General features: G+C 37.5%; 8 protein-coding genes and 1 long non-coding RNA gene across 9 annotated transcripts; 5 read left to right on the top strand and 4 right to left on the bottom strand.

The window, feature by feature from the left end:
• The first annotated feature begins 2,519 nt into the window (after positions 1-2,519).
• LOC126378512 (ras-related and estrogen-regulated growth inhibitor-like protein) lies at positions 2,520-40,184 on the top strand. Its single transcript, XM_050026964.1, has 7 exons — positions 2,520-2,714; positions 25,425-25,521; positions 26,257-26,313; positions 26,693-26,793; positions 34,343-34,540; positions 36,590-36,767; positions 37,287-40,184. The coding sequence occupies exons 2-7, from the start codon at positions 25,449-25,451 to the stop codon at positions 37,388-37,390; spliced, it is 711 nt and encodes a 236-aa protein (XP_049882921.1). The 5' UTR covers positions 2,520-2,714; positions 25,425-25,448; the 3' UTR covers positions 37,391-40,184.
• Positions 40,185-41,818: 1,634 nt separating this feature from the next.
• On the top strand, positions 41,819-45,910 carry LOC126378724 (class E basic helix-loop-helix protein 22-like). Its single transcript, XM_050027135.1, has 4 exons — positions 41,819-42,021; positions 44,367-44,463; positions 45,208-45,347; positions 45,766-45,910. Exons 1-4 carry the CDS (start codon positions 41,819-41,821, stop codon positions 45,908-45,910), a joined length of 585 nt encoding a protein of 194 aa, XP_049883092.1.
• An 18,464-nt stretch (positions 45,911-64,374) lies between these two features.
• Positions 64,375-67,503, top strand: LOC126376542 (uncharacterized). Its single transcript, XM_050024048.1, has 2 exons — positions 64,375-64,962; positions 65,156-67,503. The coding sequence occupies exon 2, from the start codon at positions 65,162-65,164 to the stop codon at positions 67,421-67,423; it is 2,262 nt and encodes a 753-aa protein (XP_049880005.1). The 5' UTR covers positions 64,375-64,962; positions 65,156-65,161; the 3' UTR covers positions 67,424-67,503.
• A 5,979-nt stretch (positions 67,504-73,482) lies between these two features.
• LOC126376339 (protein FAN-like) lies at positions 73,483-87,748 on the bottom strand. Its single transcript, XM_050023695.1, has 13 exons — positions 87,544-87,748; positions 86,797-87,403; positions 86,486-86,557; positions 85,977-86,179; positions 85,134-85,377; positions 84,659-84,781; positions 83,885-84,146; positions 82,157-82,574; positions 81,614-81,702; positions 81,411-81,543; positions 79,950-80,151; positions 78,874-79,015; positions 73,483-74,696 (listed from the first exon to the last, which is right to left on the bottom strand). Exons 1-13 carry the CDS (start codon positions 87,555-87,557, stop codon positions 74,596-74,598), a joined length of 2,610 nt encoding a protein of 869 aa, XP_049879652.1. The 5' UTR covers positions 87,558-87,748; the 3' UTR covers positions 73,483-74,595.
• Positions 87,749-87,967: 219 nt separating this feature from the next.
• LOC126367017 (uncharacterized) lies at positions 87,968-89,692 on the top strand. The gene is made up of 6 exons (XM_050010381.1): positions 87,968-88,464; positions 88,533-88,683; positions 88,775-88,963; positions 89,001-89,019; positions 89,120-89,387; positions 89,473-89,692. The coding sequence occupies exons 1-6, from the start codon at positions 88,093-88,095 to the stop codon at positions 89,626-89,628; spliced, it is 1,155 nt and encodes a 384-aa protein (XP_049866338.1). The 5' UTR covers positions 87,968-88,092; the 3' UTR covers positions 89,629-89,692.
• LOC126378436 (proteasome subunit alpha type-7-1) lies at positions 89,666-90,774 on the bottom strand. Its single transcript, XM_050026840.1, has 3 exons — positions 90,575-90,774; positions 90,025-90,495; positions 89,666-89,887 (listed from the first exon to the last, which is right to left on the bottom strand). Exons 1-3 carry the CDS (start codon positions 90,674-90,676, stop codon positions 89,711-89,713), a joined length of 750 nt encoding a protein of 249 aa, XP_049882797.1. The 5' UTR covers positions 90,677-90,774; the 3' UTR covers positions 89,666-89,710.
• Positions 90,775-91,143: 369 nt separating this feature from the next.
• LOC126378608 (coiled-coil domain-containing protein 43) lies at positions 91,144-94,310 on the top strand. Its single transcript, XM_050027032.1, has 4 exons — positions 91,144-91,316; positions 91,393-91,617; positions 91,716-91,864; positions 92,409-94,310. The coding sequence occupies exons 1-4, from the start codon at positions 91,152-91,154 to the stop codon at positions 92,479-92,481; spliced, it is 612 nt and encodes a 203-aa protein (XP_049882989.1). The 5' UTR covers positions 91,144-91,151; the 3' UTR covers positions 92,482-94,310.
• Positions 91,880-95,416, bottom strand: LOC126377711 (uncharacterized). Its single transcript, XM_050025524.1, has 3 exons — positions 95,314-95,416; positions 94,360-95,212; positions 91,880-94,181 (listed from the first exon to the last, which is right to left on the bottom strand). The coding sequence occupies exons 1-3, from the start codon at positions 95,329-95,331 to the stop codon at positions 93,898-93,900; spliced, it is 1,155 nt and encodes a 384-aa protein (XP_049881481.1). The 5' UTR covers positions 95,332-95,416; the 3' UTR covers positions 91,880-93,897.
• Positions 95,417-96,488: 1,072 nt separating this feature from the next.
• On the bottom strand, positions 96,489-97,642 carry LOC126378846 (uncharacterized). The gene is made up of 3 exons (XR_007568149.1): positions 97,280-97,642; positions 96,652-96,782; positions 96,489-96,524 (listed from the first exon to the last, which is right to left on the bottom strand). It is a non-coding gene; the product is annotated as an uncharacterized LOC126378846 (long non-coding RNA).
• Between the last annotated feature and the right edge of the window lie 46,537 nt (positions 97,643-144,179).

Here is a 144,179-nt window from a genome sequence, read left to right on the forward strand (position 1 = left end):
TTGACCTAAGTACGTAGGTACTTATTCGTAACTTTATTATCTGCTATTTTTGTTTAAATTTTAAATTTCATTGTTTTTTCTAACATGATGGGCAATTGTGAAAAAAATAAATAACAGTGGATTGGTTATGTCCTTAGAAGACCTATGGATCACCCGTCCCGACGAACTCTGACATGGTGTGCGCGATGGAAACGCAAAAGGGGGCGGCTCAAAGAGACCTGGCGACGTTCGATTGGCCGAGAGTTGAAAACTCTCGCTATGTCATGAGAGCAAGCTACAGAAGATGCAAAAGCTCGCGCGGAGTGGAAATCTGCTATTCGACCTCAACATCCCAACAGGGGATAAAAGGATTAGAAGTAGAAGGAGAAGAAGATGGGCAATTGTTATGGTCGATAGGCTGATCCCTTGTCACATCATCATTATCATATTATGCCTTTATATCTTGATCAGATGATTTAAAGGGCGTTTCTGTGGCAACGTCTTGTATGGCTGAAAAGTACAGTACGAGAGCGGCAATAACGCACAACTGGCATCTCAACTGAGGGTCGATAGATGGTGTGGACAGTGAAGCGACCCTCTCATTATGATGTTTTATAAGGTTCATCATACCATGTCCGTCTTAAGAGTTCGTATCAACAGTGGCTACAAATTGTCTTGAATACTTGTGGCTCTGTCCACCCCATTAGGCACTGCAGGTGTGAGTTCATGTATGTATGTTTATATCCGTCTGGGCGCAGAATGTCCTATTCTCAAAATGTCCTTTCTCAGAATGTCCTATTCTCAAAATGTCCTTAATCTTCAATAAGTAATGTAAATATTTAGTAAACTATTTTTAGCGGGTCGATACGTATTTACGACACGTTCACTGCGTATAAACCATATACGAGGCAATAAAGAAACTCATACCTGCATGTCCCATATGTGGGGAACTAGGGAAAATCGGCCTAGGCCTCCGTGGTCTAGTGGTTGAGCGTTGGGCTCACGATCCGGAGGCCCCGGGTCACGATCCGGAGGCGCCAGCCTATCTGACCTTCCAACTGTTCCAACCAGAAGAGAAAACCATCCGAAATACAGTGTAGGTCACGTACCGCCGAAAACATATTTCTAGGGTATTGTCTGCTTCCTCACAACGTTTTCCTTCACCTCTGAGCACATGATAAACATTTAAGATTCAAACATAAATTCGAATTATGATTTACTGTAATGTTCTTATCAAACATGAGGCGTATGAGACAGTCTCACAAAGACACTTTTGACATTGTCGCTTCGGGAATTGAACCCAGAGCTCCAGATCAAAAATAAATAAATGTCTAGACTGCCTTTTTGGTCTACCGGTCTCGTGTAGATACCAGGCTTGTACTACAGCAATACGTTGAGACGTACACCCTGGATACACCCCGGACACTTCAATCTCGTTTTACACAGACACTACACATTGACAATATCATACGCGCATCTGTGTGTGTGACGTCTGACATCATACGATTCAAGTCTAAACTATGTTCGAAGGGGAGGTGAGGTTAGCTCAGAAAGCTGGTGGACAACGGAGACTTGCGTAGTATTTATTATTCCTTATTCTATGCCCCGGAGTAAAAACGATATAATGCTAGGGAGGTGGAACCATCTGCTTCGTGACTATACTTTCGCTTTAACATAAATACCTATATTAGTTTCATATTAAATCTCTTCGCATATCAAGTTAAGAAGAATCAAACATATTCGTGGTACACGCTACGCATTTTCATATTTCGAATTGAAATTATATCTTGGCAGATGCATCGTCCAATGTCTTGGTTCAATTCACATGATTTATTTGACGGAATAGTACCGCCATATTCTTTGAGAAGTTCGTGCATCTATCGTAGCAATAACATCAATTTATAGATGGAAAATTTATTGTCTGAACAATAAAATTGTAGTCATCAACACCTAAAGGAGATAGCACTGACATAAAGCAATGATATAAAACTAGATATTCGGGAATCTCAATGTTCATTGGTCAGCAATGAGTTATTGTAGTACCCTTGATCTAGATTCATTCTTACGCGAATTATTATTGCTCATTATCTCCGTCTAGGTAGGTACATGATTTATCTCCTACGATTGTTTTAATAACCTCATAATTTTACCGACACCTACATATCCCATTTTTACGAAAGTATACTTGAAAAGTTTATTAATCGTAAATATAACACTCGAATCGGATTTGAGTTGAGTGTTAATTAGGTCATAGAACGTTTGAAAGAACTCAAAAGCACGAACTCTTCCCTAAATGGCAAGGCATAAGTGCGTGAGTAAGTCGACCGACAAACGTTCAGATTTGAGGAATTTGGTCAGCTGTCTTCGGATGCAGGATGAGAGATCAACGCACTCATTGTGTCCGAGTTGCCAGTGACAGCGGGAATTGGGCTTCAGATTCCACCGATATTTTTGTGAGTACAAACTGGGGGCGCGGAGGGCGGGCGGCCACGTATATATTCGACGGCTCGGCTGCGCGGCGCCCAGTTACTCATTGACGCTCCGCTCAGAGCCACGTCAAGTCGGTGACTACTTCTACCAATCGCATCTTACTGAATTTCTAATAAACTAAAGACTATAAACAGTGTTTGTAACAGAAAGAGACATAAGACTCAACGTGTGCAGTGCTAAGACTGTTGTTCCGCTGTGGCTGGTGTACACTGGTTGCTCCAGTAGCCGTTCTACTCTACAATCAGGTGAGCTTTCATTCATTATGTGTCTAAGAGCACCGTTCATCAGTTAATGGTATTCCTATAATGAAAGTTTATGGAACTCCATTCATTATGAATGTAATTTTGAATTCAAAGGATCTTGCATTAGTAAAGCAGTATTTTCATATCATTAGCTGGGAAAGCTTAATCCTGTAAAAGGTTGACTCCCACGTAAACCAAGACATTTTGAAGCGAATGAATTTTTTAGAGGATCTCTACTTGATTATTGAAAAATATATGTGTATTAAATTATATCTTATGAATCCAGTACTAAGAAAATTGCGGATATATAGATTGAATGATGTACGTTTTTTCACATGTTTACTGCTATTACTTGTAAACATACCTAATTTGGTTTCAGTGCGTTAATTCTGAATGTTATTATTATAGTAGTTATGTACCTACATACTCGGTGAATCTGATCTCTCTGATCTGATCTGATCTGCTCTGATGTGTTATGTCTACTTACGTGGATACACATACATACATACATAAACTCACGCCTATTTCCCACCGGCAGAGACTATAGAATTCCATTTGCACTTACGTGGATAATTTATAATTTATTTCTTCAAGTAACAAGACTAATATTTTACGTAGTACCTAGATCATCTTACCTGAATTTAGACACAACACTTTTAGTACCGGTATGAAATTTTAGAAAATGTTTAGCTTCATAAAGAAAATATCGAATACAGAGACTGCAGATACCAAAGAAAGAAAAGAGATGGTATACTTGTAAATTGTGTCTATGGTTTTTTAGGAAAAACTTGATATAACATTTCATACTTTTGTTCTGGAGAGCACAAAAAGAATATTATTTATTTAACCAGTCTTACAAATATTCGCCGTTAATTACTTTTGACTCAGTAACATTACTAAAAATCCTGAACTAGACAATTAACACGTTAGCACTTACCTCTTTTTAGCCATTATAAAAAAAAATCCCTTTGTAATATTAATGGAAACTTTGCCAATTACATTCATAAATCGGTTTGGAGTAGCAATGATTTAACCGGCGAAGTATCTATTAACAGAGCCTAATGCGGGGCTTATTTACAACGGAACCTACCTGGCTACCCCGGTACATTCATTTTCATTATCTGTGGAAAGCGCCGACGGGATAAGCCCTCGGTGTACCACATTGGGTAAATTAAGAGTACCTACCTTTTCTTTTCTTGTACCATTAACTTTCCACGGCTTTTAGTGAATGGAAACTTAGTAAGCAATTTTTTTGTTTTTTCTCCACGCTTCAATAATTATCACACTATATACGTCAGGAGGGGGTATAGAGCATACTCCACCACGCCGCTTCACTGCGGTTTGGTTATCATTATTAATTTAAGATCAAATGCCAATTATTGACTTCCTTATAAGATTTGACGTTCGACTGCTCTTTAATTTGTTCCGTGTAAGCTCTTCTTGGTTTTCCCCTTCCTCAAGGAATACTCATGTAAGTAAGTGATATATCCAAGTTATTTCGGGAATATATTATGTTGACATTGAATGATATGCTCCATATTATCTACGTCACACGAAGGCTATTTTTATATTGAACTTAAGCTCTTTAAATAAAGTTTAATAATCTCCTTCTTTTTTTGAAGTCGGTTAAAAAGGTTATGGCACTGCATTCTTCCGCATCACAGATCAGAAAAGGGGGTTAAAATGGCCACATAGAAGCAATTTATCTAAGAAAGCAATATTGCAATTTGATATTTGCGCATTTAAAAGGTCGATTTGATAAAGTAATCTGTTCTGCGATAGTGGTTATATTTCTACCTCTGAATAATTCTGAGCGAGCGACCCACAATTCGGATGAATCCTAAAATGCTATCGGCATTAAAAGATTCCTTAGGTACCAAATTTTGTTGAAATTTAAAAGTTGTATTTGAATTTGATATATTTTTAATAAATACTATTTTTTTTTTATTAATTCTCAGTAATAATCTAATTTCAGTTATAATTCACATTCATTCCGTAAATAATTCAATATTGCTTTATTAAGACGTATTCTGGCAACAACTTCAAAACGGATATTAACTTCAGTTCGACGAATCTCTTAATTAATTTATTAAATATTATCTGAAGTTCTTTTCTTCGGTGATGAATTCGTTGGGGCTAACATCATTATTTTTAAGAGCCCTGTCTCACCAGGGCATCATGGTTGTGAAACCAGGTGAGGTCTCCTTTTTACAACTGCATACATTTTGTTGATGGTACACAATGGTGGTGTCTGCAACAAAATTATCTCGCCAATTGAACAAAAGTGCATACATACACATACACACACACACACACACACATACACAAATACACACATACATGTGGGATATAGAAATAACACGGGATATTTTAAATATCTTTACTTCTTATATTTTAACAAAATTCTCTATCTACATACATACATGTGGGATAAGTAAGAGGCTGAATGTTGATTTCTGAACGAAGACGAATAAAGAAAAGATGGATGAGTGACTTGAAATGAACGGAGTGAAATGAACGGTGTGAACGGATTGAGATGACTGATTTTTGAAAAGAGACGTTGGGTGAGAGTCGAGGTGGAAGGGTGTTATTTTTTGATCTGCGTTAATTGTTAATATTTTCAATTAAAAAGTGTAATGTCTGCGTGCTAGTTAAGAAGAAAAAATAAAAAAAAGTGTTAAAGGTGCTAACGTGTTTAATTCTCGCCCGACGATCCCACATACATATTTACATACGTATAACCTACGTACATGATATCATGTGTATATATACACAGAGAGTAATTCGATAATCTGCCACAGCAAAAAATAATAAAGAAAATATATGGCAACTTACCCCTATGGTTAGTAACAGTATGAACTTACGTGTTACGTTAGTAAACAGACAAAATTTCAAATAAATAAATCATTCATTTTATAAATATTATTAAGGTTCATCACAAAACTTTAGGACTTTATTACTAAGGTCTTCTAATAACTTGTGACTGTCCACTTTAATAGTCATTATGCTAACTGTGTAGCTCTGTCACATAATCTATTAATTAAAGAAGATTAATGAACAATTCCCACAATTTCAATTTCGAGTGCTAATTTAATAATTCCAAGAATCATTTAATGTCCGCATGGGCGTTAATAAAGCGTAATAATTTCTCAATGAAAAACTCTGAAGTGCGTGCTAACTCTAGCTATCTGGTGGGCGGCATCAACCAGACATTTATATGATTTATGGATAACAATTGGTAAACAATTTTGGAATATTGGATAATTTTAAATTTATGATTCATCGGTACAAAACTTCGATTTACGTCGGTCCATGAAATTTTACTATAAGTTCAATGGAAAGTATATACAGATGAAAAAGTCTAGTAAGAATGTAATTGATTTGCTACAAGTTTGCGTCATACAACCCCATTCATATAATGTTGTTAGTGTTTAGTACTAGTTACTTCTAGCCATAGAGGCGGCCAATCAGCTCGCGACACCAACACTTCAGGACCCCGATACCAACCCCGTCGGCATGGTAGACGATTTCCCTCAATCAGCGCTTATATCGCAATCGACCTACTAGGGTCGATTCATTCTTTCAAAATATTTTTCCTCTCAGACGACGCCCAGAGCCGAGGTTCGCGCCCAACTGGGCACCCTCAAGCCTGTTGTCTTAAACGTTGTACCGGTTGAGAGCCTTCAGTGCTCCCATTTGTCCGGCCAAGTAGTTAATGCCATCTGCGGCAAATCTACAATAAGTCACCTCAAAAAAAGTTAGTAGTTACCGCATTTAAGACCTTTATGTTCTACAAATCTAACATAACAACCTCACGACTTTATCCCAATTGGGGTAGTCAGAGTCCCCATCTCAGAGTCAAGTAAACACGTCTCACAATTCAGTGAGTTTTCTGTTAGACCAACGAGATAGGTGGTAAGCAGTATCGCCGTCTATAAAGGTCGTGCCAACTGTGTTACTGAAAACTAAATCGAATAAGTCAAATTTTAATAAAAATATAAATTCTATAACGTGCTTACATGTTTGTATAGCGAGATAACAGTGTATTTTTCTGTTGCCGATCGGATTGGCACGAGTTCTCCCGGATCAGCGACGGAAATATGCCTGCTAGTACGAAAATGCTGGAAAGTTTTGTTTCGTATGTTTATACTACGATCTGCCTATATACCGCACCTGCTACGGAGATTACACCCTATCTAAATCAAATCTGTACAAATATTTATTCATGCATTTTATTTCCTATGAAGCTTTACACGAGAACGACTATTTTAGTAGCTAGCAACACGACAATATCGAAAGACTAATATCATAGAGCACTTCGCTATCTACATTGGACTTATCGCTAAAAGCACAGTATGAAAACCACCCGGATTATAATTAATATTCGAGACGATAGGGCTTTATTTGCTACCTTTTTTAATCAGAAAAAACCTGTTTATTTTATAAACAAGAGATAGCTGACAGAGATTCTGCACCACATTATTCATAAAGGAAATTATTCTAGTAATTCCTTTTGTATGTTCGCTGCAAACCTGCACATTTTATATCAAACGCTCTAAAGGAAGACAACAAATTGAATGTGCGAATTCTTTATGAAGCCGAGTTGTTTTAACTGAATTAACAAAAGAGCAATATGGGGGTGTACGTACGTGGTACAAACTAAATACTTTCTACTACAAAAGGGACCGGACCGGATGCTATAACAGGTCGTAGGTTTGTCGCACAAACGAATTATTCTCTTGGGGAATTAAACGCAGAAAACTTCTGTTAAATTAAAGAGACGTGAGATTACTTACATAAATATACATACGTAAACTAACGCCCGTAATCCCCAACGGGGTGGGCAGAGACACATATAATCAGAAGAAAACATGTAGTCACTTTTGATACGAAGTCCTAAGATAGATATGACGAACCGTACGCTTAATTTAATTACCTACTCAATTATTAGGTGGACACAATTCGATTTATATATCATATTAAAATTTGGGGAAATAAACAGCAGAATGTGTTCTGTTTTTAGTTCTCCCAGAACGGCAAAGGGAATTACTATGAACTGATTACTTTTAGCGCTCGGAATGTTATAATGAGCCGTGCGATGCAGCGAATGCAATTTGTTCTTTGCATGTAGGCAAAGGACGCGACAAACTGCATGATAATGTACAAAGGTATGCCTTGAAAATCCTCGTTAGCCTAATTTTATATTCGGCTACGATCGCGTATGAGTCAGCCAAATGTTGTGCAACTTCATGACTGGGTTAAAAGTGGTATTGTTGATAACTAGGTCAAGTTTACAAGAATATATCGACTGCCGGTTGAAAAACTGGGATAGGTAGTTGAAACACACATTTTCTGTTCTTCTTATCGTGCGGGTTGTGAGGTAACCAACCTCATCAACCCTGGTGTCAGGGTTATTATTGAGCCGCCAAAGGCCCCTGATAAGGGTCATGTTACGATTACTCACTTACTATATTACATTTTCTGTTGAAAATTAAGATTACCCCACCGGTAGCGGTTTTAAAGGTTGTTTAGTTTAGGGTAATAATTAATAACTAAGGTCAGTTTTCGTGTTCCTTCGCCTCATCACACTTGAAAGTTTCGTAAGCGCGCACTAATAGTGTACAATGTATACAAACGAAAATATTGGGTCAAGTACAGGTTTGTTTTGTGTATTCTATGTTGCAACCGCAAGAATATTAAACGTGGATTTTAGTAATTTGGGTTGTTCTTCTTTTTTATCGACAATGATCTGTCCTTCGTTCTGCTTCTGATAAGTTATGTTTTAGAATTTTATTTCATGTTTTGATTGTCCAAAAAATAATATAGTTATCTTATTATACTCAAAAAACAAGCAAAATACTAATCGGTTCCTCTATTAGTTATTAACGTAGCTTGATCGTTTTTCACAAAATTATGTGACAGAGTGGTAAATTGAAATGCTGTCTCCGATGAAAAGGGCCACTCTGTCACAATATTTTTTGGAATGCGCCTGCAAAGAAAAGTATGTTACCAAGATAAAGAGAACCACTAAATAGTCCTCTACAGACACATCTTTATATGATGTTTTAAAATATTTATTGCCGTTATAATTTTAAAGATGTTAAATCCGATAAATCGAGAAAATGTCTTTTTATTGTCAATAAAAAAGAAGAACGACCCATTTATCGTTTTCACGCCGGATTAATTCTAACAAGTAATTACCTATCCATAATCTGTTTTTTAATCTTACTGGTTCGGAATCTTTGAATGACCTTTGTCATCTCCCTAGCGTTATAGCGTTTTTCACAGGGTCCGCTTACCTAACCTGGGGGGTTAAAAAGGCCACATCGAAGCAATTCATCTCAAAAAGCAATACTTATTGCATTTTGTCATTTGCGCATATAAAAGTAAGTGCGCAATGCAAACAAACTCATGCGGAAAGCCACGGGAGCTCCGTGGTTCCTTCGCAATGAAAATCTGCACATTGACCTAGGTCTGCCAACCATTGCCCAATGGCTCAAATTAGCTTCCAAACGTTTTTTCGATTCTGCTCCGCACCACCCAAATCCCCTGGTAGTTGCGGCTTCCGAGTACATTCCGCTTAGGGACGGTACTGAAAAGTATCGGCGTCCGAAGGACGTAATATACGATCCCGACGACCCGATTACTCTAGCCATAGAGACAGCCAATCAGCTCGCGACACCAAACACTTCAGGTCCCCGATGCCGACCCCGCCGGCGTGGTCGACGATTTCCCTCATTCAGCGCTTATCGCTATCGACCCACTAGGGTCGATTAATTCTTTCAAATATTTTTCCTCTCAGACGACGCCCTGAGCCGAGGTTCGCGCCCAACTGGGCACCCTCAGGCCTGTTGTCTTAAACGTTGTACCGGGTGAGAGCCTTCAGCGCTCCCCATTTGTCCGGCCAAGTAGTTAATGCCATCTGCGGCAAATCTACAATAAGTCACGTCAAAAAAAAAAAAATGCAAACAAATGTCAAATAGCAATATTACTTTTTTAGATGAATTGCTTCAATGTGGCCGTTTCAACCCCCCTGAAGATTTGACAGTTCTGGTTTTTTAAAGAAGCGACTGTCTGTTTGACCTTTCAACGCGCCAAGGAAAAACCAGAAACAAATGAAGTATTTTACCTCCAAAACGCAATCTCGGGAATGTGGGTTTCCTCATCTTATTTCACCGCTTAGCAGGCGCAATCTTTGTATGACCTTATGAATAATATCGTCACTGGAAAGGCAAAATTACGTAAGCGCCAAAAGGCCATTTCGAGAAAAAGCCGTTTAAAGTTTCATTTTTTCGTTTTTTTATCATAACTTTTTACCCAATTATCCAATTTAGATGATGTCAAGGTAAGGTTACATTGTTTTTTAATTTTCTATGTCCAGCAATACATATTATAACTGTTGGATTGCTATTTTAGGATATAGTGGCGCTTACGTAAAAATGACTTCAGTTTACAGTAAAGCAAATTTACTTAACCGCCATCTGGTTAAAATATTATTTGGAAGCAAAATTACTTACAGCTCTTAAGACAATGCATACGAGAACGACAATATTTCTTTAAATATAATAATACTGTAATGTTAGCGGAGTAAAAGTTACTGTAACGACTTTTACACATCTGCTCTCATTATGTAAAAATTGCCTAAAAAGTGATCGATTGATTATGTCAGTTCACCAAAAATTCTTTAAAGTAAGTTTTTGTAATATCTTACATGGGTAAAAAGACGTAAGAGACAAATAATTATTCTTAATACCTCCTTAAACTACTTATTACTTCAATTGATTTATAAAAATGGCTATTAAAATACTGAAGTGCCAGAAATAAAGTTTCATAAAATATAAATAATAGCGTACAACCCGTTATCTCTTTGTAAAAGTTTCTTTTTAACACTTTCAAAGACAGAACGTATACGGACGTTTCGATTATGAACCACCAATGACCCATGGTCTCTGTCCGTGAAAGGGTTAAACGGTTTTATTTAGCTAAACCCGTACGGTATATTTGTATCAAAATTAGATATTGCAATTTAAGTACCTTCCTGTTGTCAGATTGATCTGAAATTTGGTACGCACCTTTAATTCCGATGTCAATACAATATAATAAAATCAATAACATTATAAATCTAAGATGGCAGCCGGTACATAATGGGGGATTACATATTTTTCCAAACCCCCTCAATATGGGTATCAAATGAAATAGCTACACAAGTAGAATACTGTGATTATGTCAAAATTTAAAATCCAAGATGGCCGCCGTTCCAAAATAGCGGACTAGGTACATATTTTTCCACAACCCCCTCAATATGGGTATCAAAGATAGGACTACACTAGCAGAATACTGTCATTATGTCAAAATTTCAAATCTAAGATGGACGATATTACAAAATGACTGAAAGAAGGATGTTGCCCTTAATTTTGTCATTGTCATCCACCGTCCATAATATGCAGGGCAGCACAGTGGATCGCTGGGTGGGGTCGCTCCGCGAAGCCTGTGAAATCCCCAGGAGGCTTCTGAGCTTCTGGAAGGAGATAGGTTGGCTTACGTAGTCAACAATTACACGCATAATGGGCCACCTTAGAGTCTAAATGCGGAAAACAGAGCCCACTAACATAACATAACATATTCAGGACAAGCATACGTGGCTCTAAGTCGAGTCAAGTCTCTGGAAGGGTCAAGTCTTTTTAATTCCTCAATAATTCCCCTTATTGTTTTTAAGAGTATTTACCACGAAGTTTAATACACTTTTCCATTCGCTCGAACCAGGTGTTATTTAACATTTATTCCACTCCAAAGTAGAAGTGTTCAAAATGGCTGACTTGAAAGCGTTGGCCGCTTCTTCACCGCACTGGAACCTTTGACCGCGAAGAGTTTCTTTTTTAATTTTAGGAAATGTAAAGAAATCATTGGAGCTTAGGTCAGGACTGTATGGAGGATGGTCAAGAATTTCTACGTTTTCCTGCTTCAAATAATCGTTTGACGAGCGGTGTGTGAGCTTGCGTTGTCATGGTGCAGCATCCTGCACTCCTGCGCATCATCATGCGTCGCTTTGGGTTAGATTTTCGAAGTTCGGCGATGACTTGTGGTATACCAATCTGCATTAACCGTCCTACGATCTTCAAGTGCAATTGTCGCAACATGACCGATTTTCTCCACGAAGGTAGCCACCATCTTCTTTGAAGTGCTTCGAGAGCGAACAACTTTGACTCGTTTTGGAAGACCCAAACTGTGGATTGGTGTTTGGAATCAGGATAATAGCATAAATCCAAGATTCATCACCACTGATGATGTCGTACACGTGATTTGACTCTCCTCGGTTGAACCTCTGAAGAGTTTTCTTACACCATCTGACGCGGGCTACCTTATGATCGTCAGAAAATGCGGGATGCAACGGCAAACTAGTTTTCTCACACCAAGTGCCTCATTCAATATCGTTTAAATGGTTGTCCCTGAAATGCCTAATAACGCCTCTATTCTCGGTATGCCACATGACGATTTTTGAGGATTAGTTGTCTCACAGCAACGATATTCTAATTCTAATCTTCAGTGAAGGCGGATGTCCACGCTCGAATTCTAAATACCAGCGTTCGATGGCTCGCAGACATGGCACTTCATCGTGGAATAGAGATTTTAACTGTCTGACACACTGAAGTCGCAGTAGGCCTCTTCGAAAATTATAGAAAATTTTTCTTTGTAAGATTCATTTTCGGACGTGACCTGACAGATTCAAACCAACGCTGTGACTAAACAATTGCATTAATCCTAACGCTTTCAATTGTTTTGATATTCGAAATTCCAACAAATTTGAATTTTGAGTTCTCAATTCAAAATTGGCGCTAAATATGCAAACGACAGAACTTAAAAAGTATAACAAAGTCGCTTTTTCTGTCCCTATATCCCTATGTACGCTTAAATCTTTAAAATTGCGCAACGGATTTTGATGCAATTTTCTTTAGTAGATAGAGTGATTCAAGAGGAAAGTTTATAGGTATGTATAATAACATCCAATAAATAGTGTAGAAATACTGTTATTTTTGAGGATTTTAATGTGATGTCGTAAATAATTTCATTTTTCCTCAGCATTGCATCCGAGCGAAGCCGGGTCGCTAATAAATTATAAAATCAATTCTAAAATAGTTTTACTTTTAGATCTATTGTTAAAAAATAACTTCCTGGGAAACTTACTGCTAGCCCACAAACTTGCTTAATAACAGCATAAAAATGCGAAGGCAAATTTACGTACACGCCTTACTTATTCTAAATACTGTAAGTCAAAATTACTTATACGCCATTCACTGCATAAACATGCTAAGACATTTTTTTCTTATACGCCTTACTTATTTTAAAAGCTGTAAATAAAAATGACTTATACATAGTCTATTTTTTATTTTCAGTAGTCCAAAATTACTAATAAAATTATACTTTTCAAACTATAGAATGCCAAATTTACTTAAAGTTAATATGTAGTTATTATATAGGACCACAATATTACTTATACACCAGTCACGAAAAAAACACCAAAATCTTGTCGTTTAAGAAACTGGAATTGAAAAAATTCAACTATTTTCAAATTTACGTAAGCGCCAAAAAAGTGCTCGTATCGCAATGCTACCCAGACAGATCGACGCAGAATGAAACGCTGATTCCGAATATATAAAAAACCCAAAATACCTATTTTGGCGCTTACGTAATTTTGCCTTTCCAGTGACGATATATTAATGAGGTTGGTTTTATTTAAAAGAATATAATAATAGGTCAATAAAATGATTATGTATCTATAGATATGTTCCTACATAAGTCGAAGAAAACATGGATAGTGTAAGACAGTCTTGTCACTGTAAAAAGCAATGAATTGGCATCTGTATAGGTATAATAATATACAGGTATTTCTATAATTAGAGCTAGAGTTATAAAGACAAATGCTGTTTGAAATCGTCAGGGCATTCACCTTCAACTTTAAACTCGAAACCAATTATGTCGATAGTTGAATTCCAAAAGGCTAATAGTTTTGCTGGGATCACGCAAGAGCTGATTTCAATTTCAAATTACGATAGACAGGTAAATGACACCGAGAAGCAGGGCAAAGAACTCTTAAAGAAAATGCGACTAGTTGTTCGCCGTCAGTTTATTTCACAATCTTATGTGATAAAAAGTTCTTTAACTGCCTCTTTTGGGACCGGAAGCGGGTGCGATAGCTCTTAACTTGAATTATCTATATATACCATATAAATCGTACTCACGTACGGAACCGTATTGTGTGCTATAAATTTAAACTAAACGCACAATAAGTACTACTAACTTTCTTTGGCTTCTGTCTGACATAAATGACTGTTAATTTATTTAATTTTAAACATAGGTAAATTACTGAAAAGCTAAAGGTGATGATGGAAGAAAATTTTAACGAAGAAATAATAAATAATATTGTACGAGTATTGTGACTGTCAAATGAAACGAAATATTTACAAAAATATATAACAAATACTTAAGTACAAAGCCACCACTGTAATATTCTAGAAAGTTAAAACGAATTGAATATATGAATCCTTCGTAATAAGCAGAATAGTTCAACAAGTTTGCTTTCAAAGCGCAATAGGATAAGAAATCTACGTCGACATCAACTGTACTTGTTGAGAAGCTCTAAGTCTCCCCCGGGTGACCTGGTTTCTACGATGTCCTACATCATGACCTAAAGTTTACAGAGCTCAGGAGAAATCAGACCTCTTTTACGTTACTCTGTATTTCAGTAGAATAAATAACAAATTCTTTTAATTTAATAAAGACGTTTGTATAGCAACAAAGACTCCTACGCCTAAATATTGTTAATAAGGCAATATAAGATAAGGTTAGACAAGCAGTCACTTCCGTGAAAAAACCCGATCTGGCTAATCTTCAGGTTCGTGAAAAGAAAGATAACGCTACTGTGATGATGTCTATAAAAGATAACTTGCAGCCATTTTTAGTTGGTATCCCAAGACAGTCGATGACTACATAATAGTCATATGTTACAATATTCAGTCTCTTATCGTGAGCAGCACCAAACCCCTTAGTTGACTGAACCTTTTAATCATGTTGGAAGTATTGGTAATACTATCTACGTTCAAACAAATGTTATACCTATCAAATTGGGAAGCTTTTGACGATAGGCAGTTGTTCACTAAATACCAAATTAGAATTCTATCTTCAAACCCTTCTAAGTTTATTGTTTGGAAGCCATTGGCACCTATCAGTTACTCGTAATTCTCGATCACACAATCATATTGTTACGATTAATGTTAAATTTGATAAACGGAGTTTAATATGTTCACCTCAATAACAATTTAATACGGTTTGCTGATTACACATAAGTTCAAACACCTCTCAATATTAATTGGTTTTCAATGTTGAAATTCGGCTTGCAAGAAATCGTAATATTCTGATTTGGCAAAATGTAGTTCTATGAATACACCACTGGACTATACTCAATAAAAGAAGATTCGATTTAATGGATTAAATGTAACTAAAATTTTACGTTCGGCAGTTCGATATATTTGAGCAATAGTCGTGAAGTTAATTTTAAATCCAATCTCGTTCGACGTCACCAAACAAATTGGAAGTGCAATGACCCTCGTAAGTTTACGACTGTTTAAAGGTGTAGGTTTTAAAGGGATTTTCACCCGAAATGTTTGTCAACTGGCGATTCCGTTTGCAATTAGGCACATCCTTAAGGACATTTCAACAGTCTCTTTGATTTCTTAAACGCTTCTAAGAGTTCATCGCGCTTTAAAGTAAATACTTACTCTGGTAAATAATCTGAGCGAATATATTCGTCTTTAGAAAATGTATATATATTTTGGAACGATACAAATATAAAGAAGCTTCAAGAGTTAGCTACCCTCGCAACGTTATTACGTAAGTTTAATAACTTGCAAAAAAACTCCTATTACTTGGATGGAACTTATACAATGAACATCGGAATGGCTTCGATAACATTTAAGTGGGCTCGGAGGAGAATCATTTTGCTTTCGTTTTGTATGTTTTCGACTTCCAAAGGAAATGAGCTTACAAAGGTGCTTGGCCTGTGAAACTTTTAACTGTCTTAACATGGAACTGCTAATTAAGTTGTGTCTTGAAGCAATCAAAAGCGTTCATATTACATTAAAACATCAAGTACCTCCGAACACCGACTCGAGGAGTCAACGCTCTCATTACAGAATAACAACTTAACAGGGCTTATTAAATAAGAGTCCGCGACAAACATGGAAATCAACTCACAACAGTTGTATAACAGGTATGAAAGAAAAAAAATGGAAACGTAGAAAATACAATTTCATGTACAATCCTTGCGGTAAACTGAGCAAGTAAGACCGTATTGAAGCAACGTGATGGAATGTTGGTATTTCATAATCTCTTCTGGTTCAACGTGTCCTTTATAGTGGAATGTCGATCATAGGTTTATGTAACTTTATGTACTTATATACGTACATAATGTCACTTCGTTTCGTCAGTCGATCGAGTAACTGAATCATAAAGTGTTTTGTGCTTGTGATGTGAACACAAAAATGCTCACAATATCCTATTATTGAAAATCTATTAACCCGCCAGCGACGCAGTAATTTAGTTACCGTAAAGCTAGAAGCTATTTACACTTCTGAAATTGCATCCTCAGCGAATATGACCGTGAAATATTAGACTAAGTGGTAATATAATCCTCACAAAGTAATTCATTACTGATGTAATGAAAAGTCAATAATAATTATCTGATTCTAGCTTAATCTTCAATTAAAATTAGCCTACCTAATTCAGTTTTAAAAGGGGACCAGCTCTACGAAACGCCTACTTGTTTACTTGTAATCCTCGCTTGAATGAAAAGGTCTATTTGCACAGTAGATTGATTTAGAGTTAGTACTCGTGGCCTGTGATGCGTGATTCTGTTATGCGTACGCCTGTTACGTGGGTATGTTTACACTTTGACAGATTAGTAGCGACTCTCACACGAGATTTTTAATTCAGAAATACAAGTCTATGACGTCAGCGTACTTTTGGCACACCGCTACAACATTTGTTACCACATGTAACACCACAATAGAGAAGGGAAAATAAATAATTCGTACCGCATCACTGCGTATTTGAGTTTTAGAGCCGCGCAGTGGGTTTATAGTAATACTGTTTGTTGTTTTTACCTGATTCACGAGTACAAGTGTACCAATTCCATCAGAATCCATTGTTCTGGGAATCCGCAGAATTTGAGTTGAGGATAATTATGAAAAGTTCATTCAATAAAATACGCCAAATAGAAGGATTTGCTAACTATTCGTGCAGACACATAACTTAAGAACTTCTATTCTTTTTTCATCTGCAAGCATAACAACCACTCGTAACTGATAAAAATAAGCAACAAGAAATGTCGCTAGTTGTTACATAACCCAACCTTTTCAAGCTCAAGTTCGTTGAAAGCGCCAATTATAATGATTCGTTCAATACTCATAACTAGGCAGGGTAGTAGTCGGTTTACTCGGAATTGATAGTCATTTGTCATAGCGGCCTCAACCACTGTCACTGCCGGGAATCGTGACGTCACTCAAGGTCGTATCGTATCCTTCAGCGGCCTTCAGACTGGAGCATTAAGGATTAATGCGCGTGACTCGGCAATTTGTCACCAAGGTCGACCTTCCTTAGTCTCAGAGGCTAAGATGAAGGCCCCCTGGTTGTCCCTGAATCAACTAGACAACAAGCATCACTTTATGCCCCATGGAAATTCCATCAAGGATATTTCGTTAAACATAAACAAAAACAAGGAGAAATAGAGAAAAAGGTTTTCCATTTCTGTTTATTCATAACGCCATCGAAATAAGATCACGTTGCAAACATGTGACTAGATTCTGATTTTGGATTGTTTATTGGGAATTGTCAACCGACTTCAAAAAAAGAGGAGGTTCTTGACGGTTTTGTTTAATTTTGGTTTAAGAACTATTTAAGACACTCCTGCGTAGTTGCAAAAAGCGATCAAATTGCTAAGCAGAAGTCTATTCCAACATCATTATACACATGTCGTTAGGTACCTTCCTCGACGGACTAATTTCGCAAAACAAACGTGTTCAAACAAATCCCCCATGTTTGATAATAATATTTACTCGGATTGTACGTAAATATACGATTTGTTTGAAGAACAAATAGCTACCTACTATAGCTATCTGGGCTTAGGTCCATTGCGGTTTGCGGAAAATGACAGGTAGAACTTAAAATTAGGATGTGTCTGCAGGAATCGGGGCCGATATAAGATGAAGGGGCTTCAGTACAGAGTATTTTCCGGGTTGTCTACCGGTATTAGTCTTACCGGTATATGTGTTACATTATTCTAATACCCGACCTTTATAACTATTACTTAATAGCTTATTTGTATTATTTATATTAGAAAAAGGTTTGTAAAACTATTGTATTGACAGCCATTACGGACAGCTAAACGTAGGCGTATCGATGAAGTGGGCTAGACAACAGACATTGTATAACTACAGTTATGTCTATAGTTTTTCATTAAAAATTTTACTCGTAATATACGTAGATAACCCCGTTTATTTAATACAATACATTATTTTTTTAAACTAATTTACTGAGTAAAATATATTAGGTACTTACGCAGCGTTTTATGAATTTTTCATTACGTAATATATTGCTCACGTTCAGCTGCTTCTCTTCCCGGGCATGTCGTAAAAACCGACAGAGGGATTGTGTCCTCTAACATGATGGACTAATGTTATGGGCGATAGGCTGATCCCTTATCACCATAAGGTTCATCATATCCATCTTTGGACTTCGTATCAACAGTGGCTGCAAGTTGTCTTTGATTACTTGTGGCTCTGCCCACCCCATTAGGGATTACGGGCGTGAGTTTATGTATGTAATATATTGCTAAGATATTAGATGGAGAAGAATAAAAACCGGTAGTCAAAAAAAAAAATCCGCTATCTAACAATATTATTAGTAATACATAATATTAACATTTACCTTACAAATATTATAGTTAGATGCTACGCAAAATCGTCTGGGGTGAACATTGTCTGTTGAAGACAGTCATAAACAACCAGTAGGTACTTCCACGAACCACGTGAGTTAGTCACGTGACTATCGCCGCACTAGTCATTGTCAGGTGGATGGATTTCGGATGCCCTAATCAAGGTCCGGGTACATACAGCGTACCTACTGCTTAACCTCATAAGGCCGAGATTTCAAGACACAAACAATGGGCTTTAGAAAAGGATACTTAATCTTACGAGTTTAAGCTGTTTAAAAATAAGATTTAAAACAAGATACGCTATTCGGCGATATCACAATGCTTGCTTGCCGAAATAAGCACTTTATAAGTTCACAATTCAGTTTTGTTTTTTTTTTCGTTAGTGCTTAGCGTTTGAGTGAGCCATATACGTGGCTTACTTACTCCAGTTGCCTTAGCCTAGGTCATAGATTAAATAATAGGGATTTGTCTTCTTTCTTCTTTTGTCGTGTGGGTTGTGAGGTGGATTACCAACTACCTTTTTGCGTCTTTATTTGGGCTTTTGGCGGCTCAATAATAATCCTGACACCTGGGTTGAGGTTGGTAGGGATTTGTTACTTTATTACAATTTGCGTAGATACCGCGATCAGATCCAAGATGTTTTGAAGAAAGGACAGGTCAAGAGTACTCATTCTTTTTTGACGTTACTTATTGTAGATTTGCCGCAGATGGCATTAACTACTTGGCCGGACAAATGGGGAGCGCTGAAGGCTCTCACCCGGTACAACGTTTAAGACAACAGGCCTGAGGGTGCCCAGTTGGGCGCGAACCTCGGCTCAGGGCGTCGTCTGAGAGGAAAAATATTTGAAAGAATTAATCGACCCTAGTGGGTCGATAGCGATAAGCGCTGAATGAGGGAAATCATCGACCACGCCGGCGGGGTCGGTATCGGGGTCCTGAAGTGTAGAGTACTCAACCTTGAGCATTGAGTCTTTGATGAGAGTGGAGGAAGTAGAGGTTGCGTGTCAGAATCATAATAAGTGGAATTCCGTGGTTTCTGTACACTCCAAATACGCGTACCGTGACCTTATGTGTATAATTATCAAATCAAATATACTACTATATTGCACAGAACTAAATTTCAACAATCAGACACAACACATGAATACAGTACAATTTGGGCGGCCTTATTGCTCTAGAGCAGTTTCTTCCAGGCAACCACTACCAGGAATCAAACATTTATCAAACTTGGATGCTTGAATGATGTATGTGTACAATTTGCGTTTGTGAAAACCATGCGCTATATACTGTGTTGCCCTATTATTGTGAGATTTGGGTTTGCTTAATTAAACAGTCTAGTACGGTTCAAACACTTATTTTTATTTTATTCTCCCAGTATTACATTACACTACCATCGTTTTTCGTCCGCCATCAGCTATATCTTCCCTCTCCTTCCCTTCTCCCTCCTTCTATCACTCTCTCACTCATTCACACTTATTCACTCAATCTATCATTTGTCTATGCATTCCTTATATACTCTATACCTTCTGTACTACTCATGTTACTCATCTACTTCTCACACAATCATCTCAACACAGCTACACGCCTACATTATCTTACAATAGGTACTTGTAATTAGTGCAGTAATGATTATAAAGTGCAACCGGGGCTTAACCGTTATCCGTTTGGTTGTGACGTCATTAGTGCCACTGTTCCGTTGTCAGTCACGCGTTCGGGCGCGTCGGATTTGTCGAAGTTGATTGCTATTGGTAAGAGCTTAGTAAATACGTGAATGGTATATGTATATAACAGCAATACAATACAATACAATACAAATACACTTTATTGCACCAAAATAAAAAGAAGTAATTACAAAAAGTCTCTTAACAGCCTGAGTGGTCTATTGGTTAGAGAGTTAAGCTCACGATCTGGAGGTCCGGGTTCGACTCCCGATGGAGACATTGTCGAAATCACTTTGTGGGACTGTCCTTTGTTTTGTAAGGATTTGACTGTCTGAAAAAATAAAATGATTCCGTGCTTCGGAAAGCACGTTAAGCCGTTGGTGCCGGCTTTTGGCCGTAAAAACACCTCCATCAACCTGCAGTAGAGCAGCGTGGTGGAGTATGCTCCTTACCCCCTCCGGTTGATTGAGGGGAGGCCTGTGCCCAGTAGTGGAACGTATAGGCTGTTTATTTTATGTATATCTATTTAAAGGTCTAATTATCTGGAGTGGATGACAAATAAAGAATAATATCTGCACCACTGGCTCCTGAAATACAGTTATACTAGTTTAGGAGCCAGGGCCTTATTTATAATTGTTACTAAACTTGTTTGTTGTACTGAATAAACTTTCTTTCTTTCTTTCTTTCATTTTTGTGGATTAGTGAAGCATAAAAGGGGATTAAAGGCATATACAAACAATGCGAGGCTTGTGCTCCGCACGCCGCACGCCATGCTATGTGTTATACGTGCGTAGCATATGCGTCGTCACGCATATGAAGGTACCACCTTCTAAGGCGTACAGCGCATGGTGTTTGTATCAGACTTAAATTCGTACGACCAAATGTCCTTTTTAATTGTCCACTTGTTCACCTTAATGGAATATCTTACGAGGTTTTGATGCTCGCTCTTTTTGATGTTTAAATAATATTGATTTTAGTTTTACTTTTTTATAATTTCTACATCGAATAAGGTAGAAAGAGGAGGACAGTGCCTACATAGTGCCAGCGGCACGCATATTCATATCTACATCCATTACACTTTGAATTCGTCGATCGATTCAAGACACGTTCAAGTGACGTCAGAGGACGTTTAAAATAAGAATTATATATTTTAGAATAAATAAACGCGGATATTTATTACTTATACTTTTTTTTACGCTACCGTTCGTCGCGCCTGGAGTGATTACGCGGCGCCACCAATAAATATTGTGGCGACGATGTCTCGCCAAGCGACAGTCGGTGATACACTGCATTGGCATAGGCCATGAAACGATGGAAAATTGCCTTCCCCTTGAAATATATTATATCATGGCGAACCATTTATTAATATTTAAATGGAAAACTTATTACTGCAGCGCAAAAGCCTCTCTCTCTCTTTTCCACTCCTCTCTCTTTCATGATTGATTGATTTTTCGTCACGCCATCTTTTTCTCGGAAAAAATTAAAAAGTATTTTTACTTCAGATTCCAACAGCTTATACACGTTTCTCTACTAAGCGTAAACCTCATTTTGTATCAATAAAATCATTAAGGTCACTCTGCTCTATTATTTATAATGCGAACTTGTAAATTCACTTTCTTTAGATGTGAAAAAAAAAGGATTTTATATTGTCGTACGTATAAACAAGAAATAAGATAAACAGATTACGTCCCAATGCTGAGCACAGGTCTTCCCTCAATCAACCGGAGGAAGTACGAAGCACCGCGCAACTCCAGTGCGTTATTAGATCCAATAAACTTTTATTAAAACCATTTAATAAAAATAAAAATTCCCAAAAAAAGCAATATTTTCGAGGCTGCACATTGAATGACAAGTTGTTTTCAGTTCCTTCGATTCTCATTTTGACTTTTCATCACAAGTTTATGATGTTCGAAGAAAATAAAATGAGACATTTCCGTTATTGGAGAAAATATGACGCTGCCAAATTACACAGCTAAATAAAGATACTTAAGAAAAAAAGAAATCAATTAGTAGCCTCTCTCTCTTATTTTTAATAATAATAAACAAATAATTATAACTAAGTATATTACCAAGTATGGTCGCTAAGTTGGTAAGTGGTTACCAACCCAGCGACCATATTATTTTAGAAACTCAAGTAACACCACAACCGGGTGAGAGCCCTCAGCGCTCTCCATTTGTCCGGCCAAATAGTTAATGCCATCTGTGGAAAATCAAATAAGTAAGTTACCATCGATCCATCCATCGATTTTTACGATCATAAAATCAGTGGCGTACATTATTATAAAAATGTTTTTCGTATCTCAGACCAAATTAAAACGGTAAGAGGTATAACAAATTGTTACACATAATTACTACAACACGGAAAAACACGTGCACCGAAACCTGTGTATCAACCCACAAGTAAATAAATTACGCCTTGCAGACAAATTATTTGATCAATTTGAGGCCACACAAAACCTTTTGCAATGGATAGGGATATATAAATGAACAACACGTGGAAATGATATACAAAAGAAAATAGGTATTACATTAATCAGTAATCATACAAACATTTCTATTAATAAATAATCTACGACCTTTCATGAGCTATTATTTTTATAAAAATAGAATAAATTATTCACGAGTCACTAAATCGATTCAGCTAATAATTGTCTAGAGAAAGGTTCATACATAATATCGCATTGCGTTACAACTCCCCTATTATTTATAATGTCGTTACATTATTCAAGGGCTGCAGTAATATGTCGGAAACATAAAATAAATTGTTTGCAAAATCGTGTCGCCAATAACATGTTGAATTTAAACGTTTAATATTAATTTAATATTTTATTTAATATTTAAGCTTATTTCTGGAATTGGAAATAGACGATTTGGCAAAACATTTCGCAATTGTTTTTGTTTTAAATGACGCCAGTAAGTGATTTAGCGATATCCGGATCGTGCTAATATTTAAAAATAAAGTTTCAATGAGGGACTTTCCAGGCTACGTTCTCCAAAAACAATACAGATGGCGCTGTACAGATTTAAAGTGATAATTACCTATAATTATTTCTTTCTCTTTGCTTAACTACATAATGGTGCTAATTCCTGTACTTAAATACCATCTAATTTTATTTTAAGTTATATCTGTCATTTTCTTATCCGCCGAAAAGGAAAGGGACGGATAATCGACAAGCATAAAATTTATGGAACACACATCAATTTTAAGCACAAATCTAAACCAACCGTCTAAAAATTTACATCCGTCAATAACCCGACACAGTTAAGTAGACAGCACGTCAAATGGATTACATACCAGCGACGTACCTTTTGATTCGCCCGGGTTATTCATTCATTTACTCATTCTTCCTAAAATTAAGAGCTGTGAATCATTCGTCCCTTTCCTTTTCGACGGATTTGAAAATGACGGATATAACTTAAAATAAAATTAGGCGGTGTCTGCAGGAATCGGGGCCAATACCTGTATTGCTTCTCTTTATTTTGATCAGAATATTAATTTGTGGAAGATGTGTTGTGTCTGGGTGTAATAACGTGGGTTATGATTTATACCCAAAAACCAAGATCTAACCTAACCTTCTGATTTGAACGGAGTCTGGAAAGTCCCTCATTGAGCACTCGATAAATAAAAAACTTACAAAATTACCACGTTACAAAAATGTCAAACGATCTTACTAAATTAATATTATGAAGTCACGAAATTCAAATCCGGCATTCCACAAATAGAATAGCGATGTCAAGACCGCGCAATTGTCTTGAGTAATTGCGCCACAGAATTGGGATGATTCGTCAGAATGACGAATAAGGGACGTCGATTCGTTATCGTCGTTTTGCGAAATTCGGAATGCTATTCTTAGCAACTTCTATTCATAGTAACTTGGTACATTTCCCTCCAAATCTAAATGTCAATTCAGTGAAATATTAATTGCAAAACTAAAACTTATCTACTTCTAGAAGATATGTTACAATCGTATTAGACTAGATATAATATTTTTTTGTTTTTATGCTTGCTCAACAGCAACCTTTATTATTATTAACAACAAGCAACCAACAAACAACCTAGCAACCTTTGAAAACCTATTTGTTATTAGAGAGAAATATGAAATTACGATGTATTAAAACATGGAAGTGAGCTGGGTTATTCAACCATCTAGTGGGTAGAAGTTGACGCAGCCACAGGCTAAAAATATCCCTCTCTACGGCTCAGTGCTTGTAAACGAACTCTAATGATGTTTTGGTTTGGAAAAGTCTCCGGCAAAGAGAAAACGTCGATCATTATTGTACGAACCAGCCGGCGCGGCATGGCGTTTGACGTCTGTTCAACTTCGACGTATGCTAATGGCGTTGATCCTGTGATATGTTCGGTGTTTTTTTTAAAGGAATAACCTTACGTTGTTCTAGCAATTTTCAAATTTTGGAGTTCCAAAAAGGCAACTCGTTGCCTTACTCGTTGAAATAATTGCTGTTCCAAAAAAATTCCAAGCAAGCAAGAAAATTCATTTGTAGCTTCGCTTACATTTTGTTGTCTAGAATAACTAGGTAAAGAACGGAAGGAAAGATGTTCATGGTCATAATGTATGGTCTAGATTTCACAAAGACGATGAAGCTTAAACAAAAAACGATCAGCCTTGTCTAATTTTGAATGGAAGTCATTGACAAGCGTTTTTAGCGATAGAGCCGTAACCTTGCTCGCAAGCGATGTTTTGATGTCTGCTGTTTAACCCTCAGATAAACTTTCGTACGGCATCAAGGAAATCTCTTCAATGAATTGTTTAGCTAAACTGAATGAGCGGAATGACGTTCACGCCATTTACATGGACGTCATTTGCAAAGTGTTCCTGATGAAGGAAGCGAGGCCAAATGCGAACGGCTTTCTTACGCCAATTTAGCACTGAAACCACTCCAATTACTACCGTAATTATGTAGTGTGGAAATAGCGGGACAGGGAAATTGTAAGAGACGTACGCAAGGAAACGGAAGAGAAAAATTTGATAATATATTACTCATAACATTATTATCAGTTCACGGATTTGTAACATGTTGAATTAACAGTGATTTTCCTTGTTTCAGACTTTAAAAAATAAATAGAAAAAAATGAGGGACGAACGCACAAGCACACCGCGCGTGCGCATCGCCGTCATCGGCAGTTCCCGAGTTGGCAAGTCCGGTAAGAACAAAATAATTATCTTCCACATATTTGTACGAACACCCACACACATATTTCCAAGACATTAAACACGAGAAGAAATATAACGTAAATATGTAGAATATCAACTTGATTACATCTCGTGACCTAAATGCGTGAGCGCTTGTCATAATGTAATGGATTCATGACTACTATTTCAAATACTTTCTCCGTATGTTTTTCTTTTCTAAACGCTTCACATATATTTTTTTATTATTTCTTTTTTATGAAAAATAAATATTTTACTTACTTTACTTACTTATATCGTTATTCGCAAACTTCATTCTCAACCATTCATTCTTCATTTTCTGAACCTCGCCTGAAAAGGGAGGCTAATGAAATTTGCTAGATAACTGATATAACATTGAACCGAATTCAACATAAGAGCTGGAAAATTCATTAACTCCGAGCGACCTACATGCGGTTACATTAACCGAGAGCCTACTTCAGTGACCCATTCCACTTAGTGATGTAATCAGAATACAATGTTTTCTTAAACAACATTCCAGAGCTCAGTGAATCAATCAAACAGCTTTAAAGTGTATGTCGGTCAAGAATCTAAGACATGACTCACTAAAGTTGAATTAGAAATATGACATTAACGAACTTTTGACTTTAAGGGATACTTAAAGTTACGTTTGAAAGTCAAAATATTATTGTTGATCTAAGTGAACTGTTCTAAGAAACAATAATCAGTATTCGTTTGTCTTGTTTCAGCACTCATTGTCCGATACCTGACGAGGAGGTACATCGGAGAATACCATTCAAATACAGGTAAAACTTATTATATAAAGGTCATAACCACTGCTCTAAACCAATGAATTCGACTTTATGAGTTTGAATTCATGTTTTGATCATAGATACTGGATATCACGTGGTTTTCAAGATTTGTGCCCAGTTAATGGCTCTCTCCCTTTTACATGGGATTTAAACATAGCTGGCGAGAAGAGGGTGTATACACCTCTGCCCACCCCTTTGGGGATGCAGGCGTGATGCTATGTTATGAACAATGTAATAAGAGAGAATAACTTCACCTTAGAAACCTTCTATTTCAAAATTATTTTTGCTTTTGTCATAAATCTACTTAGTACGTACTTATATTTTAGTTTTTGTATCAAATTAATGCCAAATCTAAATGTCTTGTCTTCCACAGATCTTCTATACAGACAGACAGTCCCCATCAACGGGACACCAGTCGAATTAGAAGTAATAGACGTCTCCGGTTCCAATTCCGACAAATTCCCAGCTGAACAGGTAATTATTACGAATTATTTATATCAAACCGGAATACCTTGGTACTGGACTTGCACCAATGAATTATATAATCTTAAGTGCAGTTTTGTTTGGTAGGGACTTTACAGGCTTGAATCGCCTGACTGTCTGAAAAATAGATTCCGTGCTTCGGAGGGCACGTTAAGCCGTTGGTCCCGGCTATTAGCCGTAAAAATACCTCCACCAACCCGCAGTGGAGCAGCGTGGTGATGTATGCTCCATACCCCCTCCGGTTGATTAAGGGGAGGCCTGTGCCCAGCAGTGGGACGTATATAGGCTAATTATGTAAGTGCAGTTTTCACTAATACAGTACACCTACCACGTTAGTCTAACAGAACGCTCGGTGAGATGTGGGTACTTAGTTTATCTTGCGATGGATGTACCTCTGTATTATATGTTACGTTATTTATACGAAACATTAGTCATCGAATAGCTAAGACATTTAATAATGGAACAAGGAAAGAAGACGAGGAAGCTTTATCATTCCGCGTGGGCGTCAGTAAAAATGTATCAATTTACTCAAACGTAGATTAGGTAGATATTGGGTGTTATGGACACCGTAACGATAACTTAAGAGGACGATTCAGACCATTATTCTAAGTTCATATCAAGTTCGTGTTTTTTTTTTTTTAATTATTATCAGTCCCATATTGTGCTTGACCAAGAAGAGCTTACATGGAACAGATTAAAGAAAAGGTTAACGTCGTATCTTATAGGGAAGTCAAGGAATTGGCCTTTGATAGACTGGAATGGAAAATGCTGCACCGACAAGAGCGTGGCTCTTAAATTGATGATGATGATTGTGCTTTAAGCTACATAGAGCCCTTTAAAATAAAAATGACAAATTATTAAAAATCATTTAGTGTATATCAAACTACGCGAATAGTCGCAAGACTTACATTCCGGCGCAATAAAAACTCTAAATCTTAATAAATATTTCCGACAAGAAAAACACCTCCCTTCGTAATATTAAATAAACGGTCTATTATTTTTTCGTTACGGCAACAATACCACCCTGTACATTACAGACAACGATCGATGCCGAACAACCTTGCAAACGGATTCATTTCCCATTCAATTTGCAATACGTATTGGAGATTCCCGTGTTGATTGCAGTAACGAATTCGAAGCTAAAAATATCTCAATCGACGGAAATTGTACATTATCTGTTACTAGTACTCTATAGCGAATGTGGGTTGATATAAAACAGTGCGGTTCGCTCAATGACCACATATCACCTTCATGAATTAAAAGCGAACGACTGAACGACCTCTAGCGTCTACAAACCATAACACTTAATCTCTGGAAGACTATGGATGTCTGCAGTTAACATATAGTGAACGCAAGGCCGTGTTATTGTAGGTGTGATCATTCTTTCAACTTTTTAATAGCACATTTTGATTGCTATACTGAAAAGCAGTCTCCTTAAAGCTCATTGTGATCTTTTTGTCGTTCTGCCTAAAATATTTTTATTTTAGTTGTACAGGCAGTTTTCAAGCAGCCACAGTTGTCTAGTGGTTAGAGCGTTGGGCTCATGATCTGGAGGTCCAGGACAATGTCGAAATGACTTTGCGAGATTGTCCTTTGTTTGGGAAGGATATTGCAGATGATTATCCGATAAAGTAAGATGATTCCCTGCTTCCGAGTTAGTAGTAAAATACCTCCACCAACCCGCAGTGGAGCAGCATGGTGGTAGAGTGGCATGTGACCTACAGTGGGATGTATATAGGCTGATTATGTATTATGTATATGTAGTTTTAGTAACTTTGTATCCGTTGTCTAGATACAAACTAGGAGATGTTGAAACATCTAGATTCCGAGAGCATCAATCAAAATCCAAGTGAACGATTTAGACTGATCCTTCCGCAAACAAAACTGGTTATTAAGCGGCTCCGGCGCCGGTTTACGAGTGCACGCGCCGATCTGGGTTAATCGTCGCGAATATCATGCGCCGTGAAATGCTGCCGGTGATCTAGTAACCTGCAACCAGTGACTCAGTGTTTACTGTTTACATTTCTATCGCACAAGTCCTACGGGAAAATGGACATGGAAATCCACACGATAACAAAACGAGAAGCAAGGGAAATAAAAGTAACGATGTTTAAACCATAAATTAAGAAACTTGATTGACAAACCCGTTTTTCCCAGAGCAAATATAAAACCTTTTCTCGTCTCGTGAACGTGCTCTTGAATACGATTATTTAAACCAATAATATTGACGTTCGGTCCGGTGCGAACTTTAAATCATTTTCTCTTGGAAATAAATCACGGCTTCATATTCCAAACTCATACTTACTTACGGGATTAGCAGTTGGGAAAAGCTCTTTCGTTCGAAAATTAAAATCATTGAGAGATTTTCCAGGCTACGTTCCTCAAAATATGTATAGATGTATATCCTCATCTGTATAGATGGCACTGTACAGATTTTCCTCCGTTTAACCTTCTAATTTTAGAGACCCCCCCCCCCACTGGCGTCTTTCGAGCGTCTACGCGACGTTAACGCCGCGGCGACGCGACGCCAGCGCCACGCACGGTCGGCGTTCGGCAGCCGGCCAGCACTGGCGTCGCGTCGCCGCGGCGTCTTCGTCGTTGCGGCGTCGGCGTCTTTCAAGCGTCGGCTTGAAAGACGCTAGTGTGGGGAGTCTCTTATGGATAACAGACATAAGCAACTTTTATCTTTGTTTTTGGGTATAAATGATGACCCTTGTTAACTTGTCACAGAGGCACAACACATCTTCCAACCAGATCAAAACAAATAGAAGAAATATACGTAGCAACATAATTCTTTACATATCTGATCCAAATATCATGCAACAATTATTTTTACATTATGCCTCTGCTATTACATAATATTTTTGAATAATTATGTACCCCGAACAATGAGAAAATAGGTAATTATCATTTTAAATGTGATCTATATTTTTTTATGGAAAGTACCCTGGAAAGTCCCGCATTGAGATATTCTATTGTAGATCAAAACAAATCATAACAACGTTTTTGCAATTTGTGCGTCATAGTTTACATAATGAAACAACAGAATATGATGTAGGTGTGTTTTTATTTTGAACCGACGAGAGCTGGCTGGCAACTGTCGCTAGACGACGTGGGCGGAGGGTGAACAGGACAGACAGGCAGCCTAATCAATACCTATACCACGTACACTTAGCCTACAGTTTCTAGTACAAAACCACAGACGTCTAAATGCTAAAACCAATACCCATTAAAGCTATTTTCCGTTTATTACTTAACATTTTACTATTCAAAGTTCAAACGAAGTGAATAGGTAAATGTGTGTCGCATCTAAATAAATATCGTAGCTGAACGTCTACGGGGTACGGCGTAGCAGAACACCTACGTAGAGGTTTTAGTATTCGTAGCAACTTTGTTTATCTACGCGACTTGAACTACGCAGTACGGGATTTTGCACATGACGCAACTCATGCCCATAATCATATTGGTCGGCTGAATCACATGTCTCCAAAAGACAATTTACAGCCGCACGTGATATTACAGGAATATTTATGCTTATCGCTCATAAGTTGCACTCGATTGCTCTAGCCAATCAGCTCGCGATAATAAAAACTACAGAACCCCAATACCGACCCCGCCGGTGTCGATGATTTCCCTCATTCAGCGCTTATCGCTATTAACCTACTAGGGCCGATTAATTCTTTCAAATATTATCCCCTCAGACAACGCCCTGAGCCGACATTCGCACTCAATTTAGTACCGGGTGAGGGCCTTCAGCGCTCCCCATTTGTCCGGCCGAGTAGTTAATGACACAATCCCTCAATCACCTTAGTCGCCTTTTAATATAGTATAATAAGTGAGGGGTTTAAGCAATTCATCTTGAATTTGGTTTAACATGCACAAATGTCAAATTGCAATATTGCTTTTTTAGATAAATTGCTTCAATGTGCTCTTTTTAGACCCATTGTTAAGAACAGCATTCTTTATTCTTCCTTTAAAGATACTAGATAATAATGTAGGACCCACCGTTATAAGACAAAACATGAGTATCGGTAGCAAATCAGTGACTAATGTATGACCATTCTCCACTTTGACATATGTATTCCAACCGAATGACGTCACTTTCCGCCGATGCTGTCCCTCCTCCGGTCGCAACGTTCATGGCCGACGGAGTTTCGTTCGCCAACAATGAATAATAGCGGTCAGCTGTAGTGTTGTCAAATATACACAGTTTGCGAGACGATTGTTTGGTTTATTACGTATGTGTCCCGTTTTCGTCGTAGAAAATAGTTTTGATTCTTCAAAGGAGGTTTAACAGGTCTGGAAACTTGATCCTTTAACAGAATTTATGAATGGGAAAACAACTTCGAATTCTTATACCATCGATCAATTCTGTAGGTAATTAGCTAAAGGAGATCATCGGCTCTCCGTACTTTGGCCGGCCCAAATTTGAAAGTGCCGGCCAGAGAAAAAAAATGTGTCGAACCTTTCGAGTAGATTGCTCTGATCATTTTTTACTATGACACCAAACGTGTATGACCATTAGTTTGGCTTTAATTGGATTTTAAAAATCACGATTTTTCATACATTTTATAAAAAAATATATTATGTCCGTTTGGAAAAAGGGAATACAGGTGTATTACAAAGGACCGTTAGAACATTTATTAGTATGGCGCCAAACTTCTATGACCATTATTTTGACGTTTATTGGACTTTCCGTTTTGGTTAATATGTTAAAATGCCGGCAATCGAAAAGAATACGTCGAATCCGTCTAATAGTTGCTTCTAAATATTTTTTAATATGACACCAAACATCTATGACCATTATTTTGACTATTATTGGAATTTACGTTTTAGTTCAAATGTGAAAAGTGCCGACCAGCAAAAATACCATGTAGACAGTATCGAGTAGATGCCTATTAACATTTTTTTCTATAGCACCAAACGTGTACGATCATTAGTTTGGCTTTTATTTTATTTTGAAAATCGTGATTTCTTATTTATTTTGTTTAAAAATAAAGTGCTTTGGGCAAAAATTGCGATACAGCGGATTACAAAGGACCCTTAATACAACTTTGAACATTTAATAATCTGGCGCAAAATATTTTTGACCATTATTTTGACTTTGGCTTTTATTGGACTTTTTAAAATCTTTATTTTTTTATACATTTTAACAATGACAACAAGCAGAGCTTTCCCAATGACTAGTTATTAGTCAGATAAATACTTTGTGTTTTTGTTTTGTGTGTTGATAGGTGAACTTCTATATTAATACCATCTGATTTTAGATATGACGTTGGCTGTAGTTTTTGCATTCCACTCAACGTTACGGCCTAAGTTTAGGTTGAATTAATATGACCGTAGATGGTTACCACCCTCCAAAGATAAGCTTGCCATCTAGTGACGAAACTCGTATTTTGGCATGACGTCTGAAGTAGCTGTTAGGGAAGACAGGAGTCGGGCAGTTGTACTTTGCATGTATGCCGATCACAATATCCTGGTGCTACTCGGCCGATAACGTAGTACCTCTATCACCCCACTGTATTTTCCTTGTATACACACTTTTCTTAAAAAAAAAGTAGCTTCTAAAGCGTTAACGCAAACCTATTTTTAATTTATAAAAATGTGTCAAAAAGACGACTATATTACGCCTTTAGTTCCATTATCATCAGATAAAAACTTTTTTCGCCAAAGTGTAGGTATCTATGAAAACACCAGATTTTTGAAAAATCGATCAAGTCAAAATAGTGGTCATAGACGTTTAATTCCATAGTAATAAACATTTTGACGATCCTTTACATAACGTGCCTGTTATATTATATTTTTTTACAAAATGAATCAAAATTCAAGTTTTTTTTTAATCTAACAAAAGCCAAACTAATGGTCATACACATTTTTGTCATAGTGAATAATGTTTACAGGTATCTTCTCGATAGCTTTGACATGTGTTTTTTGCTGACCAGCACTTTTCACACAGAAACTATAACGTAAAGTCCAACAAAAGTCAAAAGAATGGTCATAGACGTTTGGTGCCATAATAATAAAAGGTCAAACGGATAAGTTATAACGGATTATACCAATATTGTTTCTTGGCCAGCACTTCACATTTTCACCAATAATGTATGAAAATTCATGTTTTTTTAATTCGAATAAAACCGAAAATATTGACCCTACAGCTTTGGTGCCATAGTAATAAATGCTCAGACGGATAAGTTCTAAGGATATATACCATTATTGTTACTTGGCCGGCACTTTACATTTTGACCAAAAATGTATGAAAAATACAGTTTTTTGAATTCGAATAAAACCGAAGATATTGACCCTACAGCTTTGGTGCCATAGTAATAAATGCTCAGGTGGATAATATCTAACGGAATATAGCAAAATTATTTTTTGGCCGGCACTTTGACTTCTGGGCCGAAATCCGATGATCTCCTTTTCTGTCACGAAGCGTAATGGAAGATAACTACTTATAAATATAATGAAGAAAATATCACAAAACAATTTAAGTAATATAAAAAAACGTTGCTACGCGCCACATATAAGAAAAATAGTAAAGCTAGGCAACGGGGGTCCCCTGAATTGAACATCTAGTTCATTTTTTATGCGGTTTTATTTAGCTTGACCCGTTTGTTTTATTCTTAGGTCAAATTTATTTAAGCAAATAAAACAATGCCAATCTGGTGTATTCAATGCGTCATCGTAGCTTTATTTATTTATCGATTTCTCATGTACATACTGTCGTCCCGTAAATGTGTGACAGTCCCGTCTTTTTTACGGCTTCAGTGCGGGATTGGCGTGTGTGGGCGTGCCCGTGAAACGCTCCGGATATTTTCAGAAGAATGTTGGCTCCAACGCGGTAATTAATCACATCACACACGCGCCTCCGTCGTCTGATCTCCCCAGTCTAGACTTGTATGGAAATGTTAGTGAAACGTTTTTGAAACAACACTCTTAATGAACCGTTTCCTGTGAGATAGATTGAAATAGCTTCCCCTCCCACGATTGAAATCTCTAAGAGAATTCGTAATTTTAATGAACAAACAAACAGTTGGAATTTTAAAGCCAAAGACGATTGAAAGACAACTTCAGACGATTGAAATTTGAAATGTTTTATCGCTGATACATTAGAGACTCATGGGTGCCAATAAAACAACGAGATTAGAATACAAAATAAACAAATAGTCGGCGCAATACGTGAGCGTCGTGGGCGTTGAGGGATTATATTGTTTATCTTCGTTCGGCATACCAACCTTTATAGTATTCAATCAAAAACCACACGACCTGTCAGCCTGTCTAGAAACGAGATCAGTAAAACTCACGGTCAATTCACGGCAGTAAAACTGACTCAACACGATTCCTTTACCTGATTTATTTTGGGCGTTATATTTACTTCCGCATCAACTAGCACAACATATTTTCTGCCAAGCTTGTTTTCAGTGTTACATTATACTCGTAAATCGTGCAAATTAAGCAGCCACCGAAAGGTTGCATACGTTGTCTAGTTGAGTCATTAAAGTTTTACTCATTTACTCTAATTGTTATTTGCCTGTTGTTTCAGATCCAGTGGGCGGATGCCTGTCTACTGGTGTACTCAGTAACGGATCGCAGTAGTTTCGAGTACGCGACCGAAGTTCTCAGCGCACTGAAGAGAGCCCCCCCAAATGGCGGGAGCCCTGCCCACGCGCCCTCGGGAGCCCCGGCGCCTATGCCCCTCGCTTTACTCGGAAACAAAACTGACTTAGACCATCTTAGACAGGTTAGTAAACTAAAGATATTACCAACAATATATATAGTTCTGTCTCAAAGAGCTGACTAAGATGCTTACAGCTACATAAGCGCAGTTGCAAAATCATTGTGAGATAGAAAAAGACTAACTACTAGGACAGACAGCATAAGAAAAGGAGAGTCTTTTCAAGTTTGGTTCACGTTCAAGCGCTCAAAGCGAATAAATGAATAATTCAATAAAAAATGCCTGTATTTCACGCTATATCTTCGCTTGAGTAATATATTTCCATAAAATCGATAAGTAAGTAGGAAGCTTCAAACAGCTTGACAACGTTATCTTTGATTTAATCACGAGAAGCCTTATTAAAAGTTTATTTAGAAAAGTTACCACGGATCTAAGCGTTTACATATTGAAAGGGAAAGTACTCTACGCATCAATTATCACAAATCATGCTGACGTAAAATAAACTTTGAGTGGCTTTAACTGAGCAACAAGTTTATGAATTAATAAGTTGACTTTACAAAGAGCAATAAAATCGAATAATTTTGGATTCGTACGGGATTTGAAGTCTCGACTTCTGTGACCTATTGTCGTGTCTGACCACGTATGTGAGTGACCTGAAACACGAGTTGGTACTATAAACCAGACCCTGATGATACCTAACTAAAGTCCTTGGAGCGTGCTATGATTTCCTGTCCCGGGCATCTTCTTGATAAACTTTCTCTTGAAGTTTTGTTACTAGGCAATATTGAACCCAAAGAGGTTTATTGCCATCAGATTCCGCACGAGCTATTTTATAGCAGATTTTTAAAGGATTAACTTACCACAATAATAAAAGCCGATTACAGAATGGGCTGTTGCTAGTCGGTTCTGAAATTGTGCCGTGGCAACAATAAATTTTGAATGAATATATCCGCCCTTGAAGAGTTATTTCAGCTTAAAGACGAATTCGAAATTCTATTTTACAGTCATTATGTAATTCTAAAACCGCTAATTATAACGAACGTTTTGATTGATGACTGAAAGCTTTGGTACGGGTAGGTATGTTTGATAAACTGTATTTCTAAACGCAGCAATAAACCGTTGACATGATTGTAAACAATATAAACTATATGGTCTAGATGCTCTCTCAAGGGCATTCAGAAACTTTAGACGCTGTTGTCATGCAAATAATAGAAGTAGCCGCTTTTGAACGTCATATCATGGGAAACGACGGAAATGTTCACGTAAATTATGACAACTGCGATGTGTTCGGTATAATTGTAACATCACATTTACATTCAAAGCCCTGTCCCTTCAAAGTAAAACAAATCTCGTTGTAAACTTCTGACATTTGAAAGACAAGCGGAGCTTCCCTTCAAAGACGACGAAGCGATAATGTCCTAATTACATAACAATTTTGGTAATTCAGTAAGAAGGAAGATTTGTGCGGAAAATTATGAAAATGGAAACGTTTCTTGGAAAAATAAAAAGAGTAATGGGCCAAGTTAGGTATTCCGGCGATGTCATAACTTTAATAGCCACAATCTAAACCCACGATTTATTGCGTAATTTAATCAACTTTAAAACGATATCCTTGTTAACAAGGTAAAGTTTTAATAAAGCGAAGTTTAAATAGAATAGAGACGTAATCAAAGTTGTATCTGTAAAAGGCTTACTCTAAGGGCTTGGCGACTACACCTGTCTGTCGAAAAGATTAACTTTCAACCGTTTTATGGATCTGTCTGTGAAAATTTTCAAGATAACATGAAAATTTTATTATACTTAACAAAACTATGAACTGAAAAGGAATTCTGTAAAGAATACAAAGATTGCTTACGATATTAAACCACTACTTATCACTAGGACTACTATAAAAGCTCCATAACGCGCTTTATATTAAGCGTCATAAAGCGCTTAACACCACGTAAGCGCATTTTTAAAAATCTCATTCTGGTGTCATTTTCTGCAACAAAACGCCGATTTCTGTCAATAAGTTTCATTCCGGATAAAAATTGGGACCACAATTTTTTATCTGTATTGAAAATATATAACTTTATGAAACGATCACATAACAATGTGTTGTATCTCTTGCTTCAGGTTCCAACAAAGGAAGGACAGAGCGTTAGCGCAGCTCACGGCGCATCGTTCAGCGAGGCCAGTGTAGCCGACAACTCCGGCGATCTCTACCGCTGCGTCGACCGCCTGCTCGCGGAGGTGCGCGCGCCGCAACGCACGCGCAAGTTCTCCGTCACTAAGATGCTCGGCTCCCTTATAGGTCAGTATCAAAGTAAGAGAAAACAAACCTTCTACGTATATACCTACCTACTAGAAAAGAAAAATAATCGTCTTATCCAAGCGGCTACCTTAGTATCGACATCTACTAGTGCTGTTACTAACAAGAAAGGTTTACAAAAAAAAAAAAAAAAGAAAGAAAGAAAGGTTTAAAGGTTAAGGACATCGTAACTTTTCTTCTTATATCCACCACTGGGTGAAAACTGTGGGGAAGGCATATTCGACTCTATGCCTAAACTCAATACGTTGTGGTATTGCCGATTTGTTGCACCTGTTATGTAATTGTCTACGAAGTATCCAAATTGACTTCGGTCTCACACGGTTGATGTATTGGCATAAAGCGTTTTCAGTCAAAGGGAAGTCAGGTCATGGATTTCACATACCATACTTTCGTTCACGCCTGTATTCTCTAATGGGGATGAGTTTAGCCACAAGAAATAAGAAGACAACTTGCAGCCAATTTTGATGATCGTTTTTCTAAAAGAATTTCTCATTGTTACAGGAGGTACGACGAATAATTCTCAGGCTAGCCGAAGCGGGTCGATGGTAGCGTGCCCGCGAGTGCCGGCGCCTTCGCGGCCGCCGCTCGCCGCCGCTGCGCCCTGACCGTCGGCACCAACTGACCGCGCGCGCTGATGCCTCCGCCGCGCCGCCTGGCTCGCATGTCTACCCGTGCCAGCACGATTCGCTGCGTCCGCGCCGCTCGCAGCGTATATCTAGACCTAATCAATCCATAAGGTTCATAAACCGATTATAAAATCGTGGCAATAGGTACCTTAAGTCGGACTCTTATACGTATAAGGAAGTAGAATCGACGCGCCTTGAAAGTTACAGATGTATGGCACTTAAACCAGACTCACTCTAGTAGCATGGACCAAGTATGTGTATTAGTAGGAAGAGGTATAAAATCGTATCGATTGTTACGTGTCACCATCACCAACGGAGCTCTGGAAAAGTTCAAGATCATTTAGAAATATAAATGTTTCTACCAAAAAACTAATTTCTTGTCATGAATCTGTACTGTACCATCGAGTAAAACTAATATGCACTAAACATGAGCAAGCAATACCAAACTCCGTTTGGACTGTGATAAAGTTTAGAATAAGATTGCTGTAGAATGAATTTCGGTAATGGTGGTAGTCAATGGTGCAGTGCTTGGCACGAGGACTAGGATTGTAAGACAGAAAGTACTAAGAACCCTATCTCAATAGGACACTATGGCTGCGCCACCAGCGGAATGTTATTCAAGATTCGGTTGCCGGCTACCACAACAAATTGGTTGCGCGAACAGATGAGTTACCCTATATGCTCCATAGATTTTGTTGCTGATTACATTTTGCATAACTGCATACTTTTTGTTGGTGGCACAACCATGGTGGCGTTGCCATGGTGTCCTATTCAGATAGGGCTCTTAAACAATATCTGATGGAATTGGAACGTTTAGCTATATTAGCTTTAAATGAAACACGTTAAGAAAACTTGATGTAAAAATTTTACCATAAAAACTTTAAAGTTTTAAACAAATGTAACCAAAGCGATTCAGTCAACAGTTTCTTGTCAAAGAACAATCTCCTAGTCATTTAGTTAATGTAGATAATATAATAGGAAATAAGGACATTGGGGCTGATTCCGGTACACATCATCTAAGTTATTTTAAGTTATACCTGTCATTTTCTTATCCGCCGAAAAGGAAAGGGACGAGTAATCGACAGGCATAACATTTATGGACACACGTCAATTTCAGGAGGAAATTCAAAAACCCTTCCAACAGTTTCTATTGGCCAATAACCTGACAGAATTAAGTTGACAGCACACGTCAAACGGATTGCATATGAGCGAGACGCCTATTTTATTCGCCCGGTTTATTCTTTATTTTAAAATTATCAGTTGTCCATCATCCGTCCCTTTCCTTTTTGGCGAATAAAAAAATGAGGGGTATAACTTAAAATAAAATTAGGAGGTGTCTGCAGGAATCGGGGCCATTATAAACGTAAAAGGCTTTAATTTGATGTTGGAGATAAAATCTGAGATTATTGTAGGTATGTAAAAATGTTTGGGTGTATCGGATAAAGATTTTAATTTTAGTTAACTTTTGACAATAAATCTTTTAAAATATCATCATATTATTATGCATTATTCAAAATATATTATGCTTGATAATATGGATAGGAATATTATATTATCATATATTATATGTGCCAATTTTACCAAAATATTTCGTCAAATTCGGATTCGCTGATCGTTGTTGTCTCATTTATATTTATGATAATTATTATTTCTGAATATAACAAATTAGCTAATATCATACACACATACATATATCCATCTAACAATACAGTATGTAATGATTTTGAATCTATAAATTTTCTACACTTCGTACAAACTTTTCTACTTTTTCACAGTATTATTAAACTAAGTTTCATATAGGATAAGTGGGCGGTACTTACACATATTTGTATTCAGTAGTGCCTATACATTGAAATGTGTAGCGTATACATATGTATAAATAATGTGGATGTCTTGAAATATATTGTATCAAAATTATCTGAACGCGAGATTAGTACAAACTAAGTCATTTTCTAGTCATTTTAGGTTAAAGGATATGAAAGGCAAATTAACATAATCCTTGTAAAAATGTGATTTTCATACCAATGTTCATAAATCGATATCCCGCCATTACGTGATAGTCTCTGTTTCTGTATAGATACAAAATAGGCTACTTGACAAGCTTGATACTTTTTACGAAAGGTCAAAACGAAAGTTTTCTTTGGAGCAAGTATGGAAATACTGTCCTGTGACGTAATCAATAAAAGCGGTCAAACGTCGTACTCATTGTTACTTAATTCATTAATAAAATTCGAAAATAAGTCGAATTTTAAAATGAGATGATCATCTTAGACTGGCTTCTATTTCTAGATTAGCATTTTATAATTTATCTTTGACCCAGTCAAACACACTATTATAATGACTGAATGAATGAATTATAAATGTCATACAGTATTTAGTCATTTGAATAAAAGGAATAGTATTATTACAACTTACTCGTCAGTGGTTTTATAACATTAGATATGCAATTGTAACACGTTGGTCTAACAGAAAGCTACACTGACTACCCCAATTGGAATATAGTCCTGAGCTTACGTTAGAAATTAAATTTAAAATTTGAACTTGGCGGTGCGCTTCCATGCACCCATGATTTGTATGAATTTAATATATAGAAAGTATTTCAAAACTCGTGTATGACGTTAACAAAATGTATGAACTGTGTATTGTTGGGAATATGGATTTGTGTGTTTGTATATTGATGGACTATACTGAAGTCGGAACTGATTGGTTTAAGATGTAAATAATTATAAACTCACTAGCTTTAATGGAAAATAAATGTTTCCTGATAATTAAACTTACTCTTTTTTTTATAACCTTACAGTGAATTCTTAAATGGCCATATTAGCTTACCAAGGTCAAGTAATTTGAAAGATAAAAAAAAATACTTTATTACATCTATTTATTAGAAAACACCACAGCGAAAATGCTATAATATAAAATAATTTAATAAATAAAAATAGTTTATTTTCCAAATCAACATAACAATTGTGAATAAGTCTTCCCATTAAGTACTAAAAAGACTTGTGTCGGGAATGGCTCGCTTGTTAAAAGGAACTTACAAAAACAAGTACATTCCAAAAAAAAAAGAATCTCGAAATAATCATCATATTAGTACATTTATAACGGCCTCCGTGGTCCAGTGGTTGAGCGTTGGGCTCACGATCCGGAGGTCCCGGGTTCGAATCCCGGTGGGGACATATCACAAAAATCACTTTGTGATCCCTAGTTTGGTTAGAACATTACAGGCTGATCACCTGATTGTCCAAAAAGTGAGATGATCCGTGCTTCGGAAGGCAGGTTAAGCCGTTGGTCCCGGTTACTACTTACTGACATAAGTAAGTAGTCGTTACATGAGTCATGTCAGGGGCCTTTGGCGGCTCAATAGTAACCCTGATACCAGGGTTTATGAGGTTGGTAATCCACCTCACAACCCACACGATAGATGGACGTCCCCAATAAATGAAACAGATGAGTAACCATGGCACCCATCGTGACCTTGACGCATCTAGCCTGTCGGACAGGTAAGTGTAATAAGCCCTTTAGACAGGTATCATTTTATATCGAAAAGAAACAATCCAAAGTTGGCTGATAGAAAAGAAGATTACGGCTTTTGGATTTACGGACGTGAAATTTATCATAAGTGCTTTGCTTTGAGTGAAAAACTAAATGGAAAATTTTACCATACGGAAAACAAACATTCCGATTAGCAGAGCTGCCATAAAACTTCGTAAACAAAAGATTCAAAACCGATCCACGCATATCAACGTAAATATTCATGCAATAACACGCAAAATATTGTTTTCCTTATAACATACCTAGGAGTAAAGAAATGGGAATCCCGTTATCTCGTGTATGTAAACATCATCAAACCATTTCAGATTTATAAATGCAATATAAGATGATGAACGCTCATGTTTATATTGCTTACGGTCGGTTAACCCACTTGCTGTACGAATAAATTATTTCCCAGATAGAATCATAATTATACTTATAACACCGAACGAGAGCTTCAGATCAACGGCCGCAGGTATAGGCCAGTGTAACTACGATGAGGGCTACGTGATGTATTTATTTCTTATTTTGTACGATCCATATACAACGCTTTCATTTAGTAAGTAATCAGGGTAAAAACATCAATAACCCAATTAACGGTCGGCGTGCCATTATAAGCACATCGCAGCCAAAAAAATAAATCGGAATCGCATCCGAGAACAATGGCCGAGCGAGATGAGGGGTGCGCACCCCATCTGCGTGGAGCGATCGATTGTGGACCGGCCTCGGCCGCTGCACTGTCTGTCAACGCCGCGACAAATTCAAACGTCCGTCACTGCCGCTCCGAAAACGAATTTATTTAAAAAAATAAAAGTTAAAAACAAATATAATATTTTTTAAATTTTATTTGGCTAGTGTTATGTGTTAATTTTGAAAATGGAAGGCCGGCGGAGTTGGGATGGTGTGCCTTTGGGGGAGTCGCATTCGCCGCCGCAGTCGGTGCCGGGCCGGCGGACGCCGCTCGGAGCCGTGGGTCTTGGAGGCTTCTACATGCAAGGTGGTCAGCCACCGCCACCTCCTCAACACTGCTACCCCACCGACGAGAATCAGCCCGAACCGGGGACTAGCTACGCTCAGAGGTTAGTTTTTGCATCATTTTCTCTGTAATAGGTAAGTACCTCTTGTAAAATTATAGGATAATTATAGGTACTTGATAAATTATCATGTAACAGTAGGCACTTAGGTGTATCCAAAGGCAGGTATTATGTAATTTGAATATCATTTGCATAATCCAATCATTTGGAGATGCTCCTGTATTTTCGTCTCCGGTTTATCTCGGAGTGCGCATGCGTAGAGCGATTAATGTCACAGATACAACCCTTTAGACAATGAAATTAAGATTTATGGAATGAATACATTTGTTAGTTGGTAGGCGAATAGGCAACTGAATGGGAGGATATTTAGCAATCGCATAGAGTCACTAATATGGATACGCAATACTAAGCAAATGTGAAAGAGAATTGTATTTTAATACTGATATGACAAAAAAATATTAGTACCGAATATGGCGAGGAGCTCGGTGGCGCAGCGGTAAACGCGCTCGGTCTGCGATTGTTGAAGTTAAGCAACTTTTGCAATGGCCGGTCATAGGATGGGTGCCCAAATAAAAGTTTTCATTTCGAGCTCCTCCATGCTTCGGAAGGCACGTTAAGCCGTTGGTCCCGGCTGCATTAGCAGTCGTTAATAACTATCAATCCGCACTGGGCCCGCGTGATGGTTTTAGGCCCGATCTCCCTATCCATCCATAGGGAAGGCTCGTGCCCCAGCAGTGGGGACGTTAATGGGCTGATGATGATGATGACCGAATATGGACACATGCCCGTAATGACTATCTGGGTAGGCAGAACCACAAGAAAACACAACTGAAACAAGTGTCAGTAGTTTAAGACTAAGCAGTATTGAAATGTTTTACACCTAAAACAAAAATCGTGGACGATAATAGTCCATCGTGTTGGAGATAAGACTTAATGCTCAGTCTATCAATCCTCAGTATTTTATTATTATTGTAGATTAAGACGGCATCAGCTACTCGCCCGGACAAATGTGGAGCGCTGAGCTCTCACCCGGTGAAAATAGCAGATTTCTGATATTAGTACATTTAAAAGTATTTTGTAATAATAAAGTGTTTGCCATGTGCAGCACATCTGCACTTATTTTGGTATAACATATGGGAACAATGCAGCTGAGAGTTCCCTCCCCCTATAGGTACAAGTGGTTTGTATTCAATGACCGATATTACAATCGTCACTAGAATCAGTTGCTCAATGTTAGGTTGTTCGAGTGTCATTTGATTTTTATACTTAGTTATATTTTTTAGATTTTTAAGTTTTTAAACAATACCTCGTATACTTATAAGTCCTTTAAAAAGAACTATTTGGGCGATGGACGGCCAAAACAACGAAAAATAAATCTTTATTTTTTAAACTCCTCGAGAACATAGTTTGAGAGATTTACTTTAGTCTTCAATCGTAAGGGCGTCAGACGTCACACCCACAAATGCGCGTATACGATAACGCCAATGTGTAGTGACTGTGTAAGACGAGGTGTACTGTATGAAGTATCCGGGGTGTGCTATGGGGACAAAACAACCCCCTCCCCTAAACCTATTGTCTGACACAAGAGTTATTGAGCACTTGTTCCTCTTTCGACCCCTCTTGCTAACTATGATATGATTTGTTAGGTAGCCGGGGTTAATTTAATAATAATAATCGCATCTAATACTATTTGTTAGAATTTATTTAAGACTGAAAAATTTACATTGTTTATATCACAATCTCATTTGATTACGGCGATGTGGCCAGACATGGAACGTGTTTGAAAAAAAAGCTTATAGTTTTACTATTCAAGAGTTTGAGATGCTCTCGAAATGTGGTGTTGGCGTAGGTTGCAGGTTGACTGCGAAGCGAACGAACAAGTCCATATTAAAAGAGCTCTATATCATGACGCTGCTCTCTTCAATATTCCGGAAACGTAAGCCTTTTCGGACATATCATGTGACCCCCAAAAGCACTTTCTGGAGAAGCAGATCATTGTTAGGCTAATGGATAGTAGACATGCTCGAGGATGTACAAGGTATTCTGACCAACTGAAGAAGACGGTGGGAAGCAGCATGCAGAGCGCGGTTCACGCAGCATATATCTGCACTGAGTGGAAAACTATAACATGTGGTCGCGATCATCAGCAGTGAGGAAATGACGAAGAAGATTCGAGAGTGCAAGTTAGGCAGAAAACGGACCATGGAGAATTTCTGAATAGTTGTGATAAATAGCACAAACTTTCCGGATCCCGTTACTAGAATGGTTTCTCCAAGCATCATCAAAAAGATCTCATATCACTTGGTAGCATGAATTTCCCATAATACTTTGCTTAAGTTATAACCAACCAGTCCAAAAACAAATTAAAAGATCAAAAATTCTACTTTCAGACCCATTGGCGATGGAAAAGGCAAACAGAAGATGCGACAAGGCAAGACTGTGCGACTCAATATAAACGCCAGGGAACGAAGAAGAATGCACGATTTGGTAAGACACATTATTTATGAGAATCAAAAATAAAAAAGATAGTAGACGTATAAAAAAGTAATATGAAACTGAAATCGGTTTTAAACCATAAGAACACCTGTGATTGGGTTGGAAGGTCCGACAGTCTGTAGGTAGTCGGTCACATCGCGTCTGTAATAAACTAGACCTGTCAAATCTTCAGGTTAGATAAGCGGACCCCGTGAAAAAATAATTAGTTCCATACAATTTGTAGCTTCTGAGAAAAGCATGGGTAAACATACATGCCTATGAAATTTGGCACACGTGTTTAGAGGCCCATATAGACTAATACTATATAGGTTTAATGTGCAATTCCAACAATAGGTATCATACATACGAGTCGAATTAATGGTAAAACTATAGGTAGAGGTTGAAGTCTTTTAAGAAACGGTATGGATAGGTCAGGGATATTAAGATCCCACTCTCGCTTCTATCGTGTGAGATTGATTAACAACCTTATCAACCCGGGTGTCAGGGTTATTATTGAGCCGCCAAAGGCCCCTGACATGACTCATATAGTGACTACATACTTCAGTAAGACCTTTACGAAGCCACTGACAATGCCGTAAGCGTGGCCAATTATTGGTCAGCAAAAATTTAGAATCGATCGCCATTGACTCGCAAAGAAAAAGTAAGTAGCAACCGAGACCAACGGAATAACGTCCATTCCGAAGCAAGGATCATCTTACTTAAGACCCCGCTAATTTTCCATCTTGCAACTTCCAGAACGATGCATTAGATGAGCTCCGTAGTGTGATCCCATACGCTCACTCACCGTCCGTCCGCAAGTTGTCCAAAATCGCCACGCTGCTGCTTGCCAAGAACTACATCCTCATGCAGGCCAGCGCTCTCGAGGAGTTGCGAAGGTACGAATATATTACTGAGGTATTTACCCTATAAGATATACGTAGAGGATAATTTAGATGCTTCCATCATAGTAATATGACTGTAGTTCTCCAATGATGGTCAAATCTACAATTAGTTACGTCACTAAAAGACCGATGGCATCTACAGGGATTATAGGCGGATATAATATACACTCTATATCCCCTCTTTGAGCAAAGATTACAACATAATACAAAATAGGTACAATACATCTACATTTGAGGTATGATTTCTTCCCGTATTGAAACGAAACCCTGTCTTCTTCTTATCGTGTGGGTTGTAAGGTGGAATACCAACCTCATCAACCATGATGTCAGGGTTACGAAACCCTGTAAAAATAAAAAAATAACCTTCGAGTGATAATATTCGGTACAATAACCATCATTTTCAATTTATTAGGTTAGTGGCGTACCTACAAGGTACAGCAACAGCAGCCGGTATCGTGCCCCCGCCCGGCTTCGACCTAGCCGGGTTCCCAGCAGCCAACAAGCTGCTTCAACCACCCGCGCCCGGCCCTCCCGCACCCCCGGAGCCGCCCTCTTGAGACCCGCCCGTCAAACTCGAGCCTCCCTGTCTCGGGGATAAGATAGATCTACTCTAAGTATTAGGTTGTAAACGTAAAGGCCCGTAAGAGAAACATCTTAGTAGTGAAGGTTATCGAGAAAATAAATAGGACAATGCGTAGTTTCTGTAGGCACCAAGCTGCTGCAGCCCTTTCGAACCGCCCTCTAGAGACCCGCTCGACAAACTTTAGCTTCTCTGACTCGGGGATAGGATAGATCTACTCCAAGTTATAGGTAGTAGATGTATAATAAAAGTTATCCCGTAAGAGAAACATTTGATGGTGAGTATTATTATTAAAAACTAAACAGGACAAAGAGTGTAATCAGTTATAAGAATTTCAGTTATAAACTCAGTTATAAGAATTTTAAAATACCTAATGATGTCTCCAATATTGCGAAAGAATTTGAATGCGAAAGACGAACGGTCCATATTGTCCGTGACACACATACTTTATATTATCATATTGATACTTCTTGTATTGGATGCAACATAACAAAATTTTAAAAATATACTGAACTCACGTAGAGAAATTCAGTTGCTTCAGTTGTCTCGTTTTCTAAAGACAGAAAAATCTAAAGGTTGGATAAAAGGGAAACTGTTTTTTTTTTCTTACGGGACTTTATTTGAATTTAAACATTCCGTCATACTCGTAGAGTCTTTATGCGATAAAATATAAGCATAACTTATAATGTAGGTAATATGAAAATGGTGAAGTGGAAGCTCAGAAATAATTAAAACGTAGATAGTAAAATGTACGACATCACCGTAACCAGTATTATTACTAGGATGTTTAAGGAGTAGGAGAATACGATGAAAGGTTATAGGTATTTATAATTATTTATATAGTGGAAAATTGGGCTGTTTCTTATAAATACAAATTGTACGTCCACGTAATCTTAATCATATTTTATTAACATTAAGATGTATAATTGAACACCGGGATTGCAATGATAATGTATTCAAATGTAACTTATCTTTAGAATACATAACATAACATAAACAGCCTATATACGTCCCACTGGGCACAGGCCTCCCCTAAATCAACCGGAGGGTGTATGGAGCATACTCCACCACGCTGCTCCAATGCGGGTTGGTGGAGGTGTTTTACGGCGACGGGGTATCCTTAGAATATGGTGCGTTTTCTTTAAGTTGGTTTAAGAATTATAAGGCAACTTCGGGGATTTTCCTTTAAAATCAAATATCCAGAGCGACGAGAATCGCACCCCTTATTAACAAGTTTATGGGTAGAGAAAGAGGAAGCCAGCATTCTCCATTTATCTAGTATAAAGCCTTCATCAAGAAAATCCAGCTTAAAATAATCGCACTGTATGGTTGCACTCAACAATTCCCATACTTTAGATAACCTGGTAATATTTATTAAAACTTCTTGTACTTACCAGTGTCAATAGAAGTATACCTAATTACTTGTATGATAACGATAACTCTCAGAAGCCCTTGTGTAAGTACCTACATGAATATACCTACCTACATTTAATGTTTAATAAAGTCTAAGAGAAAGAAATGGGAAGTAAATGTAGTGTAGAAAAATAGTGTTGGCAATATTATATTGTCCTATTTTTCTTAGTATTAAAAATAAATTGTGATTTGTCTAAACCACCTGTAGATGCTCAATAGAAAGAATGTAGAGCTGTGCTTGAATATTATGTTTCAATATTCGAAGTAAGTAGGATAAGATATGAATATTATAAATGTAGTTTTATGTTATAAAAGGCAAAATGAAAGGTAAATTATAGTTTACTTATGAAGTATGGAAGTACCTACTCATCCATTTCTATGATACTAAAGTATAAGTGAGTAGTTTTGTATAACTTTATGAGAATTTAATAATGTATATTTATTATAAGTGTTTATAATAGTGTCGCCAAACGATAAATGTGTATGTAATTATGTATACTTAATGTAGTAGTAGTTAGAAATCTCTCTCTCAAGGAGAGCGACTGTGAATCCATGTGCCAAAGGAGTTAGGTAGATTTTTGAATTATTCATTAAGTAGGTAGTTACTTAGTATGAGTAAGTCATATGAAGAGGATGTTATGAGAGCGCCAGATGCGACATTGGAAGAACAAAGTATTGTCGTAAGTGTGTAATGATGATAATTATGATTGTGGTGTAGGTTACGTATAGATGTGGTTCAATACGTCAGTGTGTCAGTTTGACAGCCACCAACTTTATTTGACAGGACTAAAACTGTCTCTTTTCCTTTCTTGTACCTATTGTAAGTAAAAGACGGCATTAATTGAAGAACTGTAGTATAAATATTTTACAGCTTCTTTTGCCCTAAGGTTACCCTGGATAATATTGGTATTGAGCAATAAAACCGTATATTGTAATTATAATTTTTCGTATGTTTGTGCAATAAGAAGTTTTTGTATTATATTGTAGGTGAAAAAAAAGTGTGTCCGCTATTAGGTAGTTACATATTTTTTTCTCTATCTAACCTAAAAGCTCCCACTATCTGTCTGTTAATTCTTTATAGAAAGATGAATGAATTAATAAACTTGACTTATTTAATATAGGTATATACTGACGTATCTGCAAATTTTTTGCTAAAATAATTTGTGTCTTATTAACAATTGCAAAAGGTGCAAATCAGATTCGGCAAAAAAATTCAGATACGTCAGTTAGCGATGACATGGATGTACATTAACACAAGTTCACATTAGGTAGCGAGGGCTCGAAAATTTACATACTTGAATCGATAGTAGTGCAAAATAAATCAATGAAGATTTTTAATTAATAATATTGCGGATTGCAGTACACACTATAATTTTATTTTAAGTTACACCCGTTATTTTCGTAACGATAGAAAAGGAAAGGGACGGGTAATCGACAGTCATTTATTGAACACATGTAAATTTTAGGTCAATCTAAAACAACCTTCTAAAAATCAGCACGCGTCAAATGATTTGCATACCAGCAAGATACCTATCTGATTCGCGTAGGTTATTCATTCATTCACTCTCTCATTTTAAAATTGACAGGTGGCAGTCATCCGTCCCTTTCCTTTTCGACGAATAAGAAAAAGGCAGGTATAACTTAAAATAAAATTAGATGGCGTCTACTATTTGGCACCATTATAAACTTTATTAGGTACATAAGGTGGAATGCTGCAATGAGTAAGATAAAGTATAGATTAGTCAACATTTTAACTTTTGAATTTAGTGCTTAGGTTATGTGTTGGCTAAGAATAAATTTTAAATGTGAGAAGCTCTTAATTCTAATTTTTATTTACTTATAGTAGGTAGGGTTTACCTATATTATACCTTTATAAATAATTTATGTAGGTATTAGGTATTTATTTCCTATGTATACCCTCGTAATATATAAAGCATGATTTTATACTAAATAAGCCAAAGTAAAATGTGATTGTTATTAGCAACTATGATTTGTGATTTTAAAATTAAAGTGGAAAGAATTCGTGAATGTTCGTACTTTTATTTTCATATAAATACAACATACATGCATACAACTCTCTCTCTCTCTCTCTCTCTCTCTCTCTTCTTCTCCTTGTGGAAGAACGAAGTCAAGAGCAAACCCATATTAATTAAAAAAATAATAATAACATATATGGCTTGCATTCATAGGCGGTGACAACCTTGGACCTTCCAACCTCTTTATTCTATTCCGGGGTTAGGTCACATTCCTACGAAATGCATATACTAAAAGTACTTATTTTATTTTCTATCGTGTAGGTTTGTATTTTATCTGTGAAGACAGTACATTATTCGTAGTTCGTTTGTAGTATCTACGTAAGTAGTGTGGTGTGACGTAAATGCATTAAATGTTTACGCAAATGTTCGAAGACGCAATTGACGTCTAATATTTTTTTCTAACATTTAATATTAAATAGAAATATAGCTGATTCAGGTAAAAATCAATTAAATCAAAAGAAAATCAATACACTAGCAAAGCCTGTATCATCTAATCTAATCTAGCCTACAAGATCTCACTGCTGGGCAAAGGCCTCCCCCTCAACCTCCTCCTCCTCGGCCTTGGTATCATAAGAATCATATTTATTACGTTTTTATTACCAACAGGTTCGTATTATACATACTATGTAAGTCTCCGCCTTTGTCCGTTTTATTGTGTATATGTCGTGGCCAGATCATAGAATTGATCATTTCATGATGTGCTCGATCATTTCATGAAATGGTCATATTTCATGAAATAGAATATCATTCGTTGGCCACATCACGATGTAGTTTGGCCAGATCAATGAACACAAAACGTTTAACGATATGAGCAACTAAATACATGATTACTTCATGATATGGCCAAACGTTGGCAATCATATCGTAAAATTAGTAACATTATCCACCGATAGTGGCGCTGGTGTCGATTATATTTAAAACTTGTTTGATATTATAATCGATGAATCAATGTTATTGTTAAATTTTCCATATCGAATAGGTACATAATTTTGAACCTAAGAAATTAATAGACTATTCGCATTTTTATTACACCACATAGCATGGACACCGCCTACATTAACGATATGGTCAAACGTTGATTGATATATCATTAAACGTTGACGTTTCATGGCCATTTCATGAAATATGACCATTTCATGAAATTGTTGGCCACATCATAAAATGATCAATTTCTCGATCTGGCCACGACATATACACAAAAATAAATAAAATAAGATCTCACAACGACACCGTGGAACGAATTATCACGTTGTTGGTCCAACGGTACGTATTTGTTTTATCAGATTGTAAACTTGTAACTTGGCCAATATTACAATAGAAATAGCGTCTATATTGGGCACAAAACATAGAACACGTTCAGCTGCTTGTCTTCATGCATGTGGAAATATCTAATAACGGGATGGTGTTCTTTCTAATACGAGTATGATCGTCAATAGGTTTCCAACTAGTCATTTCAGTTACTTTTTACTAAACGTCAAAACACGAAATTACTATGGAATTTATATGGAAAAGCGCACTGTGACGTCACAGAAAAACGTGATAAAATGTCGGACTTATTATTATTACGTTTTCTTGATTAAAAATTATAAATAAGTTAAATAGAAAAAAGAAAATATTTTTCGTTACTTTTAGACCTGTCTTAATTTAGTAATCAGAATTTCATAATTTATCTTGAACTTAGTAAACGACCGAATTGTTATCGGCGATAGGCTGATCTCTTGTGAAGGTTCATAATATCCATCTTAGAACTTCGTATCAACAGGCAGCAAGTTGTCTAGGATATATAGGTGTTTCTGCCTACCCCATTATGCATTGCGGGCGTGAGTTTATGCGTGTACGTATTAATACGTCACTGACGTCGCTAGCTGAAGTAAGTATCTGAAATTTTTGGTGAATCTGATTTGCACCTTTTGCAAGTGTCAATAATTTAACACACAAATTATTTTAACAAAAAATCGCAGATACGTCAGTTTGCAGTTTGCGGCCTATTCCTTAACGACTAAATGGATTTGCATTTTTGTAATATTACACAAATATTTATCTGGACAAAGCCGGGTTGAGTCGCGAACAAAGAATAAGGAATAACACTACATCGCCGCGTCGTCGCGAGTAACAACATGCAACACACAAAACAGACGTTAACGCCATCTTACGGAAAGTCGCCAGTGTTTTTGGTTTCACACGATGTAGAGATTATGTAGAGCAGCTAGAACCACGAGTTTACAAGAACGATGAAAGTTCTCAAGTATTCCCATAGATGGTGCTACTTATTGCATATTTTAACGATAGTATTGTACTTTTTGTAATTTAATGTTCTAGCAAATTAATCCAAACCAATATACGTCACAAAGTGATGAAACTTTACCCCCTAGTTTGATTAGGACATCACAGGCTGATCACCTTATTGTAAAGTAAGATGATCCGTGCTTCGGAAGGCACGTTAAGCCGTTGGCCCCGGTTACTACTTACTGATGTAAGTGAGTAATCGTTACATGAGCCATGTCAGGGGCCTTTGGTGGCTCAATAATAACCCTGACACTAGGGTTGCTGAGGTTGGTAATCCACCTCACAATGCACTCGATAGAAGAAGACCAATATAAGATATATATGTCATGTTACTGCCTGAATTACGGATTTACCAAGTGCTGACGAAAAAGCCCAAATCACGACGTTTTACCACTCATCATCATCAATTTAAGAGCCACGCTCTTGTCAGTGCAGCATTTTCCATGCTACTTTTTTTAGGGAAAAATAGGGCAGTGGTTTCCCTCTCGCCTTCCGTTTTACCACTGAGCTATGGTAAATGCTAAAAAGATGTTTCTAGACGTGCACTGCATACGATGGCCTTCGTGGTCCAGGAGTTGAATGTTCGGTTCGCAATCCAGAGCTCCTGGTTTCGATTACAGATAGGCAGCCGTGTGTAAAAAATCGCTGTGTTCATGGAAAAAACAATAAAAAAGTACCTATTTAAGTATCTAAGTTAGTTAGATTAGGTTAGGTTTAGTGTCAAAAATCGCTTTGTTCAATGAAAAAACAATAAAAAAGTACCTATTTAAGCATCTATTAGGTTAGGTTTAGTGTCAAAAATCGCTTTGTTGAATGAAAAAGAATAAAAAAGTACCTAATTAAGTATCTAAGCTAGTTAGGTTAGGTTAAGTTTATATACTTATCAAACGCGTGTATCACGATAAATTCTGAAGAGACCTTAAACCCTGAAAAGGTAGAGCCTTTCAGGGTTTATTGTAAAAATCGGATGAAAGGGTACCTATTGAGTCTTTACGAAAACATTAAATGACTTTAACATGGAAAAGCTTTCTGTGACTACTTTAATGTAATGAAATATTATTTAGAAGGTTGTTCCTTTGTACAGTACGTATGTATATATGTATACTTATATTACTATGCGAAGGCTGGGCTGCCTCTCTCTATCCATTCAAAGTCTGGGACATTCCAAGCGTGGGTACGAGAAAAAAATATATAAATTAAAAAATAGTGATCTAGGTAATACGAAATAGAATAACTAAGGTAAGCACCCGCCATTGGTGCTAATTCCTGCAGACGCCATCTAATTTTATTTTAAGCTATACCTGTCATTTTCTTATCCGTTGAAAAAGAAAGGGACGGGTAATCGACAGGCATAAAATTTATGGAATACACGTCAATTTTAAGCAGAAATCTAAAACAACCGTCAAAAAATTTTACATCGACCAATAACCCGACAGAATTAAGTAGACAGCACGTCAAACGGATTGCACACCAGCGAGGTGCCTATTTTATTCGCCCGGGTTATTCATTCGTTTTAAAATTAACTTGTTGACAATCATCCGTTCCTTTCCTTTTCGGCGGATAAGACTATGACGGGTATAACTTAAAATAAAATTAGTTGTCTGCAGGAATCGGGGACATTATGTACCTATTTTAATGATAAAGGAACTGTGTTCTAACACAAAGAAACATTTTGGGCTGATCACGTGTATCAAAAGTGGCTGTTAAATTGTAAACTTATAGGTCTGTCCACCCCGTTAGGAATTGCAAGCGTGGGTTTATGTATAGTAATGGGGCGGCGCGCGGCGTGGCATGTTATACATACCTATTTAAAAATAAATTATAATCGCGCGCGACACTCCATATTGTTGTAGCCTCAGGCTGTAGCTAAATTAATTTTCAATAGGAAAATGAGTAAGTATATAAAAATGTTAGCTATTTTCCTTGTAGGAGTACAATATACAAGATGCTTTATCTTGTATTCATGTATCAATATATCGCTCAGGAGAAAGTGTATCAAACCCGCGTTGGTAATCTGCCCCTAAGAGAAATGATACGTAATCAGTCATATTGCCACCTAGAGAACCTGAAACCAACCCTTACCATTACTATGAGTCTTCTAGACAAAACTAATTTACAAAAATATTAAGGGAATCTTCCCACTTTGAAAACGTTCCCGGCAGTAAAAAGGCGAAAAAATTATGTAAAAATAACAAGAAAGAAAAAAGAAAAAGAAAGGCATCCTTACAACACGGGATGCGTCTCAATTACTACACACAGCGCCATCTATAAGCCTATCAGTGAACAACGCGGCTTAACCCGCGCTGGCCGCGCCCCAAAACATCCTTACCATTACAGAGTTTTTACAACGCGAATATTCCCACTTTGGTAACATTGCAAAGAACGGCGCATCACTGCTTACACACACACAAGTAGTTACTACGCTATTGCGTTCTATAACGACCCCGCCCTACCACACAAGCCAAGTTATAAATGTAGGTTCAGAACTACATACAGGTTGTTGGTGACATTGTAAGGAATTCTGTATACCATTACGACTATGATACTGAGTTGATATCAATTATGAAACTGAAAACAATTAAAAATAAAACTAATCATTAATTTTCCGACAGGAGATACCAATTTATATCAACTCAGAAGCATGGTCTGAATCATCCCCCAAAGTTTACGTTACGATGTCACTAAAACCCATAGGTACCCGTACGGCTACCAGGGGCCTGTTTCATAAAACTTACAATTTTAAATTACAACGACAATTTGATTTTCATTACGTAGCTAATATGAAACTGCAAAATATTCGCGATCACACACTCCGCAATGTACATCAAATTGTCATTGTAATTTACAATTGTAAGTTTTATTAAACAGGCCCCTGAACGTAAGTAGTTGAACGGGGTGTAAGTGACGTAAAGAACGAAAGGGGAAATGTAAGGGGGATGATTCAGCTCATAGATCTGTTCATTCATGAAAATAAAAAAAAATGTTGGAAACGGAAAATTCCACTTGATATTTAACTCAGAGTCATGAGCTGAATCATCCCCCTCAGTGTACAATATGGTGTCACTGACACACTCGGTAGCTTTTGTATTTAAGGTTTATTTTAATGTGGCTTTTCTAAGGTGGTGGGTCATTATAGGAACGATGGGCTGATTACCTGTGACCATATCATCTTAGGACATACATTGTTTACGCGGTTATTATTATAATTAAAGCACATAATGGCCCCGATTCCTGGAGACACCGCCTAATTTTATTTTAAGTTATATCCGTCATTTTCATATCCGTCGAAAAGGAAAGGGACGGATGATTCACAGCTCTTAATTTTAGGAAGAATGAGTAAATTAATGTGTCGGGTTATTGACTGACGTAAAATTTTTAGACGGTTGGTTTAGATTTGTGCTTAAAATTGACGTGTGTTCCATAAATTTTATGCTTGTCGATTACCCGTCCCTTTCCTTTTCGGCGGATAAGAAAATGACAGATATAACTTAAAATAAAATTAGATGGTATTTACAGGAATTAGCACCAATAACGGGTTCTTACCGCGTTTAAATGGGGTCATCCCGTGATCATGGCACTTGCAACAGTATCGAAATATCGGGAGTCTCATATCCCCATTTAAACGCGGTAAGAACCCGTTATTATGTGCTTTAATTATCTTAGGACATCGTATCAAAAGTGCCTGCTAGTTATTTTTTAATTACTTGTGGCTCTGCCCACCCTATATGTGGTTACGGGCGGAATGTAATGTGTGTAAGTAGTTTATAAAACGCGTTTACGCGTGTCGTAAAATCCGATTCCCTTCTATGCCCCTAAATACTGCGAAACCTTATTGACCTTTTTCGTTTTCCATGTAAAAGGTTGTCGTTGCTGGCTCTTCTTGCCACGGGGCCTTGAGTCAACACAGGTACCTAGCACAGAACCGAACTTGACCTATGATCTATATGGCATGACGGTAGAAATGCCATACACCCGTGTTTGCGGTGAAAGCAGCCGATCGATAGCAATCATCAACACGAATGAGTATATATAACGGCTCGCAGCTGTTAATATACTTAACTTACTAATATGTACATAGCAAACGTATAATCTCTCGCCACACCCCGAACACTACACAAGAATGTCATTCTAACCTAACATAAGGCTGCGTTTCCATTGACGCGGAGCTGTGCGGAGATGAGCGGAGATGTGCAGGAATCGACCAATCACCGTAAGGGAGAGAGTGACAGAGCGTCTTCGTTTTTCGCTCTCTCGAACGCTGTGATTGGTCAAATCCGCACATCTCCGCTCTTCTCCGCCCATCTCCGCGTCAGTGGACCCCGGCCTAACGCGTACTCGCACTTGCGAGCGAGACACAATCTACAAATGAGTAACGGGAGAGCGCTCGGATCGCCTTTTAATACTAACGCACCTAAACTCCAGAGGGGGTGAGGTCGGCGGCCGGTACGCATCGGTGCGGGGCGGAGTGTTACCGTTACATACGTAGTAGTATTCTTTATTCTATGCTCACGCTCGTAATACTTAAAGGTGAACACAGCCATAATACGAAGTTCTCGAAATGATGATAGGTGGTCAGCTCATCGCCCCATATAACGCTCTTTCCCCAAAAAGGTATTGGACTTTATAAAGTGTTCTAGAGAACTTAAAAATTAGGGACTTAGTCACAATATACCTCACAAGATCGCAGTCGACTGCGAAAACGTAGAACACGTCCAGCTCTTCAAGACCAAAGTGTTTATTATTTTATTTAATAATAAAATCTTCTTCTATCGTGTGGGTTGTGAGGTGAATTACTAACCACATCAACCCTGGTGTAAGGGTTATTATTGAGCCGTCAAAGGCCCCTGACATGGCTCATGAGTATGAGACTTACATCAGTAAGTAGTAACCAGGACCAACGGCTTAAAGTGCCTTCCTAAGCACGGATCATCTTAATTTTTGAACAATCAAGTGATCGGTAATAATAAAATAATTTAACGTTTCATGAAGACACGCACGGTGGACGTGGGTATTTTATTCGTTCCCTGTCGAACATAAATAGGTAGGTACTTACATAAACATAATTACTTATACTTTATTGCACGAAAACAAGAAAACATATTAGCTTATAATACAAGGCTAATATAAACAGAAATAAGTGTAAAGAGAGACAATTTTCTTCCCGTAGTCACAGTATAAGGAATAATTCTACGTATAGAACGGCAACTCTCCGCTCCCCACCAGCGGCTGAGCTAGGTTTACTTCACCCTCCCTTGGTCTTACTTTAGTCTTCAATCCTATGGGCATCAAACACACAGAGATGCGCATGTGCGATGACATCAATGTGTAGTGTCTGTGTAAAACGAGGTTTTTTTGTATGAAGTGTCCGGGGTGTGCCGTAGTGTAAGGCCAGTAAGGTTTGAATTGATTGTTTTTTTTTAATTGCTTATTGGTGTTGCTTCGAACGGCAGAGTGTAGCATACTTACTGATAACACGTTCTAGTTACAGCCCTTCATCCGTTGTGTATACAACGGTGCTAATTCCTGTAAACACCATCTAATTTTATTTTAAGTTATATCTGTCATTTTCTTATCCGCCGAAAAGGAAAGTGACGGGTAATCGACAAGCATAAAATTTATGGAACACACGTCAATTTTAATCACAAATCTTAAACAACCGTCTAAAAATTTCACATTGGCCAATAACCCGCCAGAATTATGTTGACAGCACGCGTCAAACGGTTTGCATACCAGCGAGATACCCTTTTTGATTCGCCCGGGTTATTCATTCATTTACTCATTCTTCCTTAAATTGAGAACTGTCAATCATCCGTCCCTTTCCTTTTCGGCGGATAAGAAAATGACAGGTATAACTTAAAGTTAAGTTAGGAGGCGTCTGACAGGAATCGGGGCCAATATGTTATGAGATACGATTTGATCACTAACTTAGTCGCCTTTACCTACATGTCCAGACTGATAAACAACATACACTTGAATATGTACATTTATAATAATGCATAGATAACTTGTTAATCATCTTCATAGCCCTCTGTGGACGTGAAACTTGGATACTGACGCAGAAAGACAGAGAGACTCGAGGCCTTTGAAATGTGGATGGAAAGAATAAGTTGGATTGAAAGGTTACTAAAGAGAATTACTAGCACGTAAGGGTAAGACAAAAGATACAAATATAGAGTGTTATTAAGGACAGAAGAGGAAAGACGATTGGAGACGTAATAAGACATGACGAATTTATTAAAAACATCATAAAGGGGAAGTTACAAGGAAAGAGAGGAAGGGGAACACCAAGAAGAACTTAGATGGAACAGATTAAATATATAAGGAAGTGAAAGAATTGGTAGACAAGAATGGAGATTGCTACACCGACAAGAGCGTGGCTCTTAAATTACTGATGATGATGAACTTAATCATCAAACACATTGGCCCACCATCAATCGATGAGGGTAGACCTAAGCCACACCCCGGACACACACTACACATTAACGTCATCGTACACGCGAATCTGTGTAGACTAAAGTAAGACCGAGGGGGGTGAAGTAAACCTAGGTCAACCGCTGGTGGGGAGAGGAGAGTTGCTGTTCTATACGTAGTATGATAACTTATATGCCTAAGCCTAACGGAAGCAGGCTAAAGGTACTTATATGTTGTTTATGTTTCTTTGTACGTATAGAAGAAACACTCCCCGCCCGCACCGATACGAGGTATACTCCACATCCTCATTTAAGAGAGTAAGAAATGACCGTCTGTCTAGCTCGCACGCACCGGGTAAGGTGACACACACTGCAGCTGTGCAGTATTTATGTAAGAAAGAGATTTTTGTTCCGGACTGTGGTATTATAATGACCTACCTACATATTTATATACTAGCGTATACTTACTAGCGTAAGTAAGTACTTTAATTCTATATTTCCTTCAGCGCGTAGTTCAAGACCTTACTCCGATAGAAAACAAAGATACGGGTCTATTTATAGTATTGTTGTTATCACTTACTGGCCAATAGGTACCTATTGAAAGATTTCAAAACGTGACGTCACGATGGTTTTTAACTTTTCTATTTGATCATAAAAGAAAAAGCCTTACGACACGCCCATTTCGTTTTGTAAATACATACATACTCGTACATAAACAGCCCATATATACGTCCCACTGCCCACTGGTACGGGTTCGATTCCCGATGGGGACATTGTCGAAATCACCTTGTGAGACGGTCCTTTGTTTGGGAAGGACTTTTCAGGCTTGAATCACCTGATCGTCCGAAAAAGTAAGATGATTCCGTGCTTCGGAGAGCACGTTAAACTGTTGGTCCCGGCAATTAGCCGTAAAAATACCTCCACCAACCCGCAGTGGAGCAGCGTGGTGGAGTATGCTCCATACTCCCTCCGGTTGATTGAGGGGAGGCCTGTGCCCAGCAGTGGGACGTATACTATAGGCTGTTTTGAAAATATAATTACAGTAAATACCTACTACTGTAGAGTAGAAACTGGAAACCTCATTTTGAAAGAATGTAGATGGCGCTGTCGAGATTTAACGTGATAATTACCTATTTTCTCATTACTCGGGTACATAATTATTCAAAAACACAATGTAACGGCAGAAGCATATCTATATAAACAATTGTTGCTTGATTTCCAAAAAGTTACCACCTAAGCCGATTTCTTTGTTGGTACAAATATTTAGTCCGCGTATCTATTTTTAGCTTTTTTAGGAAGTGGGGGGTTAGAAAGAGACAAAAACAGTCACTCTCCATCCCTTCAACTATCTCCATTTAAAAAAATCATGTTTCGTTCGTAGGTTTTTTTCCTTGCGGGTTGAAAAGTCAGACAGGCAGTCGCTTCCGCGTTCCGCGTTAGAGAAATAAGCCCGCGAACCACAAGACCAAAATGCTTTCAAAGAACTTTTATAAATAAGCAAACGATATAAGAAGGTACGGTTGTGGAAATACCAAACAGATGTATAATCTAAGAGTACCGTTACAATGATCGCCAAGCCATGGATTCTGTTGGAAGCACAAATTCAGCTCACTGACCCTACTAAGTAGTTACTAACAACATAAACAACGTGTGCACTCTATGGTTTAGAAATACGGCATATTTTCCTGTGATTTTATTGAGACAGTGGTCTTTAAGGGCTTTAGCAATACTTACATACGCAACCCACGCCCGTAGTCCAAACGGGATGGGCAGAGCAGCAAGTAATCTGAAGGCTACTTACAGCTAGTCGTGATGAATTGTATGGTGGCAGATGTTCAACCAGCTATTCAATTCAAATTATTTATTTCAGATTAATGTCCATAATTAAGTACATTAGATTAGATTCCATTATTAAAATTAAATTAAATGATATAAAATCCAATAAAATTTAAATTATCAATGTCCTAATAAATAAAATAAAATTCATATTATTAATAAAAATGAAATAAAGCTATACCAACCAGTTATGTTTTACTTCATGTAGAGTCTTATCTCGCTAAGACACTCTCGATACGAAGTCCTAAAATTGTGATGAATTGTATGGTGGCAGATGTTCAACCAGCTATTCAATTCAAATTATTTATTTCAGATTAATGTCCATAATTAAGTACATTAGATTAGATTCCATTATTAAAATTAAATTAAATGATATAAAATCCAATAAAATTTAAATTATCAATGTCCTAATAAATAAAATAAAATTCATATTATTAATAAAAATGAAATAAAGCTATACGAACCAGTTATGTTTTACTTCATGTAGAGTCTTATCTCGCTAAGACACTCTCGATACGAAGTCCTAAAATTGTGATGAATTGTATGGTGGCAGATGTTCAACCAGCTATTCAATTCAAATTATTTATTTCAGATTAATGTCCATAATTAAGTACATTAGATTAGATTCCATTATTAAAATTAAATTAAATGATATAAAATCCAATAAAATTTAAATTATCAATGTCCTAATAAATAAAATAAAATTCATATTATTAATAAAAATGAAATAAAGCTATACCAACCAGTTATGTTTTACTTCATGTAGAGTCTTATCTCGCTAAGACACTCTCGATACGAAGTCCTAAAATTGTGATGAATTGTATGGTGGCAGATGTTCAACCAGCTATTCAATTCAAATTATTTATTTCAGATTAATGTCCATAATTAAGTACATTAGATTAGATTCCATTATTAAAATTAAATTAAATGATATAAAATCCAATAAAATTTAAATTATCAATGTCCTAATAAATAAAATAAAATTCATATTATTAATAAAAATGAAATAAAGCTATACGAACCAGTTATGTTTTACTTCATGTAGAGTCTTATCTCGCTAAGACACTCTCGATACGAAGTCCTAAAATTGTGATGAATTGTATGCTGGCAGATGTTCAACCAGCTATACCAACCAAAAAGTTATGTGTTACCCTCACGTAGAGCGTTATCTCGCTAATACGCTCTTGATACAAAGTCCTAAAATTGTGATGAATTGTATGCTGGCAGATGATCAAGTATCAAAACCAACCAATCACCAGTTATGTGTTAGCTTCATGTAGAGCCTTATCTCGCTAGGACACTCTCGATACGAAGTCCTAAAATTGTGATGAATTGTATACTGGCAGATGGTCAACCAGCTATACCATCCAACCAGTTATGTGTTAGCTTCATGTAGAGCCTTATCTCGCTAGGATATGATGAGGTAGCGTTTATATAAGTGCACACATTTTGTTGGTAGGCTGTGGTTGCCTCACCAGGGTATCCTAGTGAGATAGAACTTCTTTTTTGACGTACCTTATTGTAGATTTGCCGCAGATAGAATTAACTACTTGGCCGGACAAATGAGCGCTGAAGGCTCTCACCCGGTATAACGCTTAAGACAACAAACCTGAGGGTGCCCAGTTCGACGCGAACCTCAGCTCAGGGCGTCGTCGTGAGTCGATAGCGATAAGCGCTCGTCGACCACGCCGGTGGAGTCGGTATGGACCATGAGATAGAACCCTAATGGTCCATCATATTGGAGGGACTCAATCCTTCTGTCAATTTTACTACAAGCATGCGGTTGAATGTGTTCATGTTGTTATTCACTCCCAGTCCAATATAGATATAGCACATCCTTATTTTGTCTAGCTTAACCTTTTCATCTCTACGGTAGTCCAGGAATGTCTTCTTCCACGTACCAAAAACTCACAAAAGAAACACACATGCGAGTGCTCTACTCTTATGACTATATAGGGAGTATTGTGAGTATAAATACACCGGGAAGCAATTGCAGCCCTAACTGTGATGAATACACGAGCTAGAGGCGGTGTGGTACGAAATTTAATCTACCGCCGTCTGCCACCCCAAGGGGGGCACACCCCGAGCTACGACCTAGCTATCTACCATATAACACCCGATAATTTATTCATTCCGACTCGCGTCTTCTATGCTATTACCGTCGCATAATGACTATTATAAGTTTGTTTTTCAGCGTTACCATGTGAACGATTATGTGCACTAAAAAATACCTACTTCCTAGGTACTACGCGACACCACCGCGACATACATAACCTATTCTATAGGTACAAGCCCTCCGCGCAGAATACCGTTATAAGTGAGATAAAAACCAGAGCGGAGAAAACTAAACAAAAAAACAAATTCTATTCTTGCATCCCAGTGGATAATGATAAAGTTAAATACGTAGACTAATAAAATTTTAGTATCCATTTTGATGTTTCGCTGTTATATGATATTACTTTAGGATGTTGATATGATTTTATTGCTTATTTATAAAGTTTTTTTTGCTAGGATCTATTTAGTGATATAAACATTGATTTGGCACAAGATTTGGTAGATTCACATATCCGTATAAAAGGCAGCTTGTAGCAACTCTACCCGCTGATGCTTGACTCTTGGCAAACAATTGTATTGTCGTCTGAGGTTACATTATGGTCTTCTTCTTATCGTGTGGGTTGTCAGGTGGAATACCAACCTCATCAACCCTGGTGTCAGGGTTATTATTAAACCGCCAAAGGCCCCTGACATGACTCGTGTAACGACTACATACTTTCATCAGTAAGTAGTAACCGGGATCAACGGCTTAACGTGCCTTCCGAAGCACGGATCATCTTACTTTCGGACATCATGATGATCAGCCTGAAATGTCCTAACCAAACTAGGGATCACAAAGTGATTTTTGTGACTGACTGGATCGTGAGCCCAACGCTCAACCACTAGAACACGGAGGCCGTTGATACATTATGAAAAGTATTGTGTCTTGTAGCCAGTCCTCGCCACCCATCATCCATCATATTAAGCAGAAGGTGATGCCTGAGTGCATCATGATCGCTACACAAAGGTCTCAGATTGGATTACTTGTGTCTGGCTAATCAACGACATAAGGAATCACAAAAACTGGCGTCATTAAAAATATGGTATTTATGTGGTATGGTAAATATGGTATTTAATAAATAATATGGTATTTATATGCAATACTCTAAAAAGGGTGATTGTAGACATTATCCTCTTAATGATCACAAACTTTTCTGAAAACGTTGTCCCTTCGAGCTTTTTCCCTTATTCTACGTAAATTACAGGATAGAGCGAGAAAGCAGTTCGGCTGTCTCGCTCGCACCCACCACGAAAGCCTCCTGAAAATATCTATTGATTATCGTATACGTAGAGGTTGGTACGTATAGGACCGCACCTCGCCCGTATTATGTTGGTTGCCGTCGAGTGCCAATTTATTTGAAGAACTTTCGCATGTTAGAGTAGACTAACTACCCTAGAATACACGTCATAGCCTACGTTCGTTTGCAGGCTGATGTAAAAATAATAGCAATGCTCCTTAAAAATAGTTTGCCGCGGCCAATTCCCTTACGCATCCAGTGCGTCCGTATTTTTGTACTCATAATGACGCATCGTGTCGGAATTATTTACTGATATATAAAAAATAAAACATGCATCGCTGGGCTGGGTGGTTGGATGTATAGCTAGTAGTTTATACTGTGGAGATATGACGTAGACATACTAAGTTAATGTCGGTCGAGACCTGCCGAGTAGCTCCAAGAGCAAAAGGTTGTGAACCTGTGTTGCTCGCTGTATTTTACCCATCTTTGCGGGAGTATTGCCAAGTGCCAAGACGTGTGTTTGTACCGCGTATGATAATAATCGAAAAATCATGAAAACTTTATTAGTGGGTACCCTATTAATGTGATAGCTACCTCTATAGGTAAAAAGGCGAGAGAGACTTGCATTAAGTAGGTAGAGACTATTCTCTACCTACTTAATGCAAGTCTCTCTCGCCTAAGATTTGATATGGACCTATCTACTCACCTACCTCAAATTAAATTTGAATTCCAAATAATTATCAAATAACCAAACATACCGTACATGTAGGTACAAATGCTTATTATTTTGATAAATCACTATGTAGGCATAGGTTCATAATGTTTCACTTTGTTGTGTAGCCAGCTGGCATTAAAATAGAATTGTAAACAAAGATAACGCCGCGATAAAGACGAACTTGAATTTAGCGAACAGAAATAATAAAACCCGTCTAAAGGGTGTTTTACATCCTGGCGTTGGTATTACAACATTCACAAGAAACAGATCGCGCTTGCGCGGGCTTGGGGAGGGAGCGGGGCCGACAGGGGCCGCGGGGAGCGCAAGGCCCCGGGGCGCGGCGTGAGGGGAGAAACAACGTCACGTCGAACAACGCATGCCGTACGCTCCTAAATTCAGAAGACGCCTAACCATATCTCAACTAACGCGCCAGCCGTATATCGCATTTGGTCGCGTAAAAACTTGCCTGCGCCGCTCGAGTCGTCCAACGCGATTACGCGAGGTGGGAACAACGAGAACGGTGTAGTAAAAGTGGCCTCTCTCTGTGCGAGTGTATCGTGGTGATTTTACGTTCAAATATTCCAAATATGTTTACGCCTGTAGTGCTGATAACCTGTGCAAAAAGGTGATGATACGTCGTACTGGCTGGAAATATACAAGCAGCTGTAATATAGACACGAACGTCGCTGTCAAAATAAGGCGGAAAATAAATAAATAGGGTTAAAACACAACGGCCTGCCGCGGGAACTGATAAAACGAACCTTATGTGCTGCGACATTAAACTGATGTTAGATAAGCGAGTGTGAATTGGTTGACCGAATTGCTGGAAGAGAATTATGATTAATTTTACGTCATTGTGGAGTTGGTGAAGAGTATTCCTGAATAGCTGATAGACTTTAAGACTATAGTGAGATCAGTGAAAAACTTTATCATGGACCCGGGAGCGGGAAGAGCCTACAGGCACCGGTGAAGTTCGTCGAGGCCACAGCCTTTTGAAATAGGTACCGGTTTTGAATTATCATTTTGTTTGATTTATTCTGTTCTTCGGAACAACCAAGTGCAGGTGGCTTGCATTTTACGCTTGTTATCTAAGAATTTACTTTGAGAAAATTATTCCGGTCTAAATTTCCTAATTAGAAAAAATATTCGTCATCATGTTCTAATAATAACCATATATTTCGATATTATTTCCAGATTATCATGGAAGATTCTACGCGAAAAGCAATTCAGCAGCCTAAAGAGCCAGAAGAAATCCAAAGCAATAATGAAGAGACTTCAGATTCTATTTCAATAAACAGAGAACAAGAATCATTTTTTGTTATAAAAGATGAAAAAAATAGTGACAGTGACGCTAACAGTGATGACCTAAGTAATGAACAAAATAATGTAATTAGTGGTAGTAGTTCTCAGTTCTATGAGAGCAGTGATAGTAAACTAGATTACGCAGTAAAAATAGATGATAATGATACTTTAAGCGATATAGATGACATTAAAACAGACACTGCATCTGCAGACAGTGAAGATTCTGCTCTTGGCAGTCTACCTCCTGATACCGCTCTCAACGAGAGGGAAGAAGAAGCACAAGACCGATCCGATGGAAGTGACTCCGGCATTGGATCGGAGACACCCGAAGCCTCTAAATTACCGAGTTTCAACCTTGCTCTTCCCTGCACAAGTGGCCTAAATAAAGATACAACGTCAGAATTGGTTGATCAAGATGATAATGAATCCAATGAAAACCAAGATACAGAAAGTGCTAAAAGCGATTCTGAATCAATAGCACAAATAACGACACCCCAAAGAAGTAACCTTAAAAGGAAAATTGACGATGAAACATGTAATGAGCCTCAAACAAAGCGTAGAAAAGAAAACATTAAGTTTGATAATGTTACAGTGTATTATTTCCCAAGAGCGCAGGGTTTTTCATGTGTTCCATCTCAAGGTGGCTCCACTTTAGGAATGGAATGGGAACACAGTCATGTGCAAAATTTCACATTAGCAGAACATGCTTTGGAACAAAGGCGATTACATCGACAAATATTGCAGCAGTTGAAAAGCGAACGTCATTCTCTTCAAGGCGTCGCCCTATCGTCAAGTGAAGATAGTGATACTGAAGAAGAAGCAAGCGATATTTCTGAATCTGAGCTCGATTTAGACAGCTACTATTTCCTACAACCAGTCCCTACACGACAAAGAAGAGCTCTTTTAAGGGCAGCCGGTGTTCGGAAAATAGAAGGTTACGAAAAGGACGAATGTAGAGATATAAGAACCTCTCGCGAATTTTGCGGATGTGCCTGTAAAGGCACGTGTAATCCAGAGACGTGCTCATGTAGTTTGGCGGGCATAAAATGTCAAGTCGATAGATTAAACTTCCCTTGTGGTTGCACGAGAGACGGCTGTGCTAACACAACTGGGCGAATAGAATTCAATCCTGTAAGGGTAAGAACGCATTTTATTCACACACTAATGAGAGTAGGTCTTGAAAAGAAAAATGAGGAAAGTCAAGAAGCTGCTAAAAGGCAATGGGCGGCGGCACATAATACGAACCCTGCGGCATGTGCCTCCAACTCTTCATACGATCGAGAACGCTGCCGTAGTCATGACGATGGATTACTACGCGACGTCAACCTCACTCCAAGAGTGGAAGTAGAATCTTGTGTAAACAACGGGAGCTTCAATAATGTACACTGTGACATGAACACAGCAGGTGCTCAAAACATGCAAGAAGATATGGGTTATAATTACAGAAATGACACTGCGGTCCATAAAAACTTAAATGAAAGTAATGTTATGCACTTTGAAAATAGAAATAATCACCACAACCACGTTGATGCTTACACCAACAATATACTTCAGGGTAAAGGCCCACCTTATTCTGCGAGTAACACGATGGGATTTAATCCAATGACCAGCAATATGCAGAGGTTCCCCTGTGAGGTCAACTACGCATACGACCAACATACGGATAATCATTTCAAGGGAGCACAAAGTTATTCCGCGACAAGTTTCGAAGAATTCGCTCACAACCACAACTCACAGATGTCAATGTTCAGTCATTACGGCCACATGTATGTCCCGGAATATTTGCATAAGCCGAGTACGAGCATTCACGACCATAATTCGTTACAGTATCACGCTATGCCACAGCAGAATCACTATGAAATGTATAAAAATACTTCTGAATGCATAAATGCTGAAAATAAGAGTGAGTCGCACTACACCACATTGATGACAATGCCATATCAAAATAGCAATAAGTTACAAGCGGTAGAGAATGATGAGAATTGGTTTAGTCAGAACACGCTGCATAGTCTTGAGCCTTCTGACCAGACCACACAGGATTCTGCCGAGCTGCCAGCAGCGGTTCAGCCTACGGAAGCATCAGTGGAAACCAACTCGGAAACAACAGAAAACTTCGGCGAACTTATAAAGAAAACTATGGTAGAATCTGTTACTGTGTAGATGATTTCCTTGTTGTCTTTTAATCGTCTTAATGAAATATCATGTTATTAAGTTTTTAATTATATTAATTGGGAATTTCATTATTTATATTTTATTTTCAAAGCCTATTACGCTATTGTTATTGAAAGTTACGTTATAAAAGTTTGTAGGTTATCAAGGCCATCGGCCATATAAACTACCTATTTATTTTCCTACATTTGCAGCGATTATTGACATCTGAATTAAGTTTATTAAAAAATAACCTGATGAATCGATTATTAATATAATATGAAAAGCTCACTTGGTAAACGGGTGAAACCTCAGCAGTCCCTATTATATCTGCCCTAGAAGTTAATAGCCCCTGTGGTCTAGTGGTTAGAACTGCGGCACGCTGAGAGGTGAGGATATGGTATCCCGACGTGCCGGCAGAGTAGGGGAATGATTGGTGAAAAAGTAGAAGCAACAGCAAGCAGCAATATATATATAGTTTATTAAAAACACTTCACAAAACTTAGTAACATAGTCACAAAAATAATAGTTCACAATATACACATTTCAAAAAGATTCAGGACTTAGGAATTAGAGGGCACGGCCCTAAACGGTATAATACACTTGTTGTTTTTATGAAGGTCGGGGAATCAGTGAGTCAAAAGTGAGTAAAATGAAAGGAAATGCGAATGGAATGGAATGAGAATTTCGTAATTTAAAATGATGATAGTCCGAACAAAAGGCCAGTATGTGCAGAGTTTGTACTCTGCTACAGAACGTTCGGCTTACGATAGTAACCCGGACCCGGACCTCCAGATATGGAGGGATGAAAAAACATCGCCACCACACGCAGTGGAGCAGCGTGGTGGAGTATGCTCCATACCTCGTTGTTTGTTGATTAAGGGAAGGGAAGGCCTGTGCCCTGCAGTGGGACGTATATAGGCTGTTTATGTCATGTGGTAGTTAATGCCATATAAGCTTAGAGCAACACGGATATGAGGTAAAACTACAATAACCTACGACAAAACGAAGTACTTACCAAACCTATATGCTTAATATAGTAGGTAGACCTGCAAGTGGGATAGAACAGCCCCTCTCCACTTGCATGTACTGGTGTTGCATGTATCCAAGAAGACAAAATTCCTGACGCCAACCCCAGTATGAAAACTAATAAATTCAAAGATGTACATCACAAACAGGACAATCTCAAATATGTACATAACGCCTAACGTTGCGATGCTGGTACCAACAAGAGGTTTTACTTACCTACGACAATAATGTCCGCTGCTTATCGAAGGCTTCGTCGTTTCTGTTTTGACTAGGTACAGTACCTTCAAGGCCTATATCAAACGTGTGCGCGATCGCGCCGCGTTTGTAATGAGCTGTCTTCATTGTCTTCTTAACAAGCGTAGTAAATTATCCCTTAAGAATAAGGTGAAAATCTACACGACTTGCATCCGTCCGATCATGACCTATGCAGGGGTAGTTTTTGCTCACGCGAGTCCCTCTCAAATCCACCGTCTACAGGTACTAATACAAAATCGTTTCATGCGGAAAGCCACGCGAGCTCCGTGGTTCCTTCGCAATGAAAATCTGCACATTGACATAGGTCTGCCAATGGCTCAAATTAGCTTCAAAACGTTTTTTTTTTTAATTCTGCTCCGCACCACCCAAATCCCCTGGTAGTTGCGGCTTCCAAATACATCCCGCTTAGGGACGGTACTGAAAAGTAACGGCGTCCGAAGGACGTAATATACGATCCCGACGACCCGATTACTCTAGCCATAGAGGCAGCCAATCAGCTCACGACACCAAACACTTCAGGACCCCGTTACACTGTTGCAAGTGCCATGATCACAGGATGACTGATGAGATTGAAGTGGAGTAGGTAGATCCATAATTTTCTACGGGCAGACACGGTCTCATATCCCCATTTAAACGCGGTAAGAACCCGTTATTATGTGTTTTAATTATACCTATTAGTGTTATTGAGTTACTTTGTCTATAAAAAATGGCCTTCCATTTCTAGTTCTTTCTATAGTGATAAGTTGACAAGTTACTTACACGACGCTTATTCGGATCACCCGACGTAAACAAGCATAATAATTCAGTCAAATTGAGTAGGTACCTCTAACTGGTCCAATTGGGAACATAGTCGTGAGCTTATGTTATGAATCATCATCAGTCTTGTCGGTGTAGTATTCTCCATTCTTGTCTATCAATTAAAGGCTAATTCTTTCACTTCCTTATAAGACGTTCGTCTTCTCTTTAATCTGTAAGCTCTTCTTGGTCTTCCCCTTCCTCTCGTTCCTTGTAGCTTCTCTTCTATGATGTTTTTAATAAATTCATCGTGGCTTATTAAGTGTCCAATCATCTTACCCCCTCTGTCCACAATAAGTCTCAATATTTGCCTCTTTTTCCTTTACTCTTACTAGCACTTCCTCTTTAGTAAGTAACCCTTTTTTGTCAAACATATTTCTTCCATCTTCTTCCAACACCACATTTCAAAGGCCTCGAGTCTCTCTGTCTTTTTGTGTCCGTGTGCAAGTTTCACAACCATAGAAGACTACTCGTATACTCCATACGAAAGTTTTGATGCATCGTTTTCTGATTGCTTTAGCTATCTTAGCCTTAGCCAGGGTAAAATGTTATGAATCGGTATGTTTAAATAGAGTATAAAGCTAACAAGGAATTTGCGGTTAAATAATCAATGCCTGTACTCACTTTTGCTGTGTAATACGGTTACATAGGTAGGTACCTAACTAGGTAAGTACAGCTATTATTCCTACCGTCTACAGAAATAACTGCTTATAAGGAACTGTACTATTGTTTGTAAATGTTCACTATTTGTACTTAATTGATTAAATGTACGAAAGACACTAGGTATGTATTGGTCTTTACTCTTTAGTCATTTCGACCCGCATGCGGTTCGGCCCGAGGTGCGAATCGATTATCTAATGTTTTTTTTAATGGGTGTTTTAGATTTGTGCCTAAAATTGTCGTGTGTTCCATAAATTTGATGACTGTCGATTAACCGTCCCTTTTCGTCGGGTAAGAAAATGACAGGTATAACTTAAAATAATATTAGGTAGATGGTCCTACTTACAGGAATTAGCACCATTATAATAGGTACCTACTTAGTTAATATAAGTATAATAAAAATTTTAGCCTATCACGGAATCTGTAAGCTACATATCTATGTAGTAGTCCAGTTGTGATAGTAAGAGCTAAGCTCTAGGCTGAGCTAGGTAGGTATATTATATACAACATGTATCTACCCTTTTCAGGTTACAATACGTAGGTAGTAGTAGGCAGGTAGGTAGTAGGTTACATACGTAGTTATACGGGCGACCGAGATTCGCTTGGGAGAGCTCTGGGTCAAAACGAATTATTCCAACGGCGGAAGCAATTCTTAAAAGTCATTTTTGATTCGGAAATTTCACATGAATATTAAGTAAATCACAGTATCTAATGTCCTAGCTACAAAAAAGAAAAACGGTAGGTTACCTATAGAATAAATATGAGATTTCTTACAAGAAGCAAAACAGCTGAAAGGAACTTTTATAAATTAACATAGGCAACTACCTACTTGTAACCTGATTTTCGGACTTATTGGATGAGGCGGGGGTAAAAAGGCCACAACAAAGTTACATTTGTTTGCATTGTGCGCTAACTTTTATATATGCACATCAACATCAGCCGTACAACGCCCACTGCTGGGCATAGGCCTCCCCCAAGGATCTCCACGACGATCGGTCCTGCGCTGCCCGCATCCAGCGGCTTCCCGCGACCTTCACCAGATCGTCGGTCCACCTTGTAGCGGGCCTACCCACTGAGCGTCGTCCGACACGTGGTCGCCATTCCAGAACCCTTCCGCCCCAGCGGCCATCGGTTCTCCTCGCTATGTGTCCTGCCCACTGCCACTTCAGCTTTGCAATTCTCCGAGCTATGTCGGTGACTTTAGTTCTTCTGCGGATCTCCTCATTTCTGATTCGATCCAGCAGGGAAATACCGAGCATAGCTCTCTCCACATATATGCACAAATATGTCAAATTGCAATATTGCTTTTTTAGATGAATTGCTTCGATGTGGCCTTTTATAACCCCCAGGTGTTATTGGTAATCGGATAAGCTTTCGTTTCAAGCTACTTAAGCGACGTGTAGGTTAATTAGCAGTAGCTAGTAATTATTGTACCTGTAGAGTGAAATAAAAAGTGGCCAGTTTGAAGATAAATATGAAGCGCATCGAGCTCCAACTACAAACATTTAGCTGATATTTCTCCGCATCTTTTGCTACTGATATGATACAGTGTAGCATAACTTCCTACACCGAGCCGGAGCCATGATTTCAATATAAAATAAACCGTATTTTCATACGGGTAGAAAGTAGAATAGGTAGGGACAAAGTTGTGCTTCGTTTCGATAGCTACATGTAATATAGCGGTAAGTATGAAGCTTCTAATACATTTTCCTCATAGCACCGATTCAGATAACGTCTATGTACTTACATCAGTAGGTCACTTTATGAAGTACTAGTAGGACAGACCAACGACTTACCGTACCTTCTGGAGCACTGCTATCTTACTCTTCCGGACAATCCGTCAACCGGTGACTCGGGTCTGTAACGTCCTAACATCAGTGATTTCAACAATCGTAAAGCCGAGAGCTCTAATAATTAGACTAGGAAGATTTTGGTTTCACAGCACTCATCTGTGGTTAGGGAAACACAAAGAGAAAATTAAATCGAAAAAGTGACTCGTATAGGACTTTTCAATTAAATTTCCTTTTGTAACGAGGATTTTGTACCTATTATCGAGCATAGCTTCGAATATTTAGAATTGTACCCAAAAATATACACGATGTAAGTGAGTGACATCGTAAGGAATACTGAGACGGATGGTTCAGCTCATTGAGTTAATATCAAGTTGAATTTTCCATCGCAAAAGTATAGAATTGAACAACTTAAAAAATCTAAAAAAGAAATCGTGATTTTTGCGACGGAAAATTATGAACTCAGAAACATGGTCTGAATCATCCCTCCCCCTCAGTAGGTATTTCTTACGATGTCACTAACACCCTATATAATCATAATCACTGCGCACTGTGTTGTCAGTACCACAATTTATTCTAAATCTGCATATTCTTGATTGTGCATTGTCGATAACCGGTAATACTTTCATAAATCATGTTCACTATTCGGGTAGGTAGAGCTACCAGAAGACAAACTAGTTAAACTAGACAAACCGAATTATTTGATAATTGGATTAAATTTTGCTTGGCTATCAAATACACACGTTCCGGGTAACCGGATAAATAAGGAAGATAATACCCTCTAGTCTCAGTAGTACGGTTGTTTTGTCCGGCCCCGAACTACTGATACCAAAAAAGTCTCATTAGTACGGTTATGACGTCAAACCGAACTTATGTGACTTTTTTGGTATCAGTAGTCCGGTTAAGGAGGTTATATAAAAATCACAAAAAGTATTAGAAAGCGAAATAATTTTTATTAAATAGTAAATAATATGGAATGAAAATAATTTTCTTTGTAAAAAAACATAACATAACTTACTTACTTCTTGTACTTAACTTCAGTACCTCAGTACTACTTCAGTACTCATATTTAATAGTAAAAATCGGAACCAAAATCATTTTCTTTGTGAAAAAATTAGAACCTGTTCTTCTGCCTAACTTCCCTTCTTCATTCATTTCATCTCTTCTACTCATATTAAGATGCTATATACGATGCAATTTTATGTAAATAAGTTTCTGTCGATATTTGGTTTGTATACCAATGTACATAGATATGCCAACGTTCACTGCAGAGTGAGCTTTGCCCGAATGCCGGCTGTTATTTAAAGCCCTTCGGACTCGTGGTCACACCAGGTTTTGCCCACCACTAACCGAACTACAGCTATAGGCTCAACAGTTCGGTTTGACGTCATAACCGTACTAATGAGACTAAAAAGGGCTCAGTAGTACGTGACCGGACAAAACAACCGTACTACTGAGACTAGAGGGATAATACAAGGAAAAAGACACTAATAATAGTAAGATTCAAGACATTTTATTGTCATATCCATAGATTTCTTTATTATAATAATAATAATCTTAAAAATACAATTTTGTAAACCTAAATAATACATTTTAGTAGAATAAGTAATTAATAATATCACAAATTTAGTGACCGTTTCGGTCGTGAAATATTAAAAAAAAAATGTGTAGAATTTGATATTGATTTGTGTAATACTGGTGGCACGAAGGAATAAGAGAGGTTGGCGTATTCATGTTACGGACACCATAGAATAAGAAGTACTACGTAAAGAACGCTCCCCACCAGTGGCCGAGCTAGGTTTACCTCACCTCACCCCCCTCCGTCTTTCTTTAGTCTTCAATAGTACGGGCGTCAGTCGTCACACACACAGATGCGCGTGTACGATAATGTTAATGTAGTGTTTGTGTGAAACGAGTTTTTTTATGAAGTGTCCGGGGTGTGGTTACGTTACGAACAATCCAACCGAAAAGGGAACAGGGGTTTACGAATTACGAAAGAGCCTTTAGGACATTTGTACTTGTTAATTCACACCGATCAACAAATTAAAGCAACATCAGGAGCGGTCAGTTTTTGGATGAGTAGCTCGAATAGCTTTCCTTTTGGGTTCCTGACTCCTGACCGTGCTTCGAAGGGCACCTATTGAAGAGCATAGTTGTTAAGTCCGAGACCTTTAGGTGGGGAATGGGTTGGCTCCAAGCCCAAATACCTGTAATAACCCGCAGTGGAACAGCGCAGTTTGGTACAACATACTGCATACCCCTTCCGGTGGATTGTGGTGATGCCTGTGCGCACTAGTGCAGTGGTCCTCAACCACCAACGACTAAGTGGTCCACTAGGGGTGGTTGTGGTCACTGGTGGTCCACGAGAGCTAAAATATGGCCCTTGAAAGATTTCAAACTTAGAATGAAATAAAGATTTAATTGTTGAATTGACACAGTTTACTTTGCAACTTGGCTGCTAATGAAAACCACATCGAAGAGGTCTCCAGTCCAAAAAGGTTGGGAACTACTGCAGTAGTGGGACGGATTAGGCTGTTCATGTATGCTTTCCCCGCACTTCTCTTTTATCCCGTGTGTTGGCAAATGTTTTTTCTTAGCGAAATGATGCGCCAACTTCTCTTTCCCACTTCGTGGTTGTAGGGAGACACTGGTGCGTCAGGATGTGGGTGTAAGGAGCCACAGTTTGGTCGTTTTGTCTCTGCTTGCTGTCACCAGCGTGGTGGAAGCCTCATCGAAATACACGCTATGGATTAAATCTGAAACAACAAGTTGGTTTAATGTTACGGTGTTTTTACAATATAACACATAACGATGTTTCAAAGAAGGGTAAGGTTAAGAGTACTCTAAAACGACGAGCATGTATGGAGTCTATAGAGAGCGAGCGAGGTGGTTTGTCGGGATCGTACCAAATGGAATTCCACGATCTCTGTCTACCCCAACGGGAAATATGCGTGATCTTATGCTTGTATTTACCATTATGCTTGTATTTTCGACGGAGTAGACAGAGGTGTATAGTATATAAGTATGTACGGTCACAAGCATTAATATGTATACACTTTGGTACCATGTCACATTAACTTTTTTGACAAATTGAACTGTAAGTCTCACTAAATATCAAATATGTTAGTGCGACAGAGTCCTAAAGTAATGTACCCACATTATATTGCTCATGACTCTACACTAATTTCTCGCCAGCTATTTTAAGTCCCATGCAAAAGAAGAACCTATTGCCATTGACCGGGCACAAATCCTGGTACCACGTAACCACGTGATATCAATTATATTATGATCCAAACATTAATTCAAACTCAAAAGTCGAATTCAGTGGTTAAGAACCCGAGGACTCGAACCTTTAATACTACGATGTAAGTCACGCGTTCTCTGAACTGGGCTATAATGGAGAATCATGTTTTAAACTACAAAACACAGTATTGAGCACAAAGGAAAACATTATACCGTGACATAAATATATTTAATATAAAAGACATCAACGCGCGAACACTTTTCCTCATTAAAATTATAAAGAAAATCCGATAATTGTATCTAAGTATTTTTTTTTAAAGAAAGAAGAAAAATGTTGCTTTCAAACACCTTTCAAATCAGTATTCAAGCTCGGTATTACCAGTGACAGTTTCATCGAATTGTTTCTCTACTTAGGAAAAGATAGTTCGCGTTGATATCTTTTGTATTAAAACTTAAATCTTAAAAAACTTTCATTTAATTTTTGTGTCATGATCGAAGAAAATGGAATACCATAGTCCCCTGTGAGAACTACGCTTTAGTTTACGAGGGCTGATTGATAAGTACCCGAAATGAAAGACTTTTTAAAACTAAAATGGAATAAAATATATACCGTTCTATTTTTACATCTCTAGTAAGCTTACATGCAAAATTTTATTTCATTGGCGCCAAAAAGTCTACTTTTATGAGACGATTGATTTTTATTTGCTAATTACGTTTGAAAAATGGAAAAAAATGAAGTTCGGGCCGTTATTAAGTTCTACGTTTTGAAGAGAAAAATAGCAAGTCAGATTAAAGCCAAGCTGGATGCCGTATTAGGTGACTCTTCTCCTGCGATGAGTACAGTTCACACCTGGGTAACCGATTATAAACGGGGCAGAAAGAGCTGTGAAGACGCCCATAGAGCCGGACGTCCAAATGAGGTCACAAATGAAGTATGATACGAAAAATTTAAAAAAATGTTCTAAACGATCGACGATTGAAATTACGAGAGATCGGAACGAGTTTTTAATATTTTACATGAACATTTGGATATGAAAAAGCTTGGCGCGCGATTGGTGCCGCGTTTGCTGACTGCAGACCAAAGATAGCGGAGAGTGGATGATTCCTTAAAGTGTCTAGAGCTGTATAAACATGATCCTGTTGAATTTTTGCGGCGATATGTAACCGTTGATTAAACATGGACGTAGACGGCTATTTTGAGGGGTTGCACAGGATCTTCTACCAAAATGGTATAAAAGCTTTAGAGAAGCGCTGGAATAAGTGTGTAGAGGTAGAAGGAAGCTATGTTGAAAAATAAATCATTTTTGTGTATAATATTAGAAGTTATCATTTTTATTTCGGATACTTATGTACCAAAAATATAAATTCGTCCACGCTATACGACTACTATCTATACTTATTACTTATATAAGACTTACTTTACTTATAGTAGTAAGCAAGTAAGCGGAGAGTGGAAGACCCGACAAAATGTAGGTAAATAGAAATGGCTACATCTTTGGATTGACCTTGATTTTTATACAGCTTAAAACCGCAGACATATAAGTATTAGATGTTAATTTCAACTTGAAGTCTCCACGCGTTCGAAAAGGTTTTGACAGACGGACGGCCAACAAAAAGATTCGGAACCCTTGTAGGTTCCGTTTTCTCCTTTTGAGGTTCGGATACCTAAAATGTAAGTTATATATAGAAAATCTAATAATAAACGCCAACTGCGCTTGGGACAGGCCGGTATTGATTTTAAGGCGGCGCACTCACTCCGTATTCATTAATCATCGTGGCTATCGCGAATCGGACAACGTTGAGAACGTAAACATTATAAAGATATTAAAGTCCTACTTTGTTGCTAGCCTGATCGAATAAAGGTGGATCAATAATGACATATAACCCACGCCCGCAATCCCTAAGGGGATGATTTGAGCCACAGATAATTAAAAAAAACAACTAGCAGCCACTTTTGATACGATCTCCTAGAATAAATGTAGGAAAGTGAGAATACTATGGAAGGATAATAAATGGGAATTTGATTGTTTATAGTATGAAAGGAGGATGGATAATGAATGGGACGTAAGGCAGTTTTAAAAAGTAAGAAAGGTGAGTCGATGGTGCGATGTCGGTCGGGTTAGAGGATTTTGTTAAAACTAATTAAAATATATCCCACATAGATATGATGAACCCATAGAGTTCTTATTGTGGAGAGATGCCGCGGGAGCGAAATATGCACAAAACGAACATATTATGTGAGGCAACGATCGTATTATAAAACTTTCTACATTATTCATTGTCTCTTTAGTATAGCGTAACCATAACGAGCGCTTGTGTTACTACGCTATAAACGGCGAGTAAGTCGATGTAGTGGTCCAGTCAGAAATGCCTTGGAGTAGGCGCTTCACACGCCGACGTGAGTTAACAGGTGACATACGGACTCGTATAATTTAGTGCTGAGGGCAAATCTACTTTGTTTCTACAATCTGTGGATGAACCTTATGGTTAACATTACATACTTATATGCAGATGATTCAGCTCATGATTGTGTATTAGTACTTTTTTAATTATTTTTCAGTTCCCTACTTTTCTGATGGAAAATTCTACTTGATGTAACTCGGAATAATGGTCTAAATCATCCCCTGACGTTTTCGTTACAGTGACACTAATACGCTGCATACTCACTATCGTAATACCTAATAGGGTGAATAAAGCAACAAATAATCAGAAGCAAAATATGGTGTTGTAATAGCTGCGTTACGGTGACCATGTGCAGCAACGAGCCAGGACTCCAAGGACCCCGGCTGAAGAAGCTGCTTATGATTCACCTGCTATCCAATAAATACTGTCCTGCCATCATACACCTGGTGCTGTAACAGCTGCGTTATACAGCGAGCCCGCCGCGCCGACTTGTGTTGCTAAACCATCGATGGTTTGATAAACGTAACATACCACACAAGACATAACGTTATTAACACTACCGATAGTACGGACAGCTATTATAATAATAATAGTAATAAAACGTTTATTGCATGAATTCAGGTTAGGTACATTAAAACTTTCTATATTTTTACAATCCATAGTAGACTATCGATCGGCAACTCACTACAGTTGTTGGGTTGGCAGTAACCTGTAATGTACGTGGGGGAGTCTCATATCCCCATTTAAACGCGGTAAGAACCCGTTATTATGTGCTTTAATTATGATAATAACCGCGTAAACTTAAAACAATGTATTTATAATTGTTTGGAAACAAACCAAAAAGTCTTTGTCTTTTGTCTCCTTACTTGCTGATGTAAGTAGTCGTTACATGAGTCATGTCAGGGGACTTTGGCGGCCCAATAGTAACTCTGACACCAGGGTTGATGAAGTTGGTAATCCACTTCATAACCCACACGAAAGAAGAAGTATCCAATAAACCTTTGTCCCGTGCGGACGGCACGGACGCGTTTCATTCCCTGAACCTGGAATAACTAAGGAGTCATTTTCGTTACGATACTTCATAACCAACGACGCTTAATTTTACATTAACTACAGTCCTACCATCGTGCGCCTGATGCTGCAGTAACTGCGTGACTGTGAGCATGTCCCAGTACCGCAGCGAGCCCGCCGCGCCGACCAACAACAGCGCGCGGCCCGCCGACCACTCGCTGACGCTGGCTTGATAGTTGCGTCTCTATTCCTGTCATACATTACAAACTGTCCTACCATCGTGCGCCTGGTGCTGCAGTAACTGCGTGACTGTGAGCATGTCCCAGTGCCGCAGCGAGCCCGCCGCGCCGCCCAGCCACAGCGCGCTTCCCGCCGACCACACCGCCGACGCTGGCTCCGATAGCTGTTTCTGATATACCTGCCGTCATACACATAATGGGGTTAGAGCTGTGTCATTGATACAGCGGATGCTTTAACTCTCACTATGGACTACTAATTTATGTCTGAAATAAATAACGATCACAATCTCGTAGTTCAGTTTCAGCATCATCTGATCGTGTTATTTGTTCGATACTATTTTTGTTTTAACGGTATACAGGACAGTGACATCGTAACGAAAACTTTAGAGACGATTCAAACTGTGATTTTGAGATGATATCAAGTGGAATTTTTCGTCGCAAAATTTATGTTTTTTAAATTATGTTCAGTTATGTCATTTAGTGATGGAAAATTAGACTTTATATTAACTGAGAATCATGAGCTCAATTTTATTATCTTGAGTTCCATATTTTTGCGACGGTGTTAGAAAATAGTGTAAACTAAACGCAACATAGTTTGATTTATATATTTAGATAACAAAGTAATATTTTTATTTGCAACCTGTTTTTATCAGACGGAAAAAGACACTTGCTAACAACTCAAAATTGAAGTCCGAATCATCCCTGAAAGTTTTCGTTACGATGTCACTAACAACCTGGGTATGGCGACGGTTGGTAAGGCTAACAGAAGAAGACGCACAAATAAAAGTAAGTCAATCCCTACTACTTCTTCTACCGTCTGGGTTGTGAGGTGGATGACCAACCTCATCAACCCTGGTGTCAGGGTTATTATTAAGCCGCCAAAGGCCCCTGACGTGACCCAACGGCTTAACGTGCCTTCCGAAGCACGGATCATCTTACTTCTGGACGATAGTCTACAATGTCAGTCTGTATTGTCCTAATGTAACTAGGGATCACAAAGTGATTTCTCCCCACCGGGATTCGAACCTGGGACCTCCGGATCGTGAGCAGAACGCTCAACCACTGGACCTCGGAGGCCGTTATCCCTACTACTAACAAGAGATCACTACTTACAGAATGTAAGACGGCCAGATCGGTGACACAGAGGCCGTCATCAGCGATGGTGACCAGTCGGTCGGCCGGTAACATGCGCGCGGCAGTCACTGGTATCTCGTGGACTTGCATCTTGTTCACTAAACCCTTATTGTTCAGCTCCCACACGAACACCTCCCCGTCAGTGGTTGTCGCTATTATGTCGATCTCGTGTCGCCTCCGTCTATGAATCAATTACACATACTTACATTGGAAAACAAATATTGGGGGGGGGGGGGTTAAATACAGGGTGTTAGTGATATAATAACGAATAATGAGGGGGATGATTCAGGTCATGATATTAAGTTAATAACAAGTGGAATTTTCTGACGCAAAATTCATATTTTTCTCTTGTAATGTGATTTTCATATGTGTGTTTGTGCGATGTAGTTTTAGCCTAAATGTTACTGGGCAAGATGACGTCTTCTGTTAGGATCTGTTATGTTTATTTTATAATTATTAGATTAAATAAATAATAACAGCCGGAATAAAGTCGTGAATCTGTGTCACGACTTTGTTATTTGTATTTTGACACTGGCAGTTAATTTCTTTTGTTTTGACTTTTGATTTCTCTTTTCGATGAGGAACGTTTTCCCGCCCTTTTTAAAGAAGGTCGGGGGCGGCAATTTTGGTCGGTTGCGGTATTCTGGGACGAATAGTTGGACAGTTAACATTGATTTACAAAATATAAGATTCTTCAAGATAATTGCTGAAGTTTGGTTACATCGAGCGCCTCCCCAACTGAGAGCAGTAGTATTATCACACTTCTGTGATATAATAACAAAATATTGTACTATTTGTCCTACCAATATGTTCAAGGACATAGCCGCGCCCATGGTACAGCAAAACTGTTTTGTTGTACCATGGCCGCGCCTACCAGCATTCGTAGTTCGCGTGTAAACGTTAGACTAAGTAGTAGCGCTTAATGAGTTCGCTAATGGCGACAAGTTATCTACGAACTTGGACGCATTACGGGAATAATGATAATGTAAAGTCAAAAGGTAGCTGTAAATCAAACTAAGAATATGTAAACGATCTATATTAATAGTGATGTAACATATTAAAAGAGAAAAAAAAAACGATGTTGATATATAAAACAATATTTAGATGTTATTTTTAAATGTTAAATTTGGTTATTTGTAAAGGACCTATATTACGGTGGGCAGGATGTTGTGTATAAAACTACTGTTACAAATCGAATAGAACCAGTCGCATTGTAAACGTCACACTAACAAGGTGTCTTATTCATTTTTTCCCCAAAATTATCTCAATTTGTACTGTTAGAAAGGTTCGACACTGGCGCACTACCTACCTTACTGTGAGCAATGTATACTGTGAGCGAACGCACGCGTAAGCATGCTATATCGTGTGATCTCACGCATAAGCATGCGAAAGCGTGCTGCCAGATGCGGTTCAACCGTAGCTCTACAACGACAAACTTACCTATAAGTGAGAGAGGTGACGTTTCCATCGTGATCGAACTCGGCTTTGAGCCCTCGGAGCGCCTGGCCCGTCCTCCCAACATTACCCCACACGCGTACCACTCCGTCCCACCCGCCAGATATCAGCAACCGCTCTATAACCACACAAAAACCACTTAGCAAGTAAGTACAACACGATAAAAAATGATTGTTCCCCGATAATACCTTTCTCTAGCCATAATAGACAGCTCACGGAATCGTCGTGAGCACGGAAGCTTTCCACCACTCTGCCGTATTCAACGTCGTATAGATATCTGGAAGGAACACGTTTTCAGTTGTTATGTATATGTCGCCGTTTAATTAACAGCCTAGTCTTTTTACTAACGGCCTGAATGATATTCAGCCATATAATCAAACGCCTAGCCAATTTATTTAAATTTAGTTACGTTTTCTGCCACCTAGCACTGCACTGAAATCCATGCACTGTCAATATGGCTCAGTAAACCACAAAAAATGTGCAATGGTAGTTTAGTGATAAAAATAATTTGACTTTTGCAGTCTTAATAAAGCAGTTTAAATTTAAAAGAACATTTCATTTCTACTGGTCTACTATGACAGCCGAAGCCAACCAGTTTATTAAATGTAGTATTAAAAGCTACCGCTTCATATCATTCAGGCCGTTAGCCGTTCAGTTAAAAGGCTAGGCTGTTAATTAAACGGCGAATGAAGCTAGATAAAAATAACCGAAGTTACTTTGGCAACACTCACATCTCATTGTTCCAAGAACCAACAGCGACGATATTCTCATCAACCATCACACACTGGCTCAGAGGCGTATCACACAAAATAATACTTCTTATTTGTTTCTTCTGCTGTATATCGTACACTTTGAGCGTACCATCTTTACCTACAGAAATTATTCGACTCCCTTGCCTTAGGGCGCAGGTAACCGCTTCTTTGTGCAAACTTATGGTATCAAGGCATTCCATTCTATAAGTAATTGGTTCTTCTGAGTTGGACAAAGGTTTCGAGACCTGACGGGAGATCTTTCTAACGTGTGGTTTGGTAAACAGCTGCTTTGGCACTTGTCCGAACTCCATGATCTGTACTTCTAAGGCGTGTCTATCGTTCATGTCGTAAATGAGCTCGAGGTCTACTGAGCCCTCGTAACAGACGTGATGGAACACTGAAATTCGAAATGTGTAATTTAAAAACAAACTTTTTAACTGACTTTAAAAAAGGAGATTCTATGTTCGTAGGTATAGTAATACTCTAGTACTCAACATAAAATTAAGAATAACGATTAGATCGGTAACTCTCGACCCCGCACCAATTTGTATCGACGACCATACCCCTCAGTAGGCTCTGCACGGTAACCACGCCGCGCGCGGCGCGAATTTTATCGAGGCCTTCGACCAATAGCCGTTTGACGTCCATCTACGTAGATAGCATTCGTATCGTTTATTGGTCGAAGCGCTCAATATAATTCGCGGTTGTCATGCAGACCCGGCTGGATCTTACTTTAGTCATAATTGGCCGTAAGCAGCTAAAGAGTACTCTCACTCTCCGCGTGTGGACTGTGTCTCGCTTGCATTTATGCGTTAGGTTACCGTGTGGCGCTAAATATGAGCTTTTTATATGGAGTGTCCTGGATGACTCAATGTATATGGAGATAGAATGGATAGCATTGATACAGCTAGGCATATCACACCACAAAAACTTGACAGAGTCAAATTGGGTTGTTTCCTAGGTCAAAGATAAGTTATTTATCTAAGAGAGATCTAAAGGTGGCAAAGAACGCGTTTTCTTTTTTCTATTTAACTTATTTGTGAATTTTTATAAAGACAAATGTAATAATAAGTGCGACATTGTTTCACGTTTTTCTATGACGTCACATTTTGCTTTTTAATTCCATAGTAATTTCGTTCTGTTTCGACGTTTAGAAAAAAGTAACTTATTTGGCTAGTTAGAAAGTACCCTATTATAGGTACTAGTACATTTAGTCGTATTGTATCAAGTACTTGTTAATAAGTCGACATTCGGTGGAGTTTCCTTCTAAGATAACGAACACTATTTACACATAATGTTATTATAATAGATACATGAACGTTTGTCGTGACTTCGAGATGTTTAAAGCTGCAATGACGCACCTAAGAGTTACGTAACTAACCAGCACTTAGAAGATTCATGTTTATTTCTAAACTAAAGCAAAACATTAGACATTGGTGCCGATTCTGGTAGACACATAAGCTCACGACTATATCCCAATTGTGGTAGTCACAAGACAATTACAAGATGAACTGAGGTCCCCACAGCTCACCGAGGCTTCTGGCAGACACGAACTTAATTATAGTTCGGTCTGTTCTCGAATAGTGCCGTCTTTCTCATACCAATGGTGAAAAAAGAGACAGGGCTACTTTTAAAATTGACAAAGTAAATTAAGTTGGCGTTGGCAGAATCGGCACCATTATTAGAAAACTGATAAAACATACAAACCGTTGTTAGCTTTGATAGCCTCTTCACCTCTCTGCTTATATCCGAATATGAGATCGATCCAGAGATGCAGATGTCTGGAGACATAGTCAGACTCTAATGCTTCTCTGAGTTTGTTCACGAAGTCCTCAGGGGAGGAGGCCCAGGGAGGGAGCGCTACGTCGCTCACTTTGCTCCCGTCATGGCGCTCCCCGAAATTAATCTCGTATTTGTTCACTAAGAAATCGCCTTTTGCATCCGTATCGTAGAACTCTGGGACTAATTCCTGTAAGAAAAGTAAAAGTCGCCTGTTGTACTTTTCTGTATGTTATCCTTATCTCTGTATTTTATGTCCATTGTGCTCAATAAAGTATTTTATCTATCTAAGTATCTTATTAATTTCGGATTTTCGGTCTGTCGTTCAAAGTAGAATAAGTAGTTATGAATCCGCGTAATGTTGTCTAAGTATATTTTGCTACAAGTATAATAATTGCATATTTATTGATTTTAGTTATCGCGTAAACAACTTTGACATAAATAAAAAAAACTTTAAATCTTTCGGTTAAAGAAATGGTAAGGGCGGGTAGGTATACCTAGAATATTCTATGGTATTCTTTATATGTTATTATAGTACGTATATATAACCTACCTTTTATAAATTTTCCTTTTTTAACTGAAATGGTAATAATATTTCTGGATTTACCACTGTAGTTTACGTTAAATAAATTAATAATTACAATCAAATTTAGCGAAAATAATATTTTTAGCCAAGTGAATAATATTTTTAATATTTCATACCTTAAAATCGGACATATTCTTCAAACAATTATTATAAACATCTTTAACAGAATTAAACATTCTATCTGGATGGTCAAATCTTCCGTTTTGTAAACATAACATGTATTGTGGATATTTACGAACCTGTAAATAAGGAAAATGTCAATAAATTATACCTACAACCATGAAGTAACTAATATACTATGTAAAATAGAGAGTCCCTCGCCACACCACATTTTCTTTTTTGCACGCAGATGGTGTGCCGGTGGCGAACATTTGTACTAACTGTCAAAGTGTTACATAATGATACGACACACCGTCACTTGATGGCACTTATTTCCATATGTAAGCTTATATGGCTAGCGACATCTAGTTACTTCATAGCGAAATAAAGTAATAATTAATATACTATGGTCTAAGGGCCCTACTAGTGCTCCTTTGATACAACATTTGATAAAGTAATTCTTCATATTTATTGATTTAAATCAAAACTTACTAAATAAAACAGCACCAATCCAGGAGCAGAATAGTGTGATCCATATAAAAACTTTGGATCAGACATCTCATGATACCTCTCCTGTAGTCTCTCCAGCCGGTCAGAGTTCAATGCCCCCATGGGCTTGGATAGATCACGGAATGTCTCAGTCTTGTTCAGGTCTAGAACTTCCGACTTGTAGTCTGCTATTACCCAAGGAAATACTGGGTATTGAGTGAGATCATTTTTACTCCTATCTGCAAGGCTGGAATGGAATTTAACATATTAGTTAGGTAGTTTACAAGTTCATTCAATCTGGTAAACAATATAACATAGTGGTAAGTTACATTTTGTAAATATTTACAAATATGTATATTGTAAACATTGTCATGGTGAAGTCCCTTTGGAGATTGCGTATTGTATGTATGGACAAGACAGTCAAATGAGATACTTTTTTTTAATTATCAAAAGGATTAATTTCAATGGAATTTGTATAGAAATAATATGTAACACATTATGAATAAACATGATCAAACATACCCTTTGTCATATATTTCTTTATTAACATTTGTAAAATGAGATTGATAGGTACTTAATCAAATCATCTTAGACTGGCTGCTAAAATGCTTAGATTAGCATTTTATAATTTACCCAGTAATATAATATTACATAATTTACCTAGTAATATACCCAGTCAGCTAGCTCAGCAAAGCATGTGCTAAGCATAGAACTAAGGCAAAAAAAGCCTAAACCATAGATAGGTATTGATGCACTTGATATTAGTATTCTGATCTTCTACTTTTGTTATAAAATGCAATGACATAAAAAATATGATGCAGATAAAAGCAAAATAAGATTACATACCAATTCAAATACATCAGGTAGTCATAATTTGATACAATTCCATTCTGCCACTGAAGGATCATTTCTTCAGCATGCATTGTTTGAAATTGTGCATTGGGTGATTCCTCCAAAACCCTGAATATCCTGTCTCTGTCATCTTCGCACTGGAATGTCAAGTATATATGGGGCACCGCACTGTCTTCTGAACTGTATATTTCTAAACCCTGAAATTACACGAATACAACAATTGAGTTGTTCAAATTGTTACATATATGCAAAAAACATTTTGTACATATACAAAAAATTATAATAACAACAAGTTATATAGTTTAAAAAAGATTTTAATTAATTATTTCTGGATTACACCAAATATGATCACAGAAAAAGTATATATAAAATTGTAATCAACACATTTGACTGAATTTACAGTATATTAATGATTATAATTCTATTTCATAGCCCTTTGTTGTATATTAATAACAATTAAATGTAAATATAGAAAATAGTATGTGGTATACAATGATACATACAACTTGCCTTAGCAAAAATCTTCTCTTGTATATTCTTCGCAATTGTCCAAGCTTTAACTTCAGTATTGCACTCTGGAAACAAAGATTTGAGAACAATGAGTGTAACATTTTACTGAACCTAATTTGAAATTCAAACTTAACAGTTGTTTTCAAATAAAATAATATTTTTTTATGAATTTGCTTACAGCAGTAAACTGTGGACAATGACCTAAATTTATGAATAGGTACATAATTGATAAATATTGTTCAAACTGTTTTTAATGAATAAGCAATCAATGTGTAACTGTTACAGTTGTTGTAAAAATACCTACACCTTCAACATTGCTAAAAGGTTGGAAATATAGTGTGGTGTGGGTAAGCGCCAGTTTCCCTTGATGCCTCACTAGAGGGGAAATCTTTTCAGCCTGCAGTTCACATACTATCTCCTCTGTGAAGTCATCCATCATCACTGGGTCAAACACCATTCTCATGTAGCGAGAGTGCAGGATAGTAGCCACCATACTGTTGTGCTCTGGTGCATGAAGGGTCGATGCTCTTTGCAACTGCTGCATCTGCCCCAAACACTCATCAGCTGATGCAAAATCAAAGGAAACATAGAACTCTCTATCCTCATATATAAATTTATAAGGAGCCAATACGTTCTCTTCTAGCATTTCTGCAAATTGCTTCACTTTCACTCTAATAACATTGTTTGAATCGTAACACGTAGGGTTTGCGACGGATATATCCACACAATCCTTGAAATGCATCTTGATAAGTGGTGAAGTCCAGTCACGCGGCTCGAAAACAAGCGACTTGGAACAAAGTTTCAAGCGGCCTTGCTGGGTATTTTTTTCTGTAAATGTTTCTTTGTTACTTAAACTACATGAATAGTCTTCGAAATAAATTTCGCCCGGTTCCAAAAGAAGCATCGAAAATCTGTAAATTAAGTTAAAGACACAGTACTTTAGTTCAAAAATATATACGGAAACTTGCATTGTGTTTCGAAGTTTACAAAACTTTGTGAAATAGACCATTTTCATAATGAGTCACAATGGGAACATAATAATAATTCTTACCTTGATTTATCCATAGTAATAATTATAACAGAAACAAACCGCAAAACACCTAATTGATAAAATTGTTACTTCTATTTCATTGGGTAGTATTAACTATTTTCAACGTTTTTCAGGTAAATAACAACATGAAAATCAGTGAAAGAAAGGCGACGAAAAGCAAAATACAATTTGTATTGTTGACTTAACAAGGCCGATAGTTCAACGTCATTTTGACATAACTTTCATTGATCTAAACTCGGATACACGTGCTTCAAAAGAAAAAGAAACGTTTTATTTATCTGTTTTAGTTATTTACTTGTGTTTCTCATTCTGCGTACTTATTACTTCCATGGAAATATCTCTTGAAATTTTATCATTGTGAGATAAATGAATGAGCAAAATTCATGGACAAACAAAATCAAAAGTATTATGGCTGAAAATAAAGAGTCCATTGCTTAAAATGGCGGATTATAGATTTTGACTGCTTCTTGATTTTGACAGGGAGATTAACCGCGCCAGTTTTAATTTTTTCAGTCTCTTCGTAATTTCGTATATTTTTCGAACGAGAAAATGCAAGACGATAAAAACGCTATTTTCCAAATGCGGTTTCCTCAAAAATTGTGGTACTTGCTGAATATGCGTACTGATGCAATTTTATGGGGTGGCACAGGCCGAACTATTCTGCTGAATTATCGAATCCTTCATAGTTATTTGCAGTGTGATCACTCTATTTTCAAGACCACAAATATATCAAGTTTTGTAAGACAACTGAATTTATACGGATTCCGAAAAGTTACTTCTCATCTTCAAGATCCACTGTGTAATTCAAGCAATCCTTATATGCACGAGTATGTACACGACTACTTCCAATTCGGCCGACCGGAGTTACTGGATAAAATAACTAGAAAAGCTTTGACTATGAAGAAACATTTTAAACCAAAGGTAGGATAACAAAAACATATAATGCCCTAATTAGATCCTGTCATAAAACAATATTTAATAACTTCCAGGCATTTTATGGGAATGCAGATCAGTTCCTGTATGTAACACCCTTACAAAAGGCAAGACAAGCCTTGCACATTGCTCTCAGGAAGGCTAGTCAAGATCTTTTTATACAGAATTCCCCTGAACAGTTATATCACCTAAAATTTGAATGTGATGGTGAGTTGAAAAATATTTTTTTTTATTATTACAGCTCATAACCTGTAAGATTTATTGCTATTTATAAATAATTATATATTTGATTCCACAGAAAATCCTGATGACTTCTGTGAAGATGAAGAAAACATTGAATTTGACTGGATCATGTCTAAAGAAACCGAAAAGGAAGCAGAAAAGCAGCTTCCTCTAACAGGTTTACCCTCCTACATCCTGTTTATCCTGTATGTTTATTCCTGTTGTAATCCATTTTACCCTTTATCCTCATCCTATCCTTCCTACAGTTGATGTGCAAGTTACCAGTAACAACACCATTACAGAAGAAACTGCTAACTATGAGTAAGTTACCTTTAAGTCTTTGGCATACCAAGCTTCAAGGAACATCCAAGCCATTGCTCCAACAATTGCCATTGGCCATTGATCTAACAATGTGTTTCAGGGAGTCATCACAGGACTTAATGAACTTCAATGATGAATCACAGCAGAACAATGATAATTTCTCTAATCAGTTTTTGAGTATGCCTGAACTGGATCCTGAGCCTACTGATCAGAATTCAGGAGTTGAGCTGTTGGCAGAGTTTGATATAGATCATGATACTGATCAAGGAATAACAAGGAAGATAGGAGACAAGAATGACCATAACTCTTTGAACTGTGTTCTGCCTTCCATAAGCAATGACCAGAATGATGATGTGCCTATGTCAGAGGTAAGAGTATTTATGTAATTTCAGATACCCTGTTCATTGTTGAATAAGATATGATTGAGCTGAGATATGATTATTTTAATTTCAGAATAATAATGAGAATTCTGACCACTACCATGATGGAGAATGGGACCAAATGTTTAATGATATTATTGCTAATAAGGGTCCGAATCAAGAGTGTGGGTCTGATTTGAAAGAGCTCTACTCCCAAATATCTCGTACTATAGATTTACTTAATTCTTAAGTTGTAAATTATTGTTTTAAATAAAAGGAATAAAAAGTGATTCCTTATACCATGTATTAAGATAAAAAATTACAGAATGATATTACTTCTTCTGCTTTTTCTTCTCAGCTTCTTCTTCTTTCTCTTTTTCAATGACGGATACATAGGAGTTGATTGTGTCAGCATCTAACATTTGAATAGGCTGACCACGTCGCATTACGGCAATCTCTAAGTTCTTCTGGCCCGACTGGACAACCTCTAAAAGTGCTCGGATTGCAAGCTGGAAATTAAACAAATGAAATTAAGTCCAAAACAGCATGACTTTGCATTTTTCAGATCAGTGATGTACTAATAGGGAATTTATGTTAAGAATACATAAATATATCAAAATGTTTTATATTATAGAATTTACTCTACCTTGACAGCACCATTTTCTGCAGCAACTTCTTCTGCAGTATAGTTTTTCTCCAAGAACTCACGGACAGTTTTAGCAGACCTTCCAGTTGCATTTGCTTTCCACTCATAGTAGATACCAGATGGCTCAGTTTGGAACAAGTGAGGAAGCCCATCATAATCAAATCCTCCAATCAGACAAGAGATACCAAATGGTCGACGACCATTACTTTGAGTGTACTTCTGTTTGAGTCCAGCAATATATCTGGTTATGTACTCCAGTGTGACAGGGTCTTCAACTGTTAGCTTATGCGTCTGGCATTCAATCTGTGCCCTGTTAATCAGGATTCGAGCATCAGCCGTCAGGCCGGCGAACGCCATAACAACATGATCATCAAGTAGACAGATTTTCCTCACAGTTCTTTCTTCTTGCAGTTTAGCCACAGATTTCTTCTCTACTCCTAATACTACAACATCAGCTCCTCTAACACCGACCTATAACATTAAATTTGAATTAGTATAGCTTTCAGGAATTTACAAGAGAAACAACATAACCAAAATTATGATTACTCACGGCGGTGGATCCTTTGCGAACGGCCTCTTGAGCATATTCAACTTGCAGCAAATGACCGTCAGGTGAAAATACAGTGATAGCTCGATCGTAACGGGCCGACATTATTCCTTATTTTCGTAAATTAACAAAAAAACGCTTTTAATTCGGCTTCACTTCACAAGCGACCTTTCAAACAAATCGAGTAGAACTAGTGTTGTGACATTTTGTAGACGGAATCCGAGTTCTAGTCTGTGACTTTATAATCAATTTGCTTTTTATCGCTTATTTGGTGGTAATTGAAAATTACAAATATTTTCTTATAAATGCTTTAAGTTTAAAATAAGCTAAAATACTTTGGTAATTTGTTAATATGTTAAGAATAATTAAATAATAACTTTTACGTTGAAAATCGATATACAATTTTCGATTACTTTTTGGAATCCCTTTTGACTATAACGATGACAATCAAAAAATTGAAAACCGAAGCGTTCGAATACACGCACAATCATTGGCTGTATAGCGAATAGGCTTCGCCTACCCATATTGTCAGTCGATATAACGACAACAACAATATGATTGTCAATGTCAAATAGACAATATGGCGGCGTCGGTGAGCGATTTTGTTCCGTGGCTAAACGATAAATTAAGATCACTGAAAACTGACGAAGGAGTCTTTGGATCGTATATATCTGGTATTTTAGAAAGCGAAGAATCTATAGACGAAAAGAAAGATGCACTGGAGGGCATACTATCGGAGATTGTGGTTAGTATCATGCCCGACTGAGCGTGGTTAGCTTTTATTAGTTTTAATTTTGTTGATTAATTAATTCTAATTTCAGGACAGAGACATGTCCGTTCATGTAGCTGAGATATTAGAAAAGTGGGAGTCATGTAAACCTAAAGAGGAAGACTGTCCAAAGCCCGCAACAGACGTTGATTTGCAGTTGACTAAGTTACTGGAATCTCAGTCACTCGCGACCACTACCCGTCGTGAGTATACAGACGAGGAAAAGAAAATTCGCGAAGCTATATTATCCCAGTACAGTCAACTACCTGACACAGAGGTAACTTAATAGTTTCCAAGTTAATACTTTTGGACTTAATTAACCTAATTTATCACTAATGCGATATTTTTTCAACTTTCTATAATAATATTTTTCAGGAAAGCGAGGTCCTTGAAGGTGAAGTGGCTGAAGGTAATGACCTTGTGAGGAACACCAATGTATCAGATGTAGCAGCAGCTGCTCGTGAACGTCGGGAGCAAGCACGTCTCGATGCCCAGCGTAAAAAGGAAAAGGACAAAGAGGATAGGTAAACAAACAAAAATATTATGAAACTTCCTATATAATTCATAAAAAAGAGACAACATAAAAAAATAATTATAAAACCTTATAGAATTGTGGCTGTCAATAATTGCACAATTTAAATAATTGTTGCACTGCGTTATGCATCAATGTATTTTATAGTTTGCATGAGATCACATACCTCAGAAAACATATTTTATTTCTTTTGTATGTGAGTTTCTTCACAATGTTTTCCTTCACTGTTGAGCACACATTCATGATCCATTTAATGAATTTAAAAACAAATTTGAAAATCATTGGTTTAGGCCCATGCTGGATTTGAATGTGACTTCAGAATGAGAGTCAAGCAATCTTCCAATTATGCTACTATAGCTAAGAGTGGTATTAATAAACTAATCTCAACTGAGACTGCCCTCAAGACTATGCTCAAGTCCCTGTTTTTATATAAAACTTTCACATTGACATGATCTAGAGGGCAGTCTCAAAGCTGAGATTAGTTTATTAATACCATCTCTAATCTGTAATTAAATTAATCAAACTTACATTTTCAGGGAGAAACAAAAACAATTAAAAGAAGAAAAGAAAGAAAAGAGAAAGACACAGAAAGGGGAAAGAAAGAGGTAGCAAGCTACACCATCAAGTGATCATTGCAGTGTTTCAATGCTGCTCTAATCTATGACATTTACTATTAAAATATCCTATTACTTACTAATACTTTTATGAGGCTAGCTGCTGGTTGATGCAAAAACCATAATATAACAACTGCACGGTTAGACAGTAATCATACAATACTATGGTACTGAACTCGAGGCTCATATCATCATCATACATCAATGCCATTTTAGCAAAAAGAAAAGCGAGAATGGAATGGAATTTTGAAGGTTTTTTCCCTATATTTTCTTTATATTGGTAACACTGACAGCATACCTTATTCCTTCATGCATTCACAGAATATTTCAATGCAATTTTACACAATCAAAATATAGTTTTAAATTCTGTGACATGTCTTTTTTTAATTACATCAAAGTTACTGTTTGTGTTTCTAAGATAAATATAAATATAGAAGTAATTAGATTCTTGGCGCTCTTTCATGCTGGTGACTAAGTATATATTAATAAATAGTACATGAAATCAAAATTCCTTCTGCTGAAAGGATCTTGTGTTTCTTAGAAGTCGTCACCCCTTATAACAACATTGTTGCATATCAGTGTAGTCATTTTATTAGTTAGTACCAGGATATTTTATAAATGACTATATACATTGAGGTGAATCATTCATTTGTGGATTAACGGCGGGTAACGTTGAGTGTTTAGTCATAAAATATTATAATAATTATGACTAATTTATGTTAAAATTTATTAATTTTATCAAAAACAATTATGATATCCACTTTCTTCTTGTACCATGCAAGAACAATAAAAGATAAATATATAAATGCATGTTTCACCTCAATTTATTAGATATAAGATGCTTATTGTATAGTACATGAAAATGCTTCCAATTTTTTTTCTTTTTATAAGGTAGTTGGTTTTGGCCAAACGAAATGTACTTTACAACTAAGCCATTTAATACTTAGAAATAATCCTATAGATTTTATGATGTGATAAATGTCTGTGCTGTTTTAATTTTGATACTATAACTCCAAATTAGTGTTTGTAATAACCCCATTAAGTATTGGATTGATGTTTGAAAAATCTTTGTTCTAGTTGTATTATTATTGCAATAACATTTATTATCTATAAATGTTATACGAAACTCAACAGCTGTGAATGTAACTGGCAGTATTCTATACCTACTGTATCCCAATAGTGGGAAGTTAAACAAGCTTTTAGTCACTATCTGTTATTTACATCATGCAAGTTTTAGAACATGTAAATTTTTAATAAAATTGCATATAAGATAAAACATTTGTTTATATAATTATTAACAATTAAAATTATTATGACACTGAGCACCTTTTAGTGGCCATTTATGGTTACACCATGTAAAAATACTGTCACAATGTGAGACTAGAAAGTTTGAAAATATCACAAGTTATTGCTATGACTGTTCAAGAACATTATTAACAGTGGTGACATTAGTTTCATCCTTTGTTTGATCCTTGTTAGTGATGATAAAGTTGCTGGCTCCCCCGGCATAGATATTAGTAATCACTGTATTTGTATCTATGTCCAAAGGCACTCTAGTAGGAAAGGAGACGCAGTCACCACCATCTGTGCCTGTATTAGCATGTTCGTTCCATCCCCATGCCCACAATGTATTGTCTGTTGCCAGGCAAATAGTGTGCTCTGACCCAAGGGCAACATCTTTTACTTGTCTGTCACCTGTAAAAATAGTATGTTGTATTAATGCACTGCTTTCACATGAAAGACAGTCATCTTTGTATTTATTCCTTAATTTATTCAAGTATTTAATAGTCATCATACAGACAATAATAAATGAGTTTTAAACAATATTTTTTTATTACTACTGTATAGTTATGGCAAATCCATTTATACTAACCTGGAAGTTTAACACGGACAATTTTTCCCACAAATGGTTCATCAGTACCAAGCTGTCCATAGTTATTTCGTCCCCAAGTGAGAAGTTCTCCATTTTCCAACCACAACAAAGCGTTTGTCCAACCACTTAACAGTTTTTTAACATTTCGTTTGACATCAATATCAATCTTTTGAGGGACAAATATTTTTTTAAACTTTTCTGCCCCTAATAGTAACTGGCCATGTCTGTTGTCACCCCAGACATATAGAGCATGCTCTTCAGAGGACCAGGAAATAGTATGATTTTGCCCACAGGCTACATGTGATATCCGTCCAATTTTAGGCACCTGCTGGAATCTATCTGACGACAGTATGTCTTTTCCAAGGCCTAGCTGACCATGTTTCCCACATCCTGTGACCCAAACATCACCTTTTGAATTTATGATAGCAGTGTGACGTAATCCCATGGATACAGCACATGCATTTACCTGCAGCCTAACTGGCTTCTGAGGCTCTGGAAAGTGTTCTTTAGGTAAGCCAAGTTGACCGTTGCTGTTAGAACCCCACACTAGAAGCAGCTGGCTGTTTGTAACACCACAGCTAAAGTCCCATCCACATGCTATATTTGTAAATGTTATACCACTTAAAGGCCATATTCTTTCAAATTCGTTTGTTTCATTCTCTCCTACTTGCCGTTTGGAGTTCCATCCACAAGAAAAGAGCTTCTCTGCACTGTCAACTAACAGAGTATGGCCACCACCACAAGAGATTTGCTTTATACTATTAGCACATAAAAACTCCGTATTCACTACTGTAGGTTTATCTACTTGTTCACTGACAGTTCCTAAACCGAGCTGGCCGTGAGAATTAGCGCCCTGGAAACGTAAATATGTTAAGTATAATTAAACATTTTAACAAATAGCCTACGTAAAAGATTTTCCACTTTTACGATCTATTTATAACAAAAATAATTTACCCAAGACCACAGTAACATATTGAATATAGTCTACACTTTTAAAAAAAACATTAATATATTATTTTAAATTATTTTCAATACCTAACTCAGTCAGATAGCTAAGCTACGATAACAAATCAAAAATTATTTGATTTTTTTTTTTTGGTTTGGTTTTCCCCGAAGGGTAAGGCAAAGGGAACTATGCCCATACAGCCATGTCTGACGTATTATTTTTCTTGATGATTAATGAAATGGTGAAAGGTGATGAATGATGATGATGAAACCTAAGCCCCCGCCCTCGGAGTAGACTCCTACTCCGAACCCCAAACGAATTAACTCAAAAGTCCGCATAAACTTTTGAGCTATGAAGCGGCTTCCTAGCACGAAGCGAAAATAGGCCATAGACATATAAGAGTATGGACTGGAAATACCTACAAAAAAAACGTGCCACTTGGTCGCATAAAATGGCGGCCTTTACTAGGGCTGCAAGCTGTTTCAATACTAGGATTACCATACTCGTACCTACTAGGTATAGCATCTTCTTTGCGAGTCGATGGCGATCGATACTAAATTTTTGCTGACCAATAATAGGTATAGCATTATAATAATAAGTATTCATAAGAGAACAGAAAGGGAAGGTAAAGGGTAATTAGGTGGTGTACTGTATTTTTCGTGTATGTTTTGTGTAAAACTTGTTCTTTTTGGTATGTTGTGTGCAATAAAGTATATTTGTATTTGTAAAGGGTTTAGTCAAGATTTATCTAAGTAGTTTCCTTAACAACTCTATAACATTGATTACATTCTTTATTGCGCACAATTCGAATCCACCTGGAGTGTATAATGAAACATAAATTATAACGTAAATCTGTTTATTAGCAAGTATTCATTTCACACATTATTTATTATGTAACTACATTATATTTACAATAAATACAAATCTAAACAGTGTCAATTTGTTTAGAAATTGTCTTTGTGACACCCTGTCACATTGCATATATAATTATTATACGCCTTCGGAGAAAGAAAATGTAAAGTTAAAGCAAACTTTCTTATTTCTTGGGAATACTTCTTTGGCAAAGGTAAACCTTGAAATTTGTTTACCTGCTTTTTCAAAAAGTCGTGCGGTCCTGCCAATTCTTCCATCAATACACTTTGCCCTTTATTATTTGATTTTTATTCTGCAGATCTTCCATAATATCTTTTAATTTTTTCATTTCGTCTTCTTGAACAGACTGAAATAAAGTTTAATAATAATGTTAAAACAGTGTATGTACTAAAATATATCTGATTTAAGTGCATTGTGTACCTGGTTGAATTATACTATATCATGTTAAAAATATAAAATTATTTGATAAATACCTTTTCATGTACTGACTTATGAGACAGACGTACGGGCAATGGCAGCACAGACGACGTTGCAGCTGTGGATTAGTTTTCCAATATCACCTGTTTCAGTAAATCCAGTCGACAATTTTGGATTGAAAGATGGCCTGAAATGAAAGATAACATTCATTTATTTATATAAAATTTGTACAACTCATAATTGTTTCGACATATAATAGTTACAGACTAAGTATATTAAGTACATAATATGTAGTTGAATGATAGATAGTATAAACATGTTGTGATAACATGATACAAATATGTTATCTATCTAGCCAGTAGTGAGATGATGCAAGCTAGGCTGAAATTTAAATATAAATTTAAACACCAACAGCCTCTCTCTAACCATCGTCTTCTCAAGCTTTTATTTCTTGGAAACCTGTTAACGTAAAAATAATAACTAGTATTCTTAGCCAGTATTATTGGCGCAACACTAATTTGACTATGACGAATAAAGATATTGGAAAACAAAGAAAAATACGGTTTGTAGTATGACAATTACTCAAAATATATAAAGGTTTAATGCAAATTCATGGCTCAGTTGCGTTGTAACATCAAAATCTATAGGATTGTTTGTATTATTCAATGAATACGGGGTACTAACCTATGAAGTGACAAATACGGTTGATTTCTGTCCTTTCTGGCACCACACTGTACAATACAATACACGGACATGTTGAATAACACTTTTTTCAACTTCAACTTCGATTTAGCAAATCAAATCCTCGTAATTTATCGGCAAAACACAAAATACGATCTCATAAACAGCTACTTGACAGCAGAAGTACCACAAAACACAGCGCATAAAATGGCGAAAAATGGCACGTACCTACAGCTGTTGTGACGTCATCACAAAATGTTGCCATAACTAGAAATAACAAATATATATTTATCTCTTTTACCAAATGAAATTTTGTACTAGTAAAAAAGAGACAAAACGATTATTGACGACCTGTTTCATAAACTACTCATATTTGTATAAGATGATGTTTATATAGTAGAACAGGGCGCCTCCATATAATTTCCTATCTCTATGAAATAGGCAGATACACTTTGTTTATTGAATACTCCAATATAATAACACTCGCGAATGTCTTCCGACTAACTTAATGCGATCATTAACCACAAAACACCACTTCGTATTAATTATTTAGATTACTCAACGAAGAAAGCAACTGTCCCGTTCCCGTTTCCCGCTAAAAAGCCAAAAATTATTTGATTGTCAATGTCAAATAAGACATCAGCTGTCAAAGCAAAATCTTAATCTTCGGATACAAGTATAAGATCTCCTACCACATCCTTATTATTTATTCGTAGACCACATCTAACGATTATTATGATTATTATTTTGTAAATTTTAGTATCACCTTTTCAGGATTCCGTAGCAAAATGCTTTTTGCTTGCTTGACTGTATGTTCGAAATTTACCACCAGCTGTCTTGCAACAAAGTTTCGTTTAGCTAATATGACCAGATTGATTTTCAATCTTTTCGGAACTACATTTAGTACAAGTATGCACCTTTTTATTTCTTCTGGTGATAAAAAGTTCATTTATACCTACACTATATCATCATCATCATCATCACCAGCCCATTAACGTCCCCACTGCTGGGGCACGGGCCTTCCCTATGGATGGATAGGGAGATGCCTACACTATATAATTACACGAATAGGATTGTTACGGAGCTACGGAAACACCCGAATAATCTTTCCCAAACTTTCGCCTTTGCCACTTACGTACTAACACGTAGATACGTATGTATGGTACAGCATCGTTAAAGTATGGGTTCTGTAGCCAGAGTGATTAATCACGTCTCTTCCGCATCTGTGGAGTTGTGAACTTGCCGTTGTTTGCGGATTACGACGCCCGGACTTGCCAAACTTTATTTCTCCGACTCGATATAAGTACCTACTTACGTTGAGCATACATGCTAAGTTGATACTTAACGTGATTAATTTGATTAGCGGATTTGGCACTATCTCGCAAGCATAATAATTATATTAGAGAGATAAATATACTACTAGCAAGCAACACATAAGTATACTTAGGTACGTGTTTTGTTAGGTACTTATATTAAATAAAAAGCAATGCTATTATTTTAAGCGCTTATTATACCTACTTACTTTTCAACCCTATCCGGCTCGATGCTTCAACGTCGTGGGTTCGGGCATCGGGTGTAGTGTAGGTACAAAATGTATGGTAAAATCGTGGTACGTACGTAATCGTGATGTGCTATTACACTACACGATCCCGATGTCCGAAGCCGTGACCTTGACGCATCGGGCCGGATAAATCGGCAAACGTAGAAAGCGTAGTTAGGTAGGTACTTAGGTATCTAGGGTGCCTATAAATCGTAGTTAGAATGAAGATGCGAATACTTATTTCAAGTGTGTACGTACCAAGTTGAATTAAATCTCTTGTCATCCTCACTAGTGATAGGTACCTTCTAATCCTGTAGCAGTTGTTGAGACGGCGGAACTAGGTAGGTACTCCAGTGAGCAAACTTTGCCAATGTCTATTAAGTATATCCTCCTGCAACCCAGATTTCCAAACACAATAGTTAAACAAGGGATTTGGATTTTAAAAGGGCTTTGGTTTTAAAGACGATTATAGGTTATTGAGAATAAGTGATTGCTACTTAGAAATACCGACATAGCTATGTAGGTAGGTATTTCTAAGTAAATAATTAAAACCTAAGTAAATACTACGTGATAGCTATTTAGCTATGTATGTATATTTTATGTTATACTAACTTTGTGTACCTTATGTAAAATAGCGAATAGGTATCTTTTTATAATGGCTTTTTTACTTCTTAGTGTTATTATTGAGACGCCAAATGCCACTGACATGGTTCATGTCATCACAAATTTAAGAGCCACGCTCTTGTCGGCGTAGCATTCCTCTCGGTGGTTTTCCTCTTGCCTTCTGCCCCCCTGCACTCTGTCTGACGCGAGTGGGACTCCTGTCCTCCGCCTCTGAATAATACTGACTGTTATTTATTATGGTCCATGTAACAATTACGATATTACCTAATAATAATTTATCAATTTGCCCAAAAAATATTATACATTTATAATTATTTTTCTAAAGAACGTCTAGGGCCCTGTGCCGAGGTTTTTCTTGCAGCTTCTTTTCCCCGGCTATACAGGTTGTGAGAAGCTGCAGTTGTTTTAGGCGGACGAGGCGTTCGTTATGTAAAAATTGACGATTCAAAGTGTAACCATGTTACCTACTGAATAAAGATATTTTTGAATTTGAAAGTATTCCACGATTTCACCATTCAAAGAGCAAGTTAACGCCTAATGTAACTGCACACACCATCAGAACAAATTTCTGATGCAATATTTTTTTATAAACTTTAGACCATAATAGGTACGGTCACGAGCATTAATGTGTATACAATTCGGTACCATGTCGCATTAACTTTTGTGACAAATTGAACTGTAAGTCTCACTAAGTGTCAAATATGTTAGTGCGACAGAGTCCTAAAGTGGGTACATTATATTGCTCATGACTGTACATAACATAAGTCTTCCAATAATGTCCTTCTCTTTTTGCAGAAGGACTTTGTTTACATTAGTATTACGTACCTACCCGCCATTGTACTGTAATAGAAGGTACTAATATAGTAACTGCATAAATAATACGAGTAATTTCGGATTATACAGTATTTACTGAAACTGATGCCTATTTCCTACCGGAGTAAGCAAAGACTATGGAATTCCATTTGCTTCGATCCTGACACACTCTAGCTGCCACATCCTTTAATCGTTGCTTCCTGACATCTCCAATTTGGTATAATTTATTAGTATTTACAGTGTTGTCAATATAATATAATTTCGCTGTTTACACAATGATATGGCGTGTATCAAGGTAATTGTTGTCTTACTACCGTGACGGCATAACTAATCAAATTATCATCATAATTTAATTATTCAATCTCGTGAGATATCAGTTTGCATTTATGAATTAATATTACGAATTAATAACCCACGTGAAAGACCACAAATTGTTTATTATTTACTTAAGTAGTAGGTAAAGTTCTAGACCACAAAATAATGAATAGCCGAGATTAAGATGGAGCCATAACTTGGACGCTTTTCTACTTACAAGCTCGGCATAAGTCTCTGGACTATCAGGGCCTTATCAGAACCTATCTGGCTAATGATTTTGTCATCAAGTATTAACTGGCAATAGGATTTCAGTCAGCGTAAACATAGGGTGTTGAAATAGACCTTAACGTAAGTATTGCATTAAATTGTACAATTTGCCAATAATTATAAAATTACATCGGACTTTCTGTTAGACCAACATGACAGGTGGTGAGCCGTGTCGTCTTCTATAACAGTGGAGTCAACTGTGTTGGTGAAAACTGCGCTTAATTAATAACTCATTGGTGTCCGGTACTGAGGCTCAAACCGCGGTGTACCACAGTACCACACTATTTTTTACCATCAATAGTTTTTCTACTTATTCTTGATTTTCAATGTTGATTACTTTTTTAATTCTGCCACTTGGTATTGAAATACAGTCCACATTGTCATCGTTTTTGTACCGAAAATTGTGAATCGAGGCGAGTCCCAATTAGGCAGGCGGGTGGAGGCTGGAGGTGACGGCGGCACGTGAAATGCAATAACCGTCGCAAGCGGGTCATCGCTGCTGGCCGGCGGTTATTCCATCAAGCCGCCAGCATGTAGGTAACATGGGCCTGGATTACGAATAAAATCGACACTCAAAACGATGGTTGTAACATCGATGGTCTTAACATCGAAGATCATAACATCGATAATCGTAACATCGAGGGTTGTAACATCGATGGTCGTAACATCGATGGTCGTAACATCGATGGTCGTAACATCGATGGTCGTAACATTGAGGGTCGTAACATTGATGGTAGTAACATCGATGGTCGTAACATCGAGGGTCGTAACATCGATGGTCGTAACATCGATGGTTTTGACATTGGTGGTCCTAACATAGCCACGATGAATATCGAAAATACGCGTCATCGAACGTATTCTATACCGGGGACTTTTCTCCTATATTCATATACATTAAACTCTCGCCTATAGTCCAGTTTCTAGGGGGGTGGGCAGCCGTAAGAAGTGAAGATAGATATGATGAACAGTAGAGGTAAGTTGATAGGTGGTCAGCCTATTTAAAAATAACACAACCCTCTGTCGGTTTTTATGACAAATAAGCAGCTTCTATGTTTTACGCAGCTTCTAGGTTTTTATGACAAATAAGCAGCTTCAACGCGTTCTATGTTTTATAGTCTCAGTACAGAAGCAACATCTATTGCGTCACGTTAAAAATACTCATCTTTGTAATGATGACACTTTACTTACATCCTATCCATAGACATATTTTTTTTTGTCCTATATTCTTAATTATTATTGTCCTTTCGTAATCCCCGTTGGTGTGTAAAGCCACAAGTCATTAGAAAACAATTTGCAAACATACTTGGTATTGTAAAGTAGCATGGAAAATGCTGCACCGACAAGAGCGTGGCTCTTAAATTGATGATGATGACTTAGTATTGGAGTTTTAATTTGGATATCGTGTTGCCCGTACCTTATATGCATAGAATCTCCTCGTTCACTTTTAGGCCGTATAAACACGATGTCAGCCACAACGACAGCTCTACGGTGAAATCCCCGCGTGCACGTTCGTCATTGCAAAACTGTTTTTCCTTTTTTTTTACAAACTACTACCTGACACATCGCAATACGTTCTTAATACAAATATAAATGCACCTATCGCTGTCGTCGGCGTCTCGTCACTAGCTTCGTTGAACCCCGATACTGACCCCGCCGGCGTGGTCGACGATTTCCCTCATTCAGCGCTCTCAGGCCTGTTGTCTTAAACGTTGTACCGGGTGAGAGCCTTCAGCGCTCCCCATTTGTCCGGCCAAGTAGTTAATGCCATCTGCGGCAAATCTACAATAAGTCACTGCAGCTGAATGCGTTTTTTACTATCACTCCAGCAGTAAAAAGACAAGTAAGTATCCTATATCCGTTTAAGCTAGAATAGGTGTGTTTGAAATATTAGTAAGTATTGATTTCATTATATTACAAAGCGAGGCAGCTACATACCTGAGGCCGCGCGATCCCGCGACGCGCTGCATTACCTACAGGCTACTGCCCAATAACTTGCATGATCGAGTTTACCTTCACCTGCCGCTTCCACTAGTGTTTTATACCTGAATATCCACGTTTGCCGCTTCTATATGATTTTTGTATCTACAATCTACATATTCGTAGCGCTTGCTGTATCTCTTTGGAGTTTTTAGTAAGTACCTAATTAGTACGCTAGTGCAACTAACTTATTATAAGAATAATACAGTACAAAAACTTTTGTTGCATACCAAAGAAACATTAACGTAAACAATTAAAATCAGATAAGTGGTACACAAGGCAGCTTTATTACAAACTATAGATACCGTTTTCGAAACGTTACAAGTCAACAAAGCTTTATATCGTGTGATCCAGCCGGTTTCAGATACGGCGACTGCTTCGACTCCGACAATCACCACCTCGCATGTGGCGTTATAACCAATCTTGTTGGGAAAGATCCTTCTAGAATGCGGGCATGTGAACACACCATTTAAATATGACTAATTGATCACCGCAGGTCGTCGGGCTGTCAATACATCGCGCTTGGCATCCAGCTCTAAGGGTAGCTACACACATAGTTGGGCCGGCATGAATCGGCACATCCGGGCGGTAAAAATCGAATATATGTAGATGCATGTTCGAGAAAAGCCGTTCGGCTTTCACTAGGCGGGCCGGCAGTCATCGAATCGTATGATTATCAACCCGAATGAACTGCCCAATCGGCACAAGCCGAACAAGTGCAGTAATTACATCGGGTCGGCTTTGTTGTTCGGCTAATACTGCCGAACCGACTATGTGTGTAGTTACCCTTAGTGCCAAGCATAAGCATTATACATATATTATATCTTGTTATTTACCAGGACGTTTGTGAATAGGTAGGTATATTTTCCTACCTGTTTTATGGTAAGTACATTAGGAAGTGTCGCTGTTTTATGAACACGCCATAAACGGCAGATGGCGCCTACAAGTACGCCATTTGGTTACCCATCATCCAGCTTTATACCCTTTAAACGGATTCGTAAAAAATGACGACAAACTGCATTTAAGTATATTGTGTGACACTCTCAGTGAAGTTATATTTGTTTAGCTATGTAGTGTATCCTACGATAGTGGCCTTGTGGGCAACCACCAACTTAATTTTAACTTAATTTGAAAGGATCAAATCTAGCTCTAACCCTTTCTTGTACTTATTGTAAATGAAGGACAGCGATAGTTTAATGCTGTCCAACTAAAATTAGGTTAAGTTTGTGCCCACCCGAATAGGCACCAATGAGGCACGTAAAAAAATGTGAAGTAAGTACTATTATATCTCCCTATTCATTCATAGGGAAGGCCCGTGCCCCAGCAGTGGGGACGTTAAAGGGCTGATGATGATGATGAAGTACATATTATGAAGTACCTAAATATGTATAGGGGAAGGGGGGAGGCAAGTTAAATAAACGTCGATCTCTTCTTCTTGTGGAAGAACGAAGTCAAGAGCAAACCCACCTTAATTAAAAAAAAATATATATATCTTCTTCTATCGTGTGTTGTGAGGTGGATTACCAATCTCATCAAACCTGGTGTCAGGGTTAGTATTATTGAGCCGCTATAGGCTCCTGACATGACTAATATAACGACTACGTACTTACATCAGTAAGTAGTAACCGGGACCAACGGATTAACGGGTATTCCGAAGCACGAATCATTTTACTTTTTGAACAATCAGGCGATCAGCCTGTAATGTCCTAACAAAACTAGTGATTTTTGTGGTTTGTCCCACCGGGATTCGAACCCGGGACCTCCGGATCGTGAGCACAACGCTCAACCACTGGACCATGGAGGCCGTTATTAGTAAAAGATAAAAGGACGGACATTCTAGCGTCACGCTATGATGGCCGTTTTGACATAATAAATCAATTCGCTCCGTCAATAAAAATTAAATTAAATTAATACGAAACTTGATGTACTTACACAATAAATTATGGCTATTTTATTTTATATTTTATTCTTAGGGAAATTAATTGCTAAATAATTGACAAATCAGATGTCAATCAAAATATCCACATATTTGCTCCTAGTTTAATGAATGACAAATTAACACTTCAACTTCATGGCCTATAATAATCATTAATGTACTTTATACGTATGTCACTGTTTATAAGTTATAGTTAAAAAATTATAACTAAAAAGTTCATCACTCTAGACAGATCGTGGACGGTTCATATAAATTCCCTTGTATCAAGGAATTGATTGCACCTATTTGTAGAACGCTGTGTATTGGTTACCCTAAAATGAAGATAGGCACCATTTTTTTGTCCGAATTCCCTTCCATGGGACATGGTACATAATTTAGTGTGTGAGTGACCGTACGCATACAAGTAGTAGCCTCGCAAAAACTAGGTGGGTCGGGAATGGTTCACGTCTGAAGGTGGCACTTCGTCTCGATGGTCGTTACTAAATATTTCAGCAGGCCGCATTGCGCAGCCTTAAATAAAACATGTTCACCGGTCGCACTGAATTTTTCACGCCGCCTCTAGCCCTACTCTTCTGACTCTTATCTACCTGAGGTCAAATAATTCTGGACAATTCGCCTCCATTACATCTCTTGTGGGTTTATTCTGCATGAAAATTTAATTCTACAATTTCATTTTATGGACAGAACATTATTATTGTATGACTAGTACACTTAAGTAGAGGTCATCATCATCATCATCAGCCGTACGACGCCCACTGCTGGGCATAGGCCTCCCCCAAGGATCTCCACGACGATCGGTCCTGCGCTGCCCGCATCCAGCGGCTTCCCGCGACCTTCACCAGATCGTCGGTAAGTAGAGGTATAACATAATAAACTCATATATACATAAGTAAATAGTAAGAAGAGACTATGGAATTCCATTTGCTTCGATCCTGACACATTTCTCTTGCTTCCTCCACATTCATCAATCGTTTCATACACGCACGCCGGTTCAGAATAGATCATAGTAAACGTTTTCTAATGACATCTCCGATTTGGTCCGTACGTCGTAGTTAAATATAAAGTAAACATATTTTATTTTGCACCGAATTGTGAAGTGAAAGGTATATGAGTCTCATGTAGAGTAGAATCCTTCGCCATGACGAAGGGCAAAGTGTCTTGCGGAAATATGCACGAATGAAATACAAAAATATAAGTAAGTAACTTGCCTTTTTCTATACCACAGGGAATCCCTAAAAGGTGATTTGCATTATTTTCCACGAAGTTAAAATAAAGAGTAACGCAAAATGTAAATTTGTGGCTCCCTGGCATGCAAAGTTCATGCTTGATTTTATTCCCGTGGAGTAAACGCGAGTGGAATTTTAAATTCCTTGGCAGCTAATGAAATTTTATACTTTACGCTATAAAACGACTTTAATTATTCAGCTGAGTACCCATCCTAATTTAATACTTTTTAAGTAAAAATTATTTTATGATTGTTTTGCAACATTATACCTACCTATTGTAGATAAATTCTTAAAAGTTGATCATTGTTAGGTGACATATGAAACTGGTTTTCTTTAAAGGAATAGTGCATGTAGGTTAAACTAACTAAGACTTTCCAATCGGCATTCCCCAAAAACACGATATATATCGTTGTTAAGATTTCTTCGTTTAAACTTCTAACTTCATGGATAACAGATATAATGCATCTATTATCTTTCTTTTTGGGTATAAATGACGACCCTTTTTATTACATTACAATCACAACTTCCACCCATTATTATTCTGATCAAAATAATGAGAAGCAATTTAGGTAACAATATCGTTCTACACATAATGCGATCCAAATATCAAGCTGCAATTAGTTTTATATATGATTCTGTCATTACATAAAATTTTTGAATAATTATGTACTTACTACCCCAGCAATGAGAAAATAGGAAATTATCACGTTAAAAGTGAACGGACGGAACGGACGGCGTCCTATGGTGTGTTTGAAAAAAAAAAAAAAAAAGGGGTACGTCGATTGGAAAGTCCCTCATTAGGTAACACTAAAATATTATCACGCCAGTAACCAGGTACCTACGTTATCACAAAATACTCGAATATAACAGGCCATAAATATCGTTCATGTGTGCAGGTACCTATACCTTATGAGCGCAATTATCCGATTATTTTTTAAGATTGAAACAAACATTATTTTTGCCAATTTTACTTTGAAGTATTTTTTTAATAACTGGTTCCCTATTAGTGTTGTACCATGTGTGGATTAAAATATATACGTTTAAGGTAAACTAACATACAACATACATACATACACAAACTCACGCCTATTTCCCACTGGGGTAAGCAGAGACTATACAATTCCATTTGCTTCGATCCTGACACACTTCTCTTGCTTCCTCCACATTCATCAATTGCTTCATACACGCACGCCGGTTCAGAGTAGATCGTATTAAACCTTTTTTTATGGATATCTCCAATTTGGTCAATGTCAGTCCTTCACGGTCTTCCTCTGTCAGCCCTACCATCAACTTTCGCTTTATATATCGCTTTTGCAATTCTATTATCATTCCTCCGCTCTACGTACAACACACAAGAACATACAAGTAATATTATTACCATAAATTATAGAGTTTAGGTACTTTGCCATGCTAGTGCCTGTCGTAAAATTAAGTGGTGCTGATTCCGGTACACACCATCTAAGTTTATTTTAAGTTATACCTGTCATTTTCTTATCCGCCGAAAAGGAAAGGGAAAGGGTAATCGACAGGCATAAAATTCAGGACTATATTTTAAATCTAGTTCATCTTTTAAAAGGAATATTAAAAGATAAATTAGATTTAAAATATAGTCCTCGGAACAGGCCCGAGGGTGCCCAGTTGAGCGCGAACCTCGGCTCAGGGCGTCGTCTGAGAGGAAGAATATTTGTAAGAATTTACCCTAAGAATCGACTCTAGTGGATCGTGATCTATTGAGGCCAGGCTCAGCTGAGATTAGTTTATTAGTACTACCCTTAATTGAAGACTCACTACTTCGCTAGTTCGTGATTTTAAATCACCACTTGTAACAATAAAATAGTCTGCTCGCTTGTTCAAAAAATTATCAATTTTTTTTTAATTGGTTACAGATTTAGGATTACTCTTCTTATCTTTATTGGCTGGACCCTGTTTTCAACGATTTGGTATTTCGAAGTAACATTTAATTATATTCGTACACATACATTGTCGTTTTATGAGATTCAAGATGATACTCAAGATATATGGCCAGTATTTCGATTGGATACTGTCGGCTGTAATATTTCTAAAATGTATTTTAATAGTTTAATGCCATTATTAAAAGTTCATAAAAAGTTAACATGCATGGATCCCAAAAATGCATTGATACGAAGAAACCAAACCCATATTTTTGTAGTTCAAGAAAATTTGAAACATTTTTACAATGGTAATGGAAATGTATCTTGTTGTTTTCAATCGTTTTTCGTAACAATGTTGCAACGTAACTCTACTGGAGACATGGAGCCTGAAGTTTTGTATAACGACTGTATATACTTTTCTTCATCCATCAAGTTTGATACTGAAGACGAATTTATTAAGATTGTTTGTTATATTGGCAAAATACAAATTTATAGTAACAGGTTTTTGATTGCTCATAACAAACAAGAGAAGCGAATCCTCCCAAACAAGGGAATGAAGCACAAAGTCACTTATAACGTAATAGTTTTAGGAATAGACAGCATTTCAGGCGTACATTTCAGTAGAACCATGCCAAAGACGTTGCAATTATTGCATAGATTATATGCAATTCCATTTATGGGATATACGATAGCTGCTGGTAGCCACAAAAGTGTATTACCGTTGATAATGGGTTTCGAGCCGGAAACATACCAGACATTATGTACAAATTTAAGTGTCTTTTATGAGGAATATGATAAATCACCGATTGAGGAATGTATGTTGATATGGCAAAAGTACAAACAATCGGGATATTATACTGCTGTGGGCGAATCTTTTGACTCTACGATGATAAGTAGTGCCTTCGGTGAATTCTATACGCCATCTGTTGATTATTCTATCGATCCATTTATGCACGAAATCAGAAACGATTTGAATAAATCGAATAACAAATTTTGTTTACAAGAAAAGCCAGTACACGAAATTCTTTTAGACTACATAGAAGACGTGATAGCTGCTTTAAGATCTAGTAAACTATTTGGATTATTTTGGGACGGGATCAGTAACAAAAAGGACTTAAATTATCCGAGGTCCATGGATGAGAGTTACGAAAAGTTTTTTACTAACCTTAATGCATCCGGTTATTTGAAAAACACAATTTTATTCTTCGTCAGCAACCATGGTTCATATGACGCAATGTTGTTGAACACGACACAAGGTCTCCAGGAAACGAAGTTACCATTGCTATATGCTTTGATACCAGACCTGTTTCGTGAACGTCACCGAAAGGCGTTTATGAACTTTAGGTGGAATAGCAAGCGTTTAACAACTGCTTTCGATCTACATGAGACACTGGCAGATCTACTGAATGTCAATATACGTACCACCGAGCATGGCTGTAGAAAATTCCCGGGCAGGGCCATGAGTTTGTTTTTTAAGATTCATAGCAATAGGACATGTAAAGAAGCTCGGGTGAGTACAGATTCTTGTCCGTGTTCCCTATAGGAATATTGGTCTATCTCGGGCTTAGTATATCTTTAAGTACTTACTTTTTAAGAATACTTATATAAGATATACCCAGTGTCACGTGTTGTTTTGTGATCTTTGAGACTAACAAATATGGAGATATAAATAAATATCTGGGTTTAAAGATAATTTATTATCATTAAAGAGAATATAATATAATGTCACTTACAGGAGAAGAAGAAGACAGAAGCAATTACAAAAAATACTATAGGTACAATCTAAATGCCACTTCTGTGTACCAATTATATTATACCTACTATGTAGGCAAGTAAAATATGTATTTTTTTTATTATACTTCTTACCTACATTTTTATTGTAACCATATATAGTTTCGCCATGGGAATGAGTAGACATAGGACGTCTATTTGAAGTGCTCAATTTCGATACTCCTCGAGTTGAGAGGGGCTCTAGTACCAATAAACTAGTGAAGGAGATGCTTCAGCCAAACAAACTGAATGGTTACTGAGATTTTATTAACTTGATCTGAACCACATATTTATTACTTACCTAACCGTTTATTTTTGCATTTAATATTGGTGTCTGTTAAAGCATCCACAAACTTAATTTTAACTTTATCTAACATGTACGTATATTATTATATTGGCAAATTAAGCCCTCGCCAAAGGCCCCTGACATGGCTCATGTAGCGACTACATGTCAGGGGCCTTTGGCGGCTGAATAGTAACCCTGACACCTAGTTCATGAGGTTGATACTCCATCTCTCAACCCACACGATAGAAGAAGAAGAATTTATTCTAACAGTGCTAAAATTATCTCTATCCCATTCTTGCACTTATTGTAAATGTAGGACAGCACTAGTTTAAAAGCTGACAAACAAACATGAGGCTAATTTCGTGCCTGCCCGAATAGATACCGTATGTATGTTAGATATATCCGTGTTTCTGTTAATCTTAAAATCTTCCAATATAAGATCGAATGGGCATTTTTTATAAGGCAAAAAGTACCAACTTACGCCATTTCTTCTTTTACCGGATACTCCATCCGCATTGCTCCGAAACCAAATTTCTATTCTAATTTGTAGTCAACAAATAACCAAAATAAATCTAAAAATTCTTTTGAATAATTGAATGAAACGGATACGTATAAAATGTGATAAATCACGAATAGTATTGATTACGGATCAAATTCTGTCATAACAAACAGAGGTTCGACAGAAATTTTGAATAAAATTGAGAATGCAATAATATAAACTCATGCCGGTAATCATTAAAAAGACTACAACAGGCATATTCGACATATTTTCTAGGATAGTAACGTGGAATCTAATGCATAATGCACACCAACGCCTATTATAAGATGCATGATTACTTGAATGATAAGAATTCCTGGTATCAAATGTGTTCCTCTAGTTATTAAATAACTTGTAATGTATACCTACATTGATGTAAAAGACGTGTTGCTGTTGCAGTTTCTTCTCATTCCTTTTCCTCAGCCATAACAACTTGCGAAATGACGTGATTCTTTGATAATTATGTTGAATAAATGTTTTTGATTTAAACCTGGTTTCAGGGATTTCATTGAGCCGTCATAGCCCTCTGACATCATGACATGGTTCATGTAACAACTACGTACTGACACCAGTAAATTGATACGCTTTATGGTGACAGGGGTTCAGCTCGTCGAGTCGTTTATAGTGGTCCGATGTAATTATAAAGAACATAATCCATTTGTTCTAATGCTACACCTTAAAAACGTGTTGTTAAAGAAACTAATTTCCCTTATCATTATCGCTAGGTTTCTGTACCTGTTTGTAGCATTTAATCGATTCATTTCTCTTACGTTGCTTATCAGCTGCATGCTTATTTATTGAAATTCTTCACTTATTTTCTAAACACAAGGCCATGAGTGATGTCGATTACAATTGCAACTTTAATTGTACTAGCAATAACACCCATGGCACATTTTCATTTGAAAGACGTGGCAAGTAAGTAGCGTTTTGTGGTTCATTTTATTTACACATCCCAAGTGCAGCTGCAAGTGGACATTTTGAAAATGATAGACTACTTATCCTTGTTGAGGGATAGGCTGATAAGCTTTGTTGATGACTTGTCGCAGCCTATACACTCTATACAAAAATCTCGTTCTTACTATGTGCCATTTTACTTTGGCGAGCGTGCGACAGACAGTCCGTGCCCTCTCTTTTATTCCTTAACAACTTACGGCTTAAATAGACTAAAGTGACCCCCATTGTTGTGATAAACCAAGCTAAGTTCATATCAGTGCAAGGCAGAGAGTGTCCCTTCTTGATCATCATAAATTTAGGAGCCACGCGCTTGTCGGAGTACCTACCATTCTCCATTATTGTCTATCAAGGGCCAATTCTTTGACTTCCTTATTAGACACGACATTCGTCTTCTCTTTAATTTGTGCCATGTAAGCTCTCTTGGTCTTCCCCTTCCTATCTCTCCCTCTATCTTCCCTTCTATGTTTTTAAAAAATCGTGGTGTTTTATCTTGCCTTTTCTGTCTTCAATAATTTTCAATATTTGTCTCCCTTCCCTTACTCTTACTAGCACTTCTTACGTAACCCTTTTCGTCCAACTTATTATTTCTATTCTCCTTCAACAAGTTTTGTTTCGACCAAAAGTTTTGAGCATTTCTCTGTGTTTCTGTGTCTCTTCTATTCGTAGTATTATTGCTTGTTCTATGTTTGTGGTCATATTCACGTTACGACTTCGTAATCCACCCGGAACTCACCCAGGCAGAGTTACCGACAATCAGACTCAGAAGTGTTTTTTGACGTGACTTATTGCAGTTTTTCCACAAATAGTATTAACTACTTAGCCGGACAAGTTATCAGAAGACAACTTGCAGCCATTAATGCGAAGGCTCAAAATGAATATGACGAACCGAGATACCGGGTATCAATAAGATTGATCGTTATAAAATGTGAAATCTCATTTGTTATTTGTTTTAGGGCCTAAAATAAAGCCATGTTATTATGGTAAAGGATTCTGCATAGTCCCCTACGCGTGTCCAGCACATCGGACGATAGATGACCCCAGTTCACAATGTTTCAAAACGCCTGGCCGCCGGGACTTCATATGTTGCGAATACACAACAGTTTATGAAACAATCGATATATTCAAGGGGTTTAACCCAGCAGTAGTAAAACTTCAAAATAAGAAAAGATACAAAATAGGAGCGTAAGCAAGTATTTTTATTATTCACTAGCTTTTCGCTCGCGACTTCGACTAAATTCGCCCTGAAAGTTATTCTAAGGGCACCATCCCTCTAGGGCACCATAGTCACGTCTCAATTGCCTACCTACATAATGTGTTTTAGTGAGGTATGGTTAGACTAATTTATACCAATGCGCTTGATCTATGCATCCTAATTCGTTCAACCTTTTTGAGAAAGTGGAAAAAAAACACAAAATTATAGGTACTTTCGCGTTTCTAATAAAATTATTAGTGTGAGAAGCATTTTAAGATTCACTGAAGGGTAAGTTAATCTTAAAATGAAGTCATGTTAAGTTAAAAAAGGATGAATTCCGAGTTCGGATATTGCAGAATTACTCGGCAGTACTTGATAAATGCCAATTTCTGATACCATTGGTACCAATGATATTATTGTGTACCTACCTAAGTAAATAATAGTTACAATTCAATGTTTCTTTTTGTTTTGTTTTAGTGCACCGACTGCCATAATCTTTATTATAAATATTAATTTATAAATGATAAAAGAGATTTACTAATAGGTGGACAAGTATAAAAGGGATCTCTTCTAGACACTCATGATTGGTGTGATAAGAAATTATAAACGAGGGCCACAGTATACGAAATAAGTAAGATAACAAATAAGAAAATAAAGAGTTTTTAATTTTTTGAGTGTGCCCCTTTTTTGGTGTCACATTGACTTTGTTTTTTAATGATGGACTATCCAGGCTACGTTCACCAAAAATAATATAGATGGCAAAGCTTTAACGTGATAATTACTTACCTATTTTCTCATTACTCGGATACATAATTATTCCAAAATACATTGTAATGGCAGAAGCATATTAAACGTATAGAATTACGTTGCTCAATATATACGTATTGCTTCTCTATATTTTGATCAGAATAATAATGGGTGGAAGATGTAATCATGTTTGGGTGTAATAAAAAGGGTAAGTAATCATTGATACCCAAAAACAAAGATAAAAGATGCATATGTCTGTTATCCATGAAATTAGAAGGATAAGCGAAGAATAATATATTATGTACAGTCATGAGCAATATCATGTACCCACTTTAGAACCCTGTCGCATCATATTTGACATTTAATGAGACTTACGCTACCGGGTGAGAGCCTTCAGCGCTCCCCATTTGTCCGGCCAAGTAGTTAATGCCATCTGCGGCAAATCTACAATAAGTCACGTCAAAAAAAAATGAGACTTAGGTTTTAATTTGTCAAAAAAGTTGATGTGACATGGTTACAAAGTGTATCTCTCTCAAACTCGTGACCGTGCAGCGCCATCTCAATATTTCAGAGTCATCATCATATTGTTTTTGAGAAACATAGCCTGGAAAGTACTGACATTGCGGTACTGATTTCTACGCAATACACAGGATACAGTTATTTGACGAAGTCGGATAATATTGTTGAGTAAAGCCGTGACGAGAATCATATCCTAGTCATACCTATATGTCATGTTGGAAAGAGAAAGAACCAGAAAGAGAGGAGTGAAGGAAAGGGAGAGAGGCCTTGGCACTGCAGTGGGATAGTGTAGGCCAGTAATAATCATAATACGGCCTCCGTGGTCCAGTGGTTGAGCGTTGGGCTCACGATCCGGAGGTCCCGGGTTCGAATCCCGGTGGGGACATATCACAAAAATCACTTTGTTGTCCCTAGTTTGGACATTACAGGCTGATCACCTGATTGCCCAAAAAGTAAGATGATCCGTGCATCGGAAGGCACGTTAAGCCGTTGGTCCCGGTTACTACTTACTGATGTAAGTAAGTAGTCGTTACATGAGGTATGTCAGGGGCCTCTGGCGGCTTAATAGTAACCCTGACATCAGGGTTGATGAGGTTGGTACTTCACCTCACAACCCACACGATAGAAGAAGATCATAATAATAATAAAAGCGTAGGGCTGTGACAACCCCATCGGCCCCTGGTGAATTAATCAGCGAACCTGGTGAATTCAACAGTGCAGTCAGTCTCAGCAAGTAAAGTGAGTGATGACACCACGGAGCTGTGATGTTCCGAGAATCGGTGAGACCTTCCGTCTTCGGCTTGCCTACATTGGCCGGCCGAGTGGGGGCCATAGGACTCTCGGTCAGTCAAGCTATCAGTAAAAGGATAGTCTAATGCAGCGTTGTATGTTGGTGAGTGCATTCCCGGCAGTCATTAAGTGCCAAAACCTGAAACTATGGCACTCTGACATTAACTATTGTCTAGTTTGACCGCTCTGTCCGCAAGTTTGACCGTTATTGTGCGAGGTGCCACAAAACAGGCACCCAAATTAAATTTCCACCCCTACTAACCATCTGAATATTAAACAGCCTCTCAAAATTCAATATGGATAGTTCGTTTATTGTGAAATATATTCGCAGTGAAAATAGCTTTAATGGAATAGCCGGAAATTAGTTTATAACCGTCAAGCAGATTAGGTACACTCAGCCTCGAATGTTATATAACTAATGACTATTTCATTTTTTAACGGCCTGCACCGTCAAATAGGGATATCTGGTAGGTTAATTTTACGTTAAATATTTCTAGCCGGTCGCCTATAAGAGATTGATAGCAATATCTTAACCTCTCGTAACGACCTTAGTCTATAGAGAGCACTAAGGTCGTCATTGTATCTATCTACTGTCTTCCGTTTCTTGAGTTATGTGGAATTTACATTATTTATATATTTATTATAATATTTACTTTGTAAGTGTATACACACACATATTATGTGTCATATTGACTGAATGATTGTGAATCCAAAAATAAAACTACTCTGTGGCATGACGGTCACGATTCGGATATCCCGGGTTTGATTCCCGGTGGGACACGTCTATAAAATCACTATTTTTCGGCTAATAGCCGGGACCAATGGCTTAACATGCTCCCCGAAGCACAGATTCATCTTACTTTTTCAGAAAATCAGGTGATTCAAGACTGAAAAGTCCTTACCAAACAAAGGACATTTACAGTCTCACAAAGTGTTTTCAACCAGATCTCCATCAGTAATCGAACCCGGACCTCCAGGTCTTGAGCCTAACGTTCTAACCACTAGACCACGGAAGCTGTTAGACTACTGACTGATATAAATTGATATAAGTACGTAGTCGTTACATGAAACGTGTCAGGGGTCTTTGGCGGCTCAACAATAAGTCTGACCAGGGTTGAGATTGACCATCCACCTTACAACACACGGGAGAAGGACCTGAAAACGACTGCAAAGCTGTGTGCTAAATATATATGGCTGAGAGGTGCAATGTGAATCGACTTATAGGAGACGTGGGCGGCTCGTGCGATGGAAATTGCAATATCCCGAGCTCGAATTAGCCACTGACGACGTTGTCTGGATGAGCCAACTGTACTGGTGGATAACAATTTGAACTCAAATTTTATGCCTATTCAAAATGTAATTTTATTCTTATTAATTTAATTTAATGTCAAACTGAGTGTTTTTCTATGTGAAAAGTTTTTGTGGAGGAAACTTTTACTTTACTATCACTTGGCATTTGGAAAAGAATGAATGAATGAATGAAATATTTATTTCAGATATTTATCCATATTTTGTTAGTAATAGAAGATTATATCTAAGTTAGTAAAATTTATAATTTTCATTGGATGTCACATTCATGTACTAGATAGAAAGCATGCATGTAAAGAAAATACTTACCTCTATTTTGCGCAAAATTGTTTTCTTTTATTTTCTGACTCAGACACCTTCCGCTTTAAAATGATACGGTCTATCTGAACCTTCTCTCTGAGGCTTTTTATCATATTTTTTGTAGTCATTAATTAAAAACCCGGCAAGAGAACTGGGGTCGATTGTTTTGTCCACCTGTGCAGTTGGTTAGTACGTAATAAAAATATATCCATCTTATGACTCTGTGACAGCCCTCAGCCCATTTGTGTGAATTTGAAAATGACCCCCCCCCACACACCACACATACTTCCTAACACGCCTTCCAAACATTATAACCAAATACCAGCACATATAACATATAGATGAACACAGCCTGCTAAGACACAGGTTTCACTAGTCTAGAAGGTAGGAAAACATTGATTATGAATAAATTCGACTTATATTATTTAGCGCGAATAAGTTTTGGTGGTTTTGGTCAGACAGAGTACTGCGGGGCGGAAGGCAAGAGGGAAACCACTGCCCTATTTTCCCTAAAAAAGTAGCATGGAAAATGCTGCACCGTCAAGAGCGTGGCTCTTAAATTGGTGATGATGAGGTTTTGGTAAATAAATGTATTTTCTTATTATTAATAGCGACTCCTATAAATATCTATCCAAGCAGGGCTAAAACGCGCAACGTGATAAAATTATTGATCGATCCAATAAGTTTTTTTCCCTAACATGCGTACCACGTGATTTTGTTCGTATTTTGACAGAACGACATGACTTATTTGGGTTCACATATTACATCAATCGACAAAACGATATAATAATATCGTCAGAATCGATAAAATGACCGTGAAATTCTTTTATCACGTTGCGCATTATAGCCTTACAGGTCTTTGTTGGATCTAATGTGACTAGTGAAACCGAAATTCGACTTAAACATTGGGTACTATAAGTACGTCCTATCTTTAGTCTCCCTTAACGTAATTCACCCTACAAAGCTATGCAAAACTAAACCCGTCTGCAACTCAAGCCGGATATATCTCAAGTCCCGGCTTATCTACGTCGCTGTCATATCCAGGTCTCGGTAAGTCAGGTATTAGGCTTGCTGCTAGATTGGATCGCGCGAACCGGCTTAACTAAACTTCATTAGTCAAGTTTGGATACAGCCACGATTATAGTGCAACGTTTAGAGTAAGACCCAGAGGGGGTGAAGTCAGCGTCCGATACGAATTGGCGCGGGGCGAAGAGTGTCCTTTCTATTATTATTATTTATTCTATGCTTGTGACCCTGTTTATCCCATTAGGCATTACTGGGGTGAGTATATAAGGTGTTAGTGACATCGTAACGAAAACTTTGAGGGGCGATTCAGGCCATGATTTTGAGTTGATATCAAGTGGAATTATCCGTCGCAACAGTATAGAACGGAAAATAATTAAAAAAAAAACACTTTACATAAACATAAACTGCTTATACACGTCCCACTGCTGGGCACAGGCCTCCCCTCAATCAACCAGCAACGAGGGGGTATGGAGCATACTCCACCACGCTGCTCCACTGCGGGTTGGTGGAGATGTTTTTACGGCTAATAGCCGGGACCAACGGCTTAACGTGCCCTCCGAAGCACGGAATCATCTTACTTTTCCGGACAATCAGGTGATTCAAGCCTGAAAAGTCCTTACCAAACAAAGGACAGTCTCACAAAGTGATTTCGACAATGTCCCCATCGGGAATCGAACCCGGACCTCCAGATCGTGAGCCTAACGCTACCACTAGACCACAGAGGCTGTTAACTCAGAGCACTTAATATTAACTCAGAATCATGGTCTGAATCATCCCCCTCACTATTTGTTACGATGTCACTAACAGCCGGTATGTATGTGTGTATGAAACAAAATAATCCTGAAGCTAAGAGGAGTCAGTGTAATAGAAGTAAATATCCAATATCTTTACACCGTGAGCCATTTCAAGTACCTATGGGTAATTCCCGGAATGTGGAGGGCTTGGAATGTTTGCGGTGGATGCGTCGTTTGTCTTCTCGCAGTTAATTGGTTGAATCTCCTTCCTCTTCTTTACTCAACGTGTAAGGCAGGAATATTACAAAATGTTACAAGTTACGACTACTTACGACTAGAATTGTATCTTATCCAGTTACGTAGTATTCATTATGATTTGTCTAAGTTAATTGTAGGACATTGAGGGGTATTAATAATAATAATAATGTCACAAAACAATTAGATTAAATTGTCTCTACGTGATGGCTTCGGCCCCACGCACGCCTTCCAAAAGTCCGGGACTCCGTAGTCCCGAGATATGGAAACGACATACAAATAATAATAATAATTGTTAGTCGATAATAAATAAATAGATGGTGAATTATCATGTTTGTATTTTAAATGATTATGTGTTCAGCGGTGAAAGAAAACATCATGAGGAAAGTCACATACCTATCCGAGAAATGTTTTCGGAGCTATGTGACCTGACCTGTAATTGGACTGGTTTTCCCTTCAGATTGGAAGGTTCACAGGCAGTTGCTTCTGTATAAAAATGGGACTGTAAAATTTTCAGGTTAGATAGATCAGGTTTTTGTGCACTCTGGAATCGTTACCATAAAATTTACAACATAGCTACCATAGCCACACGCGTGAAGGGATAGGCATAGGTGTACAGTATACAGGGTGTGAGTGACACCGTAACAAATACTGAGGGGCATGATTCAGACCATGATTACTGAGTTGATATCAAGTGGAATTTTTTGCCGGAAAATTCATGAAAATTTTATAGTATTTTTTAATTATTTTCAATTCCATATTTTTGCGACGGTAATTTCATGATATGAATTCAGAATCATTGTATTGTCCCTCAAAGTTTTCATTACGATGTCGCTAACACCCTGTATACACCCATTCCTCGTCAGCTATGTTGAAGTTCCATGTAATAGGGAGCGAGCCTATTGGTATGAACCGACCGAATTCTGGAAACCACGCGATTTCAGTCAGTATCAATTCAAACTCAAAATCGAATTCAGGGGTTTAGAACCGAAGCCGGAATCGAACCCGTGGCACTATGTACACTATGTCAAGCGTTCTCCGAACAGGGGGGTTAAAAAGTCCACATTAAAGCAATTCATCTAAAAAGCAATATTGCTTTTTAGATGCATATTTGACATTTGTTTAAATTACGCACTTATCTATTGAATTTTGCTTTTTAGATGAATTGCTTCGATGTGGCCTTTTCAACCCCACAGTACTATCACGGGTTTGAAATTTATACAAAATAATAATTTTCTTTTCGACTAATACCATGTTTTCATTACCCATGTCAGATAACAATGAGATGGTGGGTAACCATTGTAAATACACAGAATCTTGTACAGTATCTATTTACATAATGTAACAACCCTAATCCGTGACCCTTTTTTGCGAGAAATTTAAATATATTTCATAAATTTTTTAATTTTATTCAGAAGCCGCGTATTGTTCGGAAGGGCCGAGCCGTGCCGCAGTTCGCTTAAATGTAATATTCAGGCAAGCCACAATGTTTTATTTAACATCGCTGCGGCTTCAATATTCATCACAGTACTTCAAGCCCTCTTTGTTCCTGAATAAAATACTACAGTTTCGGCTTCATTTTATGCTAGTATCGTGCAGCGGCTGGAAGACGAGCCTGTCATAACCGATTACTTTCAGCGCTAAGTCGCTGGAAGTTACTTACGCTGAGTATCGCAAGAAAATGATTAAACTTTCTTGGACGTAAAAACACGTCTCGCTCCCGACTTGCGGCGTCACGTCCACAACTTGTCAGAAGAACGTGTAGTTCCAACTTGCTTACTCAGCCTTACTCCCAGTTATTTGTCTTTTTTATACCTTTTATAGTCTTTATTTTTAAATTGGAATTCCAGCTGTTACTTCTAGTAAAAAAATAGACTGATCAATTCCAGCAGGGCTCGAACCAACGATTTTCGAATTTGTTTTAGAATTCATGTTTGGATCAGAGGAAAACATCGAGAGGAACCCCACATTTCCGAGAAATGCATTTCGGAGGTACTTATGTGATCTTATCTGTATTGGGCTGGTTTTCCCTTTGCGGATTGGAAGGTGAGACATGCAGTCGCTTCTATAAAAAAATGGACCTGTCATATGTTAGGTGAGCGGACCTCGTGAAAAACAGGATGACGATAGGGAGATAAGGAGATTTAGTTTTCCCTTGCTATCGTCCGTGCATTATTGTTAGTTCTACAATAATTTACGTTTTGCATCACCCGCAATTCGCAGTAGTAAATGGTGAAATAAGTTACTTATAAGCAGTTGAGCTCGTAATAAAAATGCAAATTTCAAATAAAAACGGAACGCCGTTACAGATAATAAGCCCCAAGAAAGAGAATGTCGTCCTCGGCCGCACGTTTGAGCTCATTTAACTCCGTCCAGTTATAGTTACGCCACAAAGCCCAGGAAGACCGTTAAAAACTTTAGTGGGAATTTCCAGGGACGTAACACCCATTATATGAAGAAAGTCGGGACTGGGGTAGCGGGGCAAAATGGATATTAGCCGGGACAAAAAGCTGGCGGCGCAGCGGCTGCGGTCTGAGATAGACGTGACCGTACTGGCAAGTCGGCTCTTGCTACACGTATATTAACTTGATGATCTTAACATAAAGTAACAAATACATTATTGCACACACAAGGAAACAAAGATACAAAAACAAAGAGATATAATAATATATATTTGTATATGTTGTTTGTGCAATAAAGTATTATTGATTGATTGATTGAGATTAAGGGCAGAGTAGTCGCCCGCATTTTAATAGTAATCTCTTCTAGGCGACCTGGTTATGGTTAATAATATCTATAATCTCCTCTGTGAAGTGTGGGAGGTGAGACATCAAGGACCCTCCAGAGCAACCCTGTGTCGGGGTTACTATTGAGCCGCCTAAGAACCCTGACATAACTCATGTATCATCTATATAGTAGCTTAAGAATTGCTTAACATTTTCTCTGAAGTACGGATCATCTTACTTTTGGTCCAGTTTCCAATGTCCTAACCAAACTAAGGATCGCAAAGTGATTTTACTGATATGTCCCCGATGGAATTCTAATCCGGTACCTCCGGAGCCCAAAGCTCAGCCACTGGACTACGGTGGTCGTTTTATAATAGGAGATATTGAATAAACTAATTATTTGTTAGATAATTAATAATAATATAAACAATAATGTTATAATTTGTTTTTGACACCTGTATAGCGCATTAGTATTTAACTGTAATGCTGTATTGTGTGTCGTAGAAGTAAATAAATAAATAAAAATAAAAAAAAAACAACTCATGCTCGCTCGCCATCCTTATTATTAGGAAGTTGTTAGAAGACGGTATGCACTATGATGATTGGTGGCTGTCTCATCCTAATAGAAAGAAAAGGGCGAGGGTATTTTTACTATATTTTAGAGGTGAAAACCAATTTATTAAAAAAAAAAGACACAAAACACGGCACGAAACAAATCGGATATATTTTACAAAATTATAATTTACAAAAGAAATGAACGTAATCCTATGGTCTTAAGAGCGCGCGCTTCGAAAGAAAAAAATAAAAAAAGGGGCAAATGTCGGTTGGAGCGTCCTTATATAGCTTCGGTCGTTGGTGTTGCCATATGAGTGGGGGATACCGCTACCAATATATTTACATACTTACTTTTCTTTTCTTTTATTTATTTTTTGTTATAATTCAAGATCCTTTATCAAGACACCCGAAGTTGAAGTATTCTATTACCCAGCAGTTGAGTATGCCCACCATTGCTTATACTAAGTTCATAGCAATAGTACTCCAAACTTCTGCCAGTTCGTAACAATCACATTCCTATGCCAAACTCCGGACAGATTACAAGTTCCTAGTCTACCGAAGTACGTGTATTTGCAATATTAAAGCCTGACTTAGCTAAGAGCTGTCTCTTGGGAGTTTAAGGCAATAGGTATCAAAGTGTTGAGTGAAATGGGCGGGTGACCGCAGGCCCTTAGCGCCATCGCGTAGTCCACGTAGCACTTAACAAAGGTGCCTCGTAGCTGATTCGTAGTCTCTTAGCAACGTACCACGGCTCGTAGCAAGTTCTAAATAGGGGTTTGTACCTGAAGTTAGTCTCAATCCCCTTAATTAAGTACGTGATAGTTGACTGAAAGTCAAAGGACAAAATGTACTGACTTTGATATTGTAGTCCGTGTCAGTGAACTTTAAATATTAGAAGTACAATAATGTCTAGACTTGTTCTTTATAATCTTTGTAACAATAGTAGGTGTTTTGTTTTGAAATATTTCTATGATTAGTTTGAGAATGTGGTCAGAAGCTGGTCAATATTCGTTGCCTTAAGGCAACGGCCTCCGTGGTCCAGTGGTTGAGCGTTAGGCTCACGATCCGGAGGTCCTGGGTTCGATTCCCGGTGGGGACATATCACAAAAAATATTTTGTGCTCCTTAGTTTGGTTAGGACATTACAGGCTGATCACCATTGTCCGAAAGTAAGATGATCCGTGCTTCGGAAGGCACGTTAAGCCGTTGGTCCCGGTTACTACTTACTGATGTAAGTAAGTAGGCGTTATATGAGTCATGTTAGGGGCCTTTGGTGGCTCAATAGTAACCCTGACACTAGGGTTGATGAGGTTGGTACTCCACCTCACAACCCACACGATAGAGGAAGAAGAATATCCGTTCTATGGTGGTACAATCAACTACGTAATAAGACAGACTTCACTACATGTTGTTGAACGGCATTGTACGGATCCATACATTGCCAATATACGTGTAACAGGCAATCAGAAACTTCATAAAGTGCACCCATATCACGCACTCACGGCTCATAGTGTCAAAATAAAAGTGCCTTCATAAAAGGAAGATTGGTCAAAGGTGAAAGGAATTCGAAATAAGCGTCACAGATCAAAGGAGTGTCGTACAAAGCGCCGGCGTTTGAGGTCTTTCAATCGAGCCGATACTGGGGCCACTCGCAAAAGATTTCTGTTCAATCGACAAAAACGGACGGTGGAAATATTTTGTTGAGTCACCGGGATTTTGTTTAACTTAGCTCTGATGGCGAATGACTTCCTGAAGTTCTAAATTGGATTTATTAATAAAAAAGGTTTAATGACTAATATTGAACAGAAGGACCAGTTCAGTACAATTACAATAGCTTCAATTAGATCTGTCAAAGTACGTAAGCTAGTGTTGTGGTGTTCATTAGCATAGTGATGTATCAGTCGAGATTTCGCTGGTCGATTCTTTTTTGTTTAACACTTTGTACTACGTAGGTATAGGTACATACCAATGATTTTTTTAATTTTATAAAATTACACGTACTTACAGCCTGCGTGGCCTAGTGGTTAGAGCGTTAGGCTCACGATCTGGAGGTCCGGGTTCGATTCCCGATGGGGACATTGTCGAAATCATTTTGTGAGACTGTCCTTTGTTTGGTAAGGACTTTTAGGCTTAAATCACCTGATTGTCCGAAAAAGTAAGATGATTCCGTGCTTCGGAGGGCACGTTAAGCCGTTGATCCCGGCCATTAGCCGTAAAAACACCTCCACCAACCCGCATTGGAGCAGCGTGGTGGAGTATGCTCCATACCCCCTCCGGTTGATTGAGGGGAGACCTGTGCCCAGCAGTGGGACGTATATAGGCCGTTTATGTTTATGTACACGTACTTACTAGTACTTTGACTACTTATATGAGTGGAGTCTATCTAATAAAGTCATAGAGCAACCGCTTTATTTCGTGAGGTGGTTATCTTTATACTGGTATGTCAACATCTAATAAACGTATCTGTTTTGTCAGTTCTATGCCAGCGACTGATGATTGTGGGGTTTCAGAGCCCGAATAAGGTAAGGGACAAAGGTGTAAGAGAAACCATAGTGTATTGACTCGTAAAAGGATTTATGACAGGAAAATGATGATCAATTACGTGTAAAATTAGGTTCATTTGAATGAGGGGCGACGCACATTAGTTAGTTATATGTGTATCTATAAATAAGTTCTAAAACATGATCGTTTGCCAAACAGAGCAAACCAACTAAGTGCAAAACAACCAAATCTAGCAAACCAAACCTAACTTAAAATTTACGACCCACCGCTTTGTATTTTAAGCACAAAATAACGTCCAAACGATAATATATCATTTTAGGCCACAATGAGGCAAGCCAACTGTAAAAAAACAAGCAACAAAGTGACGGGGCGTCTTTTGTTTCGAGCGTGTATCCGAGTGGACACAAGCTTGCGCGAAAATGGCGCGAAAACGACATTAATCATGTTTTGGCGTTCAATTTTTCGTTTCTGCCCTCGGCGGATAACCAAAATAACTTTTGCCGTCAATATTTTTATAGAAACGTAATTTTTTAATATAACGCTTTATTTTATTGGTTTTAGTCTAAAAGCAATTTTATTTCGTATATCTAAGCATTAAGTAACTAAGTATCTACTATGTTGGTTTAATTTTCTCATTATTTTGAGGTTAGTAATTATTAAGGTGGTACCTATTAATAATACGACTATAAGTAAGTACTCTCTTATTTTTATTACCGACTGAGGACTCTATATCCACCTGAGGCGACTAGGTTGATATTTAATGTAATTTATAATATAAAAAGGAACATCCGGCACAGGAAGCCCAGAATTCGTACCTGGTGAATAATGTAATTGTAATGCAACAAATTGCTATACGTACATAATCCGTCCATTCCGGGCACGACCGTGAATCACGACGAGAACAATTTATTGTTTTGGCTCCACGACTCACACGCACGCATCGCCGCCCTATTGTTCTACCCACACTTTATTTACAACAACACGCCAAACTTATTTACTGCCCTGATTTTATTATGAATAGTTTGCTTTCCACAATCCACCAGAGGCCCGTGATGCTCTATGGCTTTCCACATTATTCTCTCGGTATTTCGTAAGAAAAAGGTTTCCTTTTTTAAAAGAAAATGCATAAAACCTTCATTGTTTATTGTTTACAAAGTAAACTGACTTGACTTCTCAGTAAAATTAAAATAATACTCAAATGGCGATGTTAAAGAGAATTTAGTGTAGACTGGCCAATTAATATAGGTATTGGCTTAAACTCAACCTACCTAATTCCACAAAACGAATCTTCTCTGGTGTGGGTTGTGAAAGAAATAACCAACCTCATCAACCATGGTGTCAGAGTTGGTATTGACCCAGTAAAGGTTTCTGGCATGGGTTATGTAACGACTACATACTTACATGAAAATAGTAGCTGGGGGCCCGGCTGTTTAACACGCCCTCCGAAGCACGGAAAATAATAATGGTACCTACATAAATTGCGTAGAGCTACGCACTTTCTTCTTCGAAAAACTGTTCCATGTTTACAAAAGCGAGAAGTCTTTGAATACGTGTTTTTCAAAGGGTAGATGGTACTTAGTGCCGTTTCCGTAGTCGGAGTGTTGTATAGAGCTACTGAACCCTTGACGAGCCCGCTTTTCTTCTGAATCCTACGCACTTAAACCACAAAAACTGACTTAGACCTATACCTCTACGCTGTTCAAAGTGTAGTTAATACCAAGAGTAGTATTTGTTCGTGTACGTTTAATAAACTTGAGAGTCACATTCTACTAACATTTCAGTAATCCTTTGGGTATGTGCTTTTCATGGGTAAATTAGCGATCAGGCTTGTAATGTGGGGTGGTTTGTGTTTTTATGTAAAATGTGTATTGAATTTTGTCAATACTTAACTACAACTAGTTACAAATATCACTTATAAAATGTAAACATTTCCCCAAAAATATTCCTGTTCGAATTAAATCTGGTCTAAAAGAGAAATTCAATTTAAAATCTACTAACACCGTACCGCTAGTAAACATACCACTTAGCCTACATTTTCTACGGAACTGCACATATGTATATGATATTACCATTTTAGAGGCGTATAGTCCGACAGGTCCCCATGGGAGACGTAAACAAACATTGGATGGAGGATTTACAGTGGCCAGTGGGACGCCACTTCGCGCTGGAATAGCCAAAGCATGCAATATACGGACCAGAGACGGCGCGAGTAAAGGGTTAAAATGGCCACAACGAAGCATTTAATCTAAAAAAAAGCAACATTGTTTTTGACATTTGTTCGCATTACACGTTTACTTTTATATACATCATCATCTCCCTAGCGATTTTCACAGGGTCAGCTTCCCTAACCTGAAAATTGACAGATCCAATTTTTTACAGAAACATCTGACCTTCCAACCCACGAAGGGAAAACCAGCCTAATATAAGTGAGGTTAGGTTATATTTGTTAGGTTATATATGCAAGAAGGAACATCGTTGGGTTTTAGTGGGTATACCGGGTGGCCACACCCGGGGAGTCCCACATAACCACGTCGTCCCCCCGGGCGTCGTGGTATGCGTACGTAACGCATTTCCCAACGTTAAAAAAAAAGATTCTTTACAGTTGTGTGCTTGCCTTTGACAGTAAGTATTCACTCTTGGGTATACGTATCGAGTGTCACCCACTAACTGCGCCCCTGACACGGCCTTACCACGGGGAGCTGAATACCTGAGTGTAGTTAGAATTATTTATATAGGAAAACGTCGGAAGTTATACTTCCACGGTTGTAAGATTTTAGTATCTGTTCTTCAGGGAGTAACGTAATAAAACATACCATTCGATTTTTCTCTATATATTTTTTATACTTATGCTCGCTTTCGACGATGATTTTGAAAGTGTTTAAGTAAGATAAATAGATGTTAAGCATTGGTGGGAAGGTGATTATTGACGCCAATACTCAGTCAAAAACACACACAGCAACAAAATAATCGTACACTAAAAAAAAACATTTTAATTTTATTGACTGTCTTTTGTTTGGACTTTTAAGGACTTTTAAGGGTTAAAATCACGTGACTGTCGGAAAAAGTAAAATAATTCCGTGTTTCGGAGGGCACGTTAAGCCGTTGGTCCGGGCCTCCGTGGTCTAGTGGTTAGAGGGTCAGGCTCACGATCTGGAGGTCCGGGTTCGATTCCCGATGGGGACATAGTCGAAATCACTTTGTGAGACTGTCCTTTGTTTGGTAAGGACTTTTCAGGCTTGAATCACCTGATTGTCTGAAAAAGTAAGATGATTCCGTGCTTCGGAGGGCACGTTAAGTTGCTGGTCCCGGCTATTAGCCGTAAAAACACCTTCACCAACCCGCAGTGGAGCAGCGTGGTGGAGTATGCTCCATACCCCCTCCGGTTGATTGAGGGGAGGCCTGTGCCCAGCAGTGGGATGCATATAGGCTGTTTATGTATGTATTTTTATCATTTAGGTAATCATTAATAATAATAAGCTTTTACATAAAGTAAGCTTCACGTGAGCTTTAAATTTATTTTCTGACATATTCAAAATATTATTCGGTATTATATTGTAAAAACGTTGTGTACGTTCACACTAACACATTATTATTATTAACATTCTTCTATCGTGCGCGTGGCATTCTTCTGGTGTCAGGGTAATTAACATTAATAAATTAACATAACATAACATTACGGTGTATAGAGATATGTCTAATAACATGGCGGACAAATAAAATGTAAAGAAACATTAGATGGACATGGATTTACAGGCGAATACTGTTGGGTTGGTACTTTGCTGTAGCAATAGCCAAAGCGATATAGCGTTGGGAGCTGCATACCAGAGTAGGTAACATTTGTAGACGGTTATTTAGAAAGGAATGTTATATGCTGGACAGTTTTAAGTGTCTATTTGACTTTTTGTGGGATGAAACTACAAAGTATCCTATTAAGCTTCGCTTTTACTAACAGGGAGGTTTTAAAAAGGCCACATCGAAGCAATTGGGTCGTGTACTAGGTTCAAGATAATCATAATCATAATAATCAATTATTTATTTGCAAGAACACAAAGTTAAAGAGAAATTATGAAAGAAAGATAAATTATGAAATTCTGTTTAAGTACTAAATAAAGACAGATCTAAAAGTAACGAAAAACTAAGTAACTTTTTTTAATTTAAATTATTTATGAATTTTAATAAAGAAAAACGTAATAATAAGTCCGACATTTTATCACATTTTTCCATGACGTCACAGTGTTAGTTTTAATATATATTACATAGGTAGTAATTTCGTGTTTTGACGTTTAGTAAAATGTAACTGATTTGACTAGTTGTAAACTAGCCGATTCATCTAAAAAGCAATAAGTATTGCATTTTAACATTTGCGCATATAAAAGTAAGTGCGCAATACAAACAACGCAAGTACGTAGTCGTTAGGGGCTTTTGGCGGCTTAGTAATAACCCTGACACCAGGGTTGATGAGGTTGGAAAGAAGAAGAACCCACACGAGAGAAGAAGAATGCAAATAACAGTCGAATAGCATTACTTATTGCTTTCTTAGATGAATTGCTTCGATGTGGCTTTTTTAACCCTAATTTTTCATTTACGGTTCATTGTTCTTATATGATATTATAAGGTGAAATCAATGATCTCCTTGTTTACGATCAGTGCGCGAACATAAGCAACTATTTGCCCCAACAAAGCCCAACAACAAAGCTCTAAACACCTAAATAATACTTTATATCCTCACCACCTGATTGGGATGGCGGGCGGATTTCAATCCGAATATCACCCTGCTTATTTTGTAAAGTAACGTAGAAAAATAGTGTGTAAAGTGTAGATAGATAGATAGATAGATAGATAAAATACTTTATTGAGCACAATGGACACAAAATACAGAGATAAGGACAACATATACAGAAAAGCACAACAGGCGGCCTTTGGGCTTTGTATTTTGTTCTAACCCTAAAAAATACATAATCGTTGTCTTGATTTGATTCTGAATGGTCTAATAGGTACAGCGATTCAAAGCTCTCCACTATATCCCAATTAGGGTAGTCAGAAAAGTAAAAACTCTTTAATAATAAGAACACTGGCTGTTTTTTTTATATGACGTTTATCTACTTGTTTTTTTTTTAACTGTTCTCTTTTTCACTCCGATACTATCTGCCTAGGCTAGTTAACAAAGCTCTGTTTAAAACACATAATAACGGGTTATTACCGCGTTTAAATGGGGATATAACGCGGTAAGAACCCGTTATTATGTGTTTTAATTATGATAATAACCGCGTAAACTTAAAACAATGTATAAAGCTCTGTTTTTCATAACATTTGCGCCTACATCCATCGCAAGATGAACTAAGTACCCACACCTCACCAAGTATTTTTTTCATCTCATATGATTGATTGTTTTTTCGTAGAGACATTAACAGCTTTACATTTGAAGATTGTATACCGTAATACAGTTCAAATAGTAGGTAAGTATCTGCCTATCATGAAACTTAAAGCAATAACAAAAAGAGACGAAGGTGGGAACTCTGTCAATATGTAAATGGTCCGGTTAAGATTGCGGGGTGTTCGTGGTCCCAGTTCAATTTCTGTGCGAATTCGTGTGCGACCTACATTGGAACCAAACCAATATCTGTATATTGTAGTGAAAACTAAGGGTTTTTTTGGAAAATGTGTGTGTGGCTTTATTGACTTCACTTCTTCTATCATGTGGGTTGTGATTAATGTACGTACCAATGACATGTAGCTTACGTTACCAATAAAGATTTGTATTTGTATTTGGTGGAGTACTAAACTCATCAACCCTGATGTCAGGGTTACTATTGAGCCGCCAATCGCCCCTGACATGTCTCATATAACGATTACTTACTTACATCAGTAAGTAGCAACCACTATTATTACTATTATTGCTTTATTGACTTCACTATGCGAGGTAGTTACAAATAACTATTTGATGTATTTTCACGCTGTGTATTCTCTGAAGAACAGGTACTTAGTCTAGTCGATCATTTTATTCGCCTCGCTTATTTCCAGCTAGTCTGCATTCCAGTTTCCTATGTACTGCTCTACAAGTTCAGTAGAAATATTTGGTTCTGGAAACTTTATAGTTCACAGAGTTTACAGGGAATCGGCAAAGGCCCACTCACCAAAATACCTATCAAATCGGTGAATTTCGAAAGGTCTTTGTTGTTCCTTTGTGTAGCAGTTGTATTCTAGAAGTACCGGGGTCGATTTCGGGCGGGTCAATTAACCAAGTGAACTTTAAAAGGGCATTTACATTACATTTTGTTGGTGCACTACTGAACTTACGTACTATCTATAAAGCACTTTAAAAAATGGAGGTACCTACTCAATTAAACATTATGGATGTGGGTACTTTCAATATAAAAAGACTTTATGAGCAAAAACGTCGTTTTTAAACGTGTTAAAACGCGTCGCTAGTTAGAGAGGTCTGTCTAACAAGTTGTTTGCACAACCCGGCGCGGCACTCATTCAAATTTTTGTAATTGCAAGCTCGGAATGGGAGACTCCGAACAAAAGTAGGACAAGTTAAGTGCAGGAAACGGATGTTGTGCCGCCATTGTTATAATAACAATTCCGCCTTTTTAATTTATAAAGTGTTTTGACTAACGCATTCTTCTTTTAAATGAGTTATTGTTTACTAGGAGATGAATTTTGTTGAAAGCATACCGACCGCTTGGCTGAAAAAATATTTTTTTAAAGAAATTGATTCTTATTTTCTTTATACTAACATTTATTGTTACAAAACATTGTTACAATATGACGTCGTTAAACCCCAAGAGGGTTTGTCCCGACACCATGCCCACAACACGTATTAACGTTGTATCTTCTTCTTCTATCGTGTGGGTTGTGAGGTGGATTACCAACCCCATCAACCCTGGCATCAGGGTAATTATTAAGCCGCCATAAGCCGCGTTACGTTGTATTGTATTGTGACATACAACAAAAGGGCCCGCCCGATATAGACCGCCTGCTTTTATAGGACGGTTCCAAGAAGGTACAACAAAGTCAAAGTCTTCTTTTTGTGAATTCTTTTCGCCTAGGACGATCAAGCTATTAGCAATACGTCTGTAATCATCTGAAAAAGTTTTGTCATTACTTTAGGTGACTACCTCCACGAACCACAGATGACCATGGATGTCCTAGTGAGATAGGGCCCTTAGTTGGTTTTCTTATTATCAAAAAACAAAATACTCCCAGTGTCGCACCTCTATGTATCAAACTTAACTTAGCGGCACACTCCAGACACTTTACACAAACAACTTTATTTTGCACAGACACTACACATTGACGTTATCGTGCGCAACTGTGTGTGACGTATGAGGGCTGCCAATTACAATAAGTACCTCTTCTTCTCTCGTGTGGGTTGTGAGGTGGAGTACCAACCTCATTCACCCTGGTGTCAGGGTTACTATTGAGCCGCCAAAGGCATGACTCATGTAACGACTACTAAGTAATAAGTACCTAATTTAACAGTCATCACTTAGGTAGGTAGTACTACTTACGAAAGAAGCTTTTATAATCATCAATTACACACAAATTACAAATAAAAAATGTTGAACAATGAAGGTTACACTTGACTGAAAAATTCACTGAACTAATTTATTGCCTCACATTATTTCTACATTAAGCTCTTAGCCTAGATTCAATTTTGTTGCAAATTATTAGTATGTTTTGATGAACAATCGCCATGAAAAATAAATATTTAAAGACACACACAGGAGCGCGCCGGCGCGGGTAATTACTGTGAGATCAAATATTCGAATCAAACTGAAGAACGTCGGCGTCTAATTTCAAAATTCGAACATATGTACTAAACTGATAAAAAATATAACGGTAAAATAAATAAAATAATAAAAAACAACGGTCCGCGCAAAACCTTCATGAGTCAAGACTAAAGTATGACCGAGGGGGATGAGGTATACCTAGCTCACACGTTGGTGGGGAACGGAGAGTTGCCGTTCGATATGTAGCTTAGTATTTATTCATCATTCTATGCTAGCCGTGTACTATATGGCCGCTTTGACATTTGACCCGCTCATCAAGTTTCGTATTAATTTATAAGTAAGTATATTGATGGAGCGAATTGCTGTACTTTATTATGTCAAAACGGCCGTCATACCTTGCCTCTACTGTACTGTATATATTCGCTGCAGCCGCCGCGCCGGCAGAAAAATGCAAGGCATCTTTCAAGTGACGACGTAAGACAATATTAGTGATGTGCTGTTACCGAGAATGTTCTCACTTTGGGAACATTCCGGGTAGAATTAAGGCGGAAAAGTTATGTCAAAAGAGCTTTATTACCTAGCCATTAGGCAGATGGAATCAGAGTACAAGACAGAACAATTTGAAAAAATAAAGCAGCCGGTGTCCTTATTTTTACAACAGGAACATTCCCCGAAATGGCACATCATTGGACAGCACTCTTTGAACTAAGACTAGACTGTGTAATATGAACTGAGGACTTCTATTAGAATGTTCAGCATGCTGTTCTATTGATGAAATTCCTGATCCTGATGGTTGCTTTGTGAACGTGCTAGCATGTCCGTTTAAAATTATGGAGAGAACATGGCTCGGTTATAAAGAGCAAATACTTAATGGAACATTTATTATTATGAACGAGTTCTGGGCATTCCATGTCTGTCCCGTTCTGCTATAGCTAGGTTGAGGAAAGTCTTACTAAATTGTCTTTAAATAAAAATAAAAATCAGCTTTTGTATTGCATTCATTCTACTTAATACAAATTCTTTGTGCAAACATTCCGTTTTTGTTCTAAAAGAATTTGTTAATATTTTTATTAAGAAAATACATGAACGAATGCGTTTTCAGTTTTAATACTCGCGTTTTGTTCCCGCCGTCCTAATGAATAGCTTTCCTTATTTATGCTGCTCGCGCACGAGCAAATATTCACATTTATTCGTTTTTAAAACTTAAATTGTAAAACTGAACGAAAACGCTGGGGGGTAAATGTAACTGTTATTTATATTTAGAAAGCTCGCTTGCAATACCGTTGGATTATGCTACTTCTGAAACAAGGTCCCTAAGGTTGATCTGCCCACACCCGACTTGGTAAGCCAATTAGGAGACACTTTACATTAGGATCTGAATAATCTTTATAATGTAAACATAAACAGCTTATAGCATCCCAAGGTTTAGGGCTACTCCACTCTATAAGGGAGTAAAGTAACCTTACTTTAATCCACTATGGGCTCTACTGCTCCGCCTGCGACCCGTGTATGATTGCGGGTGAATGACCGTTCAATGGTCACATTTCTCGCCTCGGAAACTTTTATTAGTAGGTATATCATTATAAAGCGAAGGTTGGTGGTAGAACTGGCTGAGGAAGACCTAGAAGGACGTACATTGGCCAAACGTACTTTGAACCAGCGTGTGGGTATGAAACGATTGATGAAGGTAGAGGAAGCAAGAGAAGTGTGTCAGGATCGAAGCAAATGGAATTCCATAGTCTCTGCTTACCTCAGTGGGAAATAGGCGCGAGTTTATGTATTTGTGTACGTATATCATTATAATTTCATCTAGCTTTAAAGTCGTAGGTTAACTACTGCGTCTGGAAATCTCGGCATTAGGAAGAATGACATAAAAATTGTTTTTATTTGCACAATTATATATTAATTAATCGTATCTAGGTATAATATTAATGGTCCAGTCATCATGTTGCGAAGTTTCATGTATAGTTTCGTGTTCCTGGGGTTCAAACGATACAAATTTCTGTTTTAGTTTTTTAATAGATGATGAACAATTGTTGGGTTGTACCTGACTGATAGTTTCTACGATCCAATTCTTGAAATATGTCACATCTAGAAATATGGACAAAGACGTTTTTGCTTCGCATTTCATATCTGTGACCACCATACCCACTACATATCTGGAAGCACAATCACATAATATTAAATAGGTACTATTATGCACTCAAGCTGAAAAAAGAAAATATGAGTTGTGAAGCGTCAATTTATCTATCACTGTTTAGTGGAAGGACCTCCTTTGGTTCTCGCCAAAAACTCCCTCTACTCAAAGCTTTTTAAAAAAGTTCAGTCGACTCGCCGCCATCGCCCGAGTATATTAGAGCAAGAACTTGAAAATCGTAATAAAACTCTGTTAAACCAAATAGTCTCATACAAAACACATTGGAATGTGCTTTAGCTTTCAAAGTACTCCAGCATTTGAACAGAACAACTCTTATATACGGAAGAAATTGTGTAAGTATACCCCTTATTTGGTTCTGATTTCATTAAATCTTAGTATAGTCCAAGATACGGTATAAAAATATAGGTACCCTCGTCTGTTATGTAATTGAATTACATGTCAAATAAAAGCTTATTGCTGGACGCCTTAGCAAAAGATTTAAGATATAAGTATAAGTAGTTGGAATAACTACTAACTACATAGTTGCGTAGAGGGTAAAGTCGATAAACCTTTATTTTTTCAATTCCTTGGGGTGTATTCTCAGCTCATACTCGACTTTCATAAATAACTAATCGGGGAAGCTGACAGAAAATATAAATAATCAGTTGGATTAGGAATAAAATAAAGTATCATTTCGATTAAATAAAAAAGAGTATAACTTCTTGTACCGGATTTTTCACTTAGTTTCCCAACACTCTTTATTGTAGTTTAGAGTGAATATGCATACATGTTAGGTGGACGTGTCTTACCTTAGACCGCACCGTTATTTATCATTTCATCAGGTATAATGTATATCGCCGTCGCAACTCATCGACATCTATCTATCGTAAACACTTAAAATACTTAATAGAAAAAACTGCAAGTTGTCTTTGACTATTTGTAGCTCTTCCCATCCAATTACTTTATATTGGCTTACGGGCGTGTGTGTGTGTTTGCGTGTGTTAATACTTACCCATTCCAATTGACAGCAGCGCCAGGGTCCACGTAACAGTCGCCAGTCGGAGCCATGCATAGCAACTGAGGTCGTAGTGGTTCGTGCTTGCTTTCTATGAGAGTACTATCGCACGTGGCCCGGTCTATGTACCGCATGTTCGATACACATAGCTTCTGAGAGGTACTCTTAGACTAGCCAATGAAACAGATAAGTATTTAGAATCACATCACTAATTTAAGAAAGAAAGAAAGGAAGAAAGAAACATTTATTACTTCCGGACACCACAGACACAGACAGACAGTTACATTACATTCAACAAGGACAGAAACCACACGGAAATCAATACACAGAAAAGAAAAAAAAAACACTTACAGACACGGCATACGATTATAAAGAGATGTTTAGTTGCTCGAAAAAAGAAAGAAAACCCGTGTATGCTCGACAATTTATTTTAATAGGCACTTACTTAATTGGGTAACATGATAGGTAATACCTATAAGCTGACGACTATATTATCACTTAGCTAGTTAGAGGTACATCCATCTCAATGCTTTGCCGTGATAGGTGGTGAGCCGTTTTTAATGGTCGAGTCAAGTGTGTGTGTTCATCTTCTTCTTATCGTGTGGATTGTGAGGTGGAATACCAGCCTCATCAACCCTAGTGTCAGGGTTATTATTGAGCCGCCAAATGCCCCTGTCATGACTCATGTAACAACTACGTACTTACATCAGTAAGTACTAGTATTATAGTGTGTTAGTGAAAATTGCACTTAAAACGAAATGGGTGAATATAAAAATGTGCCAAGTTTGGTGGCAAACTTTCATATTATGTTTTCGTGAAAAATTGGGTTCCGCCATGAAAAAGGATAGTTCTAGCTACGAGGAACAAGTTACCTCGTAGCTAGAACCCAACATTTTTTACGAAAATACAATAATAAAAGTTCGTCACCAAACTTGGCACATTTTGATATTCACCCATTTCGTTTTAAGTGCAATTTTCACTAACACACTATAATACTAGTACTTACTGATGTAAGTACGTAGTCGTTACATGAGTCATGTCAGAGGCCTTTGGCGGCTCAATAATAACCCTGACACTAGGGTTCATGAGGCTGGTACTCCACCTCACAATCCACACGATAAGAAGATGAACACACACACTTGACTCGACCATTAAAAACGGGTCACCTCTTACTAGCTAAGTGATAATTTATAGTCGTCAGCTTATATTACCTATCATGTTACCCAATTAAGTAAGTGCCTGTTAGTTTAAAAAAATAAATTGTCGAGCATACAGGGGTTTTCTTTCTTTCTTCGAGCAACTAAACATCTCTTTATAATCGTATGCCGTGTCTGTAAGTGTTTTTTTTTCTTTTCTGTGTATTGATTTCCGTGTGGTTTCTGTCCTTGTTGAATGTAATGTAGCTGTCTGTCTGTGTCAATAAATCATTTGAGTAAGATCGTTACCAGCTCTCCCCATTTGAGGAACAAGACATACAGTGACTTTATAACTATGTAACGCAATGAGGGACTTTCCAAACCACATTCCTCAAATACAATATAGATGGCGCTGTAAAGATTTTCCTTCGTTAAACCTTATAATTTCATGGATAACAGACAATGCGTCTTTTATCTTTTTTTGGGTATAAACGATGACCCTTTTTATTACACCCAGACACAATACATCTTCCACCTATTATTATTCTGATCAAAATAAAGAGAAGCAATATACGTAGGTAGCAACATAATTCTATCCATACATAATGTGGTCCAAATCACCACCATCGTTGACCAGTCCATTCCATACACTCAATTATGTATTTCTCGAGTAAGTATGTTGTTTGTACTATGTGTCTTGATTGTAAGTTTTGTGTTACTCCGTGTTTTATATTATTATATTTGTTATTTGTTTTATATTTGTTACTGTGGTGTCCCTTTATAATAAACGTTTCTTTCTTTCTTTCAAATATCAAGCAACAATCATTTTATGTATGCTTCTGCCGTAAGTACATAGAAGAGGCCTACGTCCAAAATTGCATATGAATTTAGGCTGATATAGATAGATAGATGCTTATACCATTACATTGTCTTTTTGAATAATTATGTACCCGAGTAATGAGAAAATTGGTAATTATCATGTTAAATCTCGATAATATATTATCTATATTATTTTTGGGGAAGGTAGCCTGGAAAGTCCCTTATTATGTTGTGTTTCCGTTTAGAGAGAGAGAGAGAGAGAGAGAGAGAAAAATGTTTATTCAACAAATTGTGACACAATACGACCAAAACAATACGTAATTATATGCTCAAATTTTTTACCAACCTTTGTAAAACCGAAGCTTGCTATCGTCATATGATTCTCCACGTTCTTTTTCGTTTCAGGTAGAAACTTGGCTTGACTGACAAGCTTTCCAAATATGATATATTTTTTAAGGATTATGAGTCCTATGTCGTAGTAGGACATGTGTTTTCCGGTGCGATGGGAGTATGGATGTGGTCTTAAATCGCAAACGTCATAGGCGTCGCGAAATCCTACTCTAGATGAAGCTGAAATATACATGCAATACAGAGATATTTATCATTTATATTATTATTTTTAATAATAAGTACACAGGGCGTTAGTGACATCGTAAGGAATACTATGTAGGATGATTCAGACCATGGTTCTGAGTTAATATCAAGTGCAATTTTCCGTCGCAAAATTCATGTTTGTTTAGATCTTTTGTAATATTTTCAATTCTATACTTTTGCCATGGAAAATTCCACTTGATATTAACTCAGAATAATGAGCTGAATCACCCCTCTCAGTATTTTAACGATGTCACTTACACCCCATACAAGTACCAGGTCGCCATACATGTACGCATGGGTGTTAGTGACACCGTAACGTACACTGAAGGGGATGATTCAGAGTTGATATCAAGTTAAATTTCCTGCCGGAAAAGTCAAAACAATTTAAGAATTTTGAAAATTATTTTCAATTCTACACTTTCGCGACGAAAAATTACACTCGATATCAACTCAGAATTGAATTATCCCTCAAAATTTTCGGTACGATGTGACTAACAGATAGACAGCGATGAACATTGTAAGCGTTTATATAGATTTGAATGTGCTTATAGACCTCATAGTTTTATTGTAGATAGTTTTTTGGGACATTTATAATTAAATGGATTGGGAATGGATTCACTCACCAACATAAACTTTGTAATATTTTTCATCGTTTTCTTTTCCGCGCATTGTACATATAGCAGTTGTTATTATGGCTTGTTTACTCATTATGATCCCCATGCAATGAAGTTTTCCGTATTTCATGACGTGGGCAGTGTACGGGTAATTCATTACACCAGTTTCCTCGCACCCTTTTTGAGCAGCTATTGGTAGTTGATCTAAAATATACTCATATACACAACTCAAGAGAAGATGAATCTCTGTCCCCCTGGGGCCGGGTTTGGTTCTCTGCCCTCCACTGGGGCAATTCCTGTTCGGCGTGCCTTTGACGCGGTGGTGGGTGCTTCTTACTTCAGTAGGGCCGGAGTGATATGGTGGCTGAGTTCGGATAGGGACCCAGACCTACGGGGTATAACGCAGAACCTTTGCCCAAGGATACGGGTGAAGACCTCAACTCAAACTCATCAAGATGGGAGCCAACGGTACGACAATGCAGGACGGAAGGGGCAAGTCACAGGGAATGTAACCTGGAACCTAACAGAAGGCAGCAGTAACTGTCAGTACTATTCAGAGGTGGAGAACAGGAGTCCTAGTACGGCATTGAAATAGACTGCTCTGGGCTCCATCATAATCGCGTCAGACAGAGTACTGCGGGGCGAAAGGCAAGAGGGAAACCACTGCCCTATTTATCTCTAAAAAAGTATCTTAGAGAATGCTACACCGTGGCTCTTAAATTAATGGTGATGATACAACTCAAGAGTGGGTCGAGACTCAATTCCCCAGAAAACAATTTGTAGTTACACTTGGCTTTAAATTCCTAAAATGAATAATGTTGAACCATCTATGGACAATGCACCATGCCAGGGGTCTTTGGCGGCAATAGTAACTTCGACACCAAAGTTGATAAGGTTGGTCATCCACCTTGCAACCCACAAGATAGAAGAATATCTGAGGACTGGTTCTTGGCAGCAAAGGGGCCACCCCCTAAAACTGTTTTCAAAGATCCGAGCAGTGCACTTCGCAAGCTCCAAGTTGAAGCGTGACTAGGGATCGAAGATCCAACGGTGTTCCGTCGGATATTGTATATTTATGTAAGTATGTCGGACTTTGAGAACTTCGTTAACACGTTTCAGGCATCAATGAACGCCATCTATCATAAATGTGCGGAACTACTTAGTTGGTCCGCCATAGGTTATGAGATCCTCTTATTAAAACTCTTTCAAAAAGGACTTCATTTGTCAATATGTTATGATACGATTCTAAATGTGTAAAATTTATACATACTGTTACATAGTTGGATCCAGATACTCAGCACAATCCAATTGTAATGCATCTTAGCGAAAGTAATTTTAGCGTACGGCAGCGCCAATGCTTTAAAACCCTTCTTTTTCAAAGACAGAATGAAATAAATTTGGAAGCGACTGACTTATAGATTAGTCAAAGGGAAGAAAAGGCACTATGTGGACAAAGTATAGAACGCTGAGAAGCCAACAAGTTGGAAAAAGAATTATCTTGAATTTAATTGCTCCAATGTGGTATTCCTAGTCCCCTGGACACTTTACTCCACTTTTTCACGAATTAATAGAGTTGTTAGTTAACAACTCAACCAGTTAGTACTCATTTAAGACAACAAGATAGTGGTGGCCATGAGATTTTGTTTGTAGCTAAAACTATTGTAAAATATTGATGAAGAGAACTGGTTCTAATCCCTATAGTTATGTTTCCTTTGATGAGATTACTTCGCTCATAATCTTGTTAAAGATAAACAACATTATTCAAACGCGTGTGAAATTAGAAATTTGAAGTAAATTGATCTTTTTAATTGTTTTTTCTTGTGTTGTTTTCGTAGGTATTTTATTTATTATAGGACTAGGACTTTATAGGACTTTTAGTTAATAATGATCTCAAAAAATATAGACAGAGGAGTGGGAAAATCCATAAAAATCCGAGAAATTTTGCACAAACGCTGTAAAGGGTACAAAAAGGGATATACAGGGACGAAAAAAAGCGTACCTATATATTATATTATTATTGCCGACAAATCCAAACATGGATGAATTTGTGAGCAGTTGCTAATTTATACTAGGTATATACTATTTGAATAAGTGTTTTGTAACCAGTGATATGCCGGTCGAGGGAATGTTCCTACTTTGAGAACGTTTCCGGCAGAAAAAAGGCGCGCAAAACTCATGTATATCTCAGGACTTCGAAAAATGTGGCTGCAAATAGTCTTCTGGTTGGTTGTGGCTCTGCCCACTTTATTTTTATGATTACGGGTGTCTCTTTATGTATTAAATTTATCTCGTATGGCTTAGATTTCCAGACACAATAAATAGTTAGCTAACGTGTGGGCCTTAAAATACTTTTTGATTAACAAAATTTAAGCAATCTGTCCTATAAGTTAGTTTACCACGACATACGACTTACGGCGGAAGTATTCCAGAGAATAGAAGAGAACATTTACTTGCTTCATACTTTTTGGAGCGTGATTGATCGGTAGACTAAAGTCTTTTTTGAATAATAAAAAAGTGTAAGTATGTATATTTCCATACACATAAATATCTACATCTTATATATAGGTACACAGACTTCTGTTTGAATTTAATGGTGTTCCATACATATTTACACAAATGTTTTTTGTTCTTAGATTAAGTATAATATTTTTATTGTTGAGGTATTATTTAAAAAAGTGACATTTACGTTTGGTTTTCCACCTATTGGATACCTACAGATTTTTTAACTTTATAATTTATATTAATTGTATTCATCACAGGCCTTTACATCTTTATCAGATGATTCAAACAGCGTTTCTGTGGCAGCTTTTAAAATGGCTTTTAATTCACTCACAATCTGGTGAAGAGCGCTGGTGCCTGTAATACAGGTTTTCCTACACGGGCACCAACGTACCTATTTCTAACAGTATAACATAAACCTTTGATGTGTAAACATAATATACCCAGTATTAAAATCAATAAAAAAGAAATATAATTATTATATTTCGTAAGTATTATTTCACTCGTTCGCTCGATGTACCCCAACCGAGCTTCTAGCGGGAAATATTTACAGAAATATATTTCCGAATATCTGTTATAACAAATTGCTTCGAGCTGTCAATGCGTGTAAAATGAAAGCCTCAGAGGAACATCCCAATGTTGGCCTGTCAAACCGTCACAATAACAACGGAATAGGAGTGTGAAAATGGTACCCGGCCAGTCATACCTAAACGTGTTCACGAGGTGTGACAGTATACAATACAAACCCCTATTCGAAAAACTCTGCATACTCCTATTACCGTATTACGGATGTCTGTGTTTTTGTAGTTTCAAATAGCCGAGGCTATTGGAAAACCTGAGTGGAATGGATAGAAAAGCAGACAAGGAAAAATAATATGGCCTTAGGAACATATTTAACTTGTGCATTGTATTGTATAATGAACTTCCTGATAATTTTAAGTTAATGACAAGAGCTGCTCTAAAATGCGAGAAATATATTTTCGGAGGTATGTGACCTGCCGACCGAAGGTGTGGGACTGGCCGGAGTACGCACATGACCGGCAGTGGGATCTTGAAGGCTGGAATAGATTAGATGTGACCTAACCTATATTGGGCTGGTTTTCCCTTCGCGCGTAAGAAGGCCAGACAAACAGTCGTTTCTGTAATAAAATGGACCTGTCAAATCTTTAGGTCAGGTAAGCGGACTGGGGAGACGATGACAAGAGCTGCTCTAAAAATACATTTGACAAAATGGTATTAAAATTTTATATAGTATTAAATTTTAAATTCTGACTTAGCACTTTTAATTTTATTAATTTATATTAACGACAATTTGATTTTGGATGCTTGCGTGTAAGCTGAAAACATTGGTGATTTATTAGAACATCTTATTGTACTGTTTTCTGGCAAATAAATTATTCTCTTCGATTCAAATGTCATGCAGCTTCAAGAAAGATTTACAGAAATACCAGTTTAGCTTCTTAGAGTTTGAAATCTGTCCGTGCATGTTGTCTCCGAATTGTTAATTTATAAATAAATTATCCCATATGCCAGTCCATTTTAATGCTTTTTACATAGAGCCACAACTATTATTTGAAGATTTTATCGTCCATATTAAGTTTCAAAGTGGACATTATGTTTTATAATATATCCTATTCTCAAATCAAGAGGATTCTTTTTACTTCATAAATTAATTAACACTTAACCAGAAAATATATCTTATCATTATTATGGATAATAATGGATATATTATATAAAATTTTCACTGGAAAAAAGCTCTTGTGGGTTTAACTTTGCCTGTGTACCATTGTTTTCATTTAATAAAATAAATACCTCAGGGGTGAGCCAACATTCTACTATTGCATTACTAAATGTTTTTTTTTCACAGCATTGCAAAAAAGCCTGCGGGCATTGCGGTGTGTTGAGTTTCACGGAGCAATTGCAACCACAAATGCTTTAAAATTGCACTTTAGTTTTCCGAGAAGTAAAAAAAAATAATTTCACTCTGTCCGTTCCTGCAAGTTAATATTTGGTTTAATATTTTCTGATGGCACTCGAAATCGTTAACTCAGGTTTATTGTAGCGTGTTCGTCGAATCTGTGCTTTCGCTGTAAATTATGAGTGTTTCTGCAATATTTTCAGTTTGACTGGGCGAAATTTTCACGTGAATTTGGTTAGCGTGGCATACTGACATCCGGTATTGGTAAATTTTTTTTAACATTCCACGAATGTCTTGTCTGGCTTTCGTTGTGGCGTCGTATTGTTGTTCATTGTACGAGCTATAGCACATATTTTGAATTTAAATAAAAATGCAACAACATTGTCTGCTAGGAAAAGCAAATTACAAAAATAATTTCCTATCCTAACGATGGGTCCTTGGGGTCCAGAAGCAAAACTATTTGTTAAGGATCTCTCAATGCGTCTCATTGGGGCTTCGGGGGATGCTAGGGCTGGTAGTTATTTCTGTCAGAGAATTAGTCTGGCGATTCAGAGGGGTAATGCTGCCAGCCTGTTGGGCACCTTGCCTCGATGTGAGGCATTAGAGGAGGTGTTTTATTTATAAGTGGTGTTTAATTTGTTTTTAATTGTGCAATAAACAATTTGTTTCATTTCCTTTAATATGTACGATATTTAAATCTAACCGTTGTTGTAATGAAAGATTCCCGTGTTTCGAAACGCACGTTAAGCCGTTGGTCCCGGTTACTACTCATTGATGTAGTATAGTCGTTTTCAGTTATGTCTGACACCAGTGTTACCGAGGTTGGTCATCCACTTCATAATCTAAACGAGAGAAGTCAAAGGTTAATTTTTCCAACTAAAAAAATGACCGCTGCTATTAAAACTATAGTTACTACACGGATTTAGTCTATCCACGAACTTAAATAAGTTTTAAACTAGCTACATTTTGAGCCAAGTAGCTAGGTACTGTCCGATAAAACTGGAATTTGATAAATTTATAGTCAGTTGAAGTCATCAATCATCAAAGTAGTGAAGTCGTTAGTAACGGGAAGTCTGTTACATTAATTGCGTACAGTCGGCACAATAACCGCTGGGAGATAATCGCACCAAGTTTGCTCATTACGCCCCCTCCCTCTCCAACTTTGCGTGTTTAATTTACTTAAGTATATATGTACTTATGTTTCAAAGGACCATTGTTTGGTGAGCTATCGGTTTAATCAGATATAGATTATGTTACTAAAGTTTATATTTCGAAGATCAATAGACAATTCAAATCGTCGTAAGTATGTATCATATTCGCAATGCGGTCATTATCTCTGGTACCTACTGGCCGTATTAGGTAGGTAACACTGGAATCTGTCTAGACTAGACAAACAGCCGACCATGATATTCAAATACCTAACAGCCCCTCTATAAATATGAATGAAATAAATTCAGATTATTGTCATACTTCAAACTTAAATAAATTTTGAATTATTCCATGTAATTTCCTTGTACACATGTAAACTACGTACTTGTAAATAAATGAACACACATAATACAAACATAAACTCACGCCTATTCCCCACCGGGGTAAGCAGACTATTCCATAGTATGCTCCATATTACATAGTTTGAGAATACCAT

This window comes from Pectinophora gossypiella, chromosome 1 (assembly GCF_024362695.1).
Source record: "Pectinophora gossypiella chromosome 1, ilPecGoss1.1, whole genome shotgun sequence".
Classification (NCBI taxonomy): Eukaryota; Metazoa; Arthropoda; class Insecta; order Lepidoptera; family Gelechiidae; genus Pectinophora; species Pectinophora gossypiella.

Bases quoted from the DNA above. Each gene is read 5' to 3' on its own strand.
- LOC126378608 (XM_050027032.1), top strand. From the start codon at position 91,152: ATGGCGGCGTCGGTGAGCGATTTTGTTCCGTGGCTAAACGATAAATTA. The intron at 91,317-91,392 runs GTTAGTATCATG...TTCTAATTTCAG, and splicing joins GCATACTATCGGAGATTGTG to GACAGAGACATGTCCGTTCA. The intron at 91,618-91,715 runs GTAACTTAATAG...AATATTTTTCAG, and splicing joins GTCAACTACCTGACACAGAG to GAAAGCGAGGTCCTTGAAGG.
- LOC126376542 (XM_050024048.1), top strand. From the start codon at position 65,162: ATGGAAGATTCTACGCGAAAAGCAATTCAGCAGCCTAAAGAGCCAGAA.
- LOC126367017 (XM_050010381.1), top strand. From the start codon at position 88,093: ATGCAAGACGATAAAAACGCTATTTTCCAAATGCGGTTTCCTCAAAAA. The intron at 88,684-88,774 runs GTGAGTTGAAAA...TTGATTCCACAG, and splicing joins CCTAAAATTTGAATGTGATG to AAAATCCTGATGACTTCTGT. The intron at 89,388-89,472 runs GTAAGAGTATTT...TTTTAATTTCAG, and splicing joins ATGATGTGCCTATGTCAGAG to AATAATAATGAGAATTCTGA.
- LOC126377711 (XM_050025524.1), bottom strand. The intron at 94,182-94,359 runs GTTAGTATAAAT...CTATTTTTACAG, and splicing joins TGTCCGTGTTAAACTTCCAG to GTGACAGACAAGTAAAAGAT.
- LOC126376339 (XM_050023695.1), bottom strand. The intron at 86,558-86,796 runs GTAGGTATTTTT...CTTTGTTTCCAG, and splicing joins CTTTTAGCAATGTTGAAGGT to AGTGCAATACTGAAGTTAAA. The intron at 85,378-85,976 runs GTATGTAATCTT...ATTCCATTCCAG, and splicing joins TACCTGATGTATTTGAATTG to CCTTGCAGATAGGAGTAAAA.
- LOC126378512 (XM_050026964.1), top strand. From the start codon at position 25,449: ATGAGGGACGAACGCACAAGCACACCGCGCGTGCGCATCGCCGTCATC. The intron at 26,314-26,692 runs GTAAAACTTATT...TGTCTTCCACAG, and splicing joins AGAATACCATTCAAATACAG to ATCTTCTATACAGACAGACA. The intron at 36,768-37,286 runs GTCAGTATCAAA...TCATTGTTACAG, and splicing joins GATGCTCGGCTCCCTTATAG to GAGGTACGACGAATAATTCT.
- LOC126378724 (XM_050027135.1), top strand. From the start codon at position 41,819: ATGGAAGGCCGGCGGAGTTGGGATGGTGTGCCTTTGGGGGAGTCGCAT. The intron at 42,022-44,366 runs GTTAGTTTTTGC...TTCTACTTTCAG, and splicing joins GGGACTAGCTACGCTCAGAG to ACCCATTGGCGATGGAAAAG. The intron at 45,348-45,765 runs GTACGAATATAT...TCAATTTATTAG, and splicing joins GCTCTCGAGGAGTTGCGAAG to GTTAGTGGCGTACCTACAAG.
- LOC126378436 (XM_050026840.1), bottom strand. From the start codon at position 90,676: ATGTCGGCCCGTTACGATCGAGCTATCACTGTATTTTCACCTGACGGT. The intron at 90,496-90,574 runs GTGAGTAATCAT...TTAATGTTATAG, and splicing joins TTCGCAAAGGATCCACCGCC to GTCGGTGTTAGAGGAGCTGA. The intron at 89,888-90,024 runs GTAGAGTAAATT...TTTAATTTCCAG, and splicing joins CAGAAAATGGTGCTGTCAAG to CTTGCAATCCGAGCACTTTT.